At 39.1% G+C, this 128,441-nt stretch overlaps 1 protein-coding gene across 3 annotated transcripts; it reads right to left on the bottom strand.

Annotated features, from left to right (window-relative positions):
- Positions 1 to 44,755: 44,755 nt before the first annotated feature.
- On the bottom strand, positions 44,756 to 121,302 carry WAPL (WAPL cohesin release factor). Of its 3 annotated transcripts, none has more exons than XM_049810083.1 (19): positions 121,289 to 121,302; positions 116,291 to 116,814; positions 95,014 to 96,063; positions 87,992 to 88,110; positions 73,132 to 73,227; positions 70,034 to 70,186; positions 69,652 to 69,788; positions 67,595 to 67,706; positions 62,049 to 62,276; positions 57,048 to 57,159; positions 55,946 to 56,043; positions 54,238 to 54,314; positions 52,855 to 53,030; positions 52,432 to 52,547; positions 51,515 to 51,676; positions 50,018 to 50,225; positions 48,731 to 48,819; positions 47,601 to 47,696; positions 44,756 to 47,222 (listed from the first exon to the last, which is right to left on the bottom strand). In XM_049810083.1, the coding sequence occupies exons 2-19, from the start codon at positions 116,790 to 116,792 to the stop codon at positions 47,157 to 47,159; spliced, it is 3,597 nt and encodes a 1,198-aa protein (XP_049666040.1). In that variant the 5' UTR covers positions 116,793 to 116,814; positions 121,289 to 121,302; the 3' UTR covers positions 44,756 to 47,156. The 3 variants fall into 3 exon arrangements, with proteins under 3 accessions (XP_049666040.1, XP_049666039.1, XP_049666041.1); XM_049810082.1 differs by lacking the exon at positions 121,289 to 121,302 and adding an exon at positions 120,228 to 120,285; XM_049810084.1 differs by lacking the exons at positions 70,034 to 70,186; positions 121,289 to 121,302.
- Between the last annotated feature and the right edge of the window lie 7,139 nt (positions 121,303 to 128,441).

Genomic DNA, 128,441 nt, shown 5'->3' on the forward strand with positions numbered 1-128,441 from the left:
TCTCATCAATCAAACCATATAAAAGGCCAATCCAGCAATTTAATCTCCTGTTGCTGCAAGCTGTCTAAACACAGTGCTTTTTAACAAGACAGTTTTGTTCTAAGAGTACACTCTCCATCCAAGTCTTGTCATTAATTTGAAAAATTACATGCATGATTCCCAGTCCCTGGGAAACATGAAGCTATCTTACAACTATTCTTTAGAACCTAATTTCTTTTAAACAGAGTTGGAATGGTCACTGACACAATAGCTGTCAAAGCAGAAAAATAAAATTTAAGATCTATCAAATGATTTCTTAAATGGTTCCTGGTTTCTTAAAGGTTTTCTTTGTTTGTTGGCTTTTTTTTTTTTTTTTTTTTGAGACACGTCCAGATTCTAATTTTAAATTCAAACAGAGGTTCAACAACTCAAAACTAATTACTTGGTCACACCAATTACAAAGGCATCACATTTTAAAAATAAAACAAACAAAAAAGCATGAATTTTCCCCCCTGCTTTCCTAAAGCAGAAGAGAACTCCAGGTATTGGAACCACATATAGATTATTTTTATGCATGCAGGGTCAATAGTCTGTTCAATGTCTTTCAGTCACCATAGTGTTTGCTACCAATGCTGGACTTCTCTATTCAAACACAGTGTGGCAAATTGTTGTGCATGTATCCCAGGTCTGCTCTGCAGAACAAAGATGCTCCTAGGTCTAGAGCAAGAAAGTCAGCCCAGAGCACACTGGAAAGGAGAAGGTCATTACAGGAAACTGGGGCAGCCTTCCAACAGGAGCAGACAGGGTAAACGCTCAGCCTAACTCATTCTAAAATAGAGTCTCAGTTTATTGCAAAGACAGTATTACACAGCTGCTGAAATTCAACATCCTTTTCAGTCCCATGGTCCAAAAAGATATTTCCCTCTACAGATTATATCACAAACTCACTAGGTCTTCAGATCAAGCAGTTTTGTAAACTGTCTTCAGTTTTTCATTCTGTCTCAAGCTCAAGTTGATGTTCACTGCAGGGTCATCACCCTCTTGGTAAAGAGGGCTAGTAATCAGCAAAAGACCACTGAACAGCTGGTCAACAGTGATGAGTTCTGCTGGATTCAAACTGCTGATCTACTGTGGAAGTCAAAGTCTCTCTACTATTTTACTAATCCTTCAAGGAAACCAGCATGCCTATTCCCTTATCTCATACCCCCTGCAGTAAAGAAGAGTTAGGCAAGGACAGACTGAAACTTTGCTCCAGGAAAGTTCTCTTTGAAGTCATACATCATTCATACATTATGTAGAAATCCCTTTTATTTTGACTTGTAAAAGTCAAACTCTCTCCTGACCTGAAAACGTGAACAGGAGACCTTTTGAATTTTTCATCATGGAAACACATTATAACAAATTAAAACTTTAATCCATTTACCTTTCCAAGCAGACTTTAAGATGTCAAGGTTTTGGGGGGCAGGGGGGGTGGGGTGGCTCTTTGGTTTTTTACGCAAAACATACCACCACACAGATAATTTCTATCCAACAATGCTTGAGTCCCTTTTAGAATTATTCAAAATAAACAATCCATTAGTGAGAATGGAATAATTTCCTATGGTCTTAACTAACAAGTGCAAAAGCTGAATTGCCATTTAGCAAAACAAAAAAGTTTAATTTCAAACTTTAATTTTATCCTTGTTTATGGCAAAAAGAAATTTAAGTCAAGCACAAGTCCCATCCACAGACAAGAATTTTTTTCAAACACTTCTGTTCATAACAGCAGAAGATCAAGTGGTGGTTTTGACTTAATTTTCACTGTTATGCAGGGTATGGATGCAGAAGGAGTTTAGGAAAGGGGGGGGGGGGGGGGATGGGAACAGGTGGACACAGACCAGCATCAACAACAAAAACCCCAGTGAAAACAAAACAAGGAAAACCCTATTCACTCTCATTGCTCTGCAAATCCAGAAGTGGAGAATGAAGGTGAAGAAGATGGTCTAGAAGCAGCAGAATCATTCTATGCTACCTGAGACGCCATTGTTTGTCTATCACCTGGGAATATTCCCCATGGTGACAGGCCAATCACAGGTAATCCCACTTAGGGTCCACATAAATACATAAATTCTTCCACCTGCCTTTTGTTTCTTGCACTGAAACATCCCAGAAGAGACATCCTAGGTGAAAGAACAAATAGGAGTTATATGAGACTTCAAAATCTTGTACCCACTTGCACAGTGGATAATTAGTCTCAGTTGGACAGAACTCATTACCAGTAGTCAGCACTTCAGTAATCTAAGACTCTCTTCCCTGCGAATGTGATGATACAGTGATGAACACCAACCCGAGCCAAAAACCAGAGCAGTACTGTGGGAACAATACTGTGATCCCAAACCCCCAAAAGCCTCTACCCTCAATTGAAAGGTGGAGAAACCTCCTCCCAGCCACCATATTCACACGCTTTCCAATCAGTTTCACAACCAATGTTGCTCATAATCTGGGTAAGGACATAAACTGAAGTGAGGTGCAGGAAATATTAAAGATTGTAGAGGAAGGAGAAAAAAAGAGAAAGAGAGAAAAAGAACCTCAGAGCAAAGACTTCTGAACTTGGAAGAAAATCATACAGAAGATCCAATTTTATTTAAACGATCAAAAAAATTTTGTTGAGTGTAATTCATACTGATAAATACATTTTTTGGTTTCATTTAAAAAAACTTCATGCCTCAGCTAAAAGAGGGGTCCAGAAAAAAAAATTGTGTGTTTGCTCCAGCTGGAGGGTGGAAAATTGTAACAGTGGATTTCAAGTGCAACAGTCCAGGTGCCTATGGGTTCTCTCACGTAAATATTTATAACAGGGATGGGCTTTTGTGGCGCTACCAGTTATTTCATCAGATGACTCTTCAGAGCCAGGAGGTGAAATAATTAATCTTCACATTACATGCAAAGATGCCATTGTTCTTTCTTCAGACCCTATCCCATACCTCAATCCCCCATAATTCAAACAGAAAAACACTCAAATAATCAAGAGTGATTCATATTCTCAGTTCAAGGAAAACCTCAAATCCAGGTAATTCTGTGACTGTTAGCCATAATTGGGATGGCATTTGGCCTGTGTACAACACTTACTTCAGGACAGTGCATCTCTTCAAGACATTTTCATCAGTGCTGTGGGTCTCAAATTGAGAATATCTACACAAAGTACTGCATAACATCTGCCCAATCTGTTTTCTGTTTCAGCCTGTGCTCAGAGGCTGAGAAAATTACTGTCAATCAGCCTTAAGAGGATGAAAATTTAACAATTCACATGTACTTCCCAGAGTCTGCAGGTACAAATCCTGAATTGGTGGTTTTAGCAGCTTCTGAAATAAGGAATATTTCTTCCCTCCTGCAGGGAAAAAGGAGGGGCAAGAAAAGAAAAGCTAGATTACTTTTTCATTATTGCACATTTTAAAGCCTGATTAGCAAGTATATCAACCTTACTAAAATAAATAAATAAATAAATAAATTTTTAGAGAATTTTAAGAGACTAGATCTATACCAGTATTCAGCATAGTATCCTTCTGGCTGTCTCTTGCACCTTGTAAGTTTAGAGAGCTATTTGACAGGCACCATTTCATGTTCATTGATGTCCGGTATAAAATTACTTTTTCTAAGCGGCAGCTCTTTTTAATGATGGGAGGAAGGAAGGGGGCCACCAACTATTGCAAATTTATATTTTTCTAAGCTGTCCCAAATTTCTTATTCCAGAGATACGCTTTTTCAGTGAGACTTTGACCAAAAAAACATGAAATCAACAGAATGGTTTAGACCTTCATGGCATATTTGGGACTCATTTGAAGATTTAACTCAGCGACGTTTTTTCCACTCATATGGGCTGTTCAGAAGGGGTTTTAGTCATCATCAGCTGCATTCAGGAGTAGAGGCAAAAAAAGTTATATGTATGTAGTTGTTCACATGAAGAGCAGCTGCTGAGTATATCCCGGTAATCTGCATGGAGAATAAAGGAGAAGAATTATACTTTTAGGAGCTATTTCATTAATTTCAGAGGTTTGAGTATGTTATTATTCAGCCTAGGATACAAATTCAACCATCCTGTGATAGGAAAATAAGGCTCAGAATGAGCTGCAGTCTGTTGGCAGCAGTTTTTCAATGGCCTAAGTGTCACATTACCACTCTGACAAAACTGATCTATGATAAAACCATACAAGAGTTAACTTTAATAAACTCCACTGCTTAAGTAAAACAGCTTTGACTACTGCTTTTGAGCACCTGGAGGTCAATTTCTGTTCTTATTTCTGCAATCTTGTGGAAAATCACCTCATCTGAGAACTCAGAGAGAGTTTTTTCTTTTTTCTTTTTTTTTTTTTTTTAATTCTCTCAATTTTTTTAGGGTCCCTCAGAGATAAATAAATGTCAAAACTGAACGTGAAGTGGTGTTCTACTCTGAAAAGTCACTCAGTAAAACATTGTGAGATTACACATTTATTCTGTCTCACTGTTTTACTGACCAGGTTTGTCTGGTTTATAAGCAAAGAAAAGCTTTTTTTCTTAGCTGTGGCCCTGCAAATTCAACCCAAGGTCTCAAAAATTAAGCTATACTCCTTCATTATAATTGATTATCTGCAGATGTGGCTCCCTGCAGTTCATTACAGTACATATCATTCTCTAAGCAGTCCTGTGGCAATGGGCCCTTCGATAACAGACCCATTGATTGTACAGAGAGCCAAAGAGAATCTTTTTTTTGCTCTCCAGTAGCTACTTGCTCCTGCTGTCTATACTGCAGAACTGAAATATCTGTATTTATCATCTCTCAGAAAAGCAGATCTGCCAGCTATGAAGGTGCTACATTTTTACCTTTCTCAGTGTCCTCAATGCACTCTATGGCTAAAGTTCAAAACTAGACCTCTTGTTCCTGAGGTAGGGAAATACACATCACCAAAGAATTTTGAATTGATCTTGTATTCCAGGTTTCTTCTCCCTGCTACACTCAGGTAACATTTCAACTGTGCTCACAATGCGACAATGCAACTTGGAAGTTATTTTAATCTGGTCAGGCGTCTCAAATAGTCAGTGATTATTTTATATACTTATATTTGTTGAAATAGTCACACACATTGGGAAAAGCTATAACAGGGTTTGTCTGTATAACTCCAGAGAATCTAGTATTTGACTGTCTAAAGCTGCATTTTCAAGGTGTGTTTCCCCCTCCCCCTCTGATTCAAAAATAGAGATTGCTATCATGAGCCTCTATGAACTTATTTCACAGTGAATGGAAAAAAACTAGGTTAAGGCATTATTAAGCTTGTACAGATGAGCACATAAATACACCATGAAAAAGAGAGCTGAACATGAAAAAAAAAAAGCTTATTCTTTTCATTGTCTGTTCTACTGCCATGCTCTGTACATGACAGCATAATTCTTTTAAACAAATAAAAAAAAGTATTTATTATAACATAATTGTGAACCTGAAGACTGTTGTAAAGAACATTCAAAAGGGCAGAATCAGATACTACATTCACTCTTTAACATCTTATAATCCATGCAGTGAAAAGCTCATATCACATTGGTATAACATAGTGCTTTTTTTAATACAGGAGACGTAAAAAACAGAATGAGAGACAAAATGGATGCCCCAATATTCCAGATACAAGTTGACCAGCTATTACCTAAAAAATATATTTATCAATGTAAACAAGCATTTTAAGAATTTAACTAAAGCAGCACAGAGTTCCTACATGTACTGGGTCCCATTCCAAGCTGAGGAACCATTACAGTTTTTCCCCGGAACGGTTTAAGATTTAACGGCTTTGGATTTTCAAGCCTGGACAGCAATCCCAATTGCCCCATCCTCCCAGACTGAGTACAATTAACAAAAGGTTGTAACTGAAACCCACCTGAAGCTTTGGTCAATGCTGGACTTTCTTTACAAGATAAAACATTCCTCAAAGTAAGAACCAGGCCCCTTTATGCCAGAGATTGGCATAGGTGAAAGGTGAATACACTAAATAAACCTGGATAATTTCAAGCTTAACATGCCGTATTTTTTCTTAGGGGAACAGGTCAGGCATCCTTTTCCTCTCAAACAGCAGCAATAAAACAAAAGTGCATTACCTAGTAATTCCTGCAGCAAGACTTCTTCATGCTGATGCTTCTACTCAGCAAACAATAAGGTTTAACCCACATTAATTAGCAGCAGGAGCCACTCACGCTAAAGACAATATTGAGATGTTTCAAAGGAAGTTTGAAGCCTTTGCATATATCTCATAAGGTGCTCAAATACAGGAACCCTGCTCTAAGGGATCCCACATGGAGCGCATCCTGGCATCAGACACCCCAAGCAATAGCAAAGCAAGTCTAGGACACAGCCTGTGCTAACAATGCTACTGCCTTTAGCAGAAATTTGATATTTTATTAAAGTGGAGGAAACAGCTTTAATACTATACTTGCCCTTACCTTTTTCATACAAACAAACAGCAGGTCAAGAAAGAAACCCTGCTTCAGGGATGCACTATATAAATGCTTTAGGAAGCAGGGCAACAAGTAGAAATAGGATGCTACATGGGGATGCAGCTTGTTATCTTAGCTATCAACACCTTATCAACAACTTACATTCCTGAAGTGATGAATGTAAATGCAATTAGCACTCTCTCTCCCTTTCCTCATGAAAAGTATCTCTACTTTTTCCAATTTCACATATTTTTAAGCTCTGGATGTGCAGCATATGACCAATCATTTATCCACCTGACCCTTGCTTGGCCAGGAAATAAATGGTCTTCATGATAAAGAGCTTCATAATATAAAATCTAGAAGACACAATGCAAGTCTGAATTACCCTCTTTGATGGAGTTACCCACTGCAGGTCCCACAGGGAGTGGCAGCCCTATTTATTAGAAGACAGCTGTGATCTCCTTTCTCTGTCACTGGCCAGGATATTTAATCCTGTATCATTAAGAAGTTGACGGGAATTTGCCAGCTAATTAGATTATGAAGTCCCAATATACTAGGGAGGGGTTATTTACTTCTTTGTGTTGGTTTGTGTTCACACCTACTCTTCTCTATTTTTCCTTCTCCCTCACAAGTTAAAGACTAAGCATAGATTCAACAAAACACAAAAATTAACTTTTAGGTAACTTGGGATTGACTGGAATTCACAAGTTCCCAAATGACTCTACAGTGACTGCACAGGAGGTGGGTACCAAGAGAAATATTTTGGAGGTTTTAGGGTGTGGACCTCTAGGGAATACTGAAAAGAAATCTCACCCCCATTCAGTACCAGAACTTGAATTAAGATAGTTCCTTTGGTTTTGTTGAGCCCAGACCTGCTGTATCCTAAAACTCTACTTTGTTATGGGCTGACTGTGGGGGGACTGTGAAATCAGGATTGGTGGTCTGATCCTAGCCATTGTATCAGGTGGTAAAGTTGACTATTGCTCTGAGCTCCCAAGGAGCTAAACCCTTGCTAGGTTAAGACTAAAAAAAGGAAATATTAGGAGATGGTAAGTGTAATTGGTATGTATAGTTTCTCTAGAAGAGTACACAAAGCGCCAAATGGAAGGAGGGGCTTATCAGAAGATTCATAGGAAGTAGCATAAGGGCTGGTGGAGTGACAGAGACATGAAGTCAGTGACTGACAAGATTCAGAAGTCCACCTTCCCTGCAAGCTTAACTCTTCCCAGAGAATGAAGGAAGGAAGGAAGGAGGCTTCAGTGGATGTTGTACTTATCTGCTGAAGTATTTATTACCTTTGCACTCCTCACCTTACAGGTGGATTTTTTCTACCCTCATTTTACAGAGGGAAAACTGAGACATGGAGCAGAGTACATGAGTCCCTTAAGGGGACAGAGGTGCTTGGTGGCTGAGTTAGGATCCTGCAAAAGAAGGCTCCCAGCTGCTGTGATCAGGTCTATGCACCCAAATTCAGGCTAAGGAACCAACTCAAGAACTCTGCTGGGAACACAATGTCCATGCAACGTGCACAAGCAGTAATTCAGTTTAAGCAATACGAGTAGATCAATATCAGCAATAAGGTGGGATCAGATGGGACAAAACCTGCAACACTGACCCCTCATTTAAAGAGCAGTTGGAGAAGAGTTAAGCAAAACTTTCTTGTTAGCATTTCCATAAATTATTCCCTGATAACTGGAAATTAATACTGTTCAAGATGGAGTTGATATGTTATAACTAGTTAGAGGACTATGGTCACATTAATTCTTAGAATCAGTGATTCAGGATATTTGCTAAATGGACAGAGAAGATGCTGAGCTAAATGAGGCCTCAGAGTACTACTTCCGTTGCTCTTCTTGAAATGAATAAGGGGGGGGGGAGGAGAGTGTCTTGGCAGAAAAACATGTTCTGTTCAAGCAAACTGTCATGTGTGCAAGGACAGCACAAGACTTCCTCCTGACATGACTGAATCAGCAGAGGCTCTGCAGAAAGCTTTGCCAGCATCTTAAACCCAAAAATTAAAGCCATTGTTTGATTTCCTTCTAATTAAAGCTTCCACATCTGGTATTCTGCTATCATTTGGCCTTCCCTCTTTTCTGCATGGCACCAAGGTATCCTGTTTAAAGAAAGAATTAAGTAATTATTACAGCTGTTCCCTCATAAATCTAAAGCACTGTTCTCAGGTAACAGATTTAGTTAAAATTATTGGACTAGAGTTGTCATCTGTTACTATGTTGCAAAAATCTACCTCTCTTTTACATGTAACATATAATAAAAAGCTCAGTAAAATCGGTGATACACACTACTGAAACAAATCCTTTTTTTTTTTCTACCAGTTGGTAATCTGGTTGTCACATTAACAGAATCCAGCAAAGCACCTGACATGATATGCAAAACTTTTGTGCTATTCTCAGTTTAGAAATAATCTTGCCTCTTTGCCAAAAATAGGTGGTGTGGTTTTTGGTTGTATTACTACAGTAGCTAATATGAAATGTGTATAATTACTTGACATTTCTTCTGCTCCCACTGCTTATTGTCCCCACCTGAAACCACACTCTTATGACATAACCACCTCTACAACAGCCATCTCTGATGTCACAAATTGATTATAACTTCACTCAGGGAAGAAGCAGCAGGAGCCTATGAAGTCTCAAATACTGAATCCTGTCCACATGCAAAAGTATTTGGCAATTAAAAAAATGAAGTGAGGGAAGGAGAAATAAAGTGTCTGCAAAATTGCAGCTCAACAATATGCTTTTCAAAGTTTACCAGTAGGAGTCAGTAACTCTGTCAGGAAGTTCATGTCTGTGTGATGAATTAGGACTGCTCTGGTGCAGAAAAATCCTTTTGATAAGCTATCCCCTGCTAACAGTAATGCACTTGGAAAATTAATGGTTCCTTTTACATTGAAAGATTATGTGCTCTCTTCCTAGGAATGCTTTTTTATTATTATTATTTATTTTTCCTATGCTTTTCTGTGAATATTCACACCAGGTATTTTCTTTGTCTCATAGCCTTGTCACCCAAATCAAACCAGTGAGAATTTGAATGGGATTGCATTACGGATACTGTGGAAGAAGTTTTAGATGAACATACATCAAAAAAGCCATAATTAACACTCAGATTGGATAAATTAGTAAACACAGGCTTAACTAAGGGGCATACTGAAATTTTTTCACTTTAAACAATATTTCCCCAAATGGAACAGAATAATCTCCTCCTTCTTCTGCTTAACAGCAGCAAGAACTTGTATGAACCTAGGCTTCATTTTCTATTGTTACAGCAGCTGCAGTAGCAGTGTGTGAGCTGTTCCAATAGCTGTAGAGTGCATCCATATTGGTAAGTGCCTTTCATTTTTGTGAGTACAAATAACATCTTTTTTTTTTAACAGAAATGAAAGAATAAAGGGTATCATCACAATTTCCACCAGAGTAAAAGTTTGTCAGCTACACTGGGGAGAGGGATTAACTGACAGCAGAGCTACAGATAAACATTTCCTGAACTGCACATAGTGCCATAAAAGTACATGAGGAATAGTGTGCTCTGAGAAAGACAGGGAAGAAAAAATTCTACCAAAGCCATTACAGCCATTGCAATAATTTACTGATACTTGGGGTATGCAACTTAGTTATCCCTCTGTCAGAGTGCTACTAATTTCACTCTCACAAAACCAAAGTACTCAAACTTGTTAAACTGACAAGAGTTTGAGGTGGAAGTAAAAAAGCCCAATGGTTTAGCATGAAGCTCCACCTGATAAAGGAACAATAAGGTTGCTTTTGGTTACTCATAATGACCGTCTTTGGACCTGATCTTCCACCACTGTCTTTTACACTAGCTTACCAAATTTTGGCATATGGACCATCCTTAGTGCAAACAAAGACTCCCTTCCATGGCTCCTTCTCCTCCCTCATTAATTAAAATCCAGAGCTGAGGAATAAATGAGTTGCAGGGACTTGTATTGACCTTTAGAACTGGATGAAGTTCAGTGGTTCCCGAGATGCAGACAAAATTTCTGAGCCATGGTATCCTTAATAGCAGCAAATTGCTATGGCTGAAGTCACTGATGCTCTCATGAGGCTGTGGAATAGTGGGCAGCTGCAGCAACATCATGGAATAAGATACACAAACATGAAAAGATCATCAGCCTGCATCTGCAATTTGAAAGTAACTTGTAGGTGGTGCTGTAAGCCAGAGAACTGCAATGGAAAAATAAAGCTTACTTTGTGTAAGGGGATTTAACTATGTAACTTCCAAGGATGGGCTTTCAGCAGCATTTTCTCTAATGTGCATCTTCCACTGCACAAGTTCCAGAAGCCTGCAGGCACCTGGATTATAAAATTTTAGAGTGTAACACAAGCACAAAGATAATTGTATAGACTTCCCTCAAGGCAAAGGATGATAAATGACCCAGCAACGCATTTCATTGTTGCAGAATACTACACACACTCCAACCAAAAAAAAAAAAAAAAAAAAAAAAAAATACGATGGAGATTAAAATTCTGAAAGAAACACAGAGCTTGGAAAAAGGAAGCTTAATGAGATACCTTGCTACAGGCAGCCTTTGTATCTATGATTAATATGATGCTTCCTCTCACATTTATTTTAGGAAGAGGAAAAACAACTGTAACTAACTTCCTAAAAGGCGAACATCAAAGCTTTAAAGTGATACTATTTCAGATCCAACATTTCTAGCACTGTGTGTATATGCATGGATGAGCAATTAGCAGCAGGCTTTAAACTAAAGACTGATATTTTAAAAAATCATTAGCAATTAAGTGACTTGATTTTTGAATGACAAACTTAACACACTCACCAGGAGCTGTTTTCTGAGGGTTAGGGCTTTATTCCCTGGATTATGGACCCTGTCAGCAAGTCAAACTGAAACCCAGAGCGAGTTACAGTTTCCAGAAACCTCAACCAAAATCCTAGGAAAACCAATAGCCCTGATTTCAGGGCTTCTCTTCTGTATTGTTCTATGCTACACTGAGCTTGTAAAGCAAGAGGTAGTAAACAAAAACACTATTCTCAGCTGCATTTCATGTGCCTTTGTGAAGACATCATCTCCTACAAAAGAAAAAAAGTGAAGCAGCCCTGAGGATCTGGCAAGTAAGTGAAGGATGAATTAATTTTATTGTGATGAACTGAATTTCTTGTGATAAAAAACATCAGCTCAGTTAATAAATGAGACATGTATCACAAAAGTTCACTCTGTGATGCAAGTTAAATGTTCATGCAGTTGTGCTGTCTCCAAGTTTTGGATCTTAGGCCCTCAACATGCACTGCAATATACAATACAAACACAGTGGCTTAAACCCATCACTAATGTTCCTACCATTATGTCTACTAGTATAGATGAGGCAGTCACAGCAGCTGCAAAAGCATAGAGTAGGGGGAGGAGGAAGGAAATTCTGGGCCAGATACAACCACAGATATCTGTACAACATGGCTGTGTTTCCAAATCTGCTGTTAGCAGCTAAGTTGTAGACCAAAAGCCACATCCCACAGAGAATAGAGGACTGAGAACTTGGCAAAAGACTTTACTGAATTATGTTCCATAATAAATACAATAAAGGTACCCATCTCTCTAAGTTTCTTCTCTGCCTTCAGTCTGGGCTGCTAGAACTATTCTTTTGCTCTTTTACTTAGCTATTTGATGGAGATTCCAATAGCACCAGAATTTTTCATCTTCTTCTCACACTTGTCCTTCAGAAGTTCTGTGGCATTTAACACAGCTTTCCCCTCTGGGCTGAAGTGTACTAGGATGGGATCTGAAATTCAAGATCTGCTGGGAGAATTTAAGCATGTCTCAAGCCAACATTTCTCAGTTTTCTCATCAAATACTGACCTCTCTGAAAAGCACTTAATGCCTGCAGACAACCTGAACAATCATGGTTTCTTTTAAACAGCCTTTCTTACTGCTCTATGTTCACTTCCATGGTCTATTCCTTTTACCAGTGCATAGCATTGGTGCACAACCATCCACAGCACAATTCTACAGCATTTTCCTCAGAGATCATGTTATTAGAGGTCTGATTCCAATAGCAAGTACACTGCAACCTTACTAAACCATGTATTTGCATCAGGGGATTATGTCCATGAGGGGAATGGACTCAATTAATAGTCTTTCTCTATCCCTGACTGCTGTGATCCCTACAGCAATTCTGTACTGCAAAAAACATAGCTCCAGAATGACAGATTGATGCTTTTTTTCCTTTTAAAACAAGTCACTTCTTATTTTATGGCTACGCCAGATGCACTTTTCCTCACTTAGATTTAAGGAGGACAAGCTGGTTATATTTCTCTCTGTTTTTGCCAGAAGCTTTGTATTTTGCACTTGATGCCTCAGGACAGGGCTGATCTAATTCCACAAACCATGGTTGATCTGTTTTGGTTTTGCTGAGCAATAGCTCACAGAAGTAATCTCTATGATCCTGACTGCAGCAATTGGGCAGGATTAGAAAGTCAAAAGCCTGACATACACAGGCATGTACCTTTGTCTTTAATTCTGTGTGCCTCCATTATCAGATGGTAATTCAGATAATCTTCCATTTGAATTTTAGATAAATATCTCCTTGCACCTTTTTTTCTTGGTATAACTAATGGAGTTTTATCCCCTCTGCATGAATGAAAATATACTGAGAACTACTACTGTGAAAATAAAGCAGTCCCCTTATGTTGGCTGTAGGGTGCCTGATCTGAAGAGCCTCTCAGGACTAACAGCTGGCACTAGTTAGCATCTTTCTGGCAGTCTCAGACAAGCTGCCAATGGCAGAGTGAACTGAAGACTCACTGCTCTGATGTCTCCAGAGAGGTTCTCACTTTCTACAGTAATGGAAGGGCATACTGGTAGATGCAGGCAGGGTAATTTGTACTGCTAATGCCTCTGCTGTCTCTGTCACATGGATAAACAGCTCATTTCAAGATACAGTGCCACCAAATTAATTGTCCAGAACACATTTTTAAGCCTTTCCCTGTCACAAATTCAAAGTTGTCCATCTCCTCAGTGAAAAGCTGTATTTAAATTTTTTACTACAGTGAAGTTAGGCAGCCACATGCACATGCATCATGTTGCTCCTCAACTATATCTGTCCCCAATAATGTCAAAATCAGTCATTTCCTTTGGTCTCCTTGCTCTTGATAAGTGTCTCAGTGTAGGAAAGTGAGATTTTACAGACTTATACTTCTGCAGGTCCTAAAGAAACTTTTTTCTTGCATAGTGAAAATTCAGATAGAATAAAAAATGTGGAGCACATACAGAGGTACTTCTCTGACAGTCAAGTGGCTCAGTCCTGTGGCTTTAATCACTGACCAGTTTTCATTTTTCCCAAACTAGAAATTCCATTTCTTCTGAGTTAGCACAGAAACTACTATATTGTTTCTCCCTGTCACAAGGGAAGTTCATAGACCTCAAAACAGAAACTATCTTCTCCCAACTGACCATTTGTGGTGGTGCATTTCTTTCCCCCTCTCCAGGCTGATTTACAAACTCAGGAAGGCTTGGTAGGCCTTAGCATAAGTGTAATGAGTCAGGCAGTTAAGCGACCCTTGACTGTGCCAGAAACTCTTACACAGCTAAGACAGGGAGATATGCTGTGCGTCTCAAGGACTCCTGCTGCCTGGCAGAGGTGGGGGTATGGGAGTAGAGATAGCCATGTTCTCGTAACAACCTACAGCCAGTTCTCATAACAACCTTGAGACATTACAGTCCTCCCCTGACAATGTTGGAGCCTCCCATATCTATGTTTTAAGTTATTCTCAGGCAGTCTTGGAACTTTCCAGTGCGGCTGGGATTCCAGCAATTTGTTGATGACAAAAATCAATCATCTCCCGAACCTTTAAACAGTGGTACTAAGTGAGGCCTTTTGAGCTTTCCTGGACTGCAGTGGGCTGTGACCAGCATCTCCCTCTGAGTGTGATGCTTCTCAGAACTCACAGACCTTCCTGTTTGCAAAAACCAGAGGTTTGTCACCGAAAGCCAACATGACCTGGACTGATTCTCTCCGCTCCTTGAGGCTTGACCCTTCACCTGTTGAGAAAGATGCTGAAGCATTCAATGTGAATATTTTCACTGATCTTGGGGGGAATTTTTAACAGGTGTACCTCTTTTTCTCTCTTTCACTTTCTTTTACTCTCTCATATGTATATCTTTTAGTGTCTTTATGCACATGTGTGTACTAACATGAATAGTCTATAGTAAGAATATTATAGCAAGTATATTATAAGTTATTACTTTCAAATTTATACTTAAGTTTTGGTCGTGATTTTTATTCAACTGCAAATGAATTTTAGGCTGCTACTGTACTCATAATCCCCTTAGATATAAACCATTGACCAGGTCTGGGATTAGAAGTCGATCCAGCCGTACCTAGACTCTGATAGGAGTTTAGAAAGCAAGGGGGTCTACTCTGAACCTTGTGACTCAACAGGAAGATCTCCCTTACCCTTTCCCACATTCCCAATCTTTGCACAAATCACAAGAAATTAACTCTTTGTAACATTCCCTTTTACCCTATTACATTTTGGGTCCCTTTATACATAAGTTTAGTTTGATTCTAACTTCTTTTTCCTGGGTACATTTCATCCATGTACTAAGTAATAGAGTGAACCTTGCCATCGAATTCCGTGAAGTCAGACTTTCATATAAATTTATATTAAATCATTTTTCTATTGCTAATACAATTGGAGGTGATTCTTTAAATGATCTGAACCCCTCTCTCTCTCTTTAAGTCCCCCTATGACACCATTTCTGTTCCTGTTGTCTCTTTGCTTTCTGAAAGTTCATAACCAATCTCTAAAACCAGAACATCATGCCCTCCCTCTGGTCCCTCATTCACTCACTCAGAATGAAATTAACCCTCTGAACTAAGGAGACTAAAATATCCTTCCCCAGTCCTAGTCTGTTTCTCTCACTCAAAACATTCATCTTTTCTCAGCTTTCTCCCTCAGACAGATGATGTGATACATCTCTGCTTTTTTTCCTCCATTCTTCCTATTGCCTGCAATTTCTACAGATTTCTACAAACTCCAGGCCTCAGAACATCCCAGTTCCAGGCTGATGTAACTACAACTTGCCTTAAAGAACTTCACTGCCTTGTTACAATTTCCCCATTTCAAGAGTTAAAAGTGCCTTTCCCCTCTCCTTTCATCATTTTTTCCTCAAAAATTCCTTTCTTCCCATTATTACTGGACTCTGACAGCAGGTACCCTATCTTATTTCATGTTTTACAGCCAGGCATCCTGTCTTAAAATTCAAAAAGAGGGGGTGGATAGCTTACTCAGCAGTAAATGCCTGGGAAGGTACCAAGGTAACCCTGTTCCATCTCTGTCACCATATTTTATTCTTCAGTATGGGAGGACTGCACAGTGTCACAGCTTCCCATTCAGTACACTGCTAGATTTGCTGACCTTGGAATCAACTCTATTGATTGTATTTATTCTGGAGGTAAGGAATAGGATATTTTTTATTTATAAAAAATGTACTTTGTTGCTGTTGTTGTTGTTGTTGTTAAAATGAGTGGTCTGTCCCATATGATATATCTTCCACTAGCTTGTTGACTAGAAGGGTGGAAGAACCTGTCTTCTGTGTTTCTTCAACTGGCTCTGTGGATATTTAAGATTCAGAGACTGCTGGGGCGGGCTAATTTAATTTAATTGGGGTGTATGCTTATTTATTTTTCTATTAAATGGTCTAAATAATTATGAATGTATCAGAGCACTAGAAAAAAAAAATCCCTCTTACTAGCAAAAGATGGCAGAAATAATTCAAACACCAGCAAGAAAGAGAGAAGAGCACAAAATATCCCTCAAACTTTGCAAATAGTTAGCTGTCATGATAATCAGTTTTTTGATCTCCTATGCTGCCACATCACACCCCATGCAAAAAAGAATACCCTGGGGATCTGTATGCTCTTAGTATAATTTGGACTGGACTTGGTTCCAACAAAACTAACCATCATCTAGTTATCTACCACAACAGCTACAAGGGCAATATTTGTGCAGAAGGCAAAAAACAAGTCCAAACATTTCCTTTCACCAGCCCATGCAGAGAGAATGACAGGTTTATCCTGATTTCTCATCTTTTTAACTGTTTTTTTCTCTCTTACATCCTTATCCATTAGAAATCTTGCCCTTTATTTAAAAACAAATTAAACACCTTGCATTTGAGACAAAATTGAACATATGAAGCAATCATATTGTATGGGTTCAGAAAGCATGGAAAGAGAAGCTATGATACATATTAAAATCTCAGGTTTTCTTCAGATCTTTCTTGGAATACAAACAAGAAAAATGGCTGTTTTGTTTGAAAAATAATCCAAGAACACGTACAATATACTTCCATTGGTTTACCCATCTGAACTGGGGAAGAATTACCAGCACTCTGGTAACAATATATAAAGGATGGATGTCCATACCTACGCTGCCATCAGCATTTGAACTCAGAGTGATGAGCATATAATTTCTTCAGGACTGAACACAGTAACAGAAACATCATCTCAGCAGAAAGTACTTTCGAGAAATATATCTGGTGCATACTGCAAACTGTCATTTGACTGGGCTTTCCACTGGGCTTTAGGGCTTCATCCTATTTAAGGTACATATATATTTAAGGTATGTATATATCAGACCACAAATTGTCTGAGTTAGACTCTGCTTCACAGATTGCAGACAAACACCAGCCTATGCAAACATCATCTTCCCAAGTAAGGAATTTCTATGGTTGTGCTGGATATAACACAGTGTTATATAGTCTTTAAATGAAAGGCAGCAGTGAAGGAGACAACATCCACTGCAGGATAATGGAGGTTTATATACTCCAGCCAGCCCCAAATCTATTTCCCTAAAACATCAGGAGTGAAATTTGAACCTCTGAAGTCCCAGCAGTTACACTTAAGGTCAATCCAGCCTTTAGCCATCAGCTGGGACAGGTATTCTTAAAAAAAAAATTAACAACAAAAAAATATTTTTAAAAAAATAAGAAAGAACTTGGGAGTCTTTTTTTTTTTTTTCTTCCATCATCTGTAATTTTTCAGGTTGCTTTGCCTGCTGTCATGTGAAGTCTATATATTTCCTGAACTTGTTTTCATCCTTTGGGAGTGAATACACTGATTTGTTTTACAGTTTCCTTCCCTGTATTTATTCATTTAGAGGTTTTTCCAAAATGGCTGAAGGATTTAACCATGCAAATCTGTTTGACTCTCAATGGAATTTGTTTTCCAAAATTCTCTAGATGCTTTTGAAAACTCTAAAACGCCCATCCTACAAAGAAGTCTGCTTTGTGTTCTATTGTATTTCTATTTCACAATTGTTCTACTGAACTGGCTTACAGGCATGCATATTTGCTGATCAGCACATTTTAAGGAACGCTGGAGAATACACATAAAATTCATTGTCTTCTGTAAGGTAATCATAAGCACTCACAACAGAATGTTTATGCATCTCACATGGAAGTACATTAGAATTCAGGAAACTGACTCTGAAGGATCAGCAGAAGCCAAGAGTGAGTGGCAGAAATGTTTCATTGGATAGTTTTAAATCTCCACTCATGAATCAGAGGAAACTCAGAACTGTTTGGAATAAAGTATTAGCCATATTCACACAGCAGGGCAGCATTTTGGATCAAATTTACCCTATTGAACACACTGAATTCCTCAGCTCTGCTGAGCATTTCAGAATAGTAATACAGAGGAGGCAGGTGAAGTGAATCATAAAAGATTGGAAAAGGCCAAATCATTGTAATTTTCAGCTTTCCTACTTTACAGTACTCGGTAAGTAAGGCTATGGCATCAATGCACAAGGCTAAATGATGACCAGGTGTTGTGGGGTTGAAAACCTGAAAGATCTCAAGTGGGATCATCCACACAGCGTGCCCAGTGTGGAACATGAAGAAGCCTTTCATTCCTTTGTGTCTCAAGTTTAAAAATTAAATTGGTTGACAGAGTTCAGCCCAGACTCACTGAAGTCAGTTAGACTGGAATATCCAGGCTCACGACTAGGTCTACAAGGATTAAAATTTCCCCCCCACCTTGAAACATAACTGTGTTTCTCTCCAACCAAGCAACATCCTCTAGCACAGACTGTACATTTCTGAATGCTTGCAAGTCACTTACTAGAAAAATATTGAATGAACTATTCAAATTATTAATTTAACTCAACAGCATTAAAATAATCTGTTACAGAAATACACCTACTGCACAGTCATTCAAGCCTAGAAAATCACGACTCAGCAAGCTATTCGGTTATTACAAACAACACCCATTGACCCTCTCCCATAATATCTTAGGCAACAGAACATCATGAAAACTTAAAGTAAATTAGTTTTCAAGAGAAAGACTTTAAGAGGTTTTTTTTTAATTCAAGAATTATTATGCCCTATGTCAGTTAAAATTGTATCCAGGATAGGTGAAAGAAGCAAAGATGACAAAAGGTTGCAGGTAAAAAAGTATTCCAGTACCTCAGCCTAAGGAGGCTATAATTACAAAGTGAATCACCATGAATACACACTGAATACCTACATCATTACCTACCTTTTGGAGTGATTTACTGGATGATCATATTAGTAACTTACTCTTAAAGTCTACATTTTCTGTAGGCTCAACAGAACTAATTCGGCATCTCTGAGTAGTCTGGGAAACAAATTCATCTGGCGGCATCAAAAATAATATAAAACCCGAAATGGCAACTTCTGTTAGTAAAATTTTTTAAAATAAAATCTCTTCCTACTTCAGAGTCACAGTTTGTATTTTGCCTTTTATAGCTCATATGAACTCAACTTGATTTTTCTTTTTTCCATCTTCCTCCTAATTACTGGTAAAGATTTGACATTCAACTCTGTTTCTGATCTCCTAACTTAAAATAAATCCATGGAAATTAGTAACAATTAATCTAAGGAACTGATGAGCAAGCAAAATCAACAAGTAGGTGACTGCAATGGAACACTGCCCACCCCACCCCACCAACCTCAACCCCAGTCAGCTAACCATGATCAAAGAGAGAATAGATCAATTGTAGGTCATTAAAAGACAAGGGAAACACAATGGATATAGATGTAAGAGAAAACAAGCTTAGAGAAGTCCAATTGGTAATACAGTCATTTTAATGGAGGAACTATTCATGTGGGACAAGGCCCACTCTATGCACTCAGTCTCCTATAAGAGACAGAGGTCTCCTATTATTAGTGTACATGCCCAATTAACTACTTACTCAGCCACTCACCTGCAAATGACCCGAACTTTGTAATTGATCCCAGTGGGACCACCAGGGTTTCCCCAGTTGTGTGCAACTATTGAATGTTTCACTATGGCATTCAGCTGTCACCCGCATGCCAAAGAAATCCATTTTATGCTACAAAATGCTTTGTGATACTTCCTTTGAAATGTATTCATATGAAGAGATATTTTGTGAAGCAGAATTCTTAAAAATAACCACAATAGATAAGCAAGCAATTAGAGTGAATTAATTTTACCTGATTCAACTGCGAGCCATTATGATTACAAAACCAGCTCGGCTTGCTATAGAATTCTCTATTGATCCACTTTCATCTTGCAAGAGGGGTAAAGAAAGCAGAGCACTTAAAGGTACCTTATTATCTTCCTGATTACAGATGAGGGCAGGAGCCAAGCGTGGCTCTTTCTATATGCTAGCTTCAGTAACTGGTGTGTCAATAAAAGGAAAAAAAAAATATAACAGAACCTGCAGAGTCACTTATGCCACAGAAATAATTTTTTAGCAGCTATAGACAATTCCACCATTAAAAGTTAAAAAAAGACAAAATTGGGGTAGATTCAGGAATCCAACCTACATGTTACTTTATCGCAGCAGTCAAAGAAATGCTAGGAGCCTGACTTCATAGCTGACATCTTAGATTTGAACATCAGCATTACAGACTACTTTGATTTAAATATCTCCAATGTCACTCCATACGGTTATGACATGGAAGTGAAGATTTGTGTCACAGATTTACTTATTACAGTACAAGAAAAAGATACACAATGATCCTGTCTTCCAAAATACAATTGCAAATTTAATTGCTCTTCCGAAATCATCCTGAATTACATACTTGCAAGTTCTAAACTTGTGTGTTCTGAAGATGTTAAGGCAGTAAAAGAAATTCATTATCACAGTTTCAGGAAGACTGCAATGGAAAAATAAATCCTGTGATGAATATCTAGCAGTAATAGGTATAACAAAGCCAATATAGAGTGGCCTAAGGATTTAAACTGGCAAGGGAATAAATAGCAACAGACTGGTTCACATTTTCCCTGCCCCTCATCTATGTGACAATAAATCTTTCCTGAAAGAGAAATTGCACCTACCAATTTTCCTAAAAGAAGGATGGATCACTGCAAGTGATAGAAGGTCAACAGCAATTTATCTACATAACTGTCTAGTGTAAGACTGACACATTTTATCAGCCTGTTCTCTTAATGATGCAACATGATAGATAGTTATTTTGATGCGTACTAGTCCTTTTTTCCCCTATGCCAAGAGTACCTTTGTCAAAACACAAAAAGTATTAAAAAGTTGCTCAGAGATATTTAAAAACAAGCACATACAAGTTTAATTACTCATCTATGTGAGAAAGGAAAATTCTGCCTTAAGAAAACCACCAACCAATCACTTTTCATTTTGAAAATGGCCAGATATTATTAAAGTCCCAAACGTAACAGAACATATAGGTAGGAATTAGATCTGATTTCAGTGTTGATTTTCAATGGTCTTCTGGTGTTATAGCAATATCTAGCAATAAAATGTCCTGTGCCAACAGACATATCACATTTCATCATACTGCTTAGAGCTTTGCATTTGTTTATTTTTCTAATACACTTTTATTTTCTGACCTCTCTCTTCATAAGCAACATGATTTAGAGCAGATTCAGGGCTTGCTTACACAGGACATTAGTACAAAATGGGTGATGGTGAATTTATTGCTCACTAGGTACTTTACAAACTAAGTCTTGATGTGGGTAGAAATTTCAGCTGTTAAGCCCTGGCCACTCTTTGCTGAAACACATATGATCTCCAGTGTTTTGATAATTCAAAATTCATTCAAAGTTGGTTACAGAGTAAAAGAGTTTTCCCTGATATGAGGCATCATTCCTACTGTATAATAAGTCTCTATTCCAAAAGAAAGGTCATGCCCTGTCTTTACAACTGCCCACCAGAAACAAATTGAACATTATACAAATGTAAACGTGCAAGTAGTTGCCTGAAGTCTTTTGTCCAAAGAAAGAGCAAATAACAGTCAAGGCTCAAGATCTATGGAAGTGAATAGAAAAAGTGTCCCATTGATTTTAAGGGATTCCCATTCAGGGCTGTAATGTTTGTTTTTATGTAACCCAAGCTATTCTGCAGATTCCCAGCCTGACTAAACTTCTAAGCATGAATTACAATGGAAATTGGAAAGCATTCAAATGTTATTGGCTCTTCAGAAGGGGAGTTAAATTCACACTAAAAAGTACTGTTTGAAAGATAAGAATATGCTGTTTTCTCAACAATTGCATAGATTCAAATGTCCATGTTATGAAAAAAAGAACTCTGTTTTCAGGCCAGGGGAGAGAGGTGAATGTTAGCAATCTCGGCCTGTTCCAGCCTCACAAAACACAGAGTATCACTGAGTTTTCAATGCAGCCAGTGATAACAGAAAGTAGCAAGGATCACTGTGGAGTTTTGTTGTTATTTAAAAGCTATTTTAATCAATAAGTTACTCACATATGAAATTTTCCAGCTTAGTCATTGAAAGGCAGCAGTGTATTGTTCAGAAGTAAATAATGCTTATTAAGATCTTTTCAGCTTTCTTATAGTGTGCAAATTGCTGTTACTTGATGTTTAATACAACATATTTCCCTATTTTTAAGCTGGTGTTTTACTTCTGAGACCCTGTAGAGGGCAATAGGAAACACAAACACTGCCTCCTCTCAAGCCCTGCATTTCAGAGACCGTAATGGGACCAGAGCTAATGAGGATGGACTGAAATCCAGCAGATACACCACTTCTTATCACTTCTGCTGAATACAGAAAGTAAAAGAATCTCCATTTTTCTGCTGCCAGAAACCCTCCCACATATAGCAAGGTCTGTGATCCTTTTCCTAGACCTGAAATAATTTCTCACTTTGTTGCAAATGTGGAGTTTGTCTGAGGTTGCTACAATTCTGCCTTAAAAAAAAAATACTGTTTGTCAATGACACATAGGGTCTGCAAGTCTCACTACTAATATTCAGTGCAGTAACACTGAAACAACATTTCACCTCCTAATCTGATTGTTTTCCTTTTACTCTTTAGCATTTTCTCCTGTTGCAGGGGTTTCTTTTGATTTAGGAGTGTGTTTCAAAGGTTCTTATTTCAGTCATGTTATTCTTTTTTTATTTTTTTTAATTGAAAGCACTAAAGATTTATTTATACAACAGCCATGCGCAACAGACAAAAAAAGAATTAATTGGGGGGGGGGGGGGGGAACACCAAACACCAAACTAAAATTTCCAAAGGCTCTGAGTGTTGGAGAGTCAGACAGTGAAAACATACAATTTGTTAGCATGGCTGATTTAAAGGTACTTTGAATTCTCAAATCAAGTAGCCCAAAATTGGTTATTGCTCCCTTAGAAACAAGAATAGTGGGATCAACAACATGTTTCCTATGGGCTTGGGGCCACCACCACTATCCTCATTCTTAGCAGCAGCAGCTCCATCTTTTTTTGTGATAACTCGACAGGAAGGGACAGCCAGTGCAGGACTAAACCTGTGCTGCCTGCACAGTTGGCTGATGACAAAGAGAACACAACCTGAAATCTGTCAGTATTGCCCTCTGTGGAAGAACCCATTGGGGTATTTCCCCCCCTTTATTCAGCCACCAGCTTCCATGGCATTTACAAAAACTCTGTCTTTGAGACAATCGAGCTCAATGTGATTAATGGGTTCATATGGTATTAGAGAATAATCGAACAGACAGACAGTGCAATAGCATACACATCATTTCCTCAAGCTAAAACCATTAATAACAGGAAGTTCGCTAAGAAAAGCACCACCCCTATCCCAGTCTATTGAGAAGCCCCAAGGTTTTTAACTTCATCCTTTGCTTTTCTGTTTTAATGCAGAGACAAAAAATAAATCACTGCAAGACTGGTGTCCCCCTTGTAGGGTGGTAATAACACATCTGTACCTGAGAAGAGATCCCCATGAATATCCACCTGCCTTAGGATGGGTCTGAGAAAGAGGAGGACAGGCCTGGACAAACAGTAGCTGGGGTGTTTCAGTTATGGAAAATGGTCTTTCCCTCACCCCAGGAGTGGATGGTTTGTTCTTTTGAAAACCTGAATACCACCAGGGGACAGTGAGGACAGTGACAGCTCCTTTTTGATCTCTCATAAATCTTCCATTCCTCGGATGGTCTGTTAATTGAATAAACAAAGCAGACCAAGCTGTCACAGCCTCTTCCTGTCTTCCTAGATTTCTGAAACAGTTGAAGCTCCCAACAGTTTTGAGCTCATTTCTATTCAAGAGCATGTGGAAATGTGAGGTACAATGGGAGGGGGTGTCTTTACAACAGATTTGCATTGGATTAATCAAAGTGGAAAGCTGTATCCCTCTTTTTTTTTTCTCAGAAGAGTGTCTAATAGGATTAATTTCAAGGCTGTGTATGTGAGTTACCATGTTTTCTTCCAAGCAAGGCAGAAAGGGCCATAGTGCAGGGCATTATGGGGCTCCCTGCCAGCCAGTTCTGCTTCACGCTTCTTTGCCAATTAGTCTTGCAAAGTCTGCTCCAAACAAACAGGTTACCAATGAGCTTGTTCGTTTAGCATTGTTTCTATATCTTGTTTTCCCTACAAAAACAATCACTTGTTTTTATGCTCTGGACATAATTCAGAGACAAGAGGTGAAAGGTAGGAGAGGGAGAAACTCACAAAAATACATCTGCACCACCTCCGTTCTTATTCCAATAGATCTCATTAGGGACCATCTGTCTGAGTGCCCCAGGAGCAGGTCTGTATGGGGAAGGTGAGAAGCAAAGTGAGCTACCGAGGAGCTGTCCAGTCCCCGAGGGCACACGCACAGGCAGCTACCACTGCTCTGTGAACTGTAGACCACGCTGTATTTATGCCAAAGGAAATGTGTGTTTGCAGATACTTCTCAGCGACTTTGCTTTGAAGAAGGGCATTGTCATTTATTTTAATCATAAAAGCTGGATTTTGCCTTTTTGGCTTGGGAGGGGGGTGGGGTGGAAGGACTGACGCATTTGTTTTCAACCGAATAACTGCATTTAGAGGTGCAGTTTATGGTCACGTACCATCTTCCCCAACTAAGTTTTGACAAAGATCTAGACCAAGGATTTATAAAAATTATGTACTGGAAATTCAGAGGGGCTTAGGAAAGGAGAAACAAATCTGCTATGGAACCTAACACTAATAGATGCTTGCAATTTTGAGGGTCACTTAAAACATAAAGCTTTTGCAGATTTTTGAAATAAGCAGAAAAGAATCAAAGTCAGTGCTCCCTATTCCAGCATTCTCTGTTGCAGAACATCAGTCATCAAGGGTCATCAGAGTGAAAATTCTTTGAGTTACATCTCTCCTAAACAACATCTATGCATGGTAACACTTCAGTTATGAAGACATAACACTGAAAGGCTTAAAAGCTCACTACAGTGGCTAGATACTCCTGTCTTCTATTGCTGAATTTTCCTGCCTGCTGTTTCTCATTTCAGAAACTATGGTTATCACAGAAAAACATCTGGTTCCTCTTTCTGCTGTACACTACATGTCACAAAAGAAATTGTAAAGCTTGTCTGGGCAAGTATTTACCTCTTCCCTTCCCTACCACTCCCAAGGAATCTCTTCGATGACCGCTATAAGACTGATAAGACTGATGAACTATTTGCCTCATATATTGTACTGCATCAAATTTTCAGGAAGTGCTGAAGTACAGATATCAGAACACAGTCAATAATATAATTTTCTCTAGAGGCCTTTTTAGTTTTCTGGGGGATCTCTGTGGCCGGATGAGAAAACAACTAAAAAACTGTACTGCCTCTATCAGAGGTGTCCACACAGTGTCAACTCCTCTGCCAACCACAATCTCCACTGCCACCACACTCCTCCTAGCCACATACACATTCATCTAGGCTGACAGCCACTACCCTGACAAGGCTCTCATATGCTCTTCTACTATGAAGAAAGCCTCTAAGACAGCTCTGGAGCTGGGTGGAAGATAAGGCCATGTCCTTTAGCTCCAAGGTCAGGAGCAACTCTGCTTACCCTACTAATTCTCTTCAGCTTAAAGAATTCCAATGTGCAAATTGTAATTAGAAGGAAGTGTTAGACCAGCCACGTTAGCACTAACGTTGCAAACATGCTGCAGCTTGGTTTACACAACAACATTTTGATGGCATAATTATGCCAGCTAAAAACAGGGAGAAGAGCGCAGCTCCAGCGTCTTAGCTATGACAGGCAGAGTTAACGAAATCAGCTGTTGGCCTTGTTGAAGTCACAGTGAATCTGACATATATTTTTTTCTGAAACAGAACTAAAGTGGTACAGGGAGTGCTTAGTTGGCTGTCAATGGATAAACAAGCTGAGAAGGCAAGAAAGTATAGCCAGGGAGCAATGATGAACAGCTGGAAGCAGTACAGTTAGCACACATGGATCCACAAGATTATGACTTCCCCCTTTTTTTACCTTCCTAATTTTCACTAGAAGAGAAACTCCTCCTGAATTGACTAGGCTATTAAGGATTCTGCCACTGGGCAGGGTCAATCTAAAGTTCACAGCAACTGGGATGAGCCCATCATCGTAACAATTAAAAATAATCATTAGGAACTTGTCTCAGCTGCAAATGAATTTCTCAAATGCAGCCTACTCACAAGCCTTCCTATACTTGTGAGTACATATAAAAAGTTAGTAACGAAGTGTTTTATTACCTAAAAACATATAGCATAAGAAAAGAAGTAACTCAGCAGAAACAAAACCTCTGCATTTAATTATTGCTATCAAGCTAACATTTACCTCATAGTCCTTAGACAAGTCAGGTTTTGCTTGAAGAGTTTGTACTGTGAAGTCAATGAAGACACCAAGTTCTTTTTCCAAAATGAAGAGATCGAATCCCTGTTTTAAATGGGGAGGAAAAAAGCACTGAACTTTCAAGAACAGTACAATTTGTACTTCTATGATAAGATGTAAGCAGCATGAATTATGACTCTGATATTAAGTAGTTCTGGTCCATCTACTACTCTTCCCTCAAGAGCAGCTTCAATTTCCATCTCCACTGAGGTTAAAAAAAGACTGAATTAGAAGCATGTTTCTTCTCCAATTCAGTTTTCTTTAAAACAGAACAGTGGAGTTAAAAATGGCTTGGACAGAGGGCAAGGAACTATGCATAGCTAGAGCAAAGTCAGCAGTATTGTAGCACAAAAACATACACTTGAGTTTTAAAATAGAAACTGCATGCCTGGATTTTAGCAAGGAACCACTTACAGCCCTATTCATTCCCTGTGTTATGGACAGGATCAGGAAAAAAAACACAAAACGAGGTGTGTATTCCATCTAAGTTGTTGTCTAACTATATGTCCTGGTTTCGGCTGGGATAAAGTTAATTTTTTTTCTAGTAGCTAGTATAGTGTTATGTCTTGGATTCAGTATGAGAAGAATGTTGATAACACACTGATATTTTCAGCTGCTGCTAAGTAGTGTTTAGACTAAGTCAAGGATTTCTCAGCTTCTCATGCCCAGCCAGCAAGAAGGCTGGAGGTGCACAAGAAGCTGGGAGGGGACACTGCTAGGACAGCTGACCCAAACTGGCAAAAGAGATATTCCATACCATGTGGCATCATGCCCAGTATATAAACTGGGGGGAGTTGGCCAGGGCAGGGCAGATCGCTGCTCAGGAACTAACTGGGCATCGGTTGGCAAGTGGTGAGCAATTGCATTGTACATCACTCGTTTTGTATGTTCCAATCCTTTTATTAGTATTGTCATTTTATTATTGTTATTATTATCATTATTAGTTTCTTCCTTTCTGTTCTATTAAACTGTTCTTATCTCAACCCGCAAGTTTTACCTTTTCCCTTCGGATTCTCTCCCCCATCCCACTGGGTGGAGGGGAGTGAGCGAGAGGCTGTGTGGTGCTTAGTTGGTGGGTAGGGTTAAACCACGACACCATAGAAATTAAAAAGTGCTTTTGGCAGTGAAACTCCTTAAGAAGTCAAAAACTTCCTAACCTTTGAAACCTGAGTAAGGAGTACAGTTGCAAGAGTGATCCCTTTCTATTAATCTATATTCCACTGGAGTCTTAAATCTGCAACGCAGCAGTATTTTGAAAAAATGCTGCCCAGGAGTGAAGTATCCAAGTCACATCTTTACTGTGTATGCACTTCAGCAGTCGCTTCTACATTACACAGCATGTTTTCTTCTCAAGTAGTGTCTTCTCTCTCCTGCTTCTTAATTATTAATTTCTTAAGCTCCAGCCATCACCTGCTTATTTGCTTCAGTGTTAAATTAGGCCATTTTCTGTTTTATGCAAAGATCTTTAATGGTGCGAGCATGCTGATCACTAGTCAAAGCTACTTACTAACTGGGTTTTTTTTAGTACCCTATCATTTCATTTGCACACATGCAATGAAAAAATCTTTTTTAAAGGCCCAAATAGTAACATTTCAACTTTCATTTTATTGTTTTCTTTTCATTGAGGTGAAGAGCGTGCCTCCCTCAGCCTTAGAGCATCCCTAGGACCCCAGGTCTATTTCACGTTTAGTTTGCAGTTTGATACTTACATCCTTTCGCGCATAATTCACACCTACAGGAACAACAGTATTCAATATTGAAGTAACTGCAACGGAATGGATCCTGTCATTAAGCATGGATCCACTTGTTGGTAAGTTCCCAGCTAACATGTAACACCAAGTAGCTTTTATAGCTGTCTGCTATGGGTAGCCAATTATGCCCAAAATGACCACACAAGTTCTTTTCTAATATCTACAGAAATATGAGTATTTAACATTGGTCACTCAAAATCTAATCTGTTTCACATCAGCAACATCTATAAATCTACAAATTACAGCAATTTCCACCGTACAGCAAACCATTAGTACTGTTCACACTTAATTTTCCACAGTCATACTGGTCCCACCATGGGCTACTCCTGCATACACATAAGCCTCAGCCTCAGGCTTTGCACAGAATGAAAGCAGATCATGAGCTGGCATACAGGACAGCGACTGGGATGAAAAGGACGGTGTAGTGTACGGTGGAAAGAAGTAAATTGTGTGGCATCAAACACTGCTGCCATGGAGGAGATAATGGCTCAGTAAGGCAGGGTTGAAGGGAGATGCATGACACAGCAGCCCAGAGGACCACAGTCTCCCTCTGGGTCAGAGGAGACACAACACACACCTTCAGAATGTGGATGTTAACATTTAGAAACTTGTTTTACACATTTTGTCTGGTCTCCTATAGAAAAAGATGAATGTAAATTTCCAAATAGAAGAGTAAATTAAATAAACATATTCCTGTAAACATTAGTGAAACTGAATGCATCAACCATGTTCAAATTAATTTTTTTTCCCCCCACATCAGAAAATGGACAATTCACAATTATTTTCCCACAGTTTCAGCTTTACCAGATCATTGTTTTTCCATGAGGGAAAGGGTTTCCACAGGAAATTCACAACTAGTTGTGCCTAGTATGCCCCAAACACAGCCCGAGAGAGCAGCAGAGGAGTTGCTAGCTCATCAATAGCTCACAAGAAAAAACATCTTTACCTGCAGAATTTTATCATGATTTCTGACCTTTAAAGAATGTCATGCCTCACTTCTGTAGTTAAAAAGTTAAAATTTCAGCATGTCATCCTCTGGTGGTTACTAAAAGCAAGTAAAAGCAGTGAAACACCTGGACTTTTTTAAGCCTTTCAGGCCACAGGGTGAGCCTGGCAGGCAGTGCTGACCACAAGGCCCTCCTCAGGGCAACGGCCACATGTCCTGGCAGGGTGCGCAAGCACGGTAGTGCAAAGTCCCTTCCTTCTTGTGCGCTGACATAGGGCTGTCACCTCTCCCCAAAACCCAGGGGAAGAAACCACTGGCCAGCACCTGCAAGCACCAGTGCTGCCATGGGGGCAGTGAGAGCCCTGCCTGCTCACCTGCCTCAGGAACTTTCTGGAAGCCTCCAGCTCCCACCGCCTTGCTGCCGCTGGGGAGCAGCAGGTCCACGCTAGGCTGCAGGCAGAGCTCTGACGGTTGTCGGCGGGACTTGGCACTATGCTGTCGTGGTTCAGGGCTGGCCGTCAGCCTCGCTAGGTGGCATGGCCCCATCCCTCAGTGCCGTGCCAGGGCGACAGCCTCAAACCCCACAGGTGCTCGGCGCTCACCTCAGCGTGCCGCGGACATCTGAGGCGTTTGGCGCATCTCGATTTTCACACTTAACGCAGCAGCCTGAACTGCCGGAGGAACTCTGAGGAGAGCTGCCCGGGACGAGTTTCAGGACGAGGTGGGGCTGCAGCTGGTGAGGACGCCCCCCCTCAGGGCTCGGGTAGCACCTCAGGTTAGGGGGTAACATCCCCCCAGCTGCCGGCGTCGCACCTAGAGGGAGCAGCAGCGAGAAACTAACACAGCCAAACAAAGGTTATTGGACACACGTCCTTTTGCCCGTCCCTGACAAGTTGTTCAGCTTCCTTTCAGCCGTCCCTGAGGAGTTGTTCAGGGCTGAGGCGCGGCGGGAGGGGAAAGCGGGGAGATTCCTGTCAGCGCTGAGCGCCCGCGCGCCCCACCTGCCACAGAAGCCAACCGCCCCCGCCGAGCCCGGCCCGGCCTGGCCCGGCCCAACCAGCCCCGGGCGGCAGCAGCTCCGGGGTCCCGGCAGCAACGCCGCGGCTCCGGGGCGGCAGGGAGGGCGGGGGGCGGCAGGGACGGCGCGGGGGCGGCGCTCATCGGCGCTCAGCGCGGGGAAACGGCCCGCGGAGCCGCCCGGCAGATGGCCGCCGCGCTGAGGGGAACGGCCGCCCGCCGCCCTGCCGGTCGCCGGCTCCGCCTCGCTGGGGGATGGCGGTAGGCCGACGGCCCAGCCCGCCGGCCCGGGCTCAGCCAGCGCGGGGAGCAGTCCAGCCGGGCCGGTGAGTGGCTGGCTGGTACCTGAACAGCTTTTGCCTCGCGTATAGGCCCGATCGCTGCGACCGGGAAACACACGCGTCCTCATTTTAGAGCCTGGCCGAGAAGCAGGACTGCAGAGACGTTTAAGCCCACAACTCGTGAGCGAATACGGCGAGCCTTGGGGGATTTGGGTCAGGGAGAGCTGGTAAACGCTTTACTCAATCCCATTTGTGAATTAAACTAAAGCAGGGGCTTAGCATCCATTCTGCAGGTTTAATGAAGTTTTAACTGCTGCAGCCTGCCTTTCTGTAGCTTAGACGAACTTTCTGGACCGCCCCAGGGTGGGGAACTTCAGAGGACCCTTGGTCGAAGTCACTTGAGAGGCCTCTGGCCGGGCACAAACCACCATCTCCCAGTGGCCAAGCTACGCCTCGAACCCTCCCGGCTAGAGGCACACCGGGGACTACTGCTTCTCTTCCCTGTTTACGGAGAAGTTCATCTGCAGCTACCACGAGATACCTAGCCTCACTGCACTTCCAGTGAAAACAGGGCATTGCTCCTGAAAATATGCAAAGTATTATTTAAAATCTGTCTGAAACTTGGGCTGTTTCAACAACCTTTTTGTAAAAACAAAGTACGTTCTTTACATAGTATTAATTCTTAAAAGCTTGGCATTTGGTACTTGTAAAAGCAGCATTTCCTCTGCCAAGAATTTTTTACTCTCATAGGACAGAGGTAACCAAATCTAACAAAGCACGTGGAGTAAAGACTCTGAGAAGATTTATCCAGTTATTTGACAGGCAGAGAAATTGCCTCATTTTGCCTTCTATTTTAATAACGAGCTGCGCTTCTCGCTTCCCTGGATTGAACAGGCTGATCTCACCAGTAAGCTATTTTTCCACTCAAGCATCTGCCCAGCCAACTTGGAGCAAGACCGTAACACCAGGCTAGGTTCTCTTATTGTATGAGCAGTAATTAAGATCCCAGATGTTGCTGCTCTGCACCTGTACAGCCTTATTTTTGTAAGCAGGGAAGGCCCTACTGTAACTGCAGCTGGAATGTAACACAGCAACATTACTTGCTGCACCGCTTATTGCATTCTGCTGATGCAACAGTTGCCTGCTTGTAACCTGTTTCCCTGTATCAGATATTGCCACTGTTAGTAATAGGCCATGTGCTTTGCACTGAGTTTGCAAGGCCACAGCACTGAGTCATGCCAGGCTTGTTTTGGCTGAACATTTGCTGACCTGCTTGCAAGTTTTCCTTTAACTTGGCTTAGCTGTAACCGCATTTTTTCTTCTGACCATATGGTTATAGATGATTTGTTTTTACTTTTGCTTATCCTTGTACGGTACCACCATAGTTGTGTACAGACAGGAGTAACGAGTAGTTGTTCTGTGCAGAACAAGATACTTACAACCAACAAAATGATGTAGCATGGAGAAGTACAGGCCTGGGATGATAGCAGAGGGCTTGAGAGGTGGAGACGCAGGTTGCAGTAGGGAGGAGTACAGGCACAAGATGACAAAAGAAGAGGCACAGGCTTGCCACTGGGGACCCCACAGCTATAAACAAATCAACAATTGTTTTCCATTAAAAAGAAATACAGACCTAGAATTAGACAAAACCACCTTTTTATGGATAACAGAACAAAGAACAAGTTTCTAGCATATACAAGATGTATCATAGATGGTAAATTTGGATATCATGTGGAGTTGTAGTGATGAAACAGCAAGGTGTGAAAGCCTATTGGCAAATATAAAAAAGACTCCAGGTCAATCCTGGAGTGAGAAAGATGCAGCCATCCTCCCAGCAAAAGACCCAGTGTGGCTGGTAACCAGCCTTAGCACCCCTACCACTGGGCTGAAGCCACCAACCTGACAACCCCAAGAAGCAGTGGCAGGGTGAGCAGAACACCAGGAAAGGGGGAAGAAGCTAGGAAGTGTGAGTATAACAGTTTTACCTATATTACTATTTTTATTATTGCAGTTCTTTCTGTATAGAAGTGTTTTTTCTTTTTCTGTAATGATTAGGTCTGGACTAATAATGATACTTAGATTAGACTTAAGATTTAAGTTATACTAACAATAAATTCTTACCTTTCCAGATATTATTTGTTCCCTCTTTCTTCATAAACAAGATTTTGGGGGTAACATTTTTTAAGCCTACTTTACATTGTCGCAATAGTATTCAAAGTGCACTCAGAGTTAGAGATACAGTGTTAAGGTCCTTGCGTGTGTAGGAGGATCCAGACTACAGATCACTTTTCTTGAAGAAAGTAGAGCAAAAAAAAAAAAAAAAAAAAAAAATAGTAAGTAGTAAAAAGAGAATTTAGCAAGATTTAAAAGTTGTCATGGTAATGTAGTCTTACATGTAAATTAGTCTATGAATTTAGGGAAATGATACTAAGAGCTGCCAACTGTTTAAGGATTTTTTAATTTATTTTTTTTTTGTAGAAAAGATTGTAAGTGTTGCAATTATTATTTTTTTATTTACTTGTTTTAAAAAGTATACATCTGTTACTGGCAGATTAGCAGATTACTTGTTGAATTTAACTTAAGACATTTATACATTTCTTTGAAAGAATTTCCGTATTTTTGTAAACCAACTCGTCCTGCCTCCCACATTCTATCCAGTGGGGAGGGAGCAGGAAAGGAAAAGAGGTTTTTACAAACATTTCTACTAATTGCAGTAACACCTTTAAAATAAAGTTTAAAATTAATTAAATACTTGACATTGTGATGAACTTTCATGGGAACAAGGTTTCAGACATGTGGAATCCATTGCAAATGTTGACTAAAAATACCACTCCTTAATAATTAACATAGATCTGGACTTAAACCAGAGCAGTATACATTTCTGCAAGCTGCTTTCTGAATTTGTGTCACTTCCATATGCAATTAAGTTTAGGGAGTCCAGTTTAAAGGCTGACTTTCCTAACTATGCTAAAGCCCTCATGTATCCTTGGATGGACTCGGAACAAGCAGTCATAGTGCAGGGGTTGAGCTCAGCATTACCACTTTACATGAACTGCTGTTTTCAGCATACAGACTGCCCTGAGCCCAGCATTTCGTAGGTGTGTGGGAGCGTGCCCGCAGCTCTGGCTGCCCCCTCACTGATCTCCGTGGCTGGACAGCCACCTCACAGCTCTCCCCCTGTCACTCTGAGGAAGCCACAGAAAGAACAGCATTAAAGAAAGAGCTGAGCTCCCCTGAAAGGCATGTGTGACAGGCCAAGCAGTGAACAGCAGAAAGGCTGGTTAAGGAGGTTTCTCACCAGCCTGGTTTCATGTGACCTGCACAGCTCAAGGGGATACGTATGACTACTGAACTGAAGCCATCTCCAGCCATCAGAAGCTGGAACTCTACCCAGGGTCAAAATGTGAGCAAGATCTGCTGCCATGGCATGTCTGTCTGGCTGTGGTATTTGTTTAGTATTTTTGGAAATGCAATCTGAGTGTAGCAGATAATTCAGAGGGGACTCAAATTATTTTTTAAAAGAATACAAATTATTTATAGGGGGGTTGGTAGGCATGCAGAGGCTGGGAGAAAGCAGGGGGGCAAAAGGAAATTAGAGCTAGGAGTGAAGCAGGAAGGGGATAAATGGGTATACGGTGAGCTCTCAAAAATACACACCAAAGGTATGGAAGAAATGGAAATAGACCCATGCTACCGTCCAAGAAGATGCAAGGAAATCCTTCCACAGGAAGGAGAGTGCTTTGGCGGTGGGGCTGGAAACCCTCTCCCCTCCCCACAGGGGAGCCAAGGTCTGGCCAGTCTGCCACTCTGGGATTGTCGGCCAGGGACATGACTCTTTAAGCCCAGCTAATCCTGAAGCATAGTGGTGTCTGGGACACTGCTGGGTAATTCAGGAATTAGGCTCCAAGCAAAGCAGCTCCTGCTGCATGTACATACTGGAGAGCATATACACTGCCACAGACTAATGGCACAGTATGGAGTGGAGGGACGATGCAAAATTTTAAAGGAGAGACTAGTTCTTGTAGACACCAGAGAGACCTGCCACTACTCCCTCATGCACTGCTGTGAATTTTATCTGCCTGGTATGCCGAGGCTAATGCTTAGTAGCAAAACGTTCACAGTGAACAGTTCCCAGTATTGTGGGGCAGTGAGTTCCACAGTTTAATTCTGTGCTGTATTAAAATGTACTTCTTTTACTTATTTTAAATTCTGTTACCTGGTAATTGGACTGGGCTCCCTCTTGTAAGAATGGAGATACCTGGGAAAAACAGTCATTTCCTATTAACGTTTTCCACTTCATATTTGAGTTTTTTTGTTCACAGTTGTATACCTCCAGTCATTATTGCTTCTTCAAGCTGAAGAATTCTGGGCTATTTAACCTCTTCTGGCTATTCCATATGGCTGGTTATTCAGGGTATAAAGCAGAAGAAAGGAAGATAAAGAGGCTGGGTTTTGTATCTGCCTCTGTCTTGCTATCTCCTAAAATCCATGCTGTATTCAAAGCAAGGCAACATCATGGATGCATCCTGTGATATGAAGATGGTTCCCATTTTCTTCTTCCATTTGTTTCCTAATAACAGTTAATGTTACAATTGTCTTTCTGCCCTCTGCTGAAATTGAACAGACTTTTTTTTTCTCCTGGTGGCAACAGTTAATTTGTAGTCTTGACTTGATGTAGGTATAGTTATTTCTTCTCACGTGCACTAATTTACATTTATCAGTGACTAGTTTCATTGGGCTTTTCATCATGCCACCATTCATTAGAGCCTCTGCAGCTCTTTGCATTCAGCTTTGTATTTGACCATCGTGAATAACCAAATATCCGCAGACTGCCAGGCACCTGCAGTCCATAACCCTTCCTACCCATCATACTTCTCTTGTCAAGTCAATCATGAACCCACGCAACAGTGCAGCACTCAGCCCACATCCCTTGCTAACTCAGCAGTGTCCTTCTTTCCTGCAGGGATGTGATTGTTATTTCTGCTCAGCTCATCTTTTAAGTCCTTGAACTGAAGGCTATCAGTCCAATAGAGAACCTTTCTCTCTATGCGTAGCTTAGGGTCTCTAGAAGGCTTTAGTGAAAACTTTCATAAAAAAAAAAAAAATTTTGTTTGACAGGTATACCTTATTTTTTTCCACTAGGAGAGTAGTACAGCACTAGTGTGGGTTACTTAGGCTATGTAATCTCCATCCTTAGAAGTTTTCAAGACTTCGCTAGACAAAGCCAGGGCTGACCTGAACTAGCTTGGTCACCCACCCATCTCACTTAAAGCACTAGTCTGGGCTAGATGATCTCCCATGTTCCTTTCAACCAACACTTGCATGGCTTTATATTAACTATGTCACACCTGTCTGCTTACTTGCAAGCTCCTTTGGAGTTTTAAAGGGCAATGCTTACTTAAAGTTTCTCTTAATATTACAGCAGCTGTTTCCCCCCAATATTTAGCCAAGTACCTCATCAGCTGCCTATGTTTTATTAGAGCACATAACTTCTAGCAATTTCTTTTGAAATGAAGTTAAACTTGCTAGCCTGTGGTTAGGACTATTTCTGAAGGTCTTTTGAAAGCTTGTGGTCACAGTGTTTCCTCTCGTTCCAAGTGACAATGTTATAAACCATGGCCATTTGCTGAGTTGCTTTAAGGCTCTTGGTCCACACCATCTGGGCCTGATAGTCATTGATAATCAGCTTTGTTCATACCTATACAGTTCATGCTTTGACACTGGCATCTCTTTGACACTTTTCCCTCCACCAAGAGTCCAAGAAGTCTATTTTTAAATCAGTATGCTCTGTCTTCAAATCCTTTGCAAATAGTGACAAAGAGTAAGAGACTAAGAGCACTGGCAGTGATGTCTCTAGTAAATCTTGTGTTTAAGTAGAAGTGCTGCAAGGAAGCTAACTAAAGACATCCTACATTCATGCATGATCTCTTCCATAAAGCTGTCTGTGAACTCCAGCAGGTGTGGTGGCTTTTCTCATGTTTCATAATCCATTTAACCCTATGCAGGATACAATTTAACACCTTATTTTCACCACACCTTGCCTTTCATAAAACCTCATATTCCCATCCCAAATCCCACATGGTTACCAACAATCTGTAAGTTCAGATGATCTCTTTTGAACACTTCTGCAGTCTGACCAGCGTGCTGTACCTGTTATGAAGTAACATGAGCAGTTCCCAGCCAGTGTGACTAGGACAACATAAACCAGTATGACAGCTTCCGAGTAGCAATGAACTCCTCTGCTCTCCCTGTGCTGCATCCCCCATGTAAGGCTCCAGGTGCATTCACAGAGCTCCTTGCAGAAATGAGGCATTCTGGAGCCAAGTGCACACACACACTTGTCTCCTTTGCTCATATACACATAGCAGGGCAGATCTCAGATCTCCCGTACTGCCACGGGGCAGAGCATCACAAAGGCAGGACTTCGGATGTACTTCAACAACCCTTCAAGTGCTCCAGAGAGCCACAGAAACTCAGCGAGATAATTCCTCGGGGCTATTGCCAGCTGCAGAGGAGATCAGAGGAGGCAGAGTCACAACATGCCTCCAACAGTTATTGTATTTCTACAGAAATAAAGGAGTCAGCATGAAACCTGCTAGAGGAATACTTGTCACTCTTGAGCTTGAGATCTTGAGGAGCTTGTTTTGGCAAGCTGTGTTCAAAGCTGGGCTGTGAATGTTCCTGGGCCTCCTGGTTCTCTCCCTATGAGAATAAAAAGAGCAAAAGACCTGTAATCTTCTTTCTGTTCCTTTGCAGTTTGATGCTTATGAAGGTTATTCTGAAACATTGACAGCAAGAGATTATGGATTTCACAGATTCTCAGACAACTTGCACTCTACCAAGTATCTATTCTGACAGTTGGACATCACAGCTGGCGAGTTCGCTTTTGCGTATACCACCTCCTCTTTTCTACTACTGCTCTGCAGACCAGTCAGTGCTGGTCCTTACCATGATGTGAAAATTCAGGATTGATAAATTCACCTCTGCTTAGTATTTCTGTGGAACCGGCACTGGAAAAGTGGGCCATAAACCAAGTACCATGAAGCAGCCTGGACCTTAGGCTGATGGAAGCAAACCTCAGCATCCTGAAACAGTAGCCATTTTAAAAGAGTTTTTTCAGTAGATCAGGATGTTTTGGGGTTTTTTTCCCCTAGAACAAGAATAGAAGTTCCTTCCTGGTGCTGAAGAACAAATCCCAGGTACTTCTGTGCAACAAGGACTTTTCTCTTATAAAAATCTTATTTTGGTGATACTCAAATGAGATGGGGGAAGAGGTAGAGAGAATGATGTGAACAGATTTCTTAGCTGCGTACTACAATTTTCAACTGCATTCAATGCAAGAGAGTAAAGCAGCTTCCAAGGAGAGCACCCAGCAGCCTACTTCCAGTGTTGTTCTGGAGCCTGCCATCATGTTTGCAGATGTCACACTGGGTACTGCCAAAACATAAGGCAGAATACTGACCTTAGACGTATCTTGATAAGTTCTCCGTGTTGCAACCAAGTTACTTACGCTGCAGTAGAGTATCCAGTCTTCATGGCACCTGTTTGTAGGTGATACGTTTCCAACATGCTGGGAGATAGCAACCTAATCCTAGAGGGCACGTGGTACCTGCTGGAACCTCATTTGGGAAGTGAAAGGTGCACACGGGCCAATTGCTAGCCCATTTGGAGCCCCTCAAAGCCCTCAGTGGCATCTCGTTCTTACAAGAAATACTTGACACTTCAGAACAGGAAGTTCTGTGCAACCACATGCCAGGCCCAGACGTTGATCCAGATTCTGATATATCATAACTTGCATGATAAGTCTTCACCCCACCAGACCTCTCCGTCTCTGATTTTATCTCCAGGGATAGCTTGTTAACTAAGGGTATTCTCTGTCCCCACTGTTGGTCACAGATGGATGACAAGTTTTTTTAGTGTGCTAGTGCTGAAACATCATTTTCTTTCACAAGTCTGAATCTCTAGAATTCTTATTTAATCTCCAGGACATCAACAACTCCACAGACTCCTGAAATAATCTGACCTTTACTGGTGTTGAGGAAACATCATCAATTAAGACAGTGACTAAGGCTGTGCAGAACAATCCTGCTCTTCCAGATATCCTTGTCTTACATATGCCCAAAATCCTGTTTGAAAGGGAGATGATGTCCACCTCCGAGTACAACTCCTGTTTGGGAAGTCAAGCCACATACTCACAAAGTCTAAGTAGAATCTCACGTATGACAGTAGTTAGTGAAGTCTGGGTTCACAGAACTCCTCGAGGTCTTTTGGTTGTATCATTTCCAACACCTTAATGCATGGGGCTTTTGCTAGACCCAGAATGAGGCTAGCAATGGCTCAGCAACCAGGTGGGTTTTGAAGTCAGGCCCAGGAAACACACAGTGGGGTTCTGGTATCAGCAAGACCTGGTATTCAGCAGAAACAGCCTGAGCAGGTACCCTCCCCCACTTCATCCTGCACATTCCTTTGGGAACAGCTTGAGCTCCTGGGCCAGAGCTTGAGACACCCACTTCCAGTGACCTCAGCAAAACCCCTATAAACATGCCAGCTTCCTCAGATGTATTTGGCATTACGCCCCTGCTCAGGATTTCAAGTGCACAGGCTTGGCCACATGAGCCTCCCCAAGCCAACCTCCTCTAGGTTTGACCTCACACTGATGTAGGAGGACTTTTGGTCTTGCTGAGAACTAGGCAGGTACTGAGCATTTGCTGAGGGTTTCTCCCAGAAAAAAAGGTATCTAGACTGAGCTCAGCTTTAAAGAACGTCAGCATAATGCAGGACAGACTAAAGTTAACAACTTTAGGCTTTGAATTCAGCATTTTGAAAACCGTGTCCAGTCCGTATCCTCACAGAGAAGGGTAGGATCGTATAGACAGCTGTGGTTCAAGAGCCACTTAATTTGGTCCCAGCTAGCAAAGTTCAAAGACCAAAGCACATTCTAAATGATTTTCAGAAGATTTAAAAAAGCTGAAGCTACATTATGTACGTTAATCAAAAAGTGCAAATCAGTTCTCCTGAGAACTTCTGAAGGCCAATCACAAGTGTTACATAAAACTACAGTTGTGGTATATTTCATCTTCATATAAACCTCCTAACACTGTATGACAACACCAGGATACCTATACATTTATGTCTTATTGTGAGGAACATAAAAATCGATTTAGTTCTCTCAACAGAATGATTTTTATTTTATTTTTTTTTTACAATGCTAGACTGGATGTCTAATAGACTAGCAAATCAACCTAGAATACTGGTTTGACCCAGCAATTTTAGTTGATGTTCTACAGGAAAACATAAATGACATCTGAAGTCCTATATGATACTTGGTTTTGTCTCACATTTGAAATGATACCTGAAGAACCATTATAACCTACACCAAATAAGAAAGGAAGAAATTTTATGATCACCTGGGATAAAACAGCTACAAATTTGTTCTTGCAAAATCCTCTGTAAGACTCTCTTTGTAATCTAAGGTATCACAAATAAAAAAATGCTGTTTTGCAAGATGAAGCTCCATTTTAAAACTGGATGTACAATATGCATGAATATACTCACCACACAAATTCCAATCGGATTTTTCCATTAGGAAGATTAAATTTTTCTTATTAAAAATTTATTGCCAAGTTTTAAAAATAGTTAGGGCAAAGGAGACTATAAACAATAATTGCAGCACTTCTCTTTAAGTTACAATGCTCCATTTCTGCTGCTAAAGTATAATTTCATTATAGCACTTCAACCTACGCAAAAATGATGGCATTTTTAATTTGGATAAGCCAGCTTTGCCTTAAAATTCCTTGTTGAATGAAGACAAAAATTCAAAATGAGCCAGCAAAATGACACCAGATGTTATGCAGCAGTTTATGTAACATATTACTAAACTACTTTTTGAGGCTCAGTAACTTGAGTATCAACCTTTTGAACCTAAATTCATGCCTCAGTAAAGCTGCGACACAAAGTGATCTTACTGCAAGTTTTCCTTATGGTTTGTACTTAAATTCCATTCAGAGACTATAAATTAAACAGCAGACCAGAAAACAATATAGGCTGGACATTTTAAAACTTTTTGCCCCAGAAATGCTTTCAAGAGCCAGATGTTTGGAATAAGAGGCCAACAACACACACATGACAAAAACCCCAAAGTTCCACAACTTTGCCATCATTCCCAGAGGCAGTAAGGTGTGTGCATAGCTCCTGAATGGTCTCATTTGATGCAAAACCAACTCTTTTCTTTCCTTTCTCATTCAAACTTCTGCAGTAACACCCTTCACCTTGATTTTCATGCATTAGGTACAGTTAACAGCAAAGAAACAAAGTAACTATATATTTGTGTGCGCGTGCGCATGCACATACATACCCATATATTTTCATCAAGGTTTGCTTTCTACCAAGTAGAATTCTGTAATGCAGAAGGAAACCAAACAGCAGCAACTGTCACTGGGACATACATCACAGCCACATTCACAAGTCCTTCTCCCATCAAACAGGCTAGTTAAATACAATTTCTTTAGTCGATTACTGGCTGGAAAAAAGTAAAATTATTTCTAGTATCTTTTTTTAAAAAATTTTATTTCCTTCTAATTGTAGCCCTTGTAACTTTTCTCAAGTTTTGGTTTCTACTGATTAAACATCAATGCAAGTTAAGAACCTGTTGAAGAAGTCTGCTTTTGGTCTTTAACAGAAATATTTATCCAGGTGGTAAGTATTCATCTCCACAATTAAGCATAAGCTCTTTGGTGCACCTTTGACTCACATCTTTCTCCTCTTAGGAAAACATCCTCTTTTCACTGTCTTTGTTCCTCATTTTCAGTGTTGATAATACATTTAATCCTCTTAAGAGGGTAAAGTGACAGAGCTAGAAAGTTCAGGGAAAAGAGCAACACACACACAGACTATTATTACTCACTCACCTGACCAACACTGAACTGTTGTTCTAGGACACAATCACAGGGTCAGCATTACAGATGGAATGAAAAAAATAATTTAAGCCACTCCACTATCCAGATTTACTCTCTTCCTCCCCACTTTAAAAAAAAATAAATGCAGAGAAACAACTAAATCTTCTGTCATAATACAGGAAACTTAAAATTCCCACACTAAACAGTAAATCTAAATAAAATTCCTGTTATTCTTTCCTTTACTTCAAAGAGTCCTCTTTTCCGTATCACCTGATTTTACTCTGCAGAGTTTACTTTTTTGTTATTAGTATTTATCCAACAACAAACCTTCCTCTAAATAACTTTGGATCACCTAAGATAGACCAGAATTTTGAGTCTACACTGTGGACTTACAAGGAAATAGGTACTACTGTCTGAACAACTCTTTTTATTATTTAGTAGTCTAGCTTTTCCTTTCTCCCAAGAAATTCTTTGGCCTTTACTCCTCTACACTGATGAAATGGAAGTTCAACACATAGTAGCAAAACTTGGGGGTTAGAAGACAAGAGGTGAAAGATATGAACATGTCTCTCTTTCAAATTTAAGGCAGTCTCCAGTGTAGTTCACTTTCCTCCCAATGAGGACTGCTTTTTCCAGGGCTCCTTAGAACATTCTCTGCCTCACCAGAAAGTGCCTGTTGTCTCAAACATACATACCATACTAGCCTGGTTTTGGCTGAAATAGTTATTCTTCTTTCTAATAGCTGGTATAGCGTTACACCTTGGATTCAGTATGAGAAGAATGTTAATAACGCTGATGTTTTCAGTTGTTGTGAAGTAGTGTTTAGACTAAATCAAGGATTTTTCAGCTTCTCATGCCCAGCCAGCGAGAAGGCTGGAGGGGCACAAATTGGTAGGGGACACAGCCAGGACAGCTGACCTAAACTGGCCAAAGGGATATTCCATACCATGGGACGTCATACCCAGTATATAAACTGGGGGAACTTGGCCTGGGGGTGCAGATCACTGCTTGGGAACTAACTGGGCATCGTTGGCAAGTGGCGAGCAATTGCACTGTGCATCACTTGTTTTGTATCTTTCAATCCTTTTATTATTATATTACTGTCATTTTATTATTGTTGTTATTATAATAATTATTTTCTTCCTTTCTGTCCTATTAACCTGTCTTTATCTCAACACACAAGTTTTACTCCCCCCTGCCCCCACCAAATTCTCTCCCCCATCCCACTGGGTAGGGGGGAGGGAGTGAGCGGCTGTGTGGTACCTAGTTGCTAGCTGCGGTTAAACCACGACACATACCAAGCATGGCAACCCGAGGCTTAACCTATAGCTGCAAATTAAGTTCAATTTTCACAGTTGGAATAAAGATCCTTATAGCATTAGTAAATCAATCTACCCTCAGATAAGGACTTCAAGTAGTTGCATTATTTATAAAGGTTTCGCTTTTATTTACAGTAAGACTATCTGCACCTACTAATGCTACGAACGTCTTAATAAGTTACAGTCCCTTAGATAGGGGACCTTTAGGGCAGGTAAAAAAAGAATATGCAAGAACAGCTTCTGTTCCATGTAGCTAAAAGAATCCAGTAGTGTCCTTTACCCAAAGACAAATTAACGTATTACACAAGGGAGGAGAAGCAGCAGCATCAAGAATTACCTTGGCCTGGTTTTGAAAACACTTGGCTAGCAGGATTCAGGGCAAGTTCCAATCTCATTACCTTCAAAAACCCAATTAACGAGCCATCCTATATGGAAGGCCTTGATGCAGAAGAATGGCAGCTACTTAAGTCCTCTTTATCTTTTGAGCTCCAATACACATCTTTGTTTTCCTTGCCCTTTAAACGAGAAAAGTACCACATAAATGATAAAAAACTTCACCGAAAAAGCCAGGTGGGCTCGCCTGGTAATAGTCCCAGCTAACCAAGTATGTTTTGACTTCTGCTTACTCAAAGGAAGAATTACTGATATCCAAACAGGAAAAATGAGGGCAGATGGAATACTCGCTAGTGCATCTGACACCAAAAATATCTTTATCAATCCAGTGAGGTACTTGAGCCTGAAAACATGGTTAAAAGCAAAAACTGCTGTTAGAATATTCTGTTACAGAAAAAGTTAAAAAATGTAGCGCCCTAAAATTGGTATGAGAATTCTCTTCCACCCAGAAGTGGCTATGCAGTGATAATTCAGTTCCCTAGCAGAACCACATTACTACAGCTGCATGCTTGGCACAGCTGCTCCACTGAGGGGGAAGAACGAAGCTTTTATACCTTTGTGATCACTGTCCAATCTTCTGCTCAGAAAGACTCAATCTGCTGACAGCACAAGAACTACTCCATTAGACCAGCTTGAGAAATCATCTCCAGCGCTACTACCTGCTTTTACATTAAGCTTCCGATAAATCAGTGCTGTACACATCATGCCAGATCACTTTGTTATTATGCAAATCATGCATTTCAAAACAGTCTGAAAGTGAAATAATTTATGTGAAAGGCTATGACTCCCAAATGTTCTACAGAAGCTTCACAATTGTCCTGTTAATCCGAAAATGCTGATGTCATCTCAAAGCATCCACACATAATGCTTCCATTACATATCTACCAACAAAGTAACCAAGAGAAAATACTTTTACCAGGTGATTATTTTTTTTTTTTGAAAACATTTGCTTACATAAAGCTGTATTTGCCTCCTACAGTGCCACGTACTAATAACATGCTGCTCTGTATTTCAAACTCCAGTTACATTCGTTTACAGCACAGAAATAGTTACATTATGCTGATCCTTGTTAAGAGTGGCCATGAGATGACACATCACATTCAACTCGCTTTACAGCTCATGAATTATTGCATATTGTACCTGTATCTAGTTGCATCAATTAAGAAAAAATCCATGGAAAAAAAAATCCATCCTGAAATTAAAGCATCATTCATGTTAATAAACAGAGCAATGCCCATGGTAAGTTTCTCATTTTTCACTGAAGAAAGAAGCCATTAACATCCTCCATGATGTGAAAAGCATCATCATAACAAGAACTGTCCCATTTGCCCCACGTTTCAGCATATTTTTGTTATCTAACCACAGCTCTTCAGAGTTGTTACATGCCCCTTCCGCTCAAAGATCAAGAGCAGCTTGTGTGGAGAACTCCAAAATGTATCAAGAGATTGAGCACACCATCTCCAGAAAATTTCAAGGTTTAGCTGGTTTGACTGACCACAGCCTCAGGTCCAGGCACTGAATTTTGCTGTCCCAACACACCAGTGAAAAACAGAGCACTACCTTCAGCAGGGTGCTCCTCTATTATTTTTTTTCCCTCCTCTTTTTTTTTTTTTTTTTTTTCCCCTTTTAACAATTTACCTGACACTGCCTTCTTTCTGCAATCACTCAGAGGAGTGTTTTATTGCATGTTAAAAGACAAGATATGTATTGAAAGTAGCAATTTTATTTGAGTTAAAATTATTTACAAAAACCCAAAGACATACTTCATGAAACTGGTACAAACTATTTTTCCTGCCGTTGGCTTTTGCTCCAAAGATCACAGCTGAGAAATACTGTATAAAATAAAAATAGGATTGGATTCAGAAAAGTACTCTACTGTTCTAATTTCCAATTGAGAGTATTTACACAAATATTTACAATGGAAAAAAAGTTACTTTAAAACTTTAATTTGCAAGTTGGCCTCAAGTACCCTTTAATGCAGAGTTATTTGAGGGTCTAACACAGAAAAATGCACTGCAGTTCACAGGGTGATTTCTCCCCCCACCCTCAAAAAAAAATAATCTGCATTTGTCAGTGCTTGACAATTAGTTACATTTTTTAAAAAAAACTGTTAAACACTGAGGTAAATCAATTCCCAAGCAATTACCAGTGTAACAAAGAAAGGTAGTTGTCCCTGCTTTCCCCCATCATCACATCTGTATTTTATTTTCTCTTGCCATCTCTTTACAGAAAACCACATAATTAATTTGAAATCCCATTACAAGTGAAAATCTCCAAAATCAGAAAACTAGACGGGCAAAATATTCAATAATTTCCTCCTGACGTAGACCACTTAAGTACAACTTCTCCCTCGCTCTCAATAGTGATTTTTTTTTTTTTTTTTAAAGCAAAGGGGAATACAACCTCAAAAACTTTTCTAAGTTACACTGATACACTAAGTTTTAGAAGGTGATGAGAGAAAACGCAAAAAAGTATGACCAACATAGGATTTTTGCCGCTAATCAGTTACTTCCTTACAGAATTCCCAACAATCTGCATTATCAAAAATAGGAAGACATAGAAGGCAGCCACTGTATGTAAAAAATTTACAGCTGGCACTGATACAAAAGCACGAGTTCTTAACTTTATACATGGAGATAACACAAGATCTAAAAGCAGGTTAGATTTCCTGTTATTTCCCCCTCATTATACATAGAACTAATATTTTTATGGCTTCAAGTTTTACAAATTCAATGGAATAACATGATGTAACTACCTATACAGGTATTTAAAAATGTCAGTGAAGCAGATCTCAGAACAGTCTGCAAATATTCAAGACCACCTTAATAAAAATAATTACCAATTCCATTGGTCTGAATAATGAGTGCAAGAAAAAAATTGTTAAAAAAAAGTCATGTATTTTCTGGGATTCTTTGTTCCACTTAAGTCTTCAAACACAATGCTTTGCTGTGAACTAGACCTCAGACTGAACAAAATCTTAGCTATATCAGCAATTTAAGGCTTTGTGTTGTATGCATTTAAACTTTGTCATACTACAAGAAGAATGAAATAGAAAGATTATGTCAGCTGGAAACATTAATCCCCATTGGTGTTTTAGCTTCTTTAAAATCCTTCCCCCTAAAACATCCAAATTCTTTGTATTAAGCATTATAAAATACATCTTGAGTGCTTCCTTGAAACAAATTAAAACAGCATTTCAAAGTTTTTGCTTATTAGAAGTGTAAACTACCCTGGGATTGAACATTTTTTTTTCCTTTTTTTTTTTTCTTTCTTTTTTTTAAACAGGGCACAGCTTTTTACAGTTACTATTTCTTTTGTGGATAACATACCCTCAAATGGCTTTGTGTGTTTATGGGTTTGCATGCTTCTTGGAACTACAAAGTGTTATGGTCTATCAGTTTACAGTACATGGGCCGTGATCATTTTACAACTGAGAAATAGTTCAACAACCTAATTTCAATCAAAACAGTATAAAAAATAAACTATCCAATCCTTGCCTCTTTGGATTCCAACAAATTTTAAATATAGACAGTAGTTAAAATCACAAAAGTATTTAAAAATTTATATTTTATGATTTTGGAATAATCTAGTAATAAAAAAGCAAGAGCAAATTAAACTCAAATAGGAGCGGTGCTGCTGTCCAGAACTTCTTTATTAGAACATTTGTTTGATACCTCAGTAGCTAAGCTGCCTTTGCACCTGGCTGGCATGAAACAGTGGCTCAACAGTAAACAGCAGTTGCACTATCAGCAGCAAGTTTTTCCCCTTGAAACTTGTCACAAACAAAGCAAGAAAAAAGATAAGGAGGGTAAACCCTGCCAAAAAATATTTAAATACTGCACTGCATCATAAACAGCATGGTTTCTTTATTTACTTTCCTCAGAACCTTTTTCCCCTCATTTTTGATAGTTGCAGATTGATGTAGTAACTGTCTTTTAGAAAATGCTGAATGCATGGTTAAGAGACCAGGTAGCCTTAAAAATCCGAACACGAATGACACAGATGAATGCTCTTGGTATATCCTTCAAGGACTTCTTTCATGACTTCTTCTTTTGTCTAAGGGTAGCTCCAGCATTAGAGTTGCCTGCAGCGGAAGTTAAGTATCTAGCAGTGTTCCAAGTATTCAATCACCCTAGAGATAGATTTCTGGCCTGTTGTTCCAACAGCACACTGGAAAATGTAATAGAAAACAGAAGTAACAACCAAGCATTTGTAATACCTCTTTAAAATATTTGAGGGCTATGCTCATTTCAGAATTTTAGTATTTAGAATTACATATCAGTAAAAGCAATTAGATTCAGGCAGAGGATTCAAAAATATTTTCCTGACCAGTCACAATCAAATGGAATGAAAGTAGCTTTGTTCCATTTACTACCAAAATAACAACAGATGGGTTTTCAGTATTTAAAAACAGAAAATCATCCTGTGCTCTTCTAAAGACTCAAACTGAAAAATGTTAAATGCTTCTAAAAATGTATGGACTAGTAACAGAAAACACAATTACAAAAATATCTACACGCATCAATTTAAAATATATATATTACTTACAGTAAGATTCATAAAACTGAGAAATTTTTTGAGCATTTCAGTCATTATTGAGAAGTCCCCTTCAGGTAAGTACTCCCTCACAGTAGTCACATTGATCTAAGAAATAAAACAATCTATTTTAATTTGGGAAATATTTTTCCAACACAGAACTATATTACTCTTCATGTGAGATGCAACATGACAAGTATATTCATAGCACTATTAAGATGGTTTTTGCTGTCATCTCTACGATTTAAGTCTCTCTCAAGCAATATTCATATCTTTATGGTGTTTATGCTTCTATGAAACATAACTGCTAAAATCTTTTTGTTGTTGTTTTGGTTTTTTTTTCATTAAAGATCATTACTACCATCAGACCTCCCCAGGACCTACAAGATCATCAAGAACTAAAAACCCCACCAGATTGCTCTCCTGACATGGAAAGAATCTCCCTGTATAATTGGTAAGGGTTGCGGATTATTGAACTTACTGTCAGTATTACTCCAAACACTAAAATTGTATGGAAGCCAATCAGTCAAGAGGTACAGAACAGGATGTTAAACGCCATTTCTGCCATCATGGTAAATTTAGACAAGCTTGAAGGCAGGCAGGTCTGAACCTCATTTTCATCTAAGCATATATTTGACAGAAGAGTTTATGAAGTTCTCAGCTGTTAGAATTCCATATTTTTAACTTCAGCCTTCTATTACACAATTTCATGTAATTTTGATGGAGGAAAAAAATAAAGCAGACTGATAAGAAAGAATAAACAAGTCTGATGTTAACTTGCTTACTGAAACTACTGAAAAATAAAGCAAGCTTTTATAGTTATAGAACAGGTGAGCCAATTTTCCTTTGCCTTTCTGAAATAAGTTCATTTGTTGGCCAAGACTAACAGCAAAGAGGAGAGAGGTGGAAGAGGTTAAATATTCAATTCCTGTTTCTGATAAACATACTGATGTTCAGAAAATTTGTTTCGGATGCAATACCTCTGGCAACTGTTCACAAAACTATATACATCAGTGTAGCTTCATCAATGTACTAACTCACATCGAACCCTAATTTAAAAAAAACTATTTCAATACTGCAAATTATTGCTTCACCAAAAATTGTATTGGACTTAAGAGCAAGTTATTGACTTATTCCCTTACTGGACTCTCTTGGCAGAGACAGCCTAGAAGCAATGCCGTGTATGAGGCCACAATGCAGTCTTCCATGTGCTTCCCAGCATGCTGAAGAGCTGTAAAGAGAGACAACTGAGTGTATTGTATTCTCTAAGCAGCTGGTATCTTTTACTGCTTCAAATACAATCTTTCATTATCACTTTTCAGAATTCTTTTTTCTCAAACAAAATGAGCTTTTGGACTGAGACTTCAGAGGCAAGAATCAGACCAACTCTGTACTTACTAACTCAGCAGCACATTCTTGAACAGAAAAATGGTGTTTGTTTGCTTTCAACGCATTTCATTGTATAGTACTTGATTAATTGCCATTTTAATGTACAAACTGTATGCTTAACACACCAAAATACAAATATAAACGTTTCATGTGATATTATTGTATTAAGGATAACAGACACAGCACTTTCTGCTAATGGCTCACACCATTTTTTGGCAAACCACAAATAGCTGCAGACACCGGCTGATGGAGCTACAAAAAGGAGAAAGGATATAAAGCAAGGTTCGAGAAAGTAATATACCACACCTACTATTAGAAGAATAAAACACTATTAGAAGTAATGCACTGCAACTACTAGTAGATGATTAAACAAGAAAGACTGACATTTCAGACTCGATACATTTTCCAGAGACAGCCTACATAACTTAGCTTAGAGATACTCAAATTCCTGGAACAAACTACCAAAGATGCAGCACATCAAGGTATTACCCAGGTACCTGAGATACCACCAATGCAGTGAGGAGAACTCGCACACAAGATGGGGACAAAAGAAGCATACATGCAAACAGGGAGGGGAGGAAAGAAAAACCTAGAAGCAGCATGAAACAAGAATGGGTCATGATACCCTGGGAAACAAAATTAAGGCAGGTAACTTTCAAGGACTGTTTCAGAAGAACAAGATAAAGGCCTGAAAGCCATCCCTTCCAGAATATTTCTTACACAGAACATCCCCAGGTTTGTTTTTTTTTGTTTGGGTTTTTTGGTTTATTGGGGTTTTTTTTCAGAAGGAACTGATAGAAAAGGTACTACTAAGAAGGTACTACTAAGAAAATAAAAAGTAGCATAACTTCTTCTACTTCTCATGCTTCAGCTCTGAAATGCTCCTACTTATGACCTGTAACAGTTTCACCTGGGAGATACACTAAGGAAATCTTGGCCCAAGAGACTGCATGTAGATAGGAAGCAGAGGACAAGGTGGGAATTTATGCAATCAGGGAGTTCTTTGCCTTTTCTGAGGTCATCACAACCAGACAACGTACCTTTATTAAGATCAAGTTCTTCATCATCTTCTTCCTTCTTATCTTTCTCTTCAGTACTATCTGGCTTTTCTGTGGAGACCCACTGTATCTCCCCACTTGTCTCTTGCCATTCCCCACTCTTATCATGCTGAGCAGTAGGAGCTTCTTTAATCAATTCATCCGTCTGGCTCTCGGCCAGCTGTGCTGCTCGCTCACGCTCAAGAAATAGCTAATGAGGAAAATTTCAGGAGAATTTCTGTTATGAATTAAACCCTAAACACATTGAATTCATACTTGAAAGTTTATTTCCTCTTCACAATTCACCCCTTAATACAGCTAGTCTTCAATACTTTTCTTAACAATAGCCTTTTCTTCTTCAAAGGAAAACATAATTTATCCCAACACTAACACTGTGTTCTACAGAAAAGGCCTCTCTCCGTCCCCAGTGTTGAACCAGTCGGCAGGCTCCTCTTGGGCATCGTAAATATTTAATCGTTTTCTTTGAGACACAGCTTGAAGACTAAGTTGCCATATTTTCCTGTCTGTTTTTGTTCTCTACCAATCCTCATTTTCTTTTCATGCTAGCTATCCTCTCTTTGCTCTCTTAGCTTTTCCCTTGATATGTAAAAAGCAAAAATTTGAAACAGCAATTTCAAATGACTTATCAAGGATGTGACAGAACCAGCAATCTCATACTGTGCACTTATGAATTACTTCCCAAGCCATAAAACCACCAGTTTTAAATATTTCCTTGCCAAGCTGTATACATTAAGATATTTAATAGTATTCGTTTTATTGTTGATTTTTTTTGTCTGCTGCTGGACAGTTATTTCACATACTTAAATAGAAGAACTGCTAAAAGCATCCATAAAATTATCTTAATTGAAATAAAAAGGCTGTAATTTCCTTTCAGTTCTTTTATTTTAGTTTGCATAGTGGAACTCATTCACCAAAATTACTGGTGTATTTCTTTTTTTAACAAGTTAGTCAATACAACATTTAAGAATGCTGTTTTCCATCCCTAGTCTTTATGTCCATATTTCACTGCTTTTATAAAGCATGATACTTAATTTATTTTTTTTTTAATTTAAAGTTGCAAACTCCCAAAAAGATAGTATTTAAAAAACAAAAATAACCTACTGAAGCAAAGAATGTAAGTCAACAGTAGCTTACAATTTTTACAGCTGGTTTAAAACAAAACTATAAGTAAACCATTTAAGAACAAGAAAACTAGCCATAAAGTGTATAGGAACGAGAAAGCTTTATGGACCATGAGAGCAGCTTTTGGATGTCTATAACAATGATATCACTGTCTTTTACCAGGAAAGCTGTTTCTGTAATGTACAGTACTGCAAGTCAAAATTGTGAGCAGCACCCCTCTTCCCCCACTATGCTGTATAACTCAAAACACTAAAGAGAAAAATATTCTGAAAAATCTTCATTGCTGAGTTCTCCCTTCCCCCTTGACAGTCTGATAATAAGAAATGGTAACTATTACAGGAAAAACACATTTCTTACCTGCACTAAAGCCTGAACAGCATCAATCTGTCCAGTTATCTTTAGGCTATCATCTCCTTCTCCCGTACAGAATGAGTCAAAAGAACATGATGTTTCCATATTGACAAGACAGTGCCTATTCCGAGCACTGTATTCTACTAGATTGATCAACAGACCCAGTCCCTACAAGAATTGGAGAGTCAAAGAGGATTACCCATGTTAAAAAAGGATAATTTAGCAAAAAACATCTATCCAGATAAATGTCGTCTTTAGGCATTATCTTTCTGAGGATACATAATTTACTTACACACCTTTATGAAACAGTTTGATAGACACAGGGATCAGGATTTAAAGAAGTATGAGGCAAAACTGAGATTCCTCTATACTAGATCTTGCATGCAGGCATCTCAATTTTTCCAATTCTGAACATGAAAACATTTTTAAAGGTGAGATTTCATTTACAGATTAGGGATTCAGGTGTCCAACCTTCAGCTTATGTTCTTAAAAGACCCTTCACATACACAATTTCACTGTTGTTATTTAGGCCACACAGACCCATTTTACACAAGCTAAAGTAAATTCGACACAGCCTTTATCTCTAACAATAACATCCACCATATTTTTGAAGTTGAAAAGGCATTTGAAAATGAGACAATTCACAGACTTATTCAGCTAAATCTCTGTTCATCTAGCAGTGCACTTTTTCCCACCAAACACAGGGAAAATGGTTAGAGCTCAAAGCCACCAAATCCTTACAGAAACCTTCTTTAAATAGAAAGAATAGAATACAGAAAGAAAAATAGAATACAGAAACCTCACTAAATATATATAGTCAATGAAAACTGTAGAGGCTGCTCCTTAATTTGGAGCCAGAGTAGATAAATGCAGAAGAAGGGGGAAAATCATTTTATGTTAATGTAACAAATACAATAGCTTACCAGCACCCGAATATCAAATCTCTGTTCTTGAGGTAGGAACTTTGGAACCTGAAGCACACAATTCATAGCTGTGCCTATCAGACCATCTTGTTCACCCGTTTTTGTACTACCCCATTCTGTAAACAAAAAGAATTTAGAGGCTCAGTTTTGAAAATACTCATTTTCATGATCATAAGCAGACTGATAAAAACCTTTTGGCCCTAAAGACAAGCAGGACTCTCCTAGCCAAACCACGCCTCAACACTTAATACTTGCAACTACTCATCCAATTTGCAAAGACAAATTAGTGATTACTGTAAAGCAAGCATCTACCATACATAACTGCTTTATTGCATTGTACATGGAAAAACCATAATCAGCATAAGAAAAGGGTAATATATTTGATGCTTTAACACAGAATATGCAAAAGTTTCTTTGTTTTACCATTATCATTTGTCAGGTTGAGCAAGACACCAATGATGGCCCTCATACAGTCTTCCACTGCTTTACCCACATGGTTAGTTACATTCTGGTGAGGCAGAGGCTTATTGTCTGGTAAACAGATACTGTCTTCAGCACGATTATATCGCTGGATTAACTCCTCACAATGCTGCAGTGCTCTGCAGGGAGAAGATGCAGAACAAAATTACCTCCACAACATACACAACATCGCACCTTTATACTTGTTTCACCAGGAAAAAAACCTCAACTACAGAGCTTATAAAGAATTTATCTGACGCCCAGTCTGTAGGGAGAGATAATAAACTGACCACCTATAAAATCTTTTAAGAGCTCAACTGAAATTGTGAAAACAAAAACCAGGAAAGCTTTGTAGCTTAGAGCTTTATCAGCTTGAGATTTCAAGAGCAAAAGTTAATTTTTCTTTCCAACTTCATCACATGGTCTTACAGAAGATATCTCCTCTCCCTGCAAACCCAGCCTCTCATATCCTCTGACCATCACGGCAAAACATTATTCTGACAGCATTATCTAAATGTTCTCTTGTTCTGCCCTCAGAGCTATTTCCATTCTGTAAGAACTAAATAAATGACATGTGACTTCCTAGCAGTAAAACCTTAATCTCATAACACACTGCTGGACCACAGGCATGATTCTACTGCATGACATTACTTTGATGTTAAATCAACAACACAGATTTCTATTACAAACAAAACTAAAAATGTCAAAAATATATATTGGTCTAAATAGCATAGTAAACTGTGGCTTTGTTTTTTTTTTTATTTAAAGAAATGCTCAAAATACCTAACCTACAACCATGAAATTATGTTTCCAAGGAGGTCTTCAGTCAAATTATCAGGTGAATTTGTTCTCTTATGAAAAGCACTACAAGAGGGGTACAACCTCTGCCAGTCAGCTGAGACCTCACCCAGATTGATAAATGGGTTAGTGGTGTTTGTACAAGCATCTTTGCCAGGGAGAACAGCTAAGAACATAATTTCACTATTTCAATTTTTAGTTACACTGTCAATTCTGTTACACTCCATTTCAGTAAACACTTAAGCATAATGAAAACACAATAAATAAATGTAGCTTCCCAACTGCCCTCTTTTGTGTTCATATTAATTTGGTACAGAAGGAGCCAAATCCACAGTTTGCAGCTTCCACAGAACCAACAATAGTAGCACTACATATTGGTAGTACTCAGGTAGTTACCTATACCCTCATGTAAATTAACTTTAGCATTACTTCATAAAAAGCAACAGTGGAAATGGTGGGGGTTTTCCTCCCAGAATCTTCTGGTATAGCAATTTCCCCCCCCCCCCATCGTGCAGTGCTCTGCAAAAATGTCTTTTTGTTACAACTTACTTAGCTGAGGAAACTATGAGTTGCGAGTCTTTGTATGCTATCAGATAGCTCTGATTTTCTGGATTATGCACAGTTACCTAAAAAGAGGAGGAAAAAATAATATTAAAAATGGGACTTCTTTCCCTTAAAAGAGAAGCATTCCCTTCTGCTACAACTCCACTTCATTCAGTTCCACATTTCTTTGTTATTACCCAGTGTAAACTTGCACTTATCATTGTCCAATATTTCCTTAGAGTTTTCACATTGTAATTAATCACACAAAATTGTGGCACCAAAGATAAAAACCATCTTCCCTGACACAGTAAGTACAGAAACCATGTGGCAGAATGTTCTGCCACAGCAGAACCCTGAATCTGTATCCTGGGACTACAGTGTCCCAAGTGTGTACATATATATGTGTATGTAAGTATATATAAAAATATAACACAGAATACAATTATATACATAATGTTAATTTTAGGACTTGACATCAGCTCCACTTTTGAGACCTTATTATGCATCCAATCATAAAAATAAAGTTTTTCCTTGATTCCCCTGACTGAAATTCAGAATCCATTTTCAGAAACAGTAAAAGTTCTCCTCTTAAATTTGCACGATATGGTGTGTTGTATTTTCTCATCTCTCCCAAGTTCCTAAGGGTCTTACTACATCACAAACCACCCTTAAGTTCAAATTTGAATACTCTACCACTAAACGAGGCTCTTCTACTGTTGCTTGGCAATCCCATCTATCAAATATAAAAAAAAGAAATGGGATCTGAACATTTTTCTCTCACTGTTCAGATGGCAGGTAAAGAGCTAGGTGCCATTAATTTTTAAGTAAGCACCCTTGAATTACTACTTCAGCAACTGTTCATCTTTCTCAGGTTTTAGCTTACTTTGAGTCTGTCTTTCTATTTTAGTGAAGAAAACAAGTTATCACTGTAGCCATTTGCCCTCTAACTTGGGTTTAAGGGGTTCATTAAGATTCATTGACCTGTACTCTGAACCCAAACATCGCTTTCTGATGTGTGGAGACATATTGCTAAAACATCACAACACGCTTCTGCTCACTTACCATATCACAGTACGAAAAGAGAAAAAATATGAAACTCAGCAAAACACGACATTGTATAGAAGCGTATGCTCACAATTCCTGTCAATTAAGCTCTACAGAAGTGCCATGTATTTTAGTTCTGTTCAAAGTTCTCATCAAAAAATATTTGCCATCTCAATATACACGCTCAACTGATTACAGGACTAGTTTGACTCTCAAAGCAGTCTTCTCTTTCAGCACTTAGCCAGCTGATGTTTAAAAGTAGCAATTCTTAAAATACACATCGATTTATTGCTTCTAAGAAAATGCTGCTTCTATAATGATCCATTATTACTTAGACACATACTAGAAAATCAAACTCATGCCTCAAAAACAACATCCATAAAAAGCAGCTTTTTGTAGGAACTTAAGAAAAAGCATCATATTACGTTCAGTTATTTTTACAAAAAATAAACTTGAAAAGTTGTACATACATACAGAATGGTAAAAGGAATTTTCAAACAAACATTCCAGAAACGCTGATAAATATCAGAAAGTTAGTATCTTCTACTAAAAAAAAAAAATCAACATTATAGTATTATTATGTAACTATATATTGAAAGAATGTAACATTGAAAAGGTGTAGTTGAGGAAAAGCAGTTTTCAGAAATGCAATGCATCTGCTCATACTCACACTCTCTAAGACCCGTAAACATCTTTCTGCACCCCATAATGAAGCAACCAATTTTTCTTCATTTTCATCACTGCTCAGGTGATCCACACATTCTTTAACTGAACAAAAAAAAGAAGTTGTTTTCCACTATCAGTAAGAGGTCTTCAAAAGCCAAGTATACAACAAACTAACTACTCAGAGAGTTGCTATCAGCCTTGTTGTACAGGTTACAAAACTCTAATACTAGGAAACAATCACAAAGACATGATCAGTATTCCAAACTGTCTCATTTCTCGAAGTAAGTGGGGAAAAACAAACCCAAAAAACCAACCACCTTCCAATTTTGGCTTTACAAGTTTGTGATTGTTGCCACAAATTACCTATCTGTATTTTATTTTCTACTGACAATGAAGAGATTGTACAGCACATGACTACGTTCCTTAATTGGAGTGCACTGCTTTGTAGAAGAGAAAAAAAGATACAGCATGCACACTTTCCCCACACTTCACAAGTCTGAAACCATGTGCAAGTTGAACGCTTCCATTTCTTCAATCCTTCCTTTGTCCACCCCTCTGCTTACTTAAGACCAAGCTTTATTCAGCTCAAGAATTCATTTTAGAAATGTCCCTTTTCCTATCTGTGAGATGCTGATCCAAAAAAATGTAACCAAGACATATCTTTAAAAAAATAAGGAAACAAAAACCCCACATTTCTTCTTGAAGGGCTGACTTCCTCTGGGATATTTAGTCAAAAAACACCAGTCATGAAAATAATTCTAAAAGACTCTAAAGGAGATCTTACTGTAGAATAAGTGTGCTGTAGAGAGATACGTAACACAGTAATCTGTATTCTGTCTAAACTCAAGCCATTTTTAATCTCACACACATTATATGCAACATTATACACATTCTGTTTAGCCTTAAAACTACTTTCAATCCCACATGCAACAGATTAAAGTCACTAATATTTCCCAGTGACGATATCAAATTGTATACTTTATTTTTAATATTGCTGAGAAAAATACGTCTCTATTTTTAACACAGAAAATGAATATTAAGAAAAGCAAACATCTTAGCAAGATCCACTAATTTTTCACACTGTCAAAGCAGAATCTCCAATATACCTTTATCTACAATATGATCAAGACCACCTAAAAGTCGCAGTTCTTCTTTAAACCAGTCCCCAGCTCGTTTTGAGGTGAGAGACAGTAATGTTTCCATTGCCAAATGCCCGGTCTGAAAGAGTTAGGTTTCAGAATTAATGAAATCATCATATGTAGCTGTAGCCAATATATCAAATCATACAAATACATGTTGTATAAAAACCATAAAAAAAAAGCTATAGGTTACAAGTAGAAGAGCCACCAGAGGGAGCAAGAACAGATTGAAAAATACGGGTATCTTAAAAAAATTACTTGGTACTGATAAAAAGGTACTTTGCATTTTCAACTTTCTCTTGATTTTATTAATAGATTAGAAAAATCTAAGCACCCTCCTTTCATCTGTTTCTCTTGTTATCAAAAGAAACAAGCGGAGGAAGGAAATGGACAAATCAGCCAGGCAGGAAAAAGACGAAGAAAAGCCACAGTGAACACTGCTTCTCTGTCTCCCAGATACATTGGCTCTGCTGCTTGTAGAATACATTTGATTCTAACATCGGTATTTTGTGGTTTTAAACTCATAGAAGATAGCAATTAAATTAAAACACTGTAGGAAATCTTACTATATTTAGTGCTTTTTTTTTTTTTAAAAAAGAGGAATACATATCAAAATTCAACAACAGCAAAGATAAGTTTAGTCCCCGCAAATGGAAGTTGAAGAGATTTTAGGCGATTATCTTAGTTTTAGTTAAAAACATGCAGGGGATTAACTAACACCATTTATAAAATTAAGACTATTACTTGTTTTTCCAAAGGTCTCTAACAAAAGGCAAATGATAATTATAAAACATATACATACATATAAATTACACCTACACAAAAGTGACCAGTATAGACTTCCATAACACCTGGAACACACACAGGCAAATCTGGACTACTGTAAGCTTAATAATTTCATATATGGTACATAAATACAACAAAGAAAGGTCAGAGGAAAAGCCGTAAGATTTCGTTAAAGCCAACTGAACTCAACCACTCTTAAGTTATCTTCCCTCCCTGACACATTTGATTTGTAATGCTTCAAGGAGGGCTGTGCTTATTCCCAGCTGTGCAGCATGTTCCAGAATACCGGTTCAAACCTCAGCACCTCCTGGGAATAACAGTACTCACCAGACTTGAGTAAACACCCCATTGTCTTGGAAAACCAATTTATAAATTCTATGACATGCCCCCCCCCCCACCCCACCCCTTCAGCCGCTTTCCTTGTTTTCAAAAATACTGATTTCCAAGGATGAAAAGAAAGTTGAAGATTAGTCCTTATAAAGAAGTTACTACCCAAAGTTAGTTATTTCTGGTTTTTAGGATCTAGTTCTGCAGCACACCATCACTGAAGAGCATACAGTTAGAAACAGCATTTCTCCAACGTAAATGGCAGTGTCCTTTGGTCATGAAGGTGGTGTGGGGGATAAGGGACCACAAGCAGCAGCAAATCTACAATAGGTCATTCCTCCCTGCATCAGCAGCATCTCAATTCCCCATCACAAAGGCAACAAAGACAAAGCTGCAATTACTCCTGCAACTGTTTTACCACCCAGGGAAACTGCTAACTACTTTTAATTGCCAACAGCCCCTCATCAAGTCTTCTCACAGGAGGGAAACTTGGTTACAGTGGTCTCATCTCATCACTGGTCCAAGGTCCAAAACCTCACACTTCTAAAAACTGCCAAGTGAAAAACATAATGCTAGAGGAGGTGAGGATATTTTAAGCAATGGATGGAGAACTTCCCTTCTGAAGCCAACCGAATGAGAAAGTATTTTGAGGAAGGAGGGGAGAGAACCTGAAGACAACAGTTTGACAGATCCCTAGCTCTCTGAAGCCTTCCCATCCTCTTCAGATGACTCCTTTCACTTTTATAGATTGAGTTTGAAAATACTGTAATGTGGATTTCTGAAATCATGCATAACCAAAACCAGATGGATAGAGGTTGATTAAAAACTCTCCTTAGAGATCTTCACAGCTACAGAAGTTTTAGTTAACTTCCTAAATACGTATCACCATGAAAGCTCAAAGGCTGCACAATATTTAAAGTATGGTCCTTAGTTTTCTGCCAAAGGGCAATAAGACTTCAAAAAACTCCAGGAGAATATAATTTCATATTTACATTACTGGGCATAGGAACAAAAGTCTTAATTTTTTTTTTTTTTTTTTTTAATAAAATGAATCAAACCTTGTAAACCCTTTTGCTCTTGAGGAAAGTAAGTTAAAAACATGGTTCCCTTAAGCCTTCAGCCTTATGCTTAAAGTGAAAAACAGAATAACCTCTTTCACCAGCTGAAAAGATAAGTCACTTTTGAAGGTTTTTGTTATGATGCAAGAGAGAAGCTAGCTGCAAGTATCAGCTACAGAGGGCTATGCTGACTGACAAGCAAGTGCCATTTGCTAACATAAAGGCTAAGTTCTTCAGGTTTTATCTTCTTCTAAGCCAGCAAAAAAAACTTGGAACAAATTCAACCCACAGAGAACTCCTTTTCAGTTTCTGGGTTTACATTTTTAACGTTCACAGCAGTCTAGAAAACAGAACCTTTTGAATACCTGTTTGAGTATGCAAAAATTAGTCTGATCTAACTTCTAGATAGTCACACAAACAACATTCTCTGTGGAAAGAGATAGGCAGTATTGATCATATTCATTTGATTTGTGTAAGAATCAAAAAAACCAAATTTGTAACCAGTTAGGCACAAACTGGAGTTATCCAAACATCTGCTGCAATCCTTCTGTTTCTCAGTAGATGTGTCTGCATCTGAAAAAGCACAGATCTTTTCTTTACCCCCAGAAGATCTGCATTTTTGTTAGCATTTTTCTGCCTGTCATCTGGTACAAAAACAGATTACTTATTATATCTCATGACGGAGATCTATGTGAAAGCAACTTTATCTTCTACATACGGAGTTCATTATTGTCTCAAATTACCATTGCTACTATCATAAACTGAAAGAGAACCTCATCATCTCATTTGGCTTGCATGTATTTTCTAAACACTATATAGTCTCTGCTTCTAGATGGTGCAGCTGGGAGGGAACCAGTTTCAATCTGTGAGGTACTACAGTGTTCAATACATTTACAACAGCTTGACATTTTAAGAAATAGAGATGCCTCAGGAAAAAAAAAAACCAAACACCAAAACCCAGCTGAAACTGATGGCCCATGATAATACTACTCTTTACTCACGTACTTATGGACAACTTCCTCACAGGACAGAGTCCCTTTTAACATACCCTCCCCCTTTAAAACCCATTCCTAACAAAACACAAGAACAGAATTACAGTTCATAAAAAAAACATCAGGCTAGCACAGATTATGAATATGAGAAAAGCTCAAATAGGAGACAGTGGTCTGTGTGGCTGGATGCTTTAGCAATGAGGAACCTGTACCAGCTGTTCCATGCTTAATAAAGGGAGCTGTCTTACATTTTATAGTGCAAAAGATATCCTGGCACTGACAGACTGTGGGCTACACAAGCTGCCTTTGGTGCCAAAACGGCACTGAAATAAGACACCGATTATTCCAATTCCTAGCTCATCAGCACCTAGAGAACAAATTTCCTTCTGTGTTGGTATCTTCAGATTGTATCATGTGAATTCACAGAGTAAACTGAAAGCAGAGAAAATAATCTCAAATTCGTTCTTCGTTTGCTGATTTCAAAGTCCAGAAAATTAATACAAGCCCCCTACCTGCACATTTCATAGGTTTGTAGGAAACAAGCCTAAAATTGAAACTCAAACAATTCTCCTTTGTCACCACAACTGATGACCACGGTTAAGAATTATGTAATCAATATTATCTTCCTCCCCTAAAATTCAGTTCTTTCTACTGCTACATAACACTGAGTTTTCATACCACTTCAGCTGTCTGTTCCATAGCTAGAATTTGGGGGAAAATACCCAAAACCAAACCCTTCCTAAACCAACAAAAAAGTCACAAAAACTACAAAAGAAAATGCCAGCTCAACAAGGCATATCATCTTCTAATCTAACCTAAAATGGAATACAATCTGAACTGCAGATTACTGGCAGGAGTTGAAACATTACTTGCAGAGACAAAGCTCTAAAAAGCTCACTTTATAAACAATAAATCAGAAGCTTCTCATGTTGGGTATAAGTATTACATGAAAAATGGCAAAAACCTAATAAGACTTTTTAAAACATTAAAAGAATGTATTACAGTATGTTAAAAAATTAAAATCATACTAACATCTGTTGTACTGAAATATGATGAAAGCAAAAGCACATCACTAACTTTTGCCATCTATGACCATTCATCTAGTCAATCTGTCAACAATTCTTTAAATATACTCTTTTAAAAAGACTTGCAACTTACCCTTTACTTTTCAAGCTAGATTGATGGCCAAATTTATTTTTAAACAAAAACAGTTTACTCTGTTGCTGCTGAAGATGTAACACAAGTATGTTTGAGAAAGGAAGGAAAAAATTTCATCATTATTTATGGTAATCAACAGATCTGCCACCACACTTTGGGCAGAGAGAAATCAGTTCCTGTAGGACAGATTTTTATTCTTTTTTTAATGGGAGAACCCACACCACATTTTCAATTTAACACACAATACTTATATTCCCATGTAAGAACCCCTATTTTTTGTGAATGTATATATAAAATTTAGGCAAAGAAACAGTCAAATAATCTAAACATGGTCTTTAAACACATCGTTATTTGAAGTGCTACTTGTTTTTAATTGCTACCTTTAACTAGCTGCCCTTAGCAGGAGGTGAATGGTCAATCAGATGGCTGAAGAACATCATAATTATCTCACTAACAGCCTTTTAAGAAAGGAAATTTCAAATTTAAACAAGAAAATACTTGCAGTGCAGTCATATATACACAGAAGGCAGACAAAATGTCATGACTCCTTAGTTGGGAGATACGAGATTAAGGATGATGCTTGTAAATTCCGTTTTACTAAGCATTCCACTACCACCAAGGCTTTCAAGTAAAAGCATGATACCCACCGTGATGTTTTCGAGATCCAGATGTTTGTTGTGAACAGTTTCACACAGTCTCCGAATTTTTTCCTTAATTTTATTCATGTCTTTTTCATTCAGCAGCTTGGCAGAAGAAGCATCTTGTTCCAATTCCAAAAGCCGTATCATCAGATCTAGACTAGCTCTGTCTAAATCCATGTTCAAACGATCTCTACTCAGGATGTACATTAGAGCTGCTGTGCAAAGGGACAAATTCTTGGGTTGGGAGAGGAAAGAAAAAAAAAAACCCCAGATTTTAGTAATCATGTTAGGCAGACCTTTTACAATTTTTAATAAACAAGCTGAAGATTTGTGGAAAAAAAAGCCTGACAAGTCCCAGTATGTGCTAGCACTTGCATGAGTACTTACTGTTGTACATGGATTCCTTCTGGCAAGTTACTAATGCATTCTCCTAACCAATACAACTGAGACATAAATCACTTAATGCATTTACAAAACCCTAGTAGAAAAGCATGGTTTTCTACTTTTAAGGAACTCAGTGCTGCAGGCTGAATAAGAAACAGTAACTCCAGTAACACAGTATTATAGAAGAGACAGATGGCAGGGGAACAAAGTGGAAACGCACAGGCTACATGGCAAGGTAGGTGAACATTCTGGTTCGATGGAATAAGCTGGTGACAGCACCAGAAAATACAGAGATCATGGCGACATTGTTTGCATGCAAGGTTGGGAGCCGGGGGGTGGAGAGCCTGGTGACATACATTCCAATTCTGCCAAGCAGGTCTGTCAGTCAATAGCTTACCCAAACCTTTCCAGCATAAACACATTTGATTTCCAGGGGAATTCTGCTTTTTGGAAGTAGCCAAAGTACAAACCAGCTTCCCCCTGCCCCATCCCCATCAGTCCTTAACAAGTAAATGCTATTATCTTGACCATCCCTATCTTACACAGAACTGGTATATAAGGACCTCTTACTGGCTAAAGAATACTTAATCCTTCTTCAAGAAGGAATTAAATTTCATCTTCATGAGGATGAATGAAAGTCATTTGCTTTTCCATAAAAGCAAAGGCAGAAGAAGGTGATTCACAGGAAGCGACAAATGACAGTGAAGAGATCAGAGCAAAGCTATCCGTCCCTAGTGCTTGTAAGTACAGCACTTGCACTAAGAGACTCATCTATCCAGGTGAGCTCCAAGTTATGGTAAAGAGGAGATATGTTCCATGGAGAATCCAGCTATTGTGCTGGGCTCAATAATTTCAGAAACTTTTTATGATATCTGGGGGCATGTGGGGTACATGTGTCTTAGGAGTTCAACTCTCAAGAGTCAACGTGCTACATGCACCTATTCCAATCTTTTCTGTATAAAGTAAATTAAAACCAGAAACAAACTAATTCTGGGATGTGAATGTTGTACAGCTCAACAGGAAAGAGCAGAATTTCTGCGTCATAACAGATTAACATCTTGTTTAACACCAAAGCAATCATTAGCTGCTTCTGTTTATTTTAGAAGCAAGTAATAATCATACCTGGTCACACTGAGCAGTATCAGCATTTCCAAAACAGTATTAGGAAGCTGCCAGTCTATCAAAAGCTATGTTAAAACTCCTTCCTGTCTGAGTCAAGGAAACCCTCAGGTGAGTAAAGACTAGATTATCTAACTACCAAAGATGCATTTGGAGTACTGAAGGAAGGAAGCAAGAGTTTCCAAATCTGCATCTCCTTTCATGAATACAACATGACACAGCATTGTTTAAAAAAAAAAAAAAAAATAAAAAAAATCTTAGTTGTGAATATCACTACTCTAGCCTTGTCAGATGTAAGGCAGAAAGCAATCTACGTGGCTTGTCTACATAGACAGGGTATATACACTGTTTTCCCTTAATTTCTATTAACTGCCTCCTACAAACCTTGCAATTTTATAATTTTAATTATAGAAATTGTTTAACTCTGGATCTACTTGCAACTGGTTTAAAATGTAAGAAGTTTCAGGTTCCCTGAAAAACTCTCTGTTCCTTCAGAATGGAAGTTATTAAAACAGGACATAGGAGCACATGCATTCCAGAGAAATCAAAGGTTACTCTGTTAACCGTTGTTCAGCCAATATGGGACCTAATAGAGCAACATCTATGAAGAACTATTTTCTAGTGACCAGCATTATCTGGGTGAGCTTCCAGGTTAAAAAAGATTAAGACCCCAAAGGAGCTTCTATCAACTAGAAACTATGCAGCAGTTAATAGAGGGAAACTGCTGAATTTATAACCTGGGCTGGCAATATTTAGGCATTTTAAAAAGTCAGAGACTGTTCTTAGGTCACTACTCAGAAATGCTTTACAGATACTCCAAAGTCTGGTAAGGGCATCACACTCATTTTGTAAGTCTCTGTACCAAGCCCTTGCCTGGCCCAGGCTCCCTTCTCTGCAATCCAACCAACTTCCTATTATGCAGAGGGTAATGGTTCTCCCTCCACATAAGCTCTGTCAACACTTCCCTTCAGACCTTCCACTCAGGTTTTAAGATACTTAAGTGTGATCAGAATGGACCCAAGCAGGGGACTAAGATCTTATGCAGAAGGTTTCAGGCTGTAGGAGGACTGCCAGAAAAGCAAAAAGGAGTGGAATAGCTGTGTGTAACAAAAACTAGGTTCCTGCAACAGCGTACGTACAGAAGGCCATCAGGCCAATAAGCCTCCGAATGCTAACAACATGCAACAGGAAAACAGTGATGTTGCAAAAGTAAGGACCTCAAATGTGAATGGTGCTTATACCATGTGGAACGAACCTGCTTCAGCTACAGACCAGTGATAAAGATTTTCTAAAAGTCATTTTTCTTAGTCCCTCTAGGCAAGTTGGTTTAATCTTCAGTATCAACTACATTTTGCTCTGATCTTGTGTGTTAAAAACAGTTAACCACATTGTCTGAAAGCTATCTTCACACCCTACCATACACGGAATTCTGAGTTGAGAATGAGAGGAAAATTGTTAGTACAGCTAATTTTTGATCGATATCCTAAAAAAACAAACCAAACAACCAAAGAACCAAATGAAACCCTCAAAATCCCACCCTTATGGATTGCAGTAGTGAAGCTGGTTTTTTGGGTGGGCTGGTTTCCCCCTCTGCCCCGTTCTGTTCCTCATGAGGCTTAAAACACATTCTGCTTCCAAACAAGTGTGGAGAGGAGAAAAAAGTAAAATAAATAGAATTTGCTCTAGACGGAAATTGTATGGCATATCTAACTATGGAGTTGCACTCCATACTTCTACAAAATTCAGGAAAACATTCTAGTTGAACATACACTCCAGAAATGGCAGACCATTTACACCCACTCTCATCCTTGTCTTCCCTTGCTTGTTCTATTTATACTCCAGCTTGTGGGAACAGATGGTTATCTTCTAGGGTTCAGCACTACATTTAATGCTTTTTTTTTTTAATTATTCACATGCTGAAGACATTACAAAGCCACATTTCTATGCTTGACTACCGATAGCTATAATGAAAATATAGTTTTTATTTTAAAAATTAATAATACTCCAAAACCTTTAGAGCACAGCTGAAGAGACAAAGTCAGTTAAAAACTGAAACTGTAGCTTAAAGACAAATCTACAAGAAAAATTCAGTGGAACAAGTAATTTTCATGTAAATATTTTGGGGCATACTCAGTAAGAAAACTGGTTACTTTGTTTTCCTTGCTGGTTAAAAAATACCTCTGCAACTGCTATTTTATATTTGTATGGAAATGTAAAAGTCCCCTACTTTCTCAGTCTATTCCATTTTATCAGTACAACGAATGCAGTATACACTCATCTTTGTTTCCATTAGTAATGTCATTGTGGCAGTTTACCCATCTCCAAAATACTTTAAAGAAAATATTAACAAAATCATTGTATTTTTTCCCCCCTGTCCTTATTCATCTTAAATGGATTTGAGCCATACAAGCAAAGCCTAGTGTGATTTATTATTCCTGAGTTACTTTGCACTGAAATTTAGTGGAGAAATTTCTACTCATTTTGAACAAGTTAAAATTTTAGTGAAATAATTACTGAATGAAAGGGCAGTATACAAAACCAGCAAGCTTATACAGAGAAGGTCATTTTTGAAGCATATACTGTTAGTAGTTAGAACATACAGGTAGTGTTTATTAATAGTAGTTTGATAAATCAGTAGTCTTATAATACTGTATAACCTGCACCAAGAATGCACTGTAACTATATTAAAACATTAACTACCTTTTTTTTTTTCCCCTGACAAAAGGGAACATTTCATCAAATATACGGAAAATAGTGAATATAATCAATGCTTTTTGTTACTGCAGACTAATAATAGCATGCAATTTCCTTTTGAACTGTATGTGCTAGTTCTTTTGAAAATGAAGGAATAATGATAATGGTAACTGTTAAAAGACAGTCAAAAATACACCGAGCAAGCTTGTACATCTTCCAAGGAACTGTAGCTGTCCTCTGCAGATCTCCTGCAACTCGGTGGCAGCAGTCCTAAATAGCGTGACTATACTTTATATATTTCTAGTATCACTTGGCGCTATTTTGACGGCTCACGAAGTACTGAATGCATTGAAACTGGTTCTTATGTTTTACAGTTAGCCATTGCTAATTTTTGAGGGAGGTGGAAAATTAGCTATTATTCTAAATTAGTTACTTAAAGCTCTAGAGCTTTCTCCCCTACCCACAGGAAGATGTCAAATACAATCTCTTAAATGTCTGTTTCTGTGGGTGCAGTTTCCTTCTGCATTGTATGTCGTTATTCTAGAGCTATTAAATAAAAGTAATAAGCCTGACTGGATATACGTATCTACTACCCACTTCAAGTAACATTTCCTACGTTCAGCTTTTGTAACAATACCTCAAGGGATACCCCACAGAGGCACGGTTTCCAACTACTGGAAAAATAGTATCACCTGCAAGAAGCGTTTTCTATTACAGCTGAATTGAACTTGTAAAGTTGATAAGAAGGAAAATCCCAACTGCTTCAGTTTTTAACTGTCAGGTCATACTACCATAAGTAGTTAAAATTTACCTCTCCTAGATTTATCATAGAATGCTGCACATACTCAAGGCATCCTACAACTGCAATTACAGCACTGCTCAAGGAGACAAGCACAGGACATGAAAAATGCCCCACAACAGCTACAGATAAGGTGGTAATTTACACACAAGCGAATCTGAAGATGAGTACTGAGAGCCATCTTTAACTACAAGGAGAAAGGATTCCTTTCAGATGTATTTTATTTGAAGGAAATTATAAATACAACAATTAAGCTATTTTTAAAAGCTTAAGAGAAGATATAAAATAGCAATCCAAAGCACAGTCAGTTTTTTAAAAAGCTTAAATGCTTTTTTTAAAAGACATTTCCAAACCCAGAAGCACATAAACAGTGGAAAGGGAATTTGTCATTGGAATGCAGGCACTCTTATGTTTCATTTCTCTACAGATTTCTAAAATGGAGCTCTGATCCCAGATGCACACTATACTGGATGCTTGACCTTGAATTACATGTACAAAAAGTTCATACAAAGTAGACAGATATCAAACATTAATGAAATACACAATGTTTCCATACCTGATGGTGTTGGGAATCATCCAGTGTTTTGAAAACCATGGCTACCATCCCATGTGCTCTCAGATGCATTCGGAAGCTGGGCATGGCGCACTTTGTCGCCAAGCTGATTACACTAGAGAAAATTAATTCTTGATTAGAACAACTAAAATGTACATATTTCCAAAAATGGCAGATAAGCAAGTCTACACAACGTGATTAACCATATTACCTCAGACCCTGACAAAACTCTTGTTGGGACGTTTCTTTTAAAATTTGTGTAAGGCAAATTTGTAATTGGTGAACAGAACAGCATTTTATTCAACAGTTGCTTACCAGCACCAAACTATGTCGGTTTTATTTTAAGGTTGGCTAAAAACAGGCTTTAAAAGGGTACCCTGAACTTGCTTCTTTCAAACAAAAGTTGAAATAATTTCAAATAGTTAAATTGAAAGTAAAATTTTCATGGCTTAAGCACAAAGCTCTGATTTAGAGGCACAGGAGAGCTTATTACGGATCAAGGCATTATCAGAAATTATACATGTGAGCTTCCATCGCTATCTAACAGTTATCTGACTGATTAGTCCTGCTTCTGCCTGACAATACTTCTACAGAAAACCAAACATTTTTAATATTTATTACTGCATTTACGGTTGATGGAAACACTATAGCTTTCAGGAAAAATCTGACAAATATATTAGTCTAATCAATGATCAGCCTAACAATTCTATTTTAAAAAAGGCAGTCTTCCCCTAACTTTGTCAGCAAACTGTCTGCCATTTCTAGCACAGTGCAACATATAGATTATTAAAAATATATTGCTTTTAAATGTGGAGTAATGTGGGAGTGATTCTGCAATCAAGTCTTCCATGACTACTGAGGAATCTTATTATAAAAGATTCATACAATATGGTGTTTAAAGAACAAGTGGTCTTTCTGTCTCCAATCACAACAGCACCAGTTAGAGCTTACCTACCAGTTTCTGATTCTTTTACGTCTATTCCTATCCTTACACATTGATTTCCTTTGGAAAAATACTTTTCTTTTAATTTGTTAACTGAAAGAAAAAATTTTTATTGTGTTTATACAAGTTATATTCCATGATACAAATTTGGAAAGTAAATAAGTCAGTTTAAGATCTTAGGAAGCTTGCCATATGAGCAAATTAAGTGCACTCAATATGAAAAACAATCCTAAACTGTCATTATGGTATTAATTTATTCTTATCATAATGTACATACAAACTGGATCATAGATTTCTTGTGTTTATACTCCAGCAACAATATTCATTGCTAGTTTTTGAGAAACATGAAGAACAAATTTTTAAAATAGCTCTCTTAAAAGTGTCACCTGTCTCTGTGGATTCAAGTTTTTCCTTCTCTACCATTTTAGTTTTGCTCAACAGAGGAAAATTTACAACTATAAAAAAAATTATTACATGGTTACAGAACATGATTCTAATTACTTTTATGTCCAGGGAATAGACACCAATGTTAAGTCAAACTTTTTCAAAGCAAGACTACCATTTTTGATACTAACTTTGCAATAATGTGTAACTCGAATATTCAAGAGTGCAACAAGTAGTTCAAGGCAACTTAGGAAAGCTTCCAATGAATATTGAGGCCACAATACTTCCAGTGGATGCTAGCTATGTTATTTCTCAACAGAAGATAAAGAACAGGTGGTTGGAGTACATCAATATTACATTAGTTCAAGATTACAGCTAGCAAGCTTTCCAGTCTTAGGGATTTTATTTTAGAATTGAATTTTGCATTAAAAAGCAGAACAGATATTGCACACAAGATCACACTAAACAGAATAGTTCTCAGAAAATATTTTTTAATTTATAGCAAGGAAGTATGTTGAAGATGTCTCTTACTGTACAACTTTTATCTTCCTAGTCATACTACTTCTGATTATTCACATTATATCATCTTGACGATCATTTTCTAATTTTATTCTTTATAGCAGAAGTGCCAGGTAACTACCCAAACAACATTTTAAAGCATGGTCACTTCACTGATCAATATTTAACATCTCTTTTAAATATAAGTTCACTGTTTTATATTAAGATACCTTACCTAAGGCAACGTGTGTTTAGGGGCTGATTGCTCTTCAATCCGCTTAGCAAGTACTCAATATCATCTGTGAACTCTTGATTTTCACCAAATTCCACTACATCATTGAAGTGCTTTACATGCTGAACAACAGTGTATAACTGGAAAAGACAAATATTTTGACCTAGGTAAGTTGCTCTTGGGATTAATTGTAACCTTAAGTACAGTTTAAAATCTATTCAGTTTTGAGTGCAAGGAAACATTAAGAAGTTAATGAAGGCCATTCAACTATTTAGATAAAAATATTATCTTTAATAGGAAAGCCAAATTTCATTTTGACACTGTTCCTTCAGTACTTAGGATTACCAATAATTCTTTATCTTAAAAATTTGTTAAGAATACTTACTTCTTTGTCTTCTTTCCTACATTTCAATGCAGTTACTATCTCTTGATAGGGCTGAGTAGGTATTGTCACAGTTTTTATCACTTTGGGAGGTGGTGCAGGAGCCTTAAAAACTCCATCATCTTTATGAATTGCCTCCTTTGAAGATAGCCTTACCTATTAATAAGAAAGTGCTAAAATGGGCAGATGTTTTGAGCACGTAAACATACACTAAATACATCAGGAAACAGTACAGTTGTGCAATTGTCAAACTCACATTTTGGGACTATTTAGTCCTTGCCTTACACTACCAAGATATACCTAAGCTGTGTGATAATGTACTTACTCTTAAAAAAAATATTAAAAAATTAAGATGTCAGAAGTTATATGCATTTTTAGATACAAAAACCAGCTCTAAGTAGTCAGGAAAGCTCCAGTGGAATTCTGAAACTAAAAAGAGTCCTTTATACTGGTTCCTTAAGCTTTAGGGTAAGTAAACCAACTAAGTTCAGTGTTTAAAACAATTATTTGTTGATACTTACAAGTATCTTACACCCTTACACTGGAGCTTCCAGGATTGACTAAGTTGGTTCCAATACTGAACCACCACTATGTACATTGGTCTGGATAGGAGCACAGCATTGAGCAATCTCAACGTAGCCTGAACTGAAAAACTCTGTGCCTACTGTTCTCATGTCTAACTACTGGAGGCTACTGCACTACTGTACTCAGGGTAAAGCTATTGGAAAACCGACCTCTCCAACCTGACACTCCAAACTGTATTTTGCCTGTAGGTAGAAGACTACCAATATAAATTTTGTAGCGTGCATACAGAGAAATAAGAGAGGCGTGGTGCATGCCTCAAACAGGTAGAATATGCTCTTATAAATTCATGGTATTCTCCATACACTGGCCTTATTCACATTTGTCGTGTTAATATTTTAGGAACAATGTGTTATAGCATGAAATACAGCAAAACCTATTCTGAACTTAGAACAGGTAATAGAGAACTTGATGTTAGGCCTAGAATAACTACTGACAAGTTTCCAGCCATCTCAGGCAAGTATTACAGGTTTCTCCTCAACCTACTCCTCTATGTTAGTTTGAGGCTACTATAAGCTTAAGTGTCAGCTTATCTTCAGGTTACTTCTTCGGCACAAATTCTGATGTGAAGACAAATTACAGAAAACAAGGCATACAGGAAAAAGACCTCCAAATGCCAAATTCTAAATGTACAAGTGCCAATGCCCATGGTCATTTACTCACCCTCAATCTCTAAGTAACATCACACACTTAGTTTCCTTACATAGAAAAATGAGAATTTTTTTAAAGTGTGACTGAAAAAGATAGAATTAATATGCAGGCATAGATGATGCATTAACTGTTACTCACTCCAGGAGATACTTTGAGAGAAAGCCTTCTTGTGCATTGTACACTGACAGTCAAAATTAAAATATAACCCAAAACAACCTGCTATATTAAGAGTATTCTTTACATGCTGCCTCTACCACTGTGCAGCACTTCAGTATTTGCTCACTTAGGCTCCAGTGGCAAAATGCTACTAAACCACCCTGAAAAACTTGTTTAGAGCAAGTACTGGAGGGTTCTGATCTTATCAGTCTGTGAACACAGGAGATCCACTTAAGTATCTCATCCAAGTCTTGGTTAATGGCTTCCCCTTCAAAGCAAATTCCAAGGGAGCTTGGAAAGGCCATAACAAAGAGTACTTGGCATAACCCATAATACTATGGGTTTCTCACCAGAAAGAGAAATTTATCCAGATCTTCAGGTAACAAATTTATACAGAAATTAAAGAGGCAGGATCATCTGCGCAGGAATTACCGCTGAATATTTGGATCAAGGCTCGTTTATCTTGCAAGTCTTAAATCTTAATCATACACATGTAAATCAAGGTTAAAAAAGGTGACTGAAGTAACTTCAGATGTACATCATAACAGGAGGAGCAGTTACAAACAAATTCCCCTAACTGGTTTGTTCAGCCAAACCTCTGCCATATTCCTGAATTAACATTTTGACGGTTCCAGTTACAAAGTGGAAGTTTGACAGAAGACAAAATGGCAAACAGTAGTGGTAATGGTTGTTTTAGAATTAATCATCTGCCTTTTCCAGGCAGCACAGTTAAGATCGAAGGAAGGCTGTTCAGAATACTGTGAGGATGCAACCAAAACCAACCACAAATCAAAGAGGAGCCAGTATCAGAACACACACAGAGGTGGAGTTAAAAAAAAACCAAAAAAACCCAACAAAAAACCAAAAACAACAAACCCAAACCAAAAACTGAAACTGATGAGAACAACAAAAGCTGAAGACTTATCACTGCAAAAATATCTACTTTCTGATTTTCTCTTCTCAGGCAAGTACTGTTAAAGGAAGGCACCAAATGAAATGAAGTTTACTGACAACATACAGTGCTCTCTTAGCATAACCAGTAACAACTTTTACACATATATAAGCCCAAGACCCTGGATTCTCAGGGTCTCAGAAGAGTTAAAAACAATTACCTTCAGCCTTGGAACAATCACTGATTTTTGAACAAATAAGTTACTTCAAGAACTGTTTTTCCCTCTTGTCTACTTTTTGTAGACATGCTTATATCCAATACATTCATATTAGCATTTCTGGCTATATACAGAAAATTTTGTTTCTTTCATAGTGCCTAAAGACTCAAGTCAGCGATTCACAATACTTTACTCCATTAGAGAGGAGAAGAAAAAAAGAAATATATCTTTTTAAGTTTTTCCTTTTTAACTCGCAACTTGCTGACTTCTGTGGGTATTAACAAGTTAAACCTAGGGGTTCTCAGAAGATGAAAAGGAGTCCATCGGTAGAAAGCTTAACTTCAGCACATTAGGGAACATAACTTGGCTGAAGTATTTTTTTCCATCTGTATATTGAAATGATATAGAAAATCCCATTCTAGAATATTTCCACTGACAATTTATTTCCTATCAAATACCCAGTGGCTCACGTCACAAAGTGGACTTCATTCTGAATTACTGTGACATTACCAGATATCAAGAACTCATGTTTCAAAAAATAACAGTGAATCTTAAAAGGAGATTTACTAAACTTGAGAAAAAAAAACAAAACAGTCTACTTACTGGGACACTGGGAGTTTTCAAAACCGGTGGTGCTGGCAGAGCCTCTGATTCTGGCTGGTTCCAGTGTCTAGCATTATATACAGCTTTTGTGGGAGACTAAAAGATAAAAATAAAAGTTATTTTTTAAGCAAATCTACCAGTAGTCACTACATACTTCAAAAATTACTATAGCAATAATATAGCCAAACAAGTAAAATGAGATTAATTTCTCCCCCTTCTGTATTCCCAGCAACACAGGTTCTCACTATCATATATATCAGAAAACCCAAAAGACTTTGAAGTACATGATGGTTTTAAAGACATACAGACCCATTCAAATTGCGAAAGACATGATGTGTACTTATTTCAAGAATTTTTCAGTTTTGCTACTTTTTAAATTTATTCAAAGACAAAAGGTCTGCAACCTTCCTATAGACAAAAATAGACAGCTATGGGAAAAAAAAAAAGCATGTTAGCAAACACCATGTCAGTAGAAAATATGAGTAGTTTAGAATAAAAATGTACAATTGACATAGACTTTGATGCTTGGAGGAATAGAAACCACTCAAATGAAATGCCTTAATCCATATTAAGAAATTGAGAAGCCTTTTTTTCTTCCTGCTCAAAAAACGTGTCAAGGTATATCAAAATGCATCAAAATTTACTGTCCTCAAATTTGGGGGAAATGCAATATAATTCTTAGAGAAAGCAAAGACAGAATTATATTTCTAGTATCTGAATTTACCAATCTAATTGCATAATAATATTCCAGACTAATATATCATTACAATTTTCACAATTTCCCAACATGCCATACATTATGTAAACTGTAAAATTACATACCTCCTCACACACACTTATATAGCATTTTAAACATGGAAAAAAATATATTTATAAAAAGTTGGGCATTAAAAATAATTTTCTGTCAAGATAGGTTATATCTCTAAAACAGATACTGGCTCAAGTACAGCCCACAAAGGGGCTACGTATAGCAAACCTAGCAGTACCAGCTATGGATTGAATACCATTCTATTAAGTGTAACAACATCTTGGCATGTCAAAAGCTAAAAAGTAGAATTTGTAAGTCAAGAGTTTCTGTATTAGTGTTAAACTCTACTGTACTGCATCCTTCCATTCTTTACAAGAAGAGAAAGCCCTGACTAACAAAACTTCAAAGAATATTAGCAGAATGAAAATCCCAGCTATGAGTTTTCAGAGCCCAAAAGACCTGTCAAGCACTAAATCATTTTAGTTTCCAGACAAGGGAAAAGCCTCTTTCCCTCCTACAGTGAGCTTTGAAGTGGTCATAAGAAAATTAACTTAGTTGGATTTTTTTTAGTTATTTTTTTAAAGCAGTGTTCGTGTACCATTCAGCAACAAGTATACAATGGCCATTGTCTTAACAGTTTTATCTATTTTCCAAGGAAGCTCTTTCAAACAATACATTTTCAGGTGATGGATACACAAAGTCCTTCAACAGACACATAGAGCCAGGTGTAGGAATACCAAAATAAGGTTTCTGATAATTTCAATTTTTAACTTTCCCAATTAACAGAAGCACTAACTTGCCCAATTTCCTGACAATCTCACCAAGCTCAAAAAGTTAAACAGAGAAACCAGTTTTAAGTTCATGCTGCTACAGTTACGAGAGAATATCTCTGTCCACAGATAAGGATTTATGTGACACCATATTCCTATTTGAAAAAGAGTTAACTGCTGACAAAATAGTTAGAGTTAACTCTCTTTTCTCCTATACATTTCTAGTATAGAAATTATACTAGAATTCTTACCCCAAATCTGACTCAGGGTTTGCCATGAACAAGTGAAAGACAACTTAGTAACAAAGATGCTTTTTTAATCATGAAAGAATGTTTCACAAATGTCTGTAATGAAAAAGAGTGACTGAGTATTTTCTAGATACTTACTTTTTTTCTTGAATTACTCACAACTGTTCCACAAATTCGCAGTGCATACTTAAGATTGGGAAGAGAGGGTGTAAGTTTCCAGGTGCCACAAACTGGCAACGGGGTAATTCAAGGAAATAACACACTCTTTCAAGTAACCAGCATGAAAGTATAGCATATATTTAATACCAGTTTCAGCTGACGCGCAATTCTTCTTAACCTTGCAGGGAAGCTTAACTACTACAATTCTGACAGCAGTGTCCTGCATTACAGCTGCCAGAAGTCCTATTAACATGGATATTCTTTACTAATAGTCCCAAGTCTCAGTTATAGTCTCAAACAGTATTCTACCCCTGCTTAAAGGATACTAGCATATTAATATTCCCAAATTTCCTGCCTAGGAGCTACACGCTGCACAGCAGCTTTTCAGGTCTCTGCAACAGGCGGTGCTGGGCTCAGTGCACCCAGTAAAGCGATGCTGCAGAGAGATGCAACCCACACAACAGGATCCTAGATTTATGCCATTTTCTGCTCGATCCAGACAACAACAGGGGCACAGACCAAGGCAGGCTCTGCTGCTGCAGAACTCCCCTTTTCACAAAGTTCACGGGAAGAACACGCCATACTCGCCACCCTGGTACGCAAAGCCTCTGCCTGTGCCCCACCTGCGTGTTCCCTTTTCTTCAGGCCTTGTGCTCCACGAGGAACCAAACACAGCCCCTGTCAGGGGCAAGGAGAGCAGAGTCACGCTGGCATTCAAGCTTGTCGTACTCAGTGAAGCTGCAGTTGGGACGGGCCCTGGCTGACCACGCAACAGGAGCATCTGCAGTCTTGGCTTTTCAGAATTTAGCACCTCTGTTGCATACATATGCATACAGTAAGGAAGCACAGATGAGAGAGATCAAGTTCAGTGCTTCGATATGGAGTAAGAACAAAGTATACAAACAGCTGTGCCAGCACAATCAAAAGGTCCATACAGCATTAGTGTTTTCTTCAGCAGAAAGCAACAGCTGATGTGTAGGAAAGAGTTCAACAAGGCAAACAGATATAGACAATCCATTCTAAATACTTAGGGCTCAGAGGCTTCCCAAGTCAAAGATGGCATTCTTTTTATTTAACAGTCAAAAAATGGGCTTTTCTTCCCTGATTTTCCTGAATCCCTTACTAAATCAAAAGCTAGGGCATCCTGAAGTGTTTTGTGACAAGGCACCTTTGCAGCTTGCTTAGGCACTACCGATGCAATATAGAAGTAAGCCGCGTTTTATGTAAGATAAAGCAATGCCACCAATAAATACCTGTTCTGAGAAATGAGGACATCTTCATTTAATAGCTTTAATAGCTCTCTTGTAACAGAAACTAAACCGTAACTGAAAATGGTAATTATTTAAAACCTCAAATACCTATGGAAGGTTAGTTTTAGCCACTATCCTTTGTAATATCGTCCACTTTTAGATCAAAGTAATTTTGCCTGTGATTCCATGCCTTCCCAGTAATATTTCATTAGGCAGTAGATACTGCTCCCCAGCATCCCTACCGTCTGGTCCAGTATCTTGCCTCACACTGCTTGTATACAACCCAGCCACCAAACACACCTGCAAAAATCCAACACTGCTTTCCAGAGAAATAGGTTCTAATCAGTTATAAACACATTATGCAGAAACTTCAGAGCCTCTCTTGCAACTCACACAGACATAGACACGGCAAATACATCCCTCCTTTACAACCACCTCTTAAAGCAACCTTCCCAGTTTCCCTTGCATCACAAAACGAAGATGTATTTCCAAAACAAGTGCAAAGAAACCACACCAATACTGATCAATCAGTAAGAATCATGTAGACTTGCTTTAAATTACTGTGTGACAGAACTGAAGCCAGGAGAAGTATCAAAGATCAAATGAATGCTAGTGAACAAAGACTTTCCAGAAGGGCTTGATCACAAAAGCAAAGGGGTTTGGTTGGTTGGTTTTGGTGGCGTTTTTTTAAGGCAATTCAAATGCTTGTGATAACAAGCTTCCCTGAAGAAGCAACACTGATATTTAAGCAGCAATAATTTAAGAAACTGACTTACTTTCTCTTAAAGACAAGACAACCTTGCAATTATTCAAGTAACACAGACTTTTCTTTAAGAATTCTTCCTCTCCAAATCAACTTAGAATAGATGCAAGTGGAAGTACATCACTCCTTTGAATTCTGTGTTCTTAAGGCAAATAAGTTCTGCAATATTAATCAGCTGTAAGAGCTTCTGCTGAATAGCAGAAGAATTTCCTTTTTTCATATGTATAGAACTGACAGCTGTTTACACATAGACAGATGTCTGAAAGAGTGCAAATATTCCAGTGAGGGTATAAGCATATTGTACTGTGGGACTCTGCATGTGGTTCTGTGGGGTGAACCAAGATGCAAAACCAGAATTAGAGCCAGGGATTTTACAAAATGCACAGGGCTGTCAGTTTTATAAGATCCTCTCCAAGTAGCATAAACTATGGGCCATGCTTAACCTCCCAGCCCTGAAAGCCTCAAAGCTGAAATTTTCAAGAGTTGGCACTCCGCGCATACTGATGCATGCTGCCTGCCATTCACAGATATAAGAATAGGAAAAAATAAGAGCCAGGGACATGAGTCATGCTGAAAATACTAGCAAAACAAGAAAGACAGCAGCTATGTGCAGGCAAGAATGCTTTCCAGGGTAGAAGACAATGGCAAAAGAAAACCCCCAAAACAATTTTAACTGATATCCTGATAAATGCATTATTTATATCTGAAGGGCGTTCATTAAGACTGTATGCCAGATGCTTGTCAAACCACAAGTAGTTAAAAAAACCCCAATAAACCAAAATATATGATTATTTACCACTCAGTATTCATAATCATTAAGAGTACTACTGTCCTGCATGTCTCACTTTGAACAGTAAAAAAAATAAGTATGTTAGGCAGCACAGAACTATTAATAATGGACTGATTCTTTTGAGAAGGGAAAGGAATGAACATCCATGCAGAGCAAAGAAAAAGAAATTATGCTTCAAAATGGTTAGATGGAATATCTATTCAACATAGGCTGAGCAATGTGTATATAACACAAAAAAAAGTCAATATGAATGCCAGATAAGATAACAGTTTCCAACAGCAGTTAAAAACCAGAAGCAAACCAGGAGCAAGTCATTTATTCAGTGTTCAAAATGTGAACCAAATCCCCATTATTTGGATCACAGTAGCAGATTAGTGCCAACAAATCACCTCTGGGTGCCATGGACCACTTAATCGTGAGCTGCTATACCATTTAATGCAGTACACAAAAAGCATTATGCATGCACATAGCTAGACAGCTACAAGCCCTTAGTCAGACAAGGTTGAAGAGTATCAGCAGCAGACAACACAATGAGCAGGGGGAAAAAGTGTCACAGAAGTCTGATGCAAGAAAAGCTTCAGAAGAACTGCAAAATGTCTTTCTTCCTCAAAGCTCAAAGGGAGGCCTACAGGGCAGAACAAGACAATGGGTCAAACATCCAAATGAAACATGAAAATTTAACTTGAAGAAACAGGACAGTTTGATAAACGTGAGATTCATTCTTTAACAGAAATAGCTAATGGTGTTCTGTACGCTGCTTACACTGAGTGTACTCAAACCTGGTCAGCTCAGAAGCAGAGCCCATATGGTTATGTTTACTAATTTGGCCTGAAACCTATGTTAAATCTAATTAAAAGGAACAGGCTACAATAGTTTAGACATACCACCACTATACTAGAAACATACCACTTCAATCAAGAGAAGGGAAAAACCTGCATCTGCCTGCAAGTAACTGTACTGGCACAAACACATCCTTGTAAAAATTGCTAGACAAAATTCCTGCCTTCTTTGCTGCTACATAAAGGCAGAGACAGACAAACACACAGACACACACACAGCCCCTCGCACCCCCCTGTTAATCCTAATCTGCTCGAAGTGTATCAGTCTACTAACAGGAAAGCCTTACAAAATTGCAACAGCAATGAAATTCCAGAGGTCATATGGTTGGGGTGCGGGTGTGTGCGTGCACACCCACATAAGCGTTTCCATTTGGATCAGTAAAACATTTTTCAAATAAATCTCCCAGCTGTCCTCAGTTACGACACCGTGGTTTGCATCACTGAGTATGCTTACTTGATTCCTTTCCGATGAAACCAAACTTGAAGACGCTTTTCCAGAGAGCACCTACCTCACGCCAGCTGTTACTGGGCATTCCCTAAAGCAGATCAGAATAAAGCTAATTCAAAGTAAAAACGTCTAGATGTGTATAATGGGGGACACTGGGTCCTCAACACCAACTGTTTCACTCTCAAGACGTGCTTGTGTCGCATCGCTCTATTTTCTAATGTACATAAAATCACAGACAGCTGAGTGAACGAACCATGCTCATACAGTACATGGGAGCCGTGAAGACAATTTTGCATATTCATCTGCATATAAATTAAGCTCCCACTGGCAAGTGAAACTGGTATATTTTAATCTCTTTGAGTGTTTTTCCCATTTTAGAACTTTCTACAGGACTGAGGCCTTGTGCAATGTAACATTTATCCTATGCAGTTATCCTGCATTGCCTAAAACACTGAGTTAATTACTGGGAACTATGCAGCTGATGGGGGGGGGAGGGGAATGCAAAGATGCAAGAGAGAATCTGGCTTCAAAAAAATGTTTTAATGCATCTTTGCTTCTTGCCTAAAAGTTAATACCAGTAGGAACTGGAAATATAAACCACAAAGTTTCCACCGTGACATTAAACATTTTCCATTCAACTTGATTTCTCTACTTCCTGAAAAGTCTAAGTACACACAAGGGGAGAAAGATTTCCGTGCTTATTTTTCATTTGTTCCTCTTGCCTCTCTGTGAGGACTTAGCCTATTACCTCCGTGTTGCCCTTTGCATCCCTACCTTTCTCAGAACAAAGCTATGTCTCAACTGATAACATCTTTCCTGACACTGCGTAGGAGAAGTGCACTTCCAATAACATTGCCACTACAGTTCCACCTAACAGTTGCGTATGGAGGACAGGCGAGGAAGCAGTTTTACCAGGTGGAAGGATCTCAGCTCGGCATCTTCTAGAACACACCCTTCTTCACCACGGTTTCATATGAAGGAGTGGGAAGAAAATAATTTTGATCAGCATCAAATTATTATCTTTAAGTTAACAGACCAACTCTTGGCATTTGCTTTCGCTCTGAGATAGCTTCAAGGTGTTATGCCCCAACTCAATTCAGTACAATTACAGTAGCTACTTCACTCTTCAAATTAGGTGACTAATCTGAAAACCTGCCAGTCCTGATTAGTATCCTGTTTACCAACTTAAAAATTAAGAATTGGTTTTGGTCTATTTACATTAGTAATAGAAGGAAAAAAAAAAAAGCCTAAATGGTAAGCACTAGGAAGCCAGTATTAAATAAATACGCTTACCAAAGAATCTGGTTTTGCAAAGGTTAAGTGAAATCGATATAAAGCTTTGGTTTTTAACAAATCAACTATTTAAGAAACAGATTTATTCTTACCTTTTATCATCTTTTATCTTTTTTTAAAGTTCATTTTTATTCCAGCAATATAAAAGTTGCTTAAAATACACATGCTGTTTATAATTGGTTAGCACTTAAAACAGCTCGTATCTTCCGCATCATTCCAACAAATAGTTTTTGGACCAAAAAAAACCCACAAAAAACACTTCAGTTCAGGACCGGGCAGACCATCTGCCAAAAGCGTCAACCAGTAAATGAAAGGAATGTACTGCGGAAGCAGCAGCATGCTGTCACAGGTTGTCAGATCTGACCACCACTGTTTGTCAAACTGCTGATGAAACAGACTGCTGGCTGAGCACTGAACTGATACAAGCCAGAGATTTCACTGAGTACTTTGGTTTTGGTTGTCAAAATTCAGCTTGACTCCTCAACAGAGTCAAAATAGCAAATGTCAACTAATAATCTTCCCTGTAAAAAAACCAAATTAAAAAAATTGCAATTCTGACATCCTTAATTAGGTGCAAATAGCAGCTCAATGTGTGTAATATCAGCAGTTTAACATCACTGAAAAAATGCTTTATTATAACTGTTCACCCTTTTGGTAGGACACTCTTTGCCTAAAGATTATGCAAGATAAGGACAAGCAGTTCTTTTTAAAATTAGTTCTGACAACTCTACTCTGATCCTACCATTAAAAGTATGGAAAGGGCTATGACTGGAACAGCAAAACTTTACAATTATGCTTCCCCTGCTGCTTTTTCAAGACTATTTACTTAAAATAAGCTATGGAAAAATAATTAACCAAAACCACCTGAAGTTGTGCACTTAAAAATTCATCTTCACAAACATGCAATCTAACTAAATAAAAAAACTTTAAAAATTTAATTTGGGAAAATGCAGATTCTTTTGCAGGCCAGCAAAAATAAATGTTACTTGCAGGATAAACATCTACTGTAAAGTATAATACAAGCTAAGTGGAAAACTACAGATCACAGGGCAGCCTAGTTTCTTTCCCCTCCCACGCACATGTCACTGTCATATTAGCCGTTAAGTTAGTCAAACCAAGAACCATGCATGGTTTCGTACTTCTTCAATTTCAAAATACTTTCAGATCAGGTAGAAGTATTTCATCTTGGACTTCAAATAAACTTAGACACAGCATTCGTTTCAAGCTGATATTTACAGCTTCTTCCATTCAGCATGAAGTACCAGTGGAAAAAGCTCACACCAACCTGTAACAGCTCTCACAGGTTATACCCTTAAACTTGTATTACAGCAAATCCTATTACGAACAGGATCACACATAAGCTTTATTTTCAAGGATTGACACTTTCTCACAGTGCCTAAAAATTTATAACAGGAATATGGCAACTCAGTGAAAACAACCTAGTCATGGAAAAAAAAAAAACCCACCACCTGCCTACAGGACATGAAAGATGCAATTAAATAATGAACTATGGACTAGTTGCAGATCAAACGGAAGCAACACTGAAGAAAAAAAAAATTTTTTTGCTGTTTCAGCACTTGATAACTGGAAATTAGTGCTCTTCATACAGTAGTGATTTAACACATCCTTCCAATTGATCTCTCCAAAACAACACACTTAAATCTTGCACACGTTTCTGTACCTTACTGGGCACAAAACACAGCAGTTATTTGTAAAACTGGAATAAAACATGAAAAACAATAAATGTTACAGGCTTATGACTGGATCAAGTTTTTATCTTGGATACAGAGTTCAGCAGCAGTCTGTTGACTAAGCCATGTCTGAATTCAGCAATGATTTCATTCATGTATTCAATACTACTGTCATGACCGACTCTATTAATGTCACTTGATCAAAGTAATGCATGTAATCCTGCTAACACCGGCTGTGTTTAGTGAGCATTTCTCAGTTGCAATGTTGATTTAACCAGGTTAAGACGACTTAATCTCTCTTCTTCAGTTCCCTCAACTGAGTGGATACAATTGTTTACAGTCTCCCAGTGAACCAGACTGAGATTTGTGTTAAATGTTTCCTTTTAGTGGGTTATTTTTTAAACACAGACTGGTTCCTCAATTTAGTTCAATACACAACCTTGGGAAACTGAAGGAGCAAGGGAACAGGAGTGAGCAGGTAGAGCAAAAGGAGAGCAAAGGCACCTTCACCAAATACTTCTGTCAGTATTTTTTTCTTTTTCAGGCAAAACCAGTCCTTACAGTAGGTTGGGTTTTGTTATGGTGGGGGTGGTGGTTAGTTGGTTGGGGGTTTTGTTACTGTTTTTTGATGTATAATACAAGATCTCAGCTTTTCCTGACAAATACATTCCACACTAGTGGAATAACTTTCAAGCAATGCCACTGTTAAAGAGAAGGAAAGTGCTTTGCATAGAAAACTCCATGGTCCAGTACCTGAATGAGTAGCCCAAAGGGAACACTATGATAATCAAGTTACTGGCAAAGAGGTTTTTCCATGCCTTTTCCTGTACAACCCAATGTGTGCACAACAAGGGGGTTGGGGGGGGTGGGGGGGCACACTGATGTAATCTTGTTCTTCCAATTCACTGCGTACGTGTGGGGAAACGTATACAGTCGCAAAAGAGACAGGTTTATCTAGAGCTAAGACCTCAACAAGTGAGTTTAGAGAAATTTCTCCAGGCATAGCAAGACAAGCAGATAAGAAAAAATACTTAAGCTAGTCTAAAGTTGTTCATAAACATTCAATTCTCATTGCAAAAGTGAGTAGTCAAGGGAAATACACAAATTTTAATTGAAGTCAGAAGTCATTAAGCAACAGACTAGCATTCAGGTTAGTTTCTGGTTTGAAAAGCAGTCCATGAATCACCAATGTAGACTGTCCATGCAGCGAGTACTTTCTTCCTCACTTACCAATCATAAAAACTGTATGATTTATCCTCTCAAGAAAATGTCAGTCTTTTATAGGTGTTAAATTGCATTCTATCAACACTAGCATGGAAGCTTTATGAAATGTACTCAGTGCAAAAAATATCAGCATCTAAGAAATTAATTCCAAAAGACTCATTTCTAAAGTTCACCTATTCTAAGGCACAGAAAAAAAAAATTCCCGATACAGCACTCATCTAATACCTTGAAATTTCATGCTCCTTTGAGAAAATACAACATGGAGACTGCTTTTGGGTATGTCTACTTGAAAGAGTCAGTGCTTTTTTCTGTTATACCTCCTTTGGCCCCACTTCACGCAACACAGTAAATTTTCCCATGTGTCTTAGCAGCACTGAAGAGCACTAACATAAGGATTATCGTTCCCCCCTCCCCGGCCCCTCAAGCTGAAAGGCTCCCATACCTTCTAATTATGATTTGCAACTCTATTTACATGCTTACCTTGGAATATTCAAAGGTAATCAGTATTCACCTTGTCTAGGTTGGCTTCCTATGGCCACAGGCAGAACTAAGATCAGCACAGAGTTGCAGGTCACTTTTTATCATACTTTTCAAGTTCATGAGCAAAGGGCCATACCAGAAAATTTGCAGTTGAGAGGATTTGGTGGTCCTTAATGACACACTGGACAACAGAAACACTGAACTGACAGCTTGGCTCTGGCACAAAATACCAGGCACAGCCGTCAACTTCTAGGACTGATCAATCAAAAGATTAAGTTTGGGGATAGACTAGTTCCCTTTATCTTACATTTCCAAGTTGGTTTTATTTCCAGGTTCCTGTTTAGAGACATGCATAGTTTGCGTAAGACCGTTGGGAACTGTTCCAGAGTATTCCTACAAAACCCAATTTTCCTCATTTGCTGACTCTGGCCCAAATCTGTGGTGAGAAAGGCAGGAGCAAGAAACCCCAGGAAAGAATTTTTGTGGTCCCTATTTTCAAGCCTTTAGTCTGAGTAGATTTGGACCATAGCAACAAAAAAAGTTCTTGTATACCTTACTGTTTTTTCCCTGGTAATTGAGAATTAGTTTCATCTGCAGAAGGGGAACTAAGCTCAAAGGGACCAGCAGATGGGCATATCACAGCCCCACAGAGCTCCCAAACTTACATGCTAGAGCATGAGTTACTGAACCAGTTGAATTAAAATTGTAAACAGCTGCAAACAAACTTTTGCAGATGTTACTCATGTATGCTTCACACCCATAATTTGCAAGTCAAGTAACGCCAATATTTATGTACTGTAAGTACGTAATTATGTTGCTACGGAAAATAATATTCCCCATGCAACCGAGGCTCAGCATAAAGAGATAATTCCCTTAAAAGCAGAATTCTGGTTGAGACTTTACATACCTATGATAATGTACTGCAACTTTTATGTTCATCATATGTGTGAATAGCCAGTGATTTCAGTAAGACTCCTTATGTTAAAAGCAGGTTTTAGAAACACTGTTACTCATTAAGTCAATAATGTCTGTAATCTTTTATTACATATATGCTCAAAGTTTCAAGAACTGGACTTCAACATTAGAGTACAATGGTTCAGTTTCAAAAGCACAAACATGGGTGAGGGTCCTGCTGACTACAAACTCAAAAAAAATACTTCAGCTTTCTGGATCTACTGAAGTTTAACAATACCACCTGTTGCTTCCTGAGTAACACAGCTGTTTACTTTCCAGCTCAGTGTGATGCAATGTGCCATACCTCTAATGTCACCACCTAGCAGAAAATAATTAATACTGTATCTGCTAGTTTCTACAAGAAAAAAAAGAAAAGGTGATGAGACAGTGAAGAAGTTCCAGAGATTTTTATTTTTTTTTAATCATTTAACTATGTTCAGGTTGATACTGATAGTTCATTTTTTTCATTCCCAGAATGAAAATTCCCTCAAGATGCAACTGAGATTAAGAGTCTACATCTATAGTTTCAGAAGATAATTATAGAGTCTCTACTTACCATCAGAACAAGCTTTACAAGCTTTTTTTAGTGACTCCACATAACAGCTGTATGATTAGAGAACACTGAAGTTCCAAATCTGAATTGCAATTACAGCAATTTCTACTTCGAGGTCTATTATATCACTACAGGGGCAAAAAGGCTGTTTAATTCTCACCTTTCCCACTTGACTTAAGTTTATTCCCAACTGAGAATTTTCTGAAGTTGAAACAACTTTCTCTCATATACTATGATACTCCTGTAAGATTTTTTTTCCACATGATTTCATGATACATACATTCAAAATGAATTAAAAGTTTCCATATAAACCCTCAGGTATTTAAAGTATAAAAATTAAACAAGAAACTATTCTATAATAGCATTTTATGTGTATTTGAAGCATAAATACATAAACACTAAAAAAAATTCCATATTTACCAGAACACCCACAGCTGTTGTACGCTGCTAAAAAACCACAGCAAAAAAAGTACAGTTAAAATTTACATTCCCTGTACTTCTGTTTCTCAGTCTATTGTAACATGTTCACTGATAGGAAGCTGATTTTTAAAAAATGATTATTCTATCAGCAGCAACTGAGGAACTCTCATCTTCAAGAAATACTATTTCAGTTCTGAAAAGACCCTCCTCACTTATCGATAGCCTGACTGCAAACTCTGGAGGCAAGAGTCAGCAGCGAAGAGGTCCCCATTCTGTTGAAAATCACAAATCAACAAGGATCGATTCTGCTGGTTTCAGCAAGGAGAGAGTTAATTTTCTTCATAGTAGCTAGTGTGGGGCTATGCTTTGGATTTGTGCTGGAAGCAGTGTTGATAACACAGAGGGATGTTTCAGTTACTGCTGAGCAGCGCTTACCCAGAGCCAAGGGCTTTTCTGCTCCTCACTCCACCCCACCAGCGAGCAGCCTGGGGGGCACAAGGAGTTGGGAGGGGACACAGCTGGGACAGCTGACCCCAACTGACCAAATATTCCAGACCATATGATGTCATGCTCAGCATATAAAGCTGGGGGGAGAAGGAGGAAGGGGGAGACATTTGGAATGACAGCATTTTGTCTCCCCAAGTAACCGTTACATGTGATGGAGCCCTGCTTTGCTGGGGATGGCTGAGCACCTGCCTGCCCATGGGAAGTGGTGAATGAATTCCTTGTTTTGCTTTGCTTGCCGTGCGCAGCTTTTGCTTTACCGATTAAACTGTCTTTATCTCAGCTCATGAGTTTTCTCACTTTTACCCTTCTGATTCTCTCTCCCATCCATCCCACCGCGGGGGGCGGGGGGAGTGAGCAAGCAGCTGGGTGGTGCTTTGAGGCTGGCTGGGGTGAAAGCACAACAGCAACACTCTTTTTCAAAAGGGCATTACAACTGACAGTACTTATTGGTCACGTGTTGTCCCAAATTAAAATATTCCCTTGCGTGTTTGGAGAAATAAAACAAATTTTTCCTCCTTCCTCCACCCACAAATCCACGTTTTTAAATGGAAAATTAACATCAACACAGCTGGGGAGATGATAAGTCTTCTGGTTCTGGAAGACCAAAAAACACCTTAAAAAATTACTTCAAGTGAAACTATCATATAACACAAGTAACTAGCTACCTTTATGAGAAATTTTACAGAGTGATTTAATTATTAGAATTCTTTAGGAATAACAACAAGGAAAAATAATTTTTAAAAAAATTCTTAGAAGAGTGCTGAACACATTCTGAACATATATAAAAGAGTTTCTATTATTACATGCAACTGCCCGGTCTTGCAAAACTTACAGAACTCAAAGGGAAAAGAGAAATATAAGTGCATTTCCCTCTTTCTCTTATTATACCAGTTCTGGATTGCAACAATGGTAAGATAGCTACTGTCTTCACCAGACAATGGGAACATGTTATGCAAAAAAGCATATGAAGAGGCCTTAAGCATTCGAAATAGGTATGCTGGACAATCAAGTCAAAAATTTCATTTAATGGAGATTACGTGGACCCCACTATTGCAAACTTTCACCTAATAGCTAAACACAATTTTTGCTGTATGCACATTTTTAGAAGCCTCATAATACTGAGTAACCTATAATAACAGGTAAGATAAACCACACCTAGCATCAACAAAATGAATAAGCTCCATTCACAGTATGAAAGGGCAAATTCATACTGAATACTACATAGTCTGAGTATATGGGAGTGGGATCAGGGGTTATTTTTCTTTTTTTAACTAAAAGAAAATCTCACTTTTCCACATGCTATAAAGTCACTTGTCCTTATACAGACTATGCCAATGCCAAATTTGAAGCTTTCAGAAAGGTTCAATCCTATAATATGATAGATGTTTCCTGGGAGAGCAAAGAAAAAAAACCAAAACCAAACCCACACAGCATTTAATGGTGCATTGCTTTAACAACCAACCAGAAGGGAAGGCATCTAGGTTGCACGTTACCATTGTGCAACTCCAGACTTGCAGCTGAAAAGTAAAATTACCAGTAATGATAGAAAAATCTTGCACTTGAAGGTTTTACTTTTCCAGATATTATCTTAAAAGCCAACAAATTATCTCATGTGCAGATATCAACTGGGACAAAAGCACTGTTACATATATAGGAAGAAATACCAATACTGAATAGTTAATTAAAATAAGAACTTAGTCTTGGTCTCAGTATTATTACTCACCCGCTTTGGCCCACTAAAAATCTTCCTGGTGTTTTCCTTAGATTTATCACCTTGTTTATTTGTGGATTTCTTATTGCCTTCAGGCACACCAGATGCATCCTCTGAAAACTCCAGAAGATCTGTAAAAGGTAAATATAGACATGAAACACCCATATTGAAAGCTGTTGAACTGCTAGAGCATTTCTTGCATCTGACATTTCCACATGTATAGCTTCTGAAATTCTATAATAAACAATCTTAATCAGAAAAATCAGCTTAAAAGCCAAATATAGTTCTGGATAGAGCTCAGATTCACTGACTGGACTGTCCTAATACATTAGAAGATAACATTACAAGGTACACAGTCACAACTATTATAGCACCTCTTGCCCATTGTGTAAGCTTCAAGTTATTATTTCCCATTTTATACTCCTGCGAATCCCAGGTTACCTTTTATATGTGCTTACTTACAGCTTACTGCTACAACTCTGAGCAGTAAATGAATTAAACAGTAGATGGGGTTCTTCAAAAGTGTGAGATGAAGAGATTTAGAAGAATACTTCCCACTACAATGATAGGACCAAAGAATTGATCCTAGTTCACTTCTCATGAAGGCAGCCTGTTTATATTTGTTTATTCTGCTATAAACAGTATTAAAAAAAAAAATCATCATCAGCTCAGGAGTCAGCTAGAAGGAACCACTGAAATGGCCTTCCCATGTATTCAATCCTTGCCTCACCAGTAGTTCTAGTACTCGGTCTTGGACTGTAAATCTGTAATTCACTGATCTAATTAAATTCTTGTCCTATTTTTTTTTTTCTTTAAACTTGTGTTGTATTTGAAGCATTATCCCTTGGAAACCAGCTTACGTTCTTTTACTTGGCATGAACCAGAAGTTACCTAAATTTCAAAACAGAAATAAAAGACAGGCACAGAAAAGCACCGTTTCATCTGATAAACAGTTTAGAAGATTGATCTATTCCAGAGAAGCTGCCACTATTTGAAAACTGCACTGCAAAAATACAAGCGAGTTGGATCAGTTACTCTAATCCCAAGTGCACTCACATCCAGTAAACAGGACCAGCCAAGTGCCTAGGTAAGGAGGCAATCAAAAGCAAATCAGGCAAGCAAATTTGTAATGGCGCTTGCAAGGACACAAAACTTATCTAGTCTGGGGGAGAAGTACTCTTAAAATAAGGCTCAAAAGTTTCTTGAATTGCAGTAAGTTTCAAAGAGCTTGGCAGCACCAGGACAAGCAGGATGCCCACTGTAAGGCACCTACCAGAATCAGCCTCTCGCATCCCAGCCCACTGGTTTTCAGTTTAGTTGTACAACATCAGCACAATAGCTTAAGAACACAACATGAACAATCCCTCTGAAAAAAACTGACTTTAAAAGATATTTTGATAAAATTAATTGAACAGAGGAAAAATATTACAGACCAATTCCCATTAACTTAAATAAACCAAAAGTACTTCCAAAGCTATATAGAAGTCAACTTACTCCTTTGCTGGCACTTACCAAAGGAGTCAAATCAAATTGCTTTCATACACATCCTTACAAATCCTGAAATACTTCTGAAGAAGCCAGGTCTTGAATGCAGTTCCCAAAGAAAGTCAAACCAACAGAACCAGACCCTATTGTAGATTAAAAACTGAAAAGCAACTCACTTGACTATAGTAATTACAAACATGCAAGTCACACTAGAAATGCAAGATGTGCTTTCACCCACCAAATCAGCACAATAATGTGTGCCTTGCTCTAAGACTTGGAGCTGGTATTGTGCTTAATGATGATTAATAGTGCTCCATATCAACTAAGCCACAATCTTAAAATCATCCAAGTTTCTTTGTTTGAATTCTACTCCTATGTGATCCTGAACTGTCCCATTTAAATTAGGTAATTTTAAATTCAAAGAAGCTTCTTGATAAAAACATTTCAATTCCTATTTACAATAGGATAATTTTGCATTTTTTGATGTTGCTAGCATATCAAATGCTTTCATGATTAGTTTCCATAAGATTATCTGGAATGCTTTGATTTGAGCAATGTTCTTTAAGGCTTTCTAGGTATCCTAAAAACACCCTGCATACACATATTACCAGATTTTGAAATCTAAACTAAATAGGGTGTGGAGGAGAAGTCTTTTGTTAACATTAACTGAGCTAGTCAAAGACACGAGTAGTTTGGTAAGCAGTGACACTAATGAAGTTTGTTCTCCACTGTCTCTCTCTTGTATGGATGTTTTTTCCCCACCCCACACAGAAAAGATGAGCATATTGACCTTTTTCTCAATACAGGAGCCTGTAAGTCTTTTTCTCCTCTATTCAACCATTTTCAAGGCATTTATAATCTTTTGAGATAATTTGCCTGTCCCAGCTAAAATTGGAAAGATGTTCAAAGACCAACTAGAAGGCAACACCACAGTAAACTTCCTGGGGAAAAACAACCCAGTTTTGTTTTAGTGCCTGAGGGTAATTCCGCAGAAGATTTTGCAGTCCTAACAGGACTTTGCCTTTGAGGACTTTGATGTACTCTTAACTGGCTAAAAATATTTACCCAATTAAGGTGATTCAGTTTGAGAAGATGCAAAGGAAAAAAGGAAAAAAAAAAAAAAGGGCAGGTTTGCTCATCAGAAATGAACTGAGTGCTAGATGCTGATATACAAAAGCTATTTTATTATCCAAAAAGATTATAGGAATCTCATCTTGATCACTGAAAGGAAAATGAATGCATGACACTAAGGTTAAGCTGTATATCAGAACTGATTTATGAAGCAAAAGGCTAAGCTGCAATACTTATACTACAGTAACTGCTACTGTAATTTAGATCAAGAATACTGTAATTCATCATTACTATACCGCTTATACGATATATAGTGAAGAAGGAGGCGAACCAAATAAAAGTATGTTAGAGGGGCTAAATCTTCACACCTTTCTTTAGCAAAAGGTTTCAGGGCAACTGCTCTATCCTGTTTATGTCAATCTACATAGGGATATGGAAATGTTTCCTTTTAGTCAGCATTTTTCTTTCTTTCTTTTTATTTTTATAAATGCCTGTCACTTTCTGTAATAATTTTGTCATTGGCCAAAATGAAATGTAGTAAAACAAGCATTAACATCATCCTAGCTGTCCCAGTTGAACAGGTGGGAAATAAAGCATTCTGAGACTACAAGTTCAGAAGCTAAATATTTCAGAAATCTTAGTGACCACCCAAGCCACTGACAACCACGGCAAGATCTTTAGAAAAAGACATAAACAAACTGCTAGCACAGTTATTTCCAGAAGTATAACACCATCCCAAAGATACAGGTTTGCTCTTCAAAACTGAAGCTTGAAGATAGTTTTGGTTAAGCCCTACTCTTCTTTGCCATTAGTTCAGACTCCTCTTGGATACAACTCCCCACTGATTAATATAGTCAAGTAATTAAGTCATTTTCCTCCAGCATTAAAAGCTTCTCTTTACTAGAGTCATCCTGTATTCTGGCTAGTGAAACGATACAGGTACTGTTTCAGATCTAGTAAAGTCTCATCAGTACTTTCAGCCTCTGGCATTCTGGCAGACTACAGCTGGGAGACTCACAAGTGAAAGGGGTTTTTGCTTCACTGGGCTGCTACACCAACTAATACGAGAGAATTTTAGATTGCAATGGCAAAAAAAAATTGAGAACTTTAACTAGAACTCAAAGCTTCACTAAAAATCTCAGGCTCATAAAGTTATGAAGTACATTCATTAAAAAGAAAAGTCTGCAAACAGCATCTAGGAACTTAAAAGCCAAGAGCATCTTGTGGTTTGGGTTTTGTTTGGGGTTTTGGTTGTTTTTTTTTTTTTTTTTTGGGGGGGAGGGGGGTATTTGTTTGGCTTTTGTTTGGGTTTTTTGGTGTTTTTTAACCATTTCAGCAGGCAAACCTATTCTAAAAGTGAACAACAGAAAAGGCACTTCAGTGAAAGACAGTCTAACTAAAATTTACTTTATCTCCTTTGCACTTTTTCCTGCACTAACAATATTGTCCATCTAGTCTTTAGTGCTTCCTTAAATTTCATGTGCAGAAACATTTAAACATGTGTTATTAAACTTACTTTCCCTCAGCTGTGAACTACTAGACTGGAAAGAATAGTCCATTCCCATCTCAGTTAGAAAATTTTTGCATGATGTTTTATACTAGGATTCTACAATAAGTTTCATAAAAATAGACCAAGATTATGGTAAGTAACCAAATCAGTATTACAGAAAAATTTTGTAAAACTGCAACAGAAAGCATTAAATCTCTTGAAAAACTGACTATGCCATTTAATATTCTTTATGCACAGAACATCAAAATCAGTCTTAGGAATTTCCAGGGCTGGAATTCAGAGAGGCAATTTGGCATGTCACCTGTCAACCTGGAACAGGAACACTGGATTTTTATCTGTGGATTTATTCATTAGCACAAAAAAAGAAGAGCACACACAGGTCGCCCCCTTGCCAGGAATTCCCTAGTGGGGTACACGTTAGCTTTCAATTGTAGTGCCGTGAGGAGTTTTCAGTGAGGAATGCCTCTATAGCGTTCAAGCCAATTATTACTGATTTTATCCTTCTCAAAGTTGGCAATACCACAGCCCTGGGACTGTAACTTGGTCCAATTAATAAATTCCTGTTTACGCCAGTCACAAGGTTTAGGAAAGATGGTTTTGGGAGTTGGTAGTTCCCATTCTGAAGCCAATTCATCCTCACCCAGTTCCTCAGATGTTACCCCAATCACACTCGGGTCCCAAATAGATGGTATTTTATTTCTATCACCCCCAGCTGTTAACCACAATTTTTCAAAGTCTTTTTCGATCCCCTCTTGTAGCATTAGCACCTCTCAGTACTGTTTGTAACTTCAGGAAAAAGTTTTATTGTGCAAGATGTTCTGAAAGCTTTTTCTGAGGCTTGAATTCAAAACTAGCATTTTCCATGGACACAGAAGTCACTTTTTTTCAGTATGTAAAGGAGATACCTCACAGCAGTGTCACATATTTTACCACAACTTCTGGCTTAGATCCAGAAGCCCTTGATAAATTCTCAAACTCAGCATCACTATATTGAAAGACCTTAATATGACTGTTCTGAGTGATCATGATGCTCAAAATTTTCAAAGGTGTGACATAAGACAGCATGAAATCTATCAAGGGGTCCTACAATTTTTAGGGCAATATTAGACTCCCTATTTTTATAATCTGTACTACAGGACTGAACTAGGAAATGTGCCGCAACTTAGGCAAATAACTCCACGTCATCCTTTCAATTTTCAGAAGAAAAAATGCAAGTCAAATCTCACCTGGCTACAGCAGCACAAAACAGGAATCAAATGAGCAAAGGAAATGCAAAATAAAGGCGAAGCATCTCTTAGTGGAGGCACTAAGAGGTAGCTCTTACCTAAGAATTGGAGAAGTGTATTAAGAAACTAACAAAACAAAAATTTACATCTACCTGTGCCACAGGAACCTCTTAGGAAAATATTTCAGAGAAATAATCTGTGATATCTCAGAGTATAATGGCCTCTTTGGTGAATGCAGTGCTGGATGCAAACTGTAGATATTTTGAGACTCCAGGGGACAGCAACTGAAAGGATTATTTGATGGGTTAGCACCTCAGCTGCATTACCTGTATAAACAATTTTTTTTCTTGGAATAAATGGATGAACAAAGACTTGTCACAGAAAGGGACTCAGATGAGACTATTTCCTAAGTGGCCCTGTAAGTCAAACCCATTTTCCAAAGGGGCTGGAATGCAAGTGTCCCATCATAAGTAAATTTTATGAAAACAAATCAAGGCTTTTTTTTTGTTTGAAAACACAATCTTCTCCTAGAACATCAGTATCAATTTGGCCCTTTTAGAATTTACAAAGGGACCTAGCAGTTACATTTACCTTTGATTAAAAGGCTTACCGACAATTCTGTTTTTAAAGACAACTATAATTAGAACAGAGAAATGAATATTTTTTCCCTAGGAAATTTTCTTTCTGGATTATATTAGCAGAAGCTATTTGTAGGAAAAAAACAGCTTCTCCAACATTTGCAAAGCTAGACTCAAGTACCTCCCCTCTCCCCATCACAATGAAATACATCTGCCAAAGTCTTAAAGGTGTAACAACTTCAGTGAATGGATAAAAACTTGTCATGCTCCCTGTTCCAAAATGGAGGACCAAGAAGTTCCCTAGAACAGTGGCAGTGTTTTGAAATACTTATTCCAACATGCATGATTCTTTGGCATTAGACTTTTTCAAAATGAAAAAGCTAAAAGAACCTTTCGAAGTGATTCCTTTTATTCTTCACCAACACCCCTCAACCTTGATCAAAGTCATTATGCAGGACCCAACCAAACACCAAGCAAGTCTAATTTTTCAAAGGCACTCAAACACCGTAAACTTGCTCAGCAAATTATGCATGACCAGTTTTACTCATATGTATGTCTATGTACACATACACACACGTACCACCTATGCAGAAGGTGGACATAGCTGAAAACTGGAAGCAAAAGCAGCAATACATCAATATGCAGAGGCACACCCAAATCCAGTCATCTGACTGGCAGTCCACGAGTTCCCACAGCCTCTCCCTTGAACCGTGCATCCTCGGATAAGATGGAACTTGAGAAAGGTCCAAACTGTTTACAAACACGTTCAAAAGCACAAAAAGGAAAAAGGTATTTCACATCTCTAAGAGCTACTTAAATTTCTGCACTCAGCTCCATAATTCTGGGTTGACGTGGAGCTTCTGTGGGAAGATAGCTGCCTTCCAGGCATACGTACTGTACACTCAACACACCAAAAAGGTAAGAATCCTCTGTTCAAAAAGAAAAAACTCTACGTCTGGCAAGAGACCAAGGGGTATAAAGCATACTTCAAGACAGCTATGAAACACCAGACAGGACCACAGCAGAAATAAGCAAATTTAACTTTTAGATTTCCAGGTCAGTAGTACTGTTCAACAAATTCCTAGGTATACTGCAAAAAGAACAAAATATAAAGGTTAACTAAATTTAAATGTTAAGTACGTATTCCAGAAGAGTTCTGCTTACCTGCATTAGTACTGAGCTGGCTGTCCTGGGAACAGTTTTCATTGCCGTCAGAGGTTGACTGTAGTGAAGAAGATGGTGCAGTTCTACTTCGTTTTTTGTTAGCCTTCCTTTCTGCTACCTGCCACTCTTCATCTTCATCCTCGCTTTCACTCAAGTCATCAAACCCAAAGTACTTGATTTTGTAATTGGAACTCCCAGAACTTCTAGAGGCGCCTTCATCTCCCCCTCCCTCATCTTGATCATCAAACCCAAAAAACTCTAATTTGACATCCCTTTTGGATTTGGTATTGCTTGGTCGAAACCTGGTTGTAGTTTTTGTAGTAGCAATGTCTGCTTTTTTTCTTAAGCGTCCAGCTTCTCCCAAGTCAGTAGGGGCTGCTGTGGTAAATTCATCGATTCGTTCCATGGTATCCTGTATAGTAACATTACAAACTGACAAGCAAGATGGATGTAGAACAGTGTAGTCTCTAGTCCGTCCAACTGTCCCTCTAAAACTGGTCCCACTACTTAAAGAAACTTTTCTTGCTGGGTTCAGACCATCATTATTTGACTCACTGTTTGCTTTGGATAAAGACTGACTAGTGCCATCCATTAGCTTGTCAAAATTTGTTGCCCCCTGTGGTTTTGCTTTGTTGGATCGACAATATGTCCTACAGTTGCTTGGCCTAGGAATAGTTTGCACAAGTTCTTCACTAATGGCTTCCTTTGGATTTTCACTATCTTCTTTATCACACTCCTCATCCTTGCTCTTCATCTCCGAGAGATGTTCATTGTCAAAATCTAATACATACTCTCCAGTTCTGGTGTCTTCAGTTTCATCCTCCCATTCATACAAATGAGTTCTTAATGGCCCCTTCGTCTGAGATGTTTCTGATGGAGAGTCTGCTGTTTTTCCAGTGTGGGAGTCCCAAGAATCAGGCAGGTCCTTGGCTTCAATGTTGTATCCAGAAGCATCTGTAGTTTCAGTATTGGTTTTGTTACTGTCTTCAGTGTCCTCATAGATGAAATGACTGTTCTTCTCATTATCTTCATTCAAATTCTGTATTTTGTCTACAAGAAAAGGTAAATTTGTTACTATAAAGCATTATTAAAAAAAAATAATCGCCCTTGTGGGCAACTTTGAAAAGTCACAATATAACAGCAAATATTCAGTTTTCAATGACAAAAAACATTAGAGGCCCTTATCCTCCTTGTTTCTACTTTTTAAGCCTTTCAGTTTAAAATTTTTGCTATAATAAATTATTTTCACCATTTCTAGCAAAAATATACAGTAACTTGAAATAAGCATCCCTTTGAAAACATGCACATCATGAAAAGAACAGTAGTAAACCCTAAATACAACCACTTATTTACCTATACAACCTACACAAAAAAGGAGAAGTCTGAAGCAAAATTTTTGAAGTCAATCACGCTTCAATGTTTTACACACAAATGAATTACAGTGAAAAAATTAGATAAAGAGCAATTATAAAGCATTTTCTAATTATATAAGAAAAAATTTCCTTCCTGTACATTGGTTATAAGAGTGTTGTATTTTATTCTTATGCAAACATACCCACCCAAAAATCCTTGTTTACATCAAGCTATTGCAACTACACTAGTGTTTCAAATGAAAGTTTTGTGATATAGACGCAGGGCCTCAGATGCCCTACTTTAAGTACTTTTTGCTTTTGCATAGAACTGGAAAAGAACAGGTAATATCATCAGAAACACAAAACATCTATGAATCAATGAATTAGCTAAGTTTGGATATATTCATTTTTAATACTAAAAGATACATTATAGTAGCCTACTGTAGTCAGGAAAGGGGATGCACGGGCAGGTTACAGCTGCTCGTTCAGACATTCTTGGTCTAAGAACTAGATAGTAGTGAGGCATCATCACAGTAGAAATGAAGATCAGCATGGGCCACAGAACCTACCAATGAAGTTAAGTAAATTTGCTGAAAATGATCCTATAATTCACTGCCTAACACAGTAACTGTACAGCTACTAAAACCAGTGAAAGTAATCCACTAACACATCTGTACTAAAAATGCTACAATCCCTGCTACAAACTGTATCATAAGTTTTGATTGATGTACCCTGAACGGCACACAACTTCAGCAACTGTTACTTTATTTTGCTGCATCAAATTAAAATATTTGGATTTCCAGAAGAAATACAGAAAATGCAATTCTCATCAAAATTTTAAATTAAATCACTTCTGAAATGCAGGTTTTTTACAATGAACTTCTTCAGATCAGAAGAAGAGCTGCTGCCAAAAGTCAGTCTTGCAATTTTCCAACCCATAGCCACACTTATAGTTCATGCTGTCAAAAAGAACAAATTGCACTGTAAGAAATCAGGTTTTGTAAGATTTGTATCCAGTCAACCAGCATCCACACAGTAGTAATGCCAGGAAAGACAGTATTAAGTCTTCCACCTGTTGTCCTCTAAACTGGTGGGGAAACCATTCCCTTTGGTTTCCCTGAATACCAACAAAAGCTCAGTGGATTTGGTACCAGTTTCATGAAGATTGCATCTGCATCTGCCACACTCCATTGCTGCACCACACACACACACACACACAGACACCCAGAAATACAAGCATGTTATTTCCTGGGAAGAAGATGAACAGAAATTTCTTTGAAATTTCTGAGACAGTATAACTAAACACAGGAACCAAGGTGTCTACCGTTACTGTCAACACTCGCTGTACTGGCTGCCTGGGCCAGGAGAAGAAAGATAAGAAGTCCGACTGGAATGCAAAAGACCCTGATGCATAGAAGAGTAGCACATGATGAGATAATCTGGAGAAACAGAAGCAACCAGGAAAGGGACAACTAGAAAAAAAAATATGCTAGAAGAAAACATGCTTAGAAGACACAGCAATAAAAGAGGCTCCACTGGCGGAGTGCAATGCCTATGGTTGAAATTTGTTAGGTAGCAAATGCTTCCTAAGCATTTCCTAATGCTTCCCAAATGATGAGTTCATCAGTAAAATGAAGGCTTTAGCATCCTTTGGCACTAGGTCCTGTCTGCATTAAACTTCATCAGCTACCATTTACCCAGGTGGCACAGAACTTTCATAGCACTGATGAAAAGGTGTCAACCCTCCTGATGAGGAAAGTGAGCATCAGCGCTGTTCCAGGGAATTTTGTTCATTTGTTTTCAAACTAAAACGGTATCATCTAAATGCCATCCTTGCACATATGGTTTATAAAAGAACTTTAAGGGACAAGCAGAAAATTCTAGTTAAAAAAATTACTACAAAGACAAGTTTTGCAGGAAAATTGGTTTAATCCTCGTTGAAATTCCTCAGGGAGACAGGACAAGTAATATCTCTCAAACTAGGGTCCAGCTGAGGTCTGTCACAGAAGTTTACATACTCAGCTAGATATAAAAAAAAGCTCTTCACGGAATATATGAAATGGAAAACTAAATTCCACAAAGAACATCAGTCCTAGCCATCTCAGTGATGGACTCTTGCTTAATCCTTTTCAGTATCTATATGCTATACAACAAATCTTGTTACTCCCATTTCAATCTCATGCTTGTGATAATCCAAGAGGCCCAACCAAAATTAATCTTTCTGTAATCAAAGAGTGAGTTTGACAGCATACAATATGTTCCTTTTTCCCTCCATATGTTTGATATTATTGTGTAACTGAAGACTACCATAACACTTAGGCATGAAAACCAGCAAATTAAACTCAAAAAATTTTCAGACTTTCTCGCTAAAATACACTAATTTGCAGCCTCACTACTACTGTTCCATATCTGAGTGCACATTTACTTGAATTAATAAAGTCTGAGCAACATTTAAAATAAGTACATTTAAAATATGCCCGCCTTGGCTTACTAAACAATATTGAATTGTTAGGAAGAAGTTTCAGTATGCGTATCTGGAAAGGGAATGGTTTTCCTGTCCTAAGGAAGTCTGGGATTTTAAAGAGCCACATTTCATACCAGGACCAAATCAAATCTCATCTTCCCAGGGAAGGAATAGAATACATGTGTGCATGTGCACATTACAACCCAAGAGTCAATTCAGGAATCTGTTTTGAGATGAAAAAAGCTGAAATTTAATTTTACATTGTCTTAGCTTGAATTATCATCTCGGCTACAGTCTGTGCTCTCAAGCAGAAAAGATGATCAACACATCAAGCCTGGAAAACAGACTGAAGAGGCCAAAGATATATAAAAATACATACAGCTCATACAAACCAGTAGCATTGACAAAAAATTAATGGAAAAAATTACCAAGGAATCTGTCTGCAAAGAAATGTTAATCAACTATTCTGAAAAAGTTTGGTGGGGTTTTTTGGTAGTTTGTTTGTTGGGGGTTTTTGTTTGTTTTTGGTTCTTCGGGTTTTGGTTGTGGTTTTATTTTTCCCCACACTCCGCTACTAGCACATCACAAAAATCATGACTACCCTCCAATAAATACCTTCACATATGTTCTCTTTTAAAACTCCAGATTTTTAATACACAAAAAGCAAAGATATTCAGAGAGTGCATATTTAAGTCTTTAACTTAAGATCACTTCATCTAAAACATACTCCCTGAATTCTTCTGTTCATTCATCAGTTCTGAAGCAGTATTTAGTTGTTGAAACCACTTTACCTTCTTTGTCCCTTGCCAGGAAGTTATTCTGTCAATAACCAAGAGCTGAAGCCATTGTCTACTAGGTCTTTGTAAGAAAGATGATCCTTATGACACTTGTATCAATGACAGTGCTGTTTTCATTTTAAAAACGTTTTTCTAGCATGCATTAGATATTTCACCAAGTAATAATAAATCCAAACAGATATTTTCATTATTAGTGAATTTTAGTTAATGTTGATGATGTAGCTACAGACACTGAAAAACTATTCTACAAATTGTTCTAGAATATTTTAGAATGCACTAAAATTAGCCTAATATTTGTAGGACTCTGAGCAAGCAACACAGTCCCACCTAGTCAACTGCGACCTACTCAGGGAACAAAACTTTCTACTCTTTTATTGCAGCAGCCTTATTTAGACAGACTGGAGCAGCAGTTGACATATGCATCATGACAAGAACAATCCTTCTTCACATCTATTTTCTCAATTTCAATTTTTCTGGACTTGCTGCACTGAGGTTGTTATTTTTTTCTTCCCAGAGTGGCTCCTATTCTCATCTCCAGTTCCACACTTACCTAGTCTGCCTGCTCTTCTCCTCATGCTCATTCCCAACAGTCCCTAGTACAAAACTGAGGAAACCGAGCTAGTTACTAATTCCTCAATGCCAGTCTCTACTGTCCCTAAGAGAACAATCAAAACCACATTGGTACTTCAAGTCATTAGTACACCTGGATATTAGTAAAATTTGATCAGACTGGGTTAAGGCAATAGCACCATACATCTAGTCCTTCCAGCCTTGAATTCCTTGTTTCTCTTCATCTGTAAACGTGAGTAAAATCACCTTCTCCAGTCAGCTCAGCTGACTAATAAATAACAAATCCATTCTACCCCAGTCAAACAGCTTTATTGATGCTTGGTTTACTACACTTCCAAAAAATGATCTTAGATGCCAAACACTCATCACTAAGAGCTCTTTCTGTACCACAGTAGGACTTCTGTTGCCTTTGTATAAGCTATGCATCATTTTCAGTATGTGCACAAGCAACTCAAAATTCTGAGTTGTGTCTGCAAAGACTCTACAAGTATCAACAAAATATTAGCTGAGAGTGAGAAATGAGATGTAACGATTTATTACAGCATACAAAGTCACTCTTAAACAGCAAGTAAATGGTAGTTAACCTCCCCCTTCATTTTACATCTATCAGACACCAAAATTTTAAAACTACCCAGTACTTCAGAAGTCTTGGTAACTGCACCAGGGAGGTTTTTCCATCTCCAATAACAAGCAAGTCTGATGGGAAATGTAACCAGTAAACCATTTACTGTAAACCAGGTAGAAAGTTTGGCATTAAAACTGGATCATCGTAATGCATTAGTGGAAAACCGAGCAGTGACATTTAGAAGAACACTTCCTCGAAGGATACTTTGTCAAGTCACTGTTTTCATCTCGTCAGTGGGTCAATAACTGTCAGACTAAAGTTTCTATACCAGAAATTACTGCAAATCGCTTGCTAATTGCCCAAAGGTGTACAACACCAGCAATTCTGATAACCTTGATTTTAAAAATTACTATATTTATCTGTACTATTATAGCAGAAGCTAGCATGACTGTAGGAAACATATAATTTTATTTACAGATACAGAAAGCACAGAGAAAATGAAAAAAAAAGAACTAATTTTGAATTATTAGATATTCTGCAGTTCAAAAGAGCCATGTAATTTCTCCTCCCAATTTTAACTGCAGTTAGGCTCTTTTGGGGGTCAAATACCAGAATAACTCTCCCAAGTAATTTGAGATCAGCAATAACATACAACTATATAATCCACCAGAGAGTCTTTTTTTTTTTTTTTTTTTTTATTTCCAGGTACTAACACAATATTCCTAAGAACCATAACAATCTTCTGTAGTAATCATGACTTGTTTTCTGTTTAAATCTCTAGAACTTAATTACCAGAGTATGAGAACTAATCTAAATGACTGGCAGGTCTAAATTAAACATTAACTGATGAACACCCACACATTTATACATACCTCTTGCTTCATGTTATGCTCTAGTTTATTTCACTAGCAAGACAGGGATGCCTTAAGTATTGCTGATGAATTAAAAGAAAAACAAACAGTGAAACTTCTACTCTTTCCCACCAAACACATTGAGATGTTTTCACACACACAGAGATGCACACGACCGAACTTTGCAAAGCTATATTTAAGTGATTATGACTATTATTGTCCCAAGTAACCTTTTCAAGATGACCAATAGAGCAAAATTCAAGTTTGTACACTGCAAGATACTCAGTTTATATACAGATAATAGTTTACACTCCTCTAGATATAGGAAAACATTCAAACAGTGGGAATGTAACAGAGTTCTCAAAATCCCACTCCTTCTTCAGTAATAAACCTTTGCTTTTTCAGTAATGAACCTTTAAACATAAAAAAATGCACGTCTGGACTTACTATATCATCTTACTGTATCATTTAGACTAGATGGGTATAAAGAGAATATTCTGTTCATATCTTTTTTAAAAAATACGTATTTAGTATAAGCACTCACTTATTAGATGGAACCAATGCTATTCTACATATCGAACACAACATAAAATGCTTTGTGGCTACCACGAGTAGCCATAGTGGGACTATCTCTTGCCTTTTCATTTTTAAGATCATGTACAAAAGGAAGAATGCAATTCTAGACATAATATTTTTAAGAGAAATTGATTTATTTTTTTTTTTAGAGATAAGACAACTAAATCCTTCAGCTGGTGATCTCTGCTAATTTTGACATTAAGATGTCTCAGATTTCAACTTTATTTTTTCATTAAGTACCCATAACACATCTCACCCTTGTTTTTAAAACGTTTTTCTTAAGAAACTAATGTCTACCTGAAAACGCACCCCCCAAATAGCCCTCAGAAGCATTACTATTTCTTCATTGTACTATAATGAGTAAAGGAAGGAATATCTCCCCACCCAAAAACCATTTAGTTCAATCACAGTAACAATAAAAGACACCATAAAATTACAGACTTGTTGAGATGGTTAAAGGTCTAAGAAAAATTGCAAGGCTTTCAGAAACTACCAGAGTGAAAAAAAACCACCTTCTTTTTTTTTAATTGTACGCCATCCATAAAATAAATGTTTTAAATTGAATGTTATGAAGAAAACCATGTAAGTTACTAATTGAAGATAGAAAGACAACTTCCAATATGCTTCTTACCTTCATTCCTTAGCTACATATTGTCCTAAAGAACAAAAAAGTGAAGGCCAATAATTTTTTCCAGAGCAAAAGCCATGCTAGACCAGTTGAGCAGGACCTCTGGGACTAATTCAAGCTGCCTTCTACTGCAGGCAGTGAACGTAAAAAGGGGACTCTGAGGAAACTCTCTACTCACCTGGCTCAAAAAACTTGACTTCTGGATTGATGATGAAATAAGAAAAAGAAATTGCTAGAAGAACCAATAAAGAGACATATGGCAAATTATCTCCACAATTGGCTAAGTGATTCCAGTCACTTTATATTGTATACAAAATGGCAAAGAAACACAGAGACAAATGCATACAGGTTTTAAAAATGCAAAAACATGAGTAATTCTAAACCTGATCTTTGCCTGTCCCCCACTGCCTGGAGTGGCGTGGAACACATTTATTACTTCTTTCTTACCTCTGGTAATGACAAGTACACATAAGGGGAAGTTACTGGTACAAGCAACAGACAGCTGTGACAGCCACTGACCAACATTATCTGTAAATACAAGGCAGCTTTCTGTGGAACAAGTGACCATGATCCCAGGACCTAGAAATAAGCATGAAGAGACCAAAAGGAACAGACAAAAACCAGCTGTATTGCCTGTAGCTACAACAGGCCAGGAGTCCAGAGTGGCCCAGAGAAGACGCCTAATATGAGAAACAGTTCAATGTGTAATTAACGCAAAGTTTTCCTACTGGCAATTTTGAAAGGAGATACAGGTAGAGAATACTAGAAACTACCGGTAAGTACGTGGGGAGAAGGGAGGAGAAAGTAAATGTCAGGGTGGCGGGTGGGGAGGGCAGGAGCTTAAGAGGTTGCGCAAGTGGTCCCCAGAGCCTGAAGTGTTCTTCCAGGATTTGTTACATATCTTGCCAGAATTGCTCTATTTTCTCAAAGTAGACCTACTTATCTGTTTGCCTGGACAGCTTCACAGATTCCCCAGAGAATTTTTTTAGACAGCTCAAACTGGTATTTTCTAATATCATCACTGATGACGCACTAGAATATTTACAGTAATGAAACTATATTGATATGACTGACTGATCACCTTGCATTACATTTTTAGCATTTGGGTACACATTACAAGAGCCATCCTCACTCCTCCTCAAGGCTCACCATAATGGCATTTACCGTTGCATTAACTCAAACTTGGTCAAAAACTGCTCCAGGCAGGGCCTAAAAGCAGTGAGCAGGTCAATGCAGAAAGGGGAAGCCACAGAAACAATTGTTATCATTTCTCACAGGATATAAGACGTTTGACAGAGCCTTCTTACTTCAAGAGGAAACACTGAAGTTTGGAGAAAAGATAACCCTCTCCCCATCAACTGCCACAGCTGCAAGAATTAACAGTTTCATACCCCTATCCTTAGGGTACAGCATATACCAAGATGGAATCCAAAACAAAGTGAAGGGGAAAAAAATCCTTTAGGAAGCCAAATACTCTTCTTGGCAAAAAAAAAAAAAAAAAAACAAAAAAAAAAACAAAAAAACCCCAAACCATAATCCAAACCAACCATCAAGAAACATATCCTCCAGCCTCGTCCCCATTTCAATTTCATTTCCATCTAACTTACGAGACTAAGTCACTTGGCTCTAAGTCTGAAAACACCATCTTCAGCTCCATAAAAATCAAATCATCATTAACAGTCTAACGCTAATTACCTAAAGTCAAACACTATGCTTTTGTTAACAATTCAGTGATAAGAGCTGCAGAACCTTACTTGCTATTTTTAAGTTACTTGTAGCACAGAGCACTCTCTCAGGCTGTGAGAACAATGTCTCAACGTATATTTCTGTCCCCAACAGATTTGGGGCTCACAGAACAAAGCTCTTTGCCCCACAACTCAACACCACCCCCCCACCCCCCCCACAGCCTCCTCAATGCCAACCTGTTTGACTGGGCAGGAGACAGCACACACTGCAGATCATGCACAGCAACATATGCTGGCTAGCCAGCTTGCTGCTGCCTTTTCAAATGGATTAGGGACCCAGTTATAACCGCATTTTCCTTACCAGCATGCAGACAAGAGAGAGAGAAGGGAACAGATGAATCAATTCAACTCAGTTTTTCACTCCACCATTTTTCATGACACTTGAAATAGCACTGTATCTTTGAAATCTCTCCTTACCACTCAAGGTTTGTTAACCAGTTTTGATCAAGTAAAATGTTATTAGGAAATTGAAGAAAACAAAAGGACAGTCAGTATTAGCCTTGGTATGCTAAGAAAACATGCTAACATGTCAAAATATTATCACATACAGAAAATAAATGCTTATTTCTTCTATTTATTCATGGGAGAATTGCCAGTATTAAATGTTAGCCCTACTAACTTGAACTCCAGGTTAGTTTTCTCTCATTTCTAGCAATTCTTGATGAATGCTAACCAAAGCATCCTCCAAGCTACAAACAAAAGACATATTGCTTTCTACAGCTTTTGTAGCATGAGACCTTATGTTCCTTCACTGCTGGTTAACTAGCTGTAGAAGCCTCCATTTTAACACCAAAAGGAGAATGATTGATTTACTATACACAGGAAACAAATCTACAAACTTAAGCTAGGTTTCCTTCAGTATTAGCCACAAAAATTCACAGAATTCATTGTGAATGTATAGATAATATTAAAGTTAGTCAGAAGCAATTAAATCTTTAAAAGGGCAGGCAGGTGGCATGATACAAATTTTATATTCACTCTTTATTTCTCTTCAAATAGACACCTGACTACTACGACAGATGTAAAAGCAAGAAAACGAAACATCAAGGAAAAGAAGGCAGTAAGATTAAACAAACAACAAAAAAGTGTATCCAGGGCCTTCAGATCCCTCCAGCTACAGAGGGCACATACATTAACAGGCTACAGCTCATGAACAGACCACTGACACAGGATGTAGGAAACAGTTTGTTAAGCTCATTACGAGCTACAGCTCTGCCTGATGTTCCTGAACACTCGGCAACATTTCTTACCGCTCCATTACACCCTCACCAATGTTCCCAAGCATAAAGCTACATCACATTACTTTACAACTTGAAGCTGACCAAGCTAAAGGAAAACATGAATCTTTACCAGGTGCTTGTATCACATTCCTCATTTCTGGGAAGAAAGCCCAAATGAGACATACACACAGTGTCTTCTCTGGTTTGGACAGAAAACCAGCAACTGCAGAGAAGCCATGCTTTTCTCCAAATAAGAAAATGCGTTTCATTACAGTTTCTCTCTTCTACTCTACATTGGAAATGAAATGTTTTGGTTGGTGAGGAAAAAAGGTTACAGACTGAAATCCTTTGAACCATTTTCTGCCTATGATTGAACAGCTGGGAAACACAGAGAAAAGCTTATGGATATAAAATACACAATTCTAAGAAATGGCAAAATTTACTTAGATCTGTCATTATCCATTGATGGCCATAAGATCTCAAAAAGCAGTGCCTGTTAGCAGGCATAAACATAAGATAAGAAGCGCGAGAGCCTCAGAAGATTAGACTCTCGAGACCAGTTTCACGGGTGACAATCACTAAAATAGCTAAAATTATAGAACTACCACATCCATAGCTATGATTACAAATTCTTAAGTAATTATGGTTCTTTACGCTCTTTGAATCAAAATGAGTTCCGAGTTCCCAACAAGTTTGCATGCGGGTTGGATAGACACCATTTGCCTCTTTGCAGATGTTTTAAGTGGCTTCTTCTTTTGCAGAAGAATTCCACAGAAAACCCTGAAGTGATGAGATTTAATTTACTGCCATCACATCCTTCAGAATAGTTTGCTTTTCTTGTTTCCTTTCCAGTGCTCTGAATATCAAAACTCTAAGGCAATTTATATGAAAAGTTTGAATTTATTATTCATTAAGACTACGTACAAAAGTTCTCAATCACATTACATTTCTTCATTTCAGTTAGAGTAGCTATTCTTCTAAACATATAGTTTCTGAGACAGAAGACACCTTTTCTTCTCTCAAATCACCTAGGTGCAGCCTTTCAGTTTGGCAACACAGTGTTCAGCATCTTTAATAAGATGTGCTGCTGCTGCTAGCACAACACCCTGCCATGCTGTGACTCTACCCTGTGAAAGACTGAACCCCAACCACCACATTATTGCCTCTCACCTTGGACCCCTGTAGTAGTAATTCCTTGTAGATGTTTTTCCACTGCGAAAACATGCTACCAGCAGGCATTCTGAAAGGTTGTCTTACACTGGTGCAAAAGCGATACCTCCTGTCAGCCACTGTACTGCCTTTTTTTTTTTTTTTTTTTTTAAATCCTCATATTTCAATGGAAATGGAAGCCTTTCACAGGGGTGCAGGCTGACATGACCACCTTCCCTCTTGCACAGAAAATATTCACAGAGCTAATCACTTGTCTTGATCTTAGACATAATTTTCAATGGTATGGGAAGATGTTGGGTTTTGAAGTAATAGTCTAGCTGCTTTTCCCCTCTTCTACTTTTTCAGCTAGCAATCATTGTTCTGCCTGATCACTGATCTTTCATTGTATCTGAAGTCACTGCGTATCTCAATACCACCTTCATACCAATCTATACACATTTACCTGGCCAAACCACACATAGTGCCATGTTCAGCACAGCTGCCTTCCCAGCAAAAATTCAGGGAAAAACACCAAATCCCAAAGTTACTAATTTACTCCTTCATTACTAAAGGCATTTTCTCCCCCCAATTAAAATATAGCTAAAAACTAACCTAGGTTGCCTGTCATCGGCTATATCCAGCCTCTCGATTTCTATCAAATTAAACCCCTATAACTTCCCTTGCACTTCAACCCTTTTTGTTGTCCCAGGTAAGTATTTTTGTCCAAGTTACATCTATAGTTTCACAGCTTGTCTTTCACAGCTGGAATAACTATCATTCCTCCTTCACTCTTCTTTCTAATCTTGCTCAAGACTCTTCTACAACATTCTGAAACCTAATTTAAAGTCTGTTTTTCTTCTGGTGAGTATACACTTACAAAACACACGTGACTTTTTTTAACATTGCCTCACATCTGTATCTATCCACATTCATAACAATATAAATTATAATGTGACTCTACGAACACTGATGTTATGTAAAAACCCAATGTAACACATCATGCAGCATGTTATCAATGCCCACAACCAACTTGCATGCAAAGTCCACAACACTCTCAAACGAAGGACAAATTGCAGTTTTAGTAAACAATACTAAAACCTCTTCCTGCAGAAAGAAAACTATTTTTTGTTTTCCAGCAAAGAATTAAATTTGAAGAACTCTACAACACCACAAGCAAGACTACTTGGCTGGAAATCTAAAAATAAAATGGTCCTGAAGAGACGAGAAATTGTGCAACATCAAATCCAATGGTCAGAAGAGAGACTACACTCGGTGTAATATAAGAGTTGTCAGAGCCTGAACTAGCTGTAACATATGTTCACCTCTGATGGTAAGTCCAATGAAACAGACACATTCTTCCTCACTGATAGCTCAGAAGGGCATCTTCTGCTCAGAGCAGCAGGAGAAAGCTGATCCAGAAAGCTAACTACTTCTTCCTTGCAGGGAAAATAAGACTAAGTGTCATGGGCAACACAAGGGGCTGGCACATGCCAAAAAAGCTTGTTTTCACTGACTTTCGTAGTGCAAGCCCGTATGAAAAAAGTACTGGAGCATATTATAACACAGCAGCGCTAACAACTGTCAAAACAAATGTATCCTTAGGCTAAGTCAGTCTGAATTCAGACACTACTCAAATATGTTGAAACCCTTTACTGAATACAGTAGCAGTTTCTTAAAAGAAAATATGAGCTAAGTTTGAACTTGAAAAACATTTTCCATACAGTTAGTGACATCTCAACAGTTTGAACCTGAAATAGCTTATCAACTTTTTTCTTTCCTGCATGCTTTGGCCCACTTAAGAGGTATGCACATTAAGAGTTGTTCTTTTGTTTGTTTGTTTGTTTTTCTTAGAATCATAGAATCATTTAGTTTGGAAAAGACCTTTAAGACCATCAAGTCCAAATGTTAACCTACCACTGCCAGGTCCACCACTAAACCATGTCCCTAAGCACCACACATACACATCTTTCAAATACTTCCAGGGACAGTCACTCCACCACTTCCCTGAGCAGCCTGTTCCAATGCTTGACAACCCTTTTGGTGAAGAAATTTTTCCTAATACCCAATCTAAACTTCCCCTGGTGCAACCTGAGGCCATTTTCCCCTCATCCTATCACTTGTTACCTGGGAGAAGCACTGACTAACTGTTTTGAATGCAAAGTTATTTCAACTTTTTAAACATGAAAGAAATTAAGAAGCAGTCAATAGTTTGACATTTTAAAAACTAACTGTTCACTGTAGAAGTCCATAAGGAAAGAATTATTTTAGAACTAGATTCCAAAAAAGGTATTGAGAATCTCACTGTTGTTTGGGAAAGGGGAGTTATAGATTGAGGGAAAAACAGTTTGTGTGGTTTGTACATAGACATATATAGTATGCATTTCCCTGTCATTAGGAAAAATGTTGCAGAAATCAGAAGATTCCTTCCTAAATACTGCGGTCTTTTTGCTGTATTGTGATTTTAGCAAACCAATATCAATACTGAAATTTAAACAGAATTTCAGTCATTTCATGTTTTTGAAAAACATCTAAGAAAAAAACCCAAAAAATCAAATCTTCAAAGAAGTATCAGAGTAATACCAAAGCAAAAAACAATTGACAACAATTATCACGCTAGTTTGAGCCTGGGCTACTGACACAGCAAGAAAATTCTGTGTCGTGTAAGGGCAAAAGAGGTATCTTAAAGAGGGGGAAACATAACAAAAAACAACTGAAGAGAGGACTTGTGGATAAACCCCAGCTACCTATATACCCAGCATAACTACTCCCATCTACACAAACCTCATAACACTGAAATTCTACTGGCATACATATTTTCTGGCAGACCTTTCCCCTTCTCTGCTATCAGTTTCTTAACACTTTGAGCCAGCCAGAGCACAGCTGCAGTTCTTTTTAATCATGGGTGCTGTCAGCTGTGTCCCAAGACAGCCAAGTGCTCAGACCTCATTCAGTTTCCTCCAACTTTTTGCTCCATTTTTAGGCAGAAAATGACTAAACTGAAATTCTTCCTCAAGAGGTAAATAAATTGCACTCAACGACTCTGCAGAGGAAGAAAGGTAAGATTACTTAGACCTAACTATTATCTTAAATGCCCATATCACAGTTAAACACAAAATAGAAGCTAAAACAATTTGAAAGGAATACCCTGGCCAATCTCCTTGTCAAATGTAATTATGTAACAAACTTGCATTTGAGAAGTTGAAACTTAACTCTAAAGATAGGGCTCCCCCACCCACATAATCAGGATGCAGAGGCTTTGCAGACAGATTCACTAAGGTGCTATCAGGATAGTCTGTCAGGAACAGGCCTGATGACTTGGAACTATCTTCTTTTCAGGGCAACCATTTTCTGCAAATTACTCTATTCACTCAGTATACTTTTCAAGCAACTAAACCCAACTAGTTTCTCCATATTGGGTCATGAAGCAGTTAAGCACGGTTGTATCCCTTCACTCCTGCCTTGCATAAGCACAAGTTATTAAGAAGGATTGCATTTGCCATTTTGATTTGCAACTGATACGTGCATGAGCCCCAAGTGAAAAATGAAGGCATTAAGAACTACCTAGAAACACAAAAGAACTGAATAGCAAACACCAGGCAAATTTTTCCTTACAGCACGAAGAGCAAAACTACTTCCAGAACAAAGACTTGTTTGAATACCAGTACATAGTAACAAATGACAAGATGCAGAATAGCTATTTTCAGAATTACTCTGAACATTAGGAGGGGGGAAAAAAAAATAATCAAGTATCACAAATACTTTACATGCAATAATTTGTCCTTTTAATTTTATAAAGCCTCAAAGGGCACTGCCAAGACAATAACCACAAGATCTGTACAAGATCCCAACACAGCAGAAAGGAATACTACTCCTACACTGCTCTGTATTTTGAAAAGACATTTTAAGCCATTCTATTTTTCTATTTCTCCACAGCAAGCAAAATACACTTTCAAGAAATAAACTCATAGGCATTAAAACAAATCAGTCTTAATCCATGCCCAATTAAAATATTTCTCAGGTATTTAATGATGCTTTTAACCAATATTTTAACTTCGGATTAATGTAAATAAGTAATATTATTTCATAGTCCACTGCATTGGATTTGCATGGCAAGGGTTTGGTAGTGGGGGGGCTACAGGGATGGCTTCTGTGAGAAGCTGCTAGAAGCTTCCCCCATGTCCGACAGAGCCAATGCCAGCCGGCTCCAAGACGGACCTGCCGCTGGCCAAGGCTGAGCATATCAGCAACGGTGGTAGTGCCTCTGGGAAAACGTACTTAAGAAGGGGAAAAAAGCTGCTGTGGGACAGAAACTGCAGCTGGAGAGAGGAGTAAGAAGATGTGAGAGAAACAGCCCTGCTGCCCCCCAGGTCAGTGAAGGAGGGGGAGGAGATGCTCCAGGTGCCGGAGCAGAGATTCCTCTGCAGCCCGTGGTGAAGACCCTGGTGAGGCAGGCTGTCCCCCTGCAGCCCAGGGAGGTCCACGGTGGAGCAGATCTCCACCAGCAGCCCGGGGAGGACCCCACGCCGGAGCAGGTGGGTGCCTGAAGGAGGCTGTGACCCCGTAGGAAGCCCGCGCTGGAGCAGGCTCCTGGCAGGACCTGTGGCCCCGTGGAGAGAGGAGCTCACGCTGGAGCAGGTTTTCTGGCAGGACTTGTGACCCCACAGGGGACACATGCTGGAGCAGTTCATGAAGAACTGCAGCCTGTTGGAAGCACCCACGTTGGAGAAGTTCTTGGAGGACTGTCTCCCATGGAAGGGACCCCACGTTGGAGCAGGGGGAAGAGTGTGAGGCGTCCTCCCCCTGAGGAGGAAGGAGCGGCAGAGACAACGTGTGATGAACTGACCGCAGCCCCCATTCCCCTGTCTCCCTGCGCCGCTGGCGGGGGAAGAGGTAGAGAATTCAGGAGTGAAGCTGTGCCCGGGAAGAAGAGAGAGGTGAGGGGAACGTGTTTTAAGATTTATTTCTCATGACCCTACTCTGGTTTCACTGGCAATAAATTACGTTAATTTTCCCTAAGTTGAGTCTGTTTTGCCCATGATGGTAATTGGCCAAGTGATCTCTCCCTGTCCTTATCTCGACTGACAAGCCTTTTGTTACATTTTCTCTCCCCTGTCTAGCTGAGGAGGGGAGTGATAGAGCAGCTTTGGTGGGCACCTGATATCCAGCCAGGGTCAACCCACCACATCCATAAACAGGTACATGATGTGTGCAAAGATGAGAGACATCATCCAACCACTTGAGACACCTCTCAACCAAAGTGCCTTTTCTGATGAACAGCATCAGCATCTTGGACTAGACCCTCCAAAGGCTTGAGTTACAGAGCTCTGCACTGTGGCACACAAGTGAAGGACAGCAGGTGATCACAACATCCAGAGTCAAAACGCAAACTCACACACAAGAATGCCAGTAGTATTTCCCTAAACTGAAATAGCCAGAGTAGGGAAAATAGTTACCCAATTTGAAACATATTCATATGCTAAATATAATTATGAAATGCCATACAATCTTTTAAAATTCATCAAACTTTGACTTAAATTTTCATCTGAAAAAATCGTACAATGTTAATTTTGACACAGAAGCTAACATAAATATTCTGAGAACAAAGTTATTAGAAAATTTTTTTTAAAATTAGCACCTCACAGTTTGCTCTGCAAGGCTGTGTTTCTGTATTAAAGCTCCTGTACAGGTGCATTTAGTGTGAAATACTGTTTGGGTTTATGCCTTACAGAATAAGCTTAACAGTTTAAAAAACAAATAAACAAAACCCCACCAAGATGATTCAGAAATCCAAATAAATATTGCTTGGTGGTTCTTCACCTTATCCTACTGTAAGACTCTCTCACAAAAGCAGCTCACTGTCTAACTACTAAGTTGTTGCATTTTTCTGTGATATGAATTACCAGTATAATATTTTTCCAATTACATGACTTACTTTCTAGCTACCAAGTCCTCCTACCTTAACAAAAGGAACCTAACTATTAATACTGAATAATCTTTTGCTATTTCTAATTTACCTGAACTCCTACTATCTGTAAATTACCTATTACATACAGGATTACTCATGAACATTCTTCCGACAGTATTAAGTCTTGATCAAGCAACATTAGGGTAAGATTATGAGAAGCCTTCCACATTAAGAGCTTCTCAAAGCCTTTAAAATGAGATTGCTAGAAGCACTAGCTGAAGGCTATTAAAAAGAAAAAAACAGAACAAAAAAAAAAAGAGACCAGTAAATCATAACATTTTAAATAAAAGATGCAGATCCTCAATTGTGTTACACAGTTGCACAACTATTAAAACAACCGCCCAAATGGACTGCTTTTTAATACCAAACATTAGTTAAAATTAACTGATATTGCATCACCTTCATTTTACTGTCCAAAGAAATGGACATTGAGGCAGGATAATACATTTGGAGCACAGTCAGCTGGCTAAACTGTAGTTCTCAGCTTGCCCATAGCCACGTTAAGTCACAGTTTTCTCCTTATTCTAATTCTTAACCTTATTTCACCTAGGATAATATTTAAGGTACAATGATGGCACATGCTATCAGGAAGTCTTGACACCTTAATTCATGCACTGTCTAGTCAGTATCAGGACAAGGACTAGCAAATTGCACTTAAAACAAGTTAACAAGCACTTTGACGAACATCGGTACCAATATAGCCTAGTTTCCTATACCTAGAGATACACTGTTGTATGTGGGTTAAGGTTGAGCTCACATTGCAGTGTCTCTCACACTGGGAGTATTAATATTGTTCTATCTGCTTGCCTTTTCCCCACTCCCCACCCCCGGCTTTCTCTCCTCTTCAGAAATAGTAGAGCTTGCTGTCTTAAGGATCTATAAGCCCTTTGAACAGATCTGGTTGAAGCTGGTGGAGTTCAAGAGTCACCAGGAAGTGGAAAATTATTATGGGGAAGGCGAGGACACGTAAGCTGTAGAAGTATATACACTATACCTGAGGAGACCACACAACAAGAAACAACCTTTTTATTGTTACTCAGTTTTTCTCCCCTAAGTTCCCTCTTCCCCCATACCCCCACCCCCCAAATCAATAGAATTAACTCTCTCCAGTTCTTAAAGATAGCCTTATACTATCAAACTTTATTTGACAGTCAATATAACAAAGAAGCCTTTGAAGTACCTACATTTATACTGGCTGACTATGCAACTATCTCTAATTGCTCAGTGTTCTGAGTGACATACTCAGAGAATTTTTATTTATTTTGGATCAGTCTACACACAAGCATAATAGCTACTTAAACCATCCAAGTTTCACTTACACTAACTGTCCAAAATAAACATGATCACCAAAACTAGTCTTGGTTTCCGTACTCTTACTTAAAGACCCTCCTAGGATGTTTCACAAAGAATCATTCTCAGTTGAATTTAATCTCTGAAGAAAGCTATGAAACGGGTTTTTATCTTCACTTGACAAGGTGTAAACAGAATGGCATAGATTCTGAAAGAACAGTATCGTCAGATTAAGATCCACCTTGTCCTTCACTACTTCTGGCTGAATTGCAGTCAGTAACAAATACTTTGGGAAAGCATGCAAGAACAGAATTCCTTCAGTAAACTGTTGTTTAAGTAACTCCCCCCTCTGCATCCAGACAACCACCACAATCAACAGCCACTGATGGACTTATCCAAAGATTCATCAGCTTCCTTCCTTTCAGAGCTGTATATGTTTATGGTATATATAAGTATTGTCTAACAAGGACTTCTAGAATTTAAATAAGCATAGAATTAAAAAGTTTTTCTGCGCTAAATATTGTATTTTATTATTTTCCACAATACTGGAACCAGGAAGCACCAATGAAACTACTGAAGTCTGTTCCTCTTGGCCTTTCATGCACTATGAATTTTCAAAGCTCTATGAAAATAGAGCTTTGAAAATTTTCTCCCCACATTTTCTCCCCACAGCTCTCATGTTTTCTTTTCCAACCTGAAAAATACTGTTCTAACAAAGCTTTTCTACATGGAAACCGTTTCACTGTAAAACCTGCTCTGCTACTATCTCTCATTAACAACCAAGGAAACTCATTACTATTTCTTCTCCTTGCAAATATTAGGGGATGAATCTATTCACTCTCTTATGAAAACTGTATTCAAACTTAGCAAAACATAATTGTATTTCCAGACTGAAGGTGGATCATACTTACAGATAAACTGCAGAAAAACCACACGAAAACAAGAATATATCAGCAGCAAAAATAAGAGTAAGATCAAGACAACTACACATCCCACCAACGTGTCTGTCAAACTACAGTTCAAATCAACATTTCTTGTTTTTTCTTGTATTATATCACTAATAAAGTTATCTTACAAATAACTGAACTATGAATATCTTCCACTATTCAGTATCATCTTGTCCACTTGTATTACAACTGAACAAGTCCACTCAAATTTCTGATCCTAGAGTTAACTATATCTGGGAATTCAAATTGACGTAAGTTCTTCTCATTAAAGTTGATTATGATAACCCAGAGCAAGTTGGTAGGTGTCATCTTCATCAAGGTTCATCTAACGTGATCTTCTGCCCAATTTTAGAAGCTGTAGTTTAATCAGCCCATTATATGAAAACTTCCAATGAGATATAACAACATCTGATCTTGTCTAAGAACGACTTGAACAAAATTACAGCGATGTTCAGCTCCATGGGGTTTGTGAATTTCCTCTCAAAAGCATTAAGATATCTTACAAACACTTCAGAGCCTGAAAACAGCCTCTAAAAGAAGTTTGACATTCTGTTTCATAGGTCTGAAGCTTTTTATGTACACATTGATAAAGATGTGCTAATTAAAAAAAATAACCTACCTTTGTGCAACTGAAGTTCAGAAAACTACTTTTTCCATCCAAGGAATTAAATAAGGCAGGTTGTAAGCTGTATCTGTAACTGCATGGTAGTAACCATGTACCCACACTAAATTGAAGCCAGCAACTTCAGAATAAAGCATTCTATTACTGACTCAACACTCTCCACAATACGTTAAAAAAAAACAAAAAAAAAAAACAAACAACAAAACACAAACACACTGAGCTTTAGAAAAGGAAGATTATTATTCCATTCTATTCAAGGTAGACTAACAGACTACGCTGAAGCTAAAGCACTGTATCTCAATTTGCAGACATAAGGATGAGAGTGCCAAGGATCTGAGACGAATATGTAAAATGCAGAATGCTTCCTGGTGTTTTTAGTTAAATAGAGTACCCTTTACAATTTATTACAATTAAGAATTAATTAACCCACAGTTTTATTAGAACATTTAACTGACCCCTGAAAACACCGAGTCTAAATGTAGATTAGTAAAAATCAAGAGGATAACAGAACTATCTGGACAGCTGTGTAAACGTACCTGCAGTTACAAGTTTAGCACTGCTGCCTTTGCATTCTCCATCTTCCACATTTTTGCTTGTGCTCTTTTCTTTTGAGAGAGGAACAGTATTGTCAAAAGTTATGCACTTGCTGGATGCAACGTTTTCTCCACCGTCTGGCTGATTAATTCTGCTGTTAGGTTCAAGTAGAGGACTGAAGTCCTCAGACTGAGCAGCTTCACCGGGTTCCAGCTGAGACGAGCTTTTAGCCTGTGACAAATTCTTTGAAGACACAGGAAGAGATTCTTCATCACTGTCAAATCCAAATGGATCCTCTGTTACCTCATCTTCGACTTTGGGTTTTTTAGGAACTTCAGAAATATCTGGTTTGACACTGGGCCTCTTCTGTCCTAATTTGGCCATGAAGGTGGTTTCTCCCCATTTCGTACTAAGGGTGGTCCGTTTGTTGGAAAACACTTCGTCAAACTTGGAACTGCCGTTTCCCCCTTTCCGGCTGTAGGTCTTTCCAAATCGGGATGTCATTTTGGCTCCTGTTTCATATTCTCTGTTGGAAAAGAGAGAAGAAACAAATTCACCAACTTTTTAGTACAAATTATTGCATTTCCACTCTTCATTGGGCCTAAAAGCACGAGGCACGTAAGTTTCACAGGAGCAACAGATACATCACCTGCTTCTTTCTACAGACCAACTCATTTACATGTGAATATCATTAAGTCAAAAGTTTCTGCAATAAGCAATCTATCAACTTAACTCAAAATTCAGTTATTTGCACATTTATAAAACAATGGCACAATGGATCCTTAAGAAAAATCTGCTATTAATACATTATTTTTGGTATTGCTTTGCTCTAATTTTACATTTTCGAGTATAGATGGCACTGCTTTCATGAAACATCAGCAGAAAACTAAACAATATTTTCACCACATCTGAACATGCAGCTCTCTGCTAGAGTCCAATAACACAGTAAGGCTTTAAAAAGACTCTTTGTAGTTAAATAAGAAAAAACTGTCAAAATATTTCAAGTTGCTATAGATATTCTAAACACTAATTAATCATAAATAACGATGACAACTTCACCCTATGTTCTTCTCGCACACTCAGACTTACTTAGCAGGCATATTATTTGGTAGTATGATGTGGTTTATGCCATCTGCACAGTCATGGTCAAGACTGGTGCATAGCAGTCCCCCATGAGTAAATCTGATTGATCAAGGGACAGGAACAAAAAGACACTTCTCAATCCATTTCTAAGAACATGGAGGACACCTTATGCAGACCAGCATAAACCATTACTTTTTACTGGCTGTTACAACTGTAGCCTGATTCACAGTTTGCTCTCTTAGAAGAATAAAGTTTAAATACGAACAGATTAAACAGGAACACATTTAAACAGTTCCCTGCATGTGTTCTATTCCTACTTTTGTTTAACTCGAGGAGGAAGACAGACCACTTTGTTTCTTTTTCCCAAAACAAATATTTCAACTACTGGACAAATGACAACATAAAAACAAAATTATCATATCTGTTCTGTAAACCAGCATTTCTCCTCTGTTCTTTTTTTTTTTTCCCCCCAAACATGAATAGGAAATTGGCATTCTTTATAGCCAGTCTGAATCTAATCAAGTCCATTTTCCTCTCCGAAATTACACTCCATACTGGAGAAAAGTCTGTGTTAACAAAGGGGAAGCATTTATTTCAGCTATAGAATCAAAGAAATCCAACTTTCAAAGTGTCAACTGCCTTCATATATAGTAAAGGATATGAAAAACAGCACTTGAAATCATCGTTAATAAACTTATCACATGATCTATTTGTTCGAGACAACTGTTTTTATTCTTATTCCCCTGAATACGGGGCACACTGTCTTTCTTCCATATTTTAGTTTCTATCTCGGCACTTGCAGTTTCTGAACCTGAAGTGCTAGACTAGCTTCTGCCAATATCGCCAGACTGGTTTCCAGAAATGTCATTCTATCACTTTGCTCTAGCAAGACTGTCTCACTAATAATAGTCTCCCTTTATCAGACCAGGCCAACCTTCTCTTATCACATGAACCAAGCAATTCATCGGGTCATCTACGTTTGGGCAAATTTTAAGTGAATTAAAAGTATGAAATTTGAACTTCAGAAGTTTACCAGACAGATGGTGTTGCAATGCAGAAGAGACACAGGAACAACCACTTTGAGAAACGCTTCTCCCCAGCAGTTTAGCAGATGGATGGTAAAGGCATGTGTTTATTTACTGACCAGAATTCTGCCATGAAACACCATTCTGCAGACTGCTTCTGGTCGCTCCTAGTAGACGTTACTCTTTAACCCCACCTCCATCCTCTTTTCCCCGCAGTGTCATGAGCCTCCTCTGCGCTGCTCCAAACACATTGCTGCCAAACTTTTCCTTTTTTTGCTCCCCTGTAAATAGCTCTAACTTCCTATTATCCATCCAACAGTGAAACTAAAACTTCCCCGCACATTTTAGAAAACAGACAGCAAAACAAATCCAACTTACTAGTTTTATTTTGCTGATGCTTCAAAATATTTATAACAGTAACCAAAATATTTTTTAACAGAAGGGCCAGTTTTTAGAGCTATAGAAACTAAAGAGAAACTGAGATGTTAACATTTCAACCCAAGTATTCCAGAAAAAAAAAAAAAAAAAAAAAAGATCACTTCACTCACCACCAGCATTTTCCTCCCCTAAGCCCTGACTCAAGTAAGTCTTTTCAACACTACCTTTCCAGTGCCTGCAAAAATAACGGCAGATTTAAATTATGACTTGTGACTTGCAGTTTTAAAGAGAAAATTCCTGCAGTCAAGAGGACTTCATTTTCAGAAATGAGATCTCCTCAGTCTGCATTTTCCTATTTATAAGTTTAAAAATTATGATCGTCTCATAAGGAGTTTTGAAACAAAACGTCAAAACTCAAATAAATATTCAATATGATGCAATCAGGCTGAAAGATGAGCATCAGGAAAAGAGAAATAAACTACGCTATAGACCCGTATCTTTGACTGAGATTAAAGATAAGGAAATCCCCAAGTACCCCCTTCCAGGAGAACATCAACGGACCAGGATGTTTAGTCTTTGCTTGCAATTCTCTCCTGCTTTTCACTCAGTGTGAAATAAAAAACTTGGTCCGTTTCACTCTGTTCCCACTCCCTGCCTGCCTCTCCTGCATCGTGCTGCAATATTTGGAGCAGTGCAAGGAACGTAAATACAAGCAAAAACCCGAAACGTAATCCTCCCGCATTTCCCAGCGCTGACTCGGCGGAGCAGCTAGGCATAAAAAACCCGGTAACTCCCCAGAAAGCCCATCAGCCATCCCTGCTCGTTGCTCCTCTCGACACCGTTCCTCTTACATAATCAAAGGAAAGAAAAATAGGTTAAAGGCGCGGAGGCAGAAGAAGCTGATGAAATCCCACGGTGACAGTTTCTTTTTTCCTCCCTCCCCCTGCGGCGGGAGGGGGGGTGCTAGCGGAACCGGGTCACCCCACCGTGCACGCCTGGCGATTTCTGATGTCATTTCCCTTCCTCCCCAGCCCCCTCCCCCCACCCCGCAGAAAAACCAACCCCCATTACACAAGTCCCCGGGCTGCGGGGCGGCCCGCGGCCAACGGCGGAGCCCGCCGGCACCCACCGGCCTCGCAGGCCGCACGGCCCCCCCCGAACCCCCCGCCCCAGGCCCGGCCCCGGCCCCGGCCCCGGCCCGCACTTCACCCCCGAGCAAAGTCCCGCGACTCCCGCCCCGAAAACTTCCCGGCGGGCCGGGGGCGGCCGCGGTCGCGGCTGGTCCCCCAGACCCCTGGGGGCGGCCGCGGCGGCCCCGGAAGCGGGACGGCGCCGGGGGCAGCGGCCGGGGGGCAGCGGCCGGCGAGCTCCTGCCCGCCGGGGCGCCGGGCCTTGCTCCGCGGCCCGCACAGGCCTCGGGCGCCGGGCGGCCGCCTCCCGGCCCGGCACCTACCTCGGCGTCGGTCGTGGCGGCAGCGGGCGGGCGGGCGACGGGGCCCGGGCCCGGGCGCGGGCCGGGCGCGTTCCGGGCGGCGCCGCGGATGTGGCTCTCGCCGCGGCTTCTGGCCGCCGATCTGCCGCCTGCGAACGGCGCTCTGCCGACGGGACACCTCCGCCCCTCGCCCGGCGGCGGCGGCGGCGGCGGCACCCTCCCGGGGTGGCGCGGGCGTTAGGGCCCCCGGCGCCGCCTCCTCCGGCGCCGCTTCCTCCGCGCCGGGATTATCGCCGCTCTCGGGACGGGGCCCGGGACCATCTCTCCGCCATTTGCCCCGCTCCTTCCGTCACTGCGCGTCCCACGCCCGGGCCGCCGCCCGCAGCCAATCGCACCCCGCCTTACTCAACCGACCGCGCCGCCGCCGCCGCGCACGCGCCCGCGCCCGCCGCCGCGCGCCCCGCTGACGCCGGCCCGCCCCGCGCGGCGCCCGCTGGGAGCGGTAGTTCGCGGCCCGGCTGCGTGGCGGCGGCGGTGGGGGGCGAGGGGCGAGCGGCGGGCGGCCCTGCCGGCACGGGGCCCCGCCAGGACCCCGGCGCGGCCCGCGGGAGCCGGCGGCCGGGCCCGCGCCGCGTTGGGCCCGCGGGGGCCCCCCACCGCTCAGGAGCGGGCCGGGACGGCGCGGCGGGACCCGCCGGCCGCCTCGCCGCGGCGGCCTCCGCTCGGGCCCGCGCCCCCGGCGGGGGGGGGACGACGACATGCCGCCGCTGCGGTTCTGAAGGCGCGGGGCGGGGTTGTGGGGGGGTGGCGGGCAGCGGGGCCCGGCCCGGCCCCGACGGCGCCCGGCCTCGGCCCAGGCCGCGGCTGGAAGAGAGGGGCCCCGCGCCGGGCCCGGGGTCTCCCGGGGCAGCCCCGGCCCGAGCAAAGGTCAGCCCCGTCCTGAGGGGTTTGGGAACGCGGCGGGCACTGAACCAGCCCTACGTCGACTCCATTAAAACTTTGTTGAGCCAGGCAGCGGCGGGCAGCCTCGCCCAGGGGAGACGAGCCCCTTGCGCTGACGGCGGCTCTGTTCTCGTACTCACGGTGGTTGCACGGTCCCCGGCCTTTACATCCGCTCCGGGGAGGAAACATGCTCAGCGGAGAAGTTCCATGAAGTGAGCATAGTGCAGACCGTGACACCGTGGCTTCCACATGCTCCTACTTCCACAGGCGCTAGCTCATACAAAGCAGTTGCATCCACCCACGTACATTGTACACGCACCTTTTGAGACTTTAATTAATGGCACGCTCTGTGTAGAGTGAAAAAGTACTCCATGGAGATCGTGTCGTACAGCAAGTGTGCATAGGCAGCAAACGCTCATCAAATCCACTATGTTAACGTTCTGTAAGCAGTATTTCCTAAAATACTTGTGGAACAGAAAACTAAGGATGCACTACTAGAAAAGCACTGCCTTAAAAAAGAATGTCATGCTCACAGGTGTAGTTTGGTAATTTTTCAGAAGAGTGTGGAGCTTAGAAAAAGAAAAAAAAACCCAAGCAGAATAAAACTCTACCACCTTGGAACCTAAAATGGTTTCACAACACGTGTGATCGTACTAGCCATCTGTCGCTTGAGGAGAGGCTTTAAAATACAGGTCCCAAATGCAAAATGAGTTAAAAAAAAAATTTGAAAGAGGCTGATTTCACTGCACAGAACAGGTTAGACTTGTCTCGACACTTCTAATTAAGAACCATTACTTTTTTCTTAATTTTACCTTTACTTTACCCAATGCAAAATTACTGGCTTTCAATAAAGAGATGCAAGAGTATGGTTTTGTTTAGTGATCCTCTAAGTAAATCAATTTTTGGCCTTTACCCCGTACCTATCGATGTGTTGGTAGCTTTTAGGTATTACTTCTGAAGAACAAACACACTCTGAATGTGCTCTCTAAAGCCAGTATACAACTGGTGCTAGAGAAAGTGAAGATAGAATAGACTGGGCCTTGTGATGACACGTATAAGCTTGATTTGCAATACGGTTGAGTTGTGTCTCAAAGAAGGCTTACAAGTTTATCTAACCACCCGACTCAGTCACTGTGAAGCTACTGAAAACAGGTTACAAATTTTAAAATACACAATTTGAATACAAAAAGTGAGAAGATTTCCACCCCCCCCCCCCCCACCCCCCCCCACCCCCCACCCCCCCCCCCCCCGTGAGTATTCTTCTATCAGAGCTCCTAATTAGCTTGTTTGAACTTCAAAATAAAGTGGATAGCTAAACCAGTTTGAGTTTTGCATACTGTTGCGAGCATCTGAAAGTCTTATTTGGTGACTAACTGATCTGTTAGACAAAGAGGAGAAAACAGTACTGCGAGAGCTCACAATACTTTGAGGCTCTGTGGAGTTCTTTACAACATAAAAAAGGTTTGACCTGAGAACCAGAAAAAGTGAAGAATATGGCCAGAGTAAGGAAATGACACCAAGAATCTATTTGGAAATAGTTTCTATTTGAATATAAAGTTAAGAGTTGAAATTAAATTAAATACATTTCTAACTTAAAGCCTGGGCTACATAAGTCACTTAAACAGCAATTTAGAGAATTTTGCAGTATAGCGATAGTAATTGGATGTAATTTGAAAGCTCTCACACACCCTATACCCCCTGGGCTAGCTTCATATTTCCAACAGTATTTTCAGTCTTTGTAGAATCCTCATACAGATTAGTCTAAAACCCTGCAGAATGATGGTCATGATGGAGTTTCACACGGCTCACAGGGGATAAATTAAACTAATTTGTGTGGTGCCTATCCTATCTTGGGTATCAGCAGAAGCCTGTAAGTCTAATAAAACCTTTTACTTAGATGATGGAAAACAAACTTTGTTATCTTCAAGAACAGCAGAGAGGGGCCAATTTTTCTGTACCTAACTTACTTTAGATACTTCTGAAAATTTCACACCTTGTAACTTAATAAGCTTGGCAATTAACATGTTAAGTTTTGCTGTTACCATTTTCATCTGGCTTACCTCAAATATGCAAGTACCGAGACAGAGCAAACAAAAGCCAAATCCCATCTACGTTTGGCGGTAGGTAGGTTTAATTCTCAAAGAGGGTGGAATTCAACAGTCATCTTATGCTTTATTATTGATAGTTGCCCTCTCCCTTCACAAAAAAAAACCAAAACAAAACTCAACCACACAAAACCCTTCACAAAAAAAGCATCACATGAAGCGCTCCAGTTTGGCATTTGCCTCCATGAGAACAGCAGTGGGAGATAAGCAGCCATCTTAAAACTTCAGCTATTCCATCTTAAGAACTTTTCTGGGAAAGCCAAAGTGAGTCCTACAGCTTCCTGTTGCACTCCATTACTCCCCCCGCAAGAGAAACTAGCATCTTTGCTATTTATTATAAAGTCAGAAAGCACTGGAAAACACAGCTCAAATACATCAAAGCTGGAGATAAGACAAATAGAAGTGTAGCAGCAGAAGGAACATATAAGAAGGACAGAACAGTTACTTGGATACATCACATCTTAATACACTCCAGAACCCTCCCAGTTCTCTTTTTGAGGTCCTGCGCCGAGATCTCTGTGGGAGGAACAACACAGACTTTTCAAAATGAGCTGTAGCCTAGTACGGAGCCTTTCACATAATTCAGTCTTGAGGCAGCCATTAAAACGCTTTAAACGGTTTCAGTTTCTTCCAAAAGAAACCTGAGGCAACGCAGTAGGAAAATGAAAGATTTCCCATGCAGCAGATACTCTGGGGGGAGATGAAGACGGTCATATCCTTCCAGAAGCTGTTAGGAAGGTGCCTCAGTGCTGCCTCATGGACAAGAACTAGCATTTGACAGTAATATCAGCTTAAAGTGAAGCTACAAACAGACTTTAAAAGGACCATAGCACTCGGTATCCTTCAAGTACATGAATTAACAGCATAATGCATCCTTGCTCCATTCCTTTTCCTGCAAAAGGTGAATAAGCTCAATAACCCATTACCCTGCTTCCCTGCAAAGCACTGCCCAAGAAGCAAACAGTAACTCACGGGAAGGCTCTCCCCATTACTCCTCACGCCCAGACTGCTCCCCTCAGAACCATGAAAGCCAGTGGCCCCTCAGTCCACTCAGCATCTCCTCCTCTGCCTCTTTCCCATTTTTCTGTCTCAGCCTAGTCACTATTTGCCTCTTAAGTTCTCTCCTGCAGCTTCCTATAGTACTTCCTTCCTTGCCTCCTGTCCAGGTGGGAAGGAATGGGGGAGAAGAGGATGTCCTGCTGCTCTTGCTGCACTCACAGCTGCTGCAGTGCTTTCACGTCCCAATTAGTGCCACTTAAAATGCTAAACATTTCAGTGTGTTTTGCTTTTTCTTTGCAAAATGTCAGTCTCCTCCTGTTCCTGTCCTTCAAGTGTCACGCGGCACACATGGGTGAGAGCACTCAGGGCTTTGCCATTTCGCTTCACTGGGGCTAGAATTTCCCCCTTGCTATTTGCATAGCAAAGATGAAGGGAGGGTAAAGAGACGCATTAAGTAACTAATTACCATGCTTTAGTCAACTTCTCTGAAACAGCTCTGAAAATAGCCATTTATACATTAGTATCGCTACTAACGCATGCTGGAGGAAGTTCAGCAACACCATTAGCGGCAGCATGGGAGTGAGCGAGAGCAGCTGGGTCGCACTGAGAGCTCCAGTGGCTGGATCAGAGCAGACCATAAAGCAGAACTTACAGAGGTGGGGAGGGAGGGGAGATCTGCAAGCCAGTGTACAGGGAACTGTGATTTCTGTGAAAAATATGGCTTTTCTTAGTGAGGTATTTTCAGTGGATAGCATACTGTTTATTTCTGACACTGAACCCTGAGAAGAAAGACTGAAAGGCATTCAAATAGGGGATCTTTATATAGTTTTGGATCATATTTTTCAGTGTTTGCATCATATTGTAGCTGTCTCCTCATATGAGGTGGTGAAACCAAGGCTTTAAGTTTTAGTAACTGAAAGGTTAAAAAGAGCACCACTGGATAGAACAAAGGAACACTTATAGGAGTGCAGCAAAGGGCCAGTTCTCTGTGACAAAACCAGAGTTCCCTGGATCATGGCACTAATGAATCAGACCCAGGAAGCTAGCATAAAAAGTTGCACTACTCCACCTTCTTTCTGGCCTGCACACCCACCTGTTGCAATCATGTGAGAGGCAGCATCCTCTCTGCAATGTAAAAGCCTCTGGAAAGACTCGTTTTACTCGATGAACCAACAGTAGTCATTCACCTACAGCTAAATTCTCAGTGGTTGTTCTGTGCAGTTTTTTTCCGTAGGTGATCAGCCTGCAAGTCTACTGGAAAAACCTGTAGTGAAATACTAGTGGGAAAAGCGCAAAGTAGCTTTCACCTTGTTATAATTGTCAAGGTCAGAACTTTATTCTGCCATGCAGTTTATCTCAGCAAGCTCTGCTGAGAAAGTAACAACCTGTGCTGTTTCCCATGAAGATTTTACAACATGCTAAGGTGTTTCAGGAAAAAATACTCATTTGCAGTGAGAATGCAGCCTCACTTTAAAAGCAGCAAGGAAAGTCTAGGTTCTTTGGTCAGGTAAAGTTTCCATTGTTTTGTTATGGAATAAAAGGGGCCTGACTCTCTCCAATGCCTGAGATCTGTTACAGCCTTATAGGAGGACCAGATTCAATACCAACCTTATCTTCTTCCTGATGGCTTTTTTTTTAATTCTTCTTTTAAGAACTTACTGTTTCACATTATTATTGAATTTCTGTCTGTCTTCATGGCGGCAGCCCTTAAGGAAAGCTACCAAAATGCACCAATATAGTGCTTGTTGGGGGAAGAAAAGAATGGGAATGTAACTGGCAATTGGTGTTTTAAATTGTTCTTATAAAGAGATCATTGGTGGGACTGTGATTGTCCCGTTCTATTCCTCCTCCAGCAATAGGGTAGCAGCCATTTCTGTTGCTTATTTTGCTAATTTGCTTCCTTCTCCAGTTAAAAAGGGCATGTACGTGACCAACACTTACACATTATGTTCCTTTGTCCTCTTAGTTTTGATTATTAGGTTTGTGGGTGGCTCTTATATGCAGATGCTATAATCATTTGGTTCCCTTTTGAGTTTTTATTTACAAGATTTTTGTTTTCACCTTTGTATTTCCCAAGTACTTGTTTCTACTTTTTAGAAAGAGTAGAACTTGGCCAGTAACTAAGCACTTCTACAGCAGTTACTAAACAGTAAACCATAGCAATATCAGGTCAAACAACTAAGCTGCTTGTCCTGGTTTTGGCTGGGATAAAGTTAACTTTCTTCCTAGTAGCTGGTACAGTGTTAGGTTTTGGGTTCAGTATGAGAAGAATGTTGATAACACGCTGATGTTTTCAGTTGTTGTGAAGTAGTGTTTAGACTAAGTCGAGGATTTCTCAGCTTCTCATGCCCAGCCAGCAAGAAGGCTGGAGGGGCCCAAGAAGTTGGGAGGGGACTTAGCCAGGGAAGCTGACCCAAACTGGCCAAAGGGATATTCCATACCATCATGCCCAGTATATAAACTGGGGGGAGCTGGCGTGGCAGGATCGCTGCTCGGGAACTAACTGGGCATCGGTCAGCAGGTGGTGAGCAATTGCATTGTGCATCACTTGTTTTGTATATTCCAATTCTTTTATTAGTATTGTCATTTTATTATTGTTATTATTATCATTATTTGTTCCTTCCTTTCTGGTCTATTAAACTGTTCTTAACCCACGAGTTTTACTTTTTTTCTGAACGTCTCCCCCATCCCCACTCACTGAGTGAGTGGCTGCGTGGTGCTTAGTTGCTGGCTGGGGTTAAACCACGACACTGCTGCACTGAGACCAGTATGTGTGGCCTTTGAGGGTTGTGTGCAGTGATAGAAAGAACAGCAACATAAACTACAACTGGAAAAGAAAATCCACAGAGAATTAAAACTTGGGGGACTAAAGAGGACTGGATAGATAAGTCCCTGAATGTCATGGCAGAATTAATGCAGTACCTAGCAAATTAAGCTGATAAAATGAAAATTTAAAAAAAAAAGTTAATTAAGATTTCCTCATGGGAAGGTAGGAGGCAACAAAATATCAGTTAGTGACTTCATTAGTTTCCTGCCAGAATACAGCGCTGAACACATTACTTTTACCTTTATTCAAATTACAATGCAGCACCATGAAGAAAGCTGCAATGTCTTCTGCCTGTTGCGCAAGACCCTGGTACATCCAGGGCCATACATTGTGCAGTTCTGCAATCCTGGCGGCAGTTAACAAGGTTCACTGCATACAATGTAATCATGTTCTGTGAAATGGTCAAAGATCATTCTACAGCATGCAATAGAGAGCCCCTTAACGAGTGGTGGCAGAGTACTTCAGAAATGTATTTAAAGAAGATAACAAAAGGCTAAAAACAACCCATGTATTGACTGGTTCTTTAGACATAACAAACAAATGACTCATTACTAGATCTAGCCACATGTAAGGGCAACAGAACAGGCAGTGCATTTTACTGTCTAAAAGCACATTATTATCCTAATAATACATCAGCCTGCAGCAGCCTCCTTATGCTATAGTTTTCTACTGGATGTGCAATCTTGAATTTCTGCAATAAACATTTACTGTGTTGCACAGCCTTTTCTTGGTAAACATTTGAAAGAGACCGGAGGAATGTACTCGTGCAAGAGCTCAGGCTCAAACTAAGACTGCTTCAACTAACTCAAAATGTCTCCCTGGTGGTTTTCATAAAGAATAAGTCTTTTACCATACCTGGGGGAAAACAAAACCTAACTCCCCCTTTATCTTCTAATGTATGATATCAAATAGCTTGAACATTATGCAGTAACCACAGGTGTCTACTTGGTGCTTTTTTCTGTCGTTCAGATAGCAAATACCTGAGCATACCTGAAAGTACATTTCAATCAAAATGCCTTTGCTGATCACCTGTCTAGCAAACACACAGCAGACAACAACTACAGTTCATTAAAACAGAAAAATCATTTCATGCTCTACTTCAACTCAATCCTAAGCAGTCTTGTTCAGCACAGTGCTGTCTTCTAATGCAAGGTATAGGAAGCAAGATCCAGATCTTCAGAGCAACATCCATATAATAAAGTACTAGTGCATAAAACTAATGGCACATGATTATATGGATTCTTTGTATTCTTCACAAGTAATTTAAGACTGGAGGAAAAACACATCTGACATCAGTAAGACCGTACTGCTTCTTTCCAGACATGGGTACCTACAGACACCAGAAGTGGAGCTTTTACTAGT

This window comes from Accipiter gentilis, chromosome 9, assembly GCF_929443795.1.
Source record: "Accipiter gentilis chromosome 9, bAccGen1.1, whole genome shotgun sequence".
Classification (NCBI taxonomy): domain Eukaryota; kingdom Metazoa; phylum Chordata; class Aves; order Accipitriformes; family Accipitridae; genus Astur; species Astur gentilis.

What these genes read in the sequence shown, in the direction of transcription:
- WAPL (XM_049810083.1), bottom strand. Translation starts at nt 116,792, where the DNA reads ATGACATCCCGATTTGGAAAGACCTACAGCCGGAAAGGGGGAAACGGC. An exon ending in CCAGCTCAGTACTAATGCAG is followed by an intron (nt 88,111 to 95,013) that starts GTAAGCAGAACT and finishes TACCTTTTACAG; the next exon opens with ATCTTCTGGAGTTTTCAGAG. An exon ending in CTGTTCAGGCTTTAGTGCAG is followed by an intron (nt 50,226 to 51,514) that starts GTAAGAAATGTG and finishes TTTCCTCATTAG; the next exon opens with CTATTTCTTGAGCGTGAGCG.